Genomic DNA, 126,193 nt, shown 5'->3' with positions numbered 1-126,193 from the left:
TGATATTAAATAATTTTGTATTTTTTCTTTTATAGCAAATTCACATCGGACTATCTGATGTTGTGGCCAGCGAGGAGAATTAAACCGCTGATTTTAGCGTTTTAAATCCGAAAACTTACCACTGTCCTAGCGGGGAACATTTGAAATAGATAGTTTTTTTTATTTAAAATGTATTCACAGACTGAATAAAATTGGAAATATGGATATATATTTTGATTACCATGACAAAATAAAATCGTAAAGTTGGATGCTTTTAACAGATAACTCTTGTCTTCATTAGAGTTTTCACACTAACGTCCCTAAATAAATATAGAGTGTCTAAGCTGCATTGTTTCCAAGCCGCATACGTGTAACGTAGTTGCTGCAGAAACTTGTCACCATATTTGGACAAAAACCCGTGTTGTACCGGTATAAATGTTTGTTTTCTGAACTTCACGACTGTTTCAAATAGACTATCTCGCTACTTGTTCTCAATGTTGAAGCTATAGACTAGAACAGTGTTTACCAAACAGTGATTCGCGAATCCATAGAGGTTTAAGAGATAATCCTGAAAGATTCGCGAGTAAGATTTGGTAATAGCGTCTTTTCCACTTTCTGAGTTCGACAGTTCTTTCCAATATTTTAATTTCCTTCTAATGTATTAAAATATTTACGGGATGAAGTAGCTTGTTTGGCAGCCAAATTTGAGACTACGTGTCTCCTGTTTAACCGAACTTTAAAACACTGTGTTTTTCAAAACAGGCTTGGTATTCTCATTAGTTTTAGTTAAATGATTTTGGTTTCATTTTTATGTTTGAAAAAGTTAATTTCAGTGTTATTGAATACTAACTTTTAACTGATAACAATATCAGAGATTCACGTTTTATTATAAACGTGTTACAATCTATATCTTACAGAAACTTTTTTATTTTCGTTACATTCAACACGTTCAAGTTATTTTATTTTACAATATTTATTGCTGTTTAAAAGGGACTCGCTGCAAAAACTGTGACTACTTAAGGGGCTTTCGAAGAGAAAAAGGTTGGAAACCGCAGGGTTTTAGGTAAACACCACCTATTACAAATTCCTCAGTTTGTTTGTTTAAAATTAAGCACAAATGTAGACAATGGGCTATCTGTACTCTTCCCTCCACGGGTATCGTAAGCCTACAAACATACCGTTGTGCCACTGGGGGACACAATTTGTCACCCCAATGGAGGGATTTGACCTTCATTTTTATGGAACACCCACGATCCGAATATACGAAGGTCGCTTTTCTTGAGGGGGGGGGGTATCAACAACTTAAAATGTAACAATTTTGTAAACCACTAGGGTGGTAGCGCTGTTGGTTCGATGTGTACAAATATGAAGATGTATTATACATTAGAAAGCTATTTTTAATAAGTCGTAGAGGCCCGGCATGGCCTAGCGCGAAAGGCGTGCGACTCGTAATCCGAGGGTCGCGGGTTCGCGCCCGCGTCGCGCTAAACATGCTCGCCCTCCCAGCCGTGGGGGCGTTATAATGTGACGGTCAATCCCACTATTCGTTGGTAAAAGAGTAGCCCAAGAGTTGGCGGTGGGTGGTGATGACTAGCTGCCTTCCCTCTAGTCTTACACTGCTAAATTAGGGACGGCTAGCACAGATAGCCCTCGAGTAGCTTTGTGCGAAATTCCAAAACAAACAAACAAACAATACTGTAAATATTTTTCAAGACTGGTTCGTCAACTTCTTCCACCATGCTAATATGAAGTATTGTGCTGAATATAATATTGTCAACAAAGCACTGCTCATCTTAAACAATGCATCAAGCCACCCAGTGAACTAGAATGGTCTCATAATGTGAAAGTTGGATACGTCCATAACAACGCAACTACGTTGCTCCAGCCAATAGGTCAAGGTGTTATTTTCAATTTCAAGAGATATGACCTTCAGAGTACTCTGAAACAAGTATGAGTAAAGTTACTGGTGAATAGGATAAGCTTACAGTTTATGATTTCTAGAAGAAATATAAAATTATGGATGCAACAGACAACATCGCCAAGTCATGAAATGAAGTTAAGGAGTCAGTTATGAATGGTGTGAGGAAAACAAACACATGGGCATTGCACTAACTCCTTTACAGGATTCACCCAGGCAGAAATTGACTGTTTGTTTTTTAAATTTCACGCAAAGCTACACGACAGTTATCTGCGCTAGCCGCTCCTAATTTAGCAGTGTAAGACTAGAGGAAATACAGCTAGTTATCACAACCCCCGCCAACTCTTTTACCAGCAAATAGTGGGATTGACCATAATGTTATAATGCCCCCATAGCTGAAAGGGCAAGCATGTTTAGTGTAATGGAGATTTGAACCAGGGGCCCGCAGATTATGAGTCGAGTGCCTTAACCACCTGACCCTGCCGGGCCTTAAGTTCATTGTTATAAGTAATAAATTATACATAAACTATATAAAATATCATCAAAATAATCCACACAATGTACAGGAGTATGTATATTGAAGACTTTTTTTTTGTTAGTTGAATTAAGAATAGATAGGCTAACGGTCGAGATGATGTTTCACTCGCACAGAGTTCATTAGTTTGACAGTAAGTTGCGTTGAGTTGAAAGTAAAGCTTCGTGCTAGATCAAACAATGTCATTAACTCAGAAGAGGTTGTGTAATTCTTCGTTTAGGGACATTGATGATAGTTTCAAAAAAGCGTTTGAATGCTTTTTCTTAGGAAATTTTGGTACACAGCTTTTCTGTGTCGAAGCTAGTCAGTTTTGTGACTTCATTTATTCCAGGATTGGAGTAAATGGGATGTCTTGTCAGAGATGTTGTGTGGTGAGACGATCCAAATACAAAAAAGATGCCAAGATGACAGTGAAAGAAGTGGACGTTATGAAACGAGTTTTAAGCGATATTTAATGCACCCGTTTTAACCATAGAGTTACTTAGTGTTCTGTCTTTGCTACAATGTAACAAGGTGCTTATTTATTGACTAATGCCTCGTTCTATCAGTTGAAACGGCGCAAGGAGTAGAAACACAATACTATCCTGTACCATCTTCAATAGTTCCATACACGTTTTATGATTTAAAATCTGATTTAGAGAAACGTTTCTTTAAATCACCTCGAGTATTCGAATTTCTCCACATTAGGAAATTCAGTTTGCACTTGACATATGTACCCAATACTTTAAATTGTGAATTAAGAAAAATATCCGAGATTTTCATCGGAAATGGCTATCCCGAAGGAAAAGCTAAAAAAATAATCAGTAAACCAAAAACAAAGAAACGTGTGGTATTTTCCAGCTCGTGGATTCAACTCAGATAAAGCCTGTTACGCCCGCTAATTGAAGGTTCGAGAACAACAGGGAATGAAATATGCTTTCCCTCAAATTCGAACCGAGTTCGTTGTGCAATAATAGAAACAAAGCGAAAACGTCACGGGTTGTAAAAAATGTTTACTCAGTACAAAAATAAAACAATAAAGCAAATGATTAGAACGATAAGAGGACCATCTAAAAGCTCGTATCAATTCAGTGTATACTCCTGTATATCGAATTAAAACCTTAAATTAGAAACAAACGATTAATTAGCACCGAAGCTGCAACTTCACATTACTTTTACACAAAACTAAATTCAACTCACCACTCTAGTGAAAACAGTACAACAAAAAGAAATACTGAAATTTTACTCTGACGAAACAATAAACATAATTAAAACTAACGCATCAACAAAGTCAGTGCTCATTTTAAACATTAATTCAAGACGTGGTTCTTGGTGGACAGAGTCCCAAAACAAACTATATTAAAGTTTACAACAGTTCAAAATGAAAGTGGACGTAACTTACGATCTAAAAAAATTACTAAATATTACAAGTATGAAAAGCTTTGAGTTTGTGCGTTATATTCACAATATTCTCAAACCACTTGAAAAACTATAATTTTGTCTTACAGAAGCGAACTTTGCTTTCAACATCAAAATAAAATAAACAAAGTTACGTTTGCACATGAAAAAAAAAACATTTTCAAGAAATGTCCATTGAGAGTGAAGCTCGCGAGCGTGGCTGCCCGACTTTATCTGGTTCGTTGACAATAAAAATAACATCATCTATGAACGTCAGGTACTGTCTTCTTTGCAAGAAATTTATTTAATTGTTAATTAGCGAAACCACACTTTGTATGTTTTCGAAACAGGAAAGATTAACACGTTACTTCAGTAGTTTCGACATTCAAACTGACAGCTCTAAAAAATCTAATTTGAATAAATACATCTTAACTGAGGGAGTAGTGAATGCACAGCACTGTCTTGTACCATATCTTCTCACCATTTTACCTCCAGTCTTATCCGATCATCCATACATCCAGAGATGATAAAGAAAAAAAATAATCTAAGTTTGTGTTGCTCAAAAAACGGCACAACTCACTTTGTTCCAGTACAAAAAAACACTTGTCTACAACAGTAAAAAACAGAAAGGAAAAAGTATGTTTACGAAAATAAAAATTATACATGATTACATGAATACAAAACTTCTTTAAAAGTGCAACACATTAAATATCCTTTTTAACATCAAGCAGTAGTAAAAACCAAAACTGTAACAATTAACGTAGCCCTTTAAATACCTTAAGCAAGAAAAGCCCGGAAGTAATAACCCGGGAACAAGCTGTCCAACATCTACTTCCGAGCTTAAACACTTTTGCCTTCTATGCTATCAGACACTTGGATTAGTAGTAAGAGGACTTTGATGCTTTCATATATGAGCTTCCTTGCTGGTTCAACTCGGTGGATGTTTGACATATCCATCAGTCCATATTCAAGGACCAGCATCAAGGGACTTGCTGCATATGTGGATTAAGTTGGCTGCATGGGAAGGCTACAGTGGCATCCACAAGGTGGGAGAACATACTTGTAAATTCACTGATGGTCTTCCCAGTGAAGCTATGAGACAATACCTGCATGTGATAGACATGCCCAAATTAACTGAGACGGTTTCCATCATTATCTAGTACGAAGTGAAGAGATAAAAGCCTGCAATGAAAGATGTAGTGGTTACATCTCAGATGGATGAATCTATTTAGGCAATGCCATCTTGTTTAGGTAGACCTATACCAAGAATAAACTAGCTATCCACACATTCTTGCACTAGTCTCAACCACATATGTTTCCAGCAAATCAGGATAGTTCTGACTATTTGCTGGAAACATATGTCATATGATATGACTATCGCGATATATATAACTGCCTGGACATCATCCAAGATGGAAATAATAAACACACAGGAACTACCTTGTAATTTTTCTGAGCAACATAAATGACAGAGCAATTGGTTCAAGCCAATGGTTCAGCAGATTCCAGCCGACTCATAACGGCACTTCATTTCAAAGCAGCAAAATAAACAAGGTTATTGGTACTGACCATATGATCAACAAGTCCAAAGTATTCAACAAGTGGTGGATTATGTGACACATCCTCTGGTAACCTGATTTAGGGTACAAAAGAGACTGCTTGCACTGCAGAACTTAATGGCCATTGTTAGAGAAATCAATCTGTTGATGATATTTTCTGTCAAAACCTTGAGCAATCCAACAACTCATGACGACACACTTTAGAATATTATAAACACTATGTATAAGAGAATCAAATCGGAGCATTCAAATTAAAGGAAGTTATACATAAAGGTCATGGTCGTCTCACATTCTTCATTTTTCACGTACAAGTAGAATTGAACAAAACGAATGATGATGAATGGACCCAAAATATATCTTCTTGTATGCAACTGGGAATATTAGGAAGATAGACTATCATGTAGAAAAGCCTCCTTTTGTTACTTTACCCCCAACGTTATTACTTACATGAATTACAAAACAATGAAGTACGAATTACATTGTGTAATAATACTGACACTGACTATACAAAGGAATGCATTATGAAGTTTATTTTAGAAACACATTTCTCTCTCTCTCTCTTTTTTTTTTTTTTTATATACAAGGTTGTAGGACATGTTGACATAAATTCTCATGGCCATCACACCTTCATCAAAGAAACTAAATTTGCAAATGTGAAATATTTACTAATTTTAAGTTTTACAGAGTTTAGATTATTTATTTATATATTCTTATTAAAGTCATTAAAATCAGATAAGACTCAATAAAATTTATGAACAGTGAGAGCCAATACAGTATTCTTTTTCTTAAGATGGTATGTTATTCATTAATAACATAATGCATCACATACTGCAATATTCTTAAGTTTACTTCAAAATATAAAATAGTACGTTTCCAAAAACTCATTGTATCGCTTGTTTAACAAACATACAAAGAAAGTTTGAAAAAAAAAAAAAAAGTATAAAACATTCTATAGAACTTGGGTCCTTGTATCAACACTCACAAATGCAATGGAAGAACAATGTTTCTCAAAGTCTAATGCAATATAAAAATGTATTTAAAACTATTACTTTCAGTGACAAATTCATCACCATAATTCTAACTTTTTACCAATGTAAATACACTTCAAGTTTTAAATTCCTTACACTGTGAACCAACTGAAACAAGTTCAACAAATTAGTGAATGTTGTAACTAATGCATACCGAATTTTCACTTTGAAAAAATCTTAACCATTCATCCACAATACACCTTATTTCAATTTCCAATGTAGAACAAAATACGTCAGATTTTGAAACTGCTATAAACAGAGAGCTTCTTTTTACAAGTGTTCTTCCAAGAGCAATATTTCGTTTAACAAGGAATAATAATAATCATGAAATACAACTAGTTTCACATATAATAGTACTGTTTATTTTGTCCTATGATTGTTTTTCAATTATAATATATAAATTAATTGCTTGCAGAATTAACTTTTTATGAATTATGCAAGGAATATTCTATATTCTACAACTAAAAGAAATATCACTTTCACATTTCAAAATTTAACAAATTTTACAACAATCCTTTTACAAAAGAATTTAATTTGTTTGTTTTATATAAAAAAAATTATAAAAATTCATAAATTTTATTTGCCCAAAACCAGAGAAATTAAACTATAATAACAGATTTGCTTTCATCAAAATTTGATTATATGACGCTTCTTTCTATGATTAAATTCAAAATCAACATTGACAAAAATATTATAAATACAGCTTGGAATCCTTTAACTGCCAAACAATTTCTCAAAACCTGGATTGGTAGTTTATTATATGATATGGACATATCTTGAAATTTTTCAAAGGTAAGATACTTAAAATATTTAAAAACAGACTGTGAGGATTTTCACAATAAAAAAAAATCAAACACTTTTAATATATCTATGCTAAACTTCCTATCAGACAAATCTATTTCTTCACCTTGCCACATGACACTGTAAAAAGGTTGTTATGTATATATTTTTTTCTCCAAGTCAATAGGTAACTTTTCTTTTGTTATAAAACCACATTATACAGCTTGTATTTATCAAAGAAACATTACAACCGTATATGATAGAAGTGTTTTTCAGGTAGCTTCAACACAAATGTTTCAGTGAATCAAGACTTTTTCTCCAGAACACCCGATTTTCCTGCCTTTATGGATTCTTTTGCTAAAATATGAAAAACAAGTCAATTAAATACAATTCTGAAACAAAAGACAACAGTATAATGTAAATCTCAATGGGTTAATAGGAAATGTATCATAATATAAATAAATCATCTGGCTACAGTCTTAACTGAAGAGTCAATAATACAAAGTCCTGTGCAATGAAGAGAAAATATACGTTAGTTAAAACACCTTAAAATTACTTCAGTATTTTTAAAGTATTATTTCTGTTTTAGACAGCTTGTTTGTTTGTTTGTTTTGGAATTTTGCACAAAATTACTCGAGGGCTATCTGTGCTAGCCGTCCCTAATTTAGCAGTGTAAGACTAGAGGGAAGGCAGCTAGTCATCACCACCCACCGCCAACTCTTGGGCTACCATTTTACCAACGAATAGTGGGATTGACCGTCACATTATAATGCCCACGTGGCTGGGAGGGCGAACATGTTTGGCGAGACGCTGGCTTGAACCCGTGACCCTCGGATTACTAGTCGCACGCCTTACGTGCTTGGCCATGCCAGGCCCCCTTTAGACAGCATGCATCTTGATGAAAACAAATAGAAAAAAAAAAATAATTGACTGAATTTTGTCTTAAAACACATTATTCTTTTATTTATCATCAAAAGAATAATAATGATAATAAACATGACATGCTACAAACTACAATGTGAGATTCTGATAAAATAAGAATTAGGTTCAAAGTGACATAACTAGTATAAGAATTAGGAAATAAATATAAATTATGTTTTTTTATTGCTAGAATGACTACATATTATAACATGAAAATACAAATGTTTAATCGAAGTATTTTAAGTCTCATAACACTATACTGAAGCATTTTGAACATTTCAAATGCTGCAAGTATGAAGCAAAAATATGTAATAAAGTAGTGTGATGTATATTCACAAAAGTACAAGAAATGATTATATATCAGCCTAAGAAGAGAACATGTTTAGAAACATTCCTGCTTGTGCTTACTATAAATGATTATATATCAGCCTAAGAAGAGAACATGTTTAGAAACATTCCTGCTTGTGCTTACTATAAATGATTATATATCAGCCTAAGAAGAGAACATGTTTAGAAACATTCCTGCTTGTGCTTACTATAAATGATTATATATCAGCCTAAGAAGAGAACATGTTTAGAAACATTCCTGCTTGTGCTTACTATAAATGATTATATATCAGCCTAAGAAGAGAACATGTTTAGAAACATTCCTGCTTGTGCTTACTATAAATGATTATATATCAGCCTAAGAAGAGAACATGTTTAGAAACATTCCTGCTTGTGCTTACTATAAATGATTATATATCAGCCTAAGAAGAGAACATGTTTAGAAACATTCCTGCTTGTGCTTACTGTAAATGATTATATATCAGCCACTGCCTAAGAAGAGAACATGTTTAGAAACATTCCTGCTTGTGCTTACTATAAGTGACATTATCGAGATTATGAAACCCTCATTAAAAAGACAGAACTGAGACTGTTGTTGACAGGCTGGTCTCATCACAGCACATGAGAAGCTACATGGAACATTAATATGCACAAAACTGCCAATAAAGGAAGTCGGGACTTTGATGTAGTATCCATTTCAAAAGCATGTGTACAGATACAAAGGATAAAGCTGACAATTTACTGGCTTTATCTGCAACCAATGAAGCAAGCAGTTTTGTTTTATTTTTGAGTATTACAAAACAATCAAGGAAAAATAACCAAGTGTTAGATCTACTTGCAAGCAGTTGTGTATGCTATTTGGAAGACAATAAGAATACCAGAAAGAGTTTGTATAAAACCTCGTGTTTGAAGCTCAAAATTCAGTTCTTTGTGAGCTCAAACATAGTTCTCCCCAAGATGAAGTGAGTTGCAGTCATCACAAGCTGAATTTCTGAATCCAGGAAGAACAGTCGCGACCACTCTGATGATGAATTCACTAAACATTTCTAGCCTAGACTCTGTGAGTAACATATTGTCATTATTCCTAACATCAGATAACAGTTGAAGACTTTTGAATTACTTAGTAATGGAAAGTATACTTAAAGAATGTTTTGCTGGTTGTACTAAAATAGTTCAGTTTAGCTATTTATTCAAAGTATTTGAAATTGATTTTAACTTATATTATTCTGAAAGCATATTAAAAGTGCTTTATTGTATGAAACTTAGTCTCAGAGTTAGATTCTTTACTTTAACTCTAAGTTCCTCGAGTTAGTGCTTGCATGCTCTACTCACTATTGCATTCCTCAATTAATATAAATAAAAAGTGTGACTGGCAAAATTAGTCGAAACTCCATAGGCTAATCCTACCCCACTGACCTCTCCGTTACAATATATTTACATATATATTTGTTATTTATTACATTGACCTTTACATCATGTCTAGGTAACATTACATACCTTGCACTGATGCAGTGCATGTGACTCAGATCATGTACCCAGCAATATGAAACTGACCTTTAGTTTTCCCTGTCTTGGCTGTGTTTTAGTGGACTAGTATTTTGTAACATACAGTCACTTTTCAATTATTATACATTATATATAGGTATGTAGATTGTTAATATTTAGAAATAAATTATTAAACATTTTTTTTTTAAATCTAGAACAATAAATCAAAAAGTAAAGTAAACAATTATCTCTTCTCACTACAAACTTTGTACTTGGTTATTGCTGGACATAGATTTCCAAGTCTTTCAAAATTTTGCATGTGGAGGATATCAAACAATCTTTATAGGTTTTATGTATACAACTGAATATCCCAAAACTTATAAATAACTAAACCGATACCGTAGAATTACACAATAATTTACTAAGCTTAGTAAATAAGATATATTTAATTTTAAAAAATATGAAACTTCAAGCAAACTAGACACACAACCTACCTACTTGAATCAACAGAACACAACAGACTTTTCACAGATTAAAATACACTCTGGGGATATTCCAAAATTCTTAGTAATTCACTGTCTAAAATTTGCAGAACATAAGAGCATAAAACATTTTATAAACCTTTTAAGAGGTAAAAAAATTAAAAATTTACACATATTAATACCTAAAAATCAAGTGAACTCTTTTGAACCTTAACACAGGCAAAAAAACACACACCATTACAACTGAACCAGACAATATTTGTGCAAGTAACAATACATTACAAATTCGAGTTCATTGGGCAAGTCTTGAAAAGTGTGCCAGTTGAGAATATTACCCTCAAAACTGTTGCCTGTGCTGTCTTTAAAAAAAACAACAACATAAAAGTGGCTGGGACATAAACAAAGGATCAGATAACCAGTGGTTTATTTTCACAGATTAACATACATATATATTATAATGGGACATTTTTACTACCATGTAAATATTACCTTCTCATTATATTTCAAAATTTCTGATGTCCAAAGTGGTCAATCAACCTTACCTTTCTTTGCTTCTTCTCTCTTTTTTGCTGCTTCTTCCCGCTGTTTCCTGATCATGGTAAGTCTAGCAAGGTCTGCCTGAGCTTCTTGGGTTTTACCTGCAGCATGTAGCTTCATATAGTTAGCTTTAGCTTTCTGATGCTCTATTTCTTCCCTAAAGACCACAAAAAGTAATTGGTGACTTCAAGAAAGAAAGTAAGTTTACTTAAGGGGTGTAAAATTGTTTTAGGTGTACTTGCCCAAACTGAGTTTCTACTAACACAACTATTTTTTCTCACTATCACAAATACACACATTTGTATTCATTAGAATACCTTATTAAAAAGTAAAACTTAATGTGTTTCAAATATGTGAAAAAAATTAATAACCTAGAATGACTTTCTTGCTGCATCATGAAAGTTTCCCTAATGTACAATAAATTCATTGGAAAGGAAATTAAAAACATTAAAATACACACACATAATTCTTCTTTAGTTTTTTCATATTCTTTGAATAATTATTTTCATTTTCACAGGTACACTTCTAGTTTACAAGTGTTGATTCAGACACTCTTCAACTATATATATATATATATATATTTCATGTTCTTTGGATTAATTCCATACACTTGACAGAAAATAAAAGATGTAACAATTTACACATCATTTTTAATACATTTTCTTAATTGTGACGGAAATGTGAACCAAATGCTACAAATTGCAATCATTTACAGTTTCAACAAACCCACACAAGTCTGCAACAAATCTAGGTTTGTGGAAAATCCAAAGAGTATCTTAGCGGTCCAACATTTAGAACATTTGATTCACTTCTGTCATATGTAGAGAAAAAGGTCTCAGAGTTCCAAGTAATTTCCCAGTTCACTGATTTTATCCAACATTTGCACAGTTTCTGTTCATTATTTTGCCTTTTATACTATATAATTGTGCACTTCAAAGTTTTTTACTGTTTGATAACAATGTTTCACAACATCAAAACCCTATTAACTTTCTATATGCATACAAAGAGCTCTATACGAGTTCTTCTCAACAAAGCACACATGCATTATTTTTATGTTCATCAATGTCCATTACATCTGGATATATCAAAAAGTAAAATGCAAAAAGAAACTAAGGATAAAGCTACGAGACCCACACTGTAAAGATATAAACCCACACCTGGTAAAAACTAATCAGACTGTTAAAAAAAACCAAATGATGTACAACATTAATGATTGTTTGTTTTGTGAATTTTGCACAAAGGTACGTGACAGTTATCTGCACTTGCCATCCTTAATTTAGCAGTGTAAAACTAGAGGGAAGGAAGCTACTCATCACCACCCACCATCAACTCTTGGACTATTTTTTTACCAACGAATAGTGGGATTGACCGTCACTTTATAACACCCCCACCTCTGAAAGGGCAAGCATGTTTGGTGTAACAGGGATTCAAGCCCATGACCCTGAGATTACGAGTCTATGCCTTAACACATCTGGCCATGCCTGGTCAGTTAGGAAAGGTTTATTTGTTTGTTTTAAATTTCACGCAAAGCTACTCGGGGGGCTATCTGCTAGCCATCCCTAATTTAGCAGTGTAAGACTAGAGGAAAGGCAGATAGTCATAACCACCCACTGCCAACTCTTGGGCTACTCTTTCACCAAAGAATAGTGGCATTGACTGTAACACTACAATGCTCCCATGGGTGAAAGGGCTAGCATGTTTGGTGTGACAGGGATTTGAACCCACAACCATCAGATTATGAGTTGAATGCCTTAATCACCTGGCCATGCCAGATCACAAGATTAATGATACGAGACAACAACAAAAACAATTCTTACCTCTCTCTCCGAGATAGTTCAATAACTTCTATATTATGGTAATCAGCTTTCAAAGGCTTTTTCTTAACAACTCGGTTGGGATTCTCAACGTCAATCAGGTGCTCTACCCCTTTACCCTTTGTCTAAGAAAATACCATAAGGAAAACTGTTTTTATCCATTGCTGGTCTAAAGCATCCTGGGGCCACAGAATAAAATAAAACTAATCACACCAATTTATAGCGAGTTCCAACATGAACGTTCATTTTACTTGTATTCACATCAACAACATATTCAAACTCTAATGGGATAAGTGTAAAAATTTCATAAGTGATAGATATTTTAGAAAAGAATATTATCTCAAAATAAATAAACTTGATTTTCATGATTCAGACATTCTTCTATGCAACTGTTGCAGAATACATTCAAAATATAGCGAGTTCCAACATGAACGTTCATTTTACTTGTATTCACATCAACAACATATTCAAACTCTAATGGGATAAGTGTAAAAATTTCATAAGTGATAGATATTTTAGAAAAGAATATTATCTCAAAATAAATAAACTTGATTTTCATGATTCAGACATTCTTCTATGCAACTGTTGCAGAATACATTCAAAATATGTTCCACAATGTTAAAATAAAGCCACATATATTTTCAAACAATGCAATACTAGTATTGGTTATGTCCTAAATAATGGTTGAAAAAAAAATCACTTTAACTCGGTATTTTGATTTATGCCCAATAACCTACACTTGCACCTTCTTTTCTTGCAGATTTAAAACAGAGAAGAAATGATAAACCAACAGAACTCAAAAAACCATTTAACTTGAGAAAGCAAAACTTTGTTATATACGTATATATAATTAATTTGAAATAGATAACTTAACTGCTTAAGTAATAAATTTTTCCAATGTTTTTGTTAGTGCAAGTTAAACTCCCAACACCAAGTAACACCACAAATAGATTTTCATTCATTGGATCTTGTTTTAATTAAAAATACAGTTTTGTTGGTGGGTCCCTTTGTGGTATATTCACATATACTTGGTTTGAATAGAGTCCATGTCCATTCTCATAGGTTATAATTTTATTAAATCCAAAATTTAAAAGTAAGGCAATGGAGAAGAGCAAGTACAAGTACATTTAATTCTAAAAATGTGAATTTTTCTCTATTTTAAACCAGCTAGATGAGATCTGAAAAAACTGGATGTAGCATCATCCTCATACAAAGGTGAAAATGAAAGTGGTTATGTTATTACTTATGAGCAATAATTAAATCAACTGGTGTCACATAAACTGATTAACAAAAATTACAGTTTAACCAATTGATAAACAGTAATGATGAGAAAACCCACTTGTAGAAAAAAATATATATGAAAAAACAGCTGGTTTGGGCTGAGAAAATATTTTACGTAGAGGAGTGAACAACGTTTTGGCCTTCTTTGGTCATCGTCAGGTTCACAAAGAAAGAAAGAACTGACCGATAGCTGACCACATGTTTGAAGGAGGTTGTGTGACTGAGTGTAGGAAGATAATAAATATAATCAAACATCTTTGATTATATTTATTAATATAGGTATAGAGGTGTTCCTTTATATTGGTTTATTTTCAGCTCGAGTTGTTGTATAAGTAAGGTTTCTTTAATTTTGCATTTGTTTATGTTTGTTTCTTTATTTAGTATTTGGGTGTTTTCTATAGTTATGTTGTGTTAATTTGATTTGCAGTGTTCAAAAACGTGTTAAGGTGACTTTTCATGTTCTTTGAATCTGGTTTCCATTTTTCTACTTGTTTCTCCAATATAGAAGTCGTAGCAGTTATCACATTGTATTTTATAAATAATGTTGGTCTTGTGTTTATCAGTGTAGTTTTTACATAGTGTAAACCTTAGTTTTGTGCCTTGTTTTTAAAAATAAGAACTGTGACACTTTGAACCAATTAAAAGGATTTACTGTCACTGTTATAACCATAGCCAAAAATGAAAAAAATTTAGTGGTATTTCATCTCAAACTCCAGACCCTCCAGTTCACAGCCCAACACCCTAACCTCCACATCACATCCTTGATGACCAGTCAACAGCTGTAACCTGATGATGTTTCTTTCTTTGGTGCTGTGCTTTAGTTTTATCAAATCATTTTTATGCATTAAAAATTATATAAAAAAGTATTTCTAAAAATATATTTGATTGTTTTTGTACTAAAAATATTAAAATAATGTATTTCACACAAAAAATTTCAATGATCTGATTTTTTGAAACTTTTTTTTTACAAAAAGGAAGTGCAAAATTTCTGTATATACATACACACACACAAATATTTTTAATAGGCTTATGGTGCCTGGGCTTTAGACCTTTGTAATAACAGAAGAAAATTTAAAGTTCAGATCAAACAATGTGTTATTAAACTTTGTACTTTCAAGAAACCAGGAGAGGTTTCTTTTAACCTTCATAATTTAGTTTGTTTTACACCCTTCTTCATGAAATGGGTATTATGTATACTCTATCACTTGATATCTGCATGAACCTCAACATCATTTGATGTTCTGCTTACTTGCAATACAAATATTGAGACAGCATGAATAGTATTAGAACAGGATGTTACATGGGCACCACAAGAGAACTAATCAAACACAAGAAAAAAAATCACTCTTGACCTATTTTACAGACCATCTACAGGTTTCAGAATGCTTTTTATATTGTATGCTAGTCTTTTATTGTTAAATTAAAACTGTTTTGATATGTGAAATCAAATATTGTGGACAGTAAAAAAACACAAAACTGAATTTAGTTCTTAAATGGTTTCTACCCTGACATGTCAGTGAGTTATGTACATAAAGAAAAATTATGTACAATAAATTAAAAAGAAATTCAAAAAAGATGTGGGTATAGTGAAACAAAACCTTAGAAAGTTTTATAAATAAAAGGAATTTTTTTGTATATCACCGAGAAATTATTTCAAACCAGAGTAACAAATATTTTCCAAAACAATCTTCATTTTCTTTAACCTGTTGACTGCCAAGTATTTCAGCTGCTACAATACAACTCTAATGTTTCTTCATTTTGTAACTTTTTTTGTGATGCCATTTTGGATCAAAAGTGAAACAATTTGTAAGTAGGTCAAATGCATGTATGGTGCTGATATCTAGCATTGAAGTTAGGTATTATTGAGAATGAATTAACTCGTCCGTGGCACTGTGTTACCGATCAGCTTGGATGAGTTGTCTCCTCTATGGCACTGAACAGGTTAATTGTAATGTTTAGTAGCATATAATTATCTTTAAAAGGTATGCAAAACATAATTCTAAAATGTATCATAACTTCTACAGAAATATCACATTTTATGAAGCATTGAAAGTTAAGTCTACAGTTGATTGATTTGAACATTTTTAGAAGGCCACTTTATTTCTTACACATTGTGGCTAAAATAGGTGCAAGAATTCATCTCTTAATACAAAAGGTATGCCTACAAACCTGGGATGCTTAAAGAGTTAAACAGCATTTTTTCAGTACTAAATTGAAACTTTCAAACACACACATACAAAAATGGATACGTTGCATGCGACTCAATGTGTTTTCTACTATTTTGGAAAAATTAAGAACATTCTCATATTTTGATTCTTCCTTTGAGCAAGTCTACATTCTAGAATATTATTTAATTAATTACTTGTACCTCAGATGCTTCATTACAGACAAAATATTTTGCAACAAGTTCACTCAACGCTCTTCTAAAACAATAAACTTATAGAAGCTCTAACAGAGAAATTTACACATGTTAAAACAAAGATAAATGACAGTAATTTCACCTCTTCTTCTTCAGAACTGCTTTCTCCTGATTCAGAGGACGAAACTTCCTTTTTACCAGTTGCACCATCACTGTCACTGCTACTTAGCTCTCCTTTCTGCTCCTATATTTGGAAAAAAAAAATATATATATATACAAGATTATTATTTTTTTCATTATTTATAAATATTTAGCTTGTTAAAAATTCTAAAATTCTCCACGGGCAGTAGTTTACTTGTAACTGATATGAATATAAATTGAACTACAAAAATAATGTGTTATAACTAAAACATTTTTAAAGTGTGTTTCTGGATGTTTATTCCAGACAACTGTAGTACAATAAATGTTACCAATATTTATTTTTAAGTTAACTTATCATAAAACAAGTATTCACAGAAGATAAAATAACTTATCATAAAACAAGTATTCACAGAAGATAAAATAACTTATCATAAAACAAGTATTCACAGAAGATAAAATAACTTATCATAAAACAAGTATTCACAGAAGATAAAATAACTTATCATAAAACAAGTATTCACAGAAGATAAAATAACTTATCATAAAACAAGTATTCACAGAAGATAAAATTATTTGAAATGCTTGTTATGTCTTCTTTTCAATTTAGGTTTCATTTCTCTGATAAATTCAAAAAGTTAAAATACAATTAACAAAGTTGCAACTTCTCAGCTTAAGTTCATGCTACCCCAAAAGATAAGAAAACTGTTATAAACTTTAGGAACTAACTCGCCACTGCTTTTCTCTTTCAGTTTTTTTTTCCTTAGCTTCAAGTTCTTCTGGATTAGTGAAGCAGCGTGTTTTTCCTTTGTGAGTTTTCCCTCCACGACCTGCAACAAGCAGTAATTCTCAGTCTGAATGAATGAATATATTCTTTTAAAATAACCTATGCTTAATAAATAAAGTAAAATAATGTTATTCATAGAAATTTACTTCATATGCATTGTCACTTGCAAATTGTTAACAGTAGTAAAAGTAGTCAACTGCCTAATTCAAAGATAACTTGACATTAACATAACAAAAACTATGCAATACCAGTAAGAAATTATTTATTGAGACAACTTACTCCTATTGGAAAGGAAAAAGGCAGAAGTATTATGAAAGATAGAGATTTAACTGGAAGAACAATATAGCAGAAAATGTATCAAATTAATAATACTAAGTGAGCTACAAAAAAAAAAAAAAAGTGAAAACTTGGTTTATGAAATTTTTATGCAAATTTACAAATCTTTGATGTGTACAAATTTACAGTAAAATACAGATTTGTTAAAACACTGAAAATTTTGGTAAAAGGCTAATTAGACAATTTGCTAATTTCCAGAAAAGTTTAAAACACCATAGAATTAGTAATTAAATATGGATTCTTTCCTACTAAAACATACAAAATGTTAATAAAGAAAATTATACATATCCAGAGTTATCAAATTTAAAATTTTGGAACAACTGTACAACTACTGGCCCACTAATACACAACAATGAAAATAAACAGCAATTTAACTTCAAGGAAATTGTTTTCACTTATCTATGAATATCCACAAGATAAACCTGATTTAATACATGTTAAACTATCTACAATTGGTTTGGATAATATCAGATAGAGCTGGATGATCAGTGGAAATTGATTAATTGTTAGGGTTATTAAATAAATATAGTAAATTAATCAATTATTTTCACATGGAATTTGGATAAACAAAAATATCAATAGTTGGAAACACTAACTTCAATTAGTTGACTTTCCATGAATTGTGACACTAACTGAACAAGCAGAACACACCTGAATTAATTTGAAAATAATGAAAATTTGTAATGACATTTCCGTGACATAGATAGTTTAGGACAATCTAAAACAGCAATGTCAATCAGTTGACTTTTTGTGACATTAATCTGATTACAATTTTGAATAATAGATTATTCTACATGACACTAATCAAAATCTAACATTTAACAGAAGTTTTAGAAACATGAAACTTTCTGAAAATCTGGTAAAATAAAATGACATAAGCACAGACCAAAATAAATTTTGTATGTGAAGGGCTGGTTTGTTTTTCAATAATATACACTGAAGGTTTATATGAAAACAAACTGTTTAGAAAGAGCATTACATGACAATAGTTAAAGAAAATTTCTAACACTGATGACAAAAACAAACTAATTACAAGACTTATATCAGATTGATTCTATAGTGAATATCTTATGACATGACAATTTGGTTTGTTTCGAATTTTGCGCAAAGCCACTCAAGGGCCACCTGTGCCAACGTGACAGTGCTAAATATTAAGTATTAATGGTTTAAACACACCTATCTTTGGAAAACTCATCACACAAACAGTAGAAACTAGTATAACAGCAACTTATTAACACAAGTTTTACACAAGATTGGTTGTATTTCTTTTTGGGTATTTTTAAAGAAACAGTAACACAAATAAACACACAAGTTACACTGATATTAATAATGTCATTCTATACAACAAACACATTGATTTATGAAACACATGGTCCATAATCAAAATATTAATACATCTGAATCATACTTTAATAGAGGATAAACAATGTGATTAGTTTTCCTATCTGATTACTTTTTTTAGACCTACAAAACTAATCATAAAATCTTATCTGTACATAAACAAGCTGTACTATCCTTTTCATTTAACCTCAGTTGAAGTCCTGTTCATTATTTGCTGTTGTTCTATTTTTCTTTTTTTATAGGTTCATTAGTCTAATTTAGCACATTTTGTATTATGTTGCAAATTGATGAATAACATTTTAAATCTGCATGTCACGCAAGCTTATAAACACCTGGTGGAAGATTCATTATAATTAAAAGAACATTTAGGTCATTATATTCATAAAACAAATTTCCAGTTTTGAATGTAAGTAATCAATTCTTAAACCTGAAACAAAGTTCATAATGTACATTTAGACTCAGACACATCATTCTTGAACTCATGGGAAGGCACAGTGACATAACTTGCACAATTCTGTATTACAATATTTACCTGTATATGGCAATACCACAGAAATATTTACACAGATAAACCTGAGAAAATTTGATTCCATACAGCATGATGATGTCAATACAAAACCCAAGTAACTAGCAAATATACATCATGATCATGAATGAATGTTAATTTGTACGGCACAAATGTGATACTTTATAGGTTTATTGCTCTGTTTATAATTGACAGATGAAGCAAGAATGTTCTTACAAAGTCACAAGAAAAATTAAAACCAAAAGGTCAAAGATGAGTTCTTAACTTCATGTGCATTATTTGGTACAATTAAGTGGAGCAAGCTCGTGTGTTTGCTGTGATACAACATTATATTCCACATAACATTAACACAACAAGGACTTTGCTGGTCCATTGAGCTTGTCTCCTCCACTTAAAAAAAACAAAAAAAACTTTGAATGCAACACAGATCATTTAAATATTTAGTAAGCCTATCCTTAAACTTCCTTAAATTTATAATATTCACCTTACATGAAAGCAACACATTCAAAGACTGTTATAAAAGTACAATTGTCTAAACTGAAAATTACTCGTATCCCACCAACATTTATATTAATGTCCCATGTTCTACTATTCTGTTTTTAGCCTCACCTTTAAATATCATACAATGATACCATCAATTCCCTTAATAATTCTAAACATCTAAATCAGATGTCTCTTTCGATCAAAAGAAAATTTCAGAGATTTTTAGCCTGTTTTCATATGACCACCTTTCTACCCTATATATAAATAAAGTAACCGTTCATTCAACTCTTTTCAACAATTTAACGTCCTTCTTAAGGTTAGAGGCCCAAGATCAAACACATCACTCCAAATATACTCAACCAGTTATCCTAACAATGAAATGACAATTTCTATATATATATATAAAATAATTATTTGTGTAAATACAGTCCAGAATCATTTCTGCCACATCAGTAGTATCAACAAACTGCTTGGATGTCTTAAAAAAATGATCTACCAAAACACCAATATTCTTTCATGCACCCACTGTGGGCAAGAACCCAATCAGGAGTGTCAACTTGTGAGGACAAACCCATTTACTTCTGAGCTGTTTCACATACTCTTTAACTTTCTCTTTAAAAGTATTGTCAGTGTTCCCAAAATAAAATAAGTTTAATACTCCAGTTTAACTTGAAACTAAACTATTTATGCAATATTATCTCTATGTTTGCTAGGCTTTTAATTTTTTCCTTTTCTATGTTTACTTTATCCTTTTTATCATGTCTCACTTTCTTCTCTATTCAATCTACTAGAATAAAACCTGTCTTAAAATTACATTTATAATGAAGGCTATCATTAATACTATGTGAAAACAGAAATATGAAAACCTTGAGACTATAAATATGTATTTTGCTCAAAAAGAGAATGTTCTACATGTCCAATGCATCATAAAATTTAGATGCTAACTTTTAACTTGATGCTTCATAGTTTGAAATCAATTTACAGTTTATTTTTTCACTATGATTCTTTTCTCCTTCTGAAATTTGGCAATGTTTATAATTCAGTTTAAAATACTACATCTTGCTATGTTTACAAAATATTTTTATCCCAATGTCTTTTCTCCTTCTGAAATTTGGCAATGTTTATAATTCAGTTTAAAATACTACATCTTGCTATGTTTACAAAATATTTTTATCCCAATGTCATGTAATGGCTACATGATTGCAATAAACTAGATGCCATGCAGTCTTGATAATATCAGATAATATTATCAGTCTTGATAATATTTTTATCCTTGAAAAAAAATGTCAATGCATCTGTCTTTATCAATGGACATGGACCAATTTTAATTGCAAAATGAGGAATAATATTATACACAAACCAATAATTTTTACAGTTATAAAGCAAAAACAATGTGAAAAATCTATCCTCGTGTTAACAGGTATTTTTATTATTATTAATTTAGATTACTATACAGTGAATTAAATGGACACAATTTCAAAATCCCACAGATTTTATTATGACTGCCAATACTTGTTATATGCTTACTCTAAAGTAAATTAAACTGTCTTTTAGAGCTGTAAGTGCAACATTTTTAAAAAGTTACATTATTATAAACAAATCTTAATAAATATTAAAAATACAGTTACTTTGAACGTAACTCAGCCTTTTAATTTAAACTGTTCACATTTTAGTGCTGAATGTAAAATTAATTTAACACGAATCACTATGGAGTAGTTGTACCATTTCGTTAAATATTCTACTCTGTAAACAGAGATCTGCGTTTCAACTATTCATTCAATTGGTAATGCTCTTCTCAAGAATGGCTCTCATTACATTACACTTAAGCCTAACCTTACGGCCAACTAAGGAATAATATTATCATACAGGAACTTACCTCTCGGCATTTCTATCAAAATAAAAATTATAAAATGCTAAGGAAATAGTTAAAAGGTTTTAAAAGATATAAAACTACAATTTTATATAACACCTATTATTCACTAAATGAGGAACTTTATTATATAATTTCCCAACATAACATTACGTTGCACACTTTTGTCAAAATTCTTTAACAGAGGGCTGTAATGTTTTTAAAATAACAAATTATAAATTTAGCAATTCATCTTTTATTAGATTTTTGATCACAGAAGGGATATCGTAAAATTGTTTTTGACTATGTATACGAGAGTGACAAAAAAGTTCTAAGACTTTACTTTTATTCCGAAGAATAATGTACATACATCAGTATTATCAAAGTAATATCTTCCAGCTGTTACACGCTTGTTTTAACGTCCCTGCCATTTCCGGAAACAATGCTAAAAGTCTTCAACTGTTATGAGACTACATTCTGCTTTTACATTATTATGGATGATTGGAATGTCATCAAATCTCTTTCCTTTGACTTAATTTTGATTTTTAGTAATAGACAAATATCACACGGGACAAGATCGGGAGAATGGGAGGTGGCATCACAGAAAATTATTTTTTTGTGCCAAAAAATTCTTGAACAGACATATCAGTGTGCAAAGGCGCGTTGTCATGTTAAAGAAATCAGTAACCATTCTCCTACAACCCGCAGCGGTTTCTTCTAACTTTTCCCTCAAGTGAATTGAGACCTCTTTTTAAAAGGCCGCTTCAAATTTCTTCTTTCACCTTAGCAACCGTTTTATCAGTGAATGATATCGACGGTCATCCAGAATGTGGGTCATCTTTCACTGATTCCCGGCCATCTTGGAAGCGTTTTATCCACTGATAAACGGCAGCCTTACTTAAGCAGTCATTACCAAAGACAGTTCTTAACATTTCGAGGATTCCTGTTACTCCTTTACCATTTTTTCCATAAAACTTGATGTGAAGACGTTGCTCTTATTTACTGTCCATTTTTATTACGACAGGGGCAAGAGGTGCGTCTGTCTTTGAATATGTTTATCGCAACAAGGGTATAAGGTCTGGAGAAATGTCTTGTTCGTGGGGTAGATCACTATTTGTATTTTGTACACACCTAAGTGAAGATCATTGCCTCTGTATTAGCACCTGTAACAGAAAAAGTCTTAGAATTTTTTAATCAGACCTCGTTAGTCAATTTGTGTTGTATTAATCTTTATCAAAACCATTTTAATTATCCAATCATTACATATTTTTTAACGTTAATGAAACTGCAGATGCAAATTTATGGATATATATTTAAATGCTTTTAGTCAAAAATCGAAAACGTTTGTTATTTATTTAGCAATTACGTATGAAAAAGTGAAAGACTTGGTTGTAATATATTTTATTCTTAAATTAAGTAATGAATAATATGGGCATTAAATAAAGAAAAGTAACTAAATCTAATAACATCAGAGTAAATTTTTATATTACAGAATATCATATTTTAAATACAGAACTCCCTTATTTACTTCATGATTTCAAACAAAATTTTATCACTTCTGAGTTGTTTACGCAAGAGGTCAGTGAAATACTTTCTTTTAAAATTTTCTAATGTTGGTATTTGCTTTTGTTGGGTAGAGCACGTTCGAATGTGAATTGTCAGCGTTTGTGCTGACAAACTTTACATCAGTGTGCTTTAACATTTTGGCTTTATAAACAACAATAGCTTTAAAAGATTAAGGTTTCTGGTAATAAAAATATATAACTGTTATTTATTTTGAGAATAATTATCGGATTTATTCTTTCACGCCTTCACGGACATAGAACGCTATACAAAATAATTCATAAAATATTCTCCTCCGAAATAAATCAATCAAATATTTCTTTCTTATATAGATTTGATTGCTCATCATTTCTGGATATTTTATGAAAAGAAATGTACAAAATATAGATTCAATTATTTAATTAACAGTTATTAATTAATGTAGCGTTCGATGATACACACAAAACTAGTAAAGTTTGAAATTAATCCCGATAAAATATCTTTAGAGCAAATTTACATTTAGGAACAATCAAACTTCATTGTTATGATCCTTTATAAAAATATCTGTTTAAAAAGTGCATATTTTCTTTGTCTATAATAAAATTTAAAGACGGTAATTTATTGAAATTATTTTGTTTGTTTGAAATTAAGCACAAAACTACACGTGCTTATAGCACTGTAAGTCAGCAGACATTTTGCTGCGCCAGTGAGAAGCAATTGAAATGAGATATGAGAAGAAAACGCACTATCTTAATTCGGATAATTTATTCGACACAAGAGGGCGAGGGTGATACGTTGTTTGAGGCAAGATGGGGCGACTCGGGTAACTTAATAGTAAGTAGATCTTAAACTTTTAAGAAGTGTGGGATATTCACGGTCACGTACAAGTAGCATTTTCTATGTAAATTTAAAGAATTATAACCTTTAATCTCAATATGCCTAAAGTTAAAAGAAGTAGAAAACCACCGCCAGAAGGTTGGGAACTGATTGAACCTACGCTTGATGAACTGGATCAAAAAATGCGTGAAGGTAAGTAACACTAACAACATTGATAATGACGTCCTTAAGTTCAAATTAAATTTATTTGTTGTTTAACAAATGATTGAAATTTGAATAAAACGTCTATACCATAATATTAGTAATTAGTATTTGTAGTATAATCTAGCTAGGCCATAACGAATCGCCTGAAAATATATCGAAGATTCTTTTAACTCTTTGCGGCATTGTTATGCTTTCAAAGTTTCACTAATTCTAGTTTATTTTTATATATTATAATACATACATCAATATACTGCGCCCTTAACATTGATGAGGAAGGTTTTTTCGTACCATTCTCCTTCACTTACTAGCTTTCTGTATACTTGTGTAAAGATTGGCTAGTAAAACTAGGTCATACTTGTAGTGGCATTACAGAATCAAAGCTTAATACCTTTGCTACTGTAACTTGTAAGATATGACAGCGTTTTGATTTGGTAGTCAAGTAGCTGATATGTTTATTTAAAACATTTCATTAGTTCCACAAAATACTGAAAATTGTGGGATATGCAAGTAGGAAATGTCATTGATTTTTAAATAGTGAAAAAAAAATTCCACAGTTAAAAATAAATGGATATATACTATTTAAATAATAATTAATGAAAAACAATTAACAAGCATACTTGTAAATTTACCAATTGCATCCTGTAAACAATTAATTAAAACAATGCAATTAAAATTGCTTTACCTGGTAACCTGAGACATTATGTGAAACTTTTTACAAGGTTAGATAAAATGTAACACAAGTAAAATATTTGAATTGAAACCCATATATGAGGATTTATATTAATAAATGAAATGAAAACTGTAAAGAACCAAATGTTAAAAACCAAGTATGAACTTACATAGTTACCTATTCAGTTGGTTGCATGGTTGATAGATGCATACCTATTATGAAGTAAAGTTAGCTGTTGTTAAGGCAACATATTGTCTGCTTACAGTTCTGGTACATCATGTTTTAAATGTTGTCTGTTAGAATTGGGCAGGTACATATCAGTTTATGAATTATGTAATATGGATCTCCCAGTTTGTTGTATGGCTTCTTTTTTTTTGGTTAATTTAATGACTTATAAATATTTGTTAATGGTTTTAAGGTTGTATATGTTTTCAATTGGAAAATGCTTTTTAATGCAAGAAAACATAAAACCAGTTAAGAGCATGAAAAGAGCTATTATTTGATAATGTTTTTTTGGTGCTAACATTTGTCTCTGCAAAATAGTGGAGGAAAATTCAGTGATCTTAACCTACTTGATTTATGACTAGTGGGAAGGAATATGGTTACCTTGAAATAAACAGTGAATGTTCTATGTGTATTAGTACTGTAGATATTTTTCATTTGATGTTTGATGTACAATGATTGAATATTTTGTTTATGGGAGGTTTATATACCTGCAGCTGCAGATTCACATTCAGACACTTCCAAGGTTAAAAACTTTAATTCTCTTTGACTTCCTGATGTAAGTTAGAAGGAAAGTAAATTTGAAATATTTTGAGAAAAAAAAGTAAATTGCCAACTATGTTAAATGTAATAACAGTACTTTATAGTTGATAATTTATACTTTTATATAATAACTATAGCTAAATTATCATGTTGTAGTTGAACCTGACTAGTATTTATAGTTGCTACTAATGTTTTGCTACAAAGTTAAAGGAATATTTATGAAAAAACAAGTACTGTCTGGAAATGCAGAGTGGTTCTCTATATCTTAGCCTGTAGAATGTGTCTTAACATATGTGGATATCACTAATTAGCATCCAGTGCTGTCAATAAAAAACACTATGACCAACAGCTATTGTTATTATATTAGGATCCTGCTATATCACGGAACTCTAGGGCCTCTAAATTTTTATTTCAACTTATCCTCTCAGAATGTATTTCCAGTTTTTTTTTGGTTTTTTTTAGCTTTGTCAAACATTGTTGAAATATAAATATTCTACAAGTGACACACTTTTGCCAGATAATATTCACCATAACCTAACCAGTTATGCAGTAAAAGTAAACTTTATTTCAGGTCACATTTTATATGGAAATATGAATTTAACTAAAAATGACATGTAGTATTCACAAAACAGTTCTTTATTAGCTGCTGTATTATTGGTTGTGGCTTCATTTTTTAACATGAAGGCCACCTTGTTGCTAAACAACTGCCCTGCAAACCCCCAGAGAACCTGGTAGCACAAGATGGAAACATTAATTGCATCAATCTGCTGAAAAACATGACTTCAAAAATTCAACACCTTAACTAAGGCTTTGTATTGACTTTCAAACATAACTTTAACTAAACTTTGACTTTTCTTTCCTGCCTTAGCCAGAAGAAAATGGCTGGAAGGATTTTAACAAATGAGACAAAGGCTTTGTTAGTCAGTCTGATATTCAAGAGGTCATTGAGTAATACTGGATAACGGTATGAGCACCAGTCAGTTTTTATCTTGTCCATTAAGCTGAATGTAGTTTTATCTAGGCTGAAATTTTCTGCAAATGAAATGGTCCCCCAGTGGCACAGTGGTATGTCTGCGGATTTACACACTAAAAACTGGGTTTCGATACTCGTGGTGGGCAGAGCATAGATAGCCCATTGTGTAGCTTTGTGCTTAATTCTAAACAAACAAGCAATTCAAATGGAATGATCAGAGCTTTGACTTTTGGGACACCATACTTGGCTAGGTCCTTTTTTTTTTCATGGCTGCTGGTGGAAGCCAGTCACAATGAACTTCCTAACAGCAGAGTCTTGTGTTAACTTTTGAAATTTGCTGTACCAGTTTATTCACTAAGATCTTGCTATTGTTATGCACAGATTGAACATGAATATAATGCCTGAATCTGCTAGAAACACAGTTCATAGAACAGGAACTGCCTCATTAACATTATTCTTATCCACAAGTTCAGATATTTTATCTTCCACATCAAAATTTTGAACAGTTAGTTTAAATGCTGCAATTTGGTAAACAATGTCTGCATGTATGGCAAAGCACAGGATTAAATTCTGTAAGATGTGAGAACATCTTCAGCAAAAGTTTCATTGTTGAGATTTCTTGACATAAGATTTATGAGCAAATCCTTTTCCTTACTAGCTGTATTACTGACATCTAATTTAAGTGCTTTATCATTGCTTTCCAATGTGCACCTGTAATGCTAACACCATCAGTTGTCACATATTGGAGACAGTCCCTGCAATTTTTACAGTGTCATTAATATCCATTGCTTTCACCAAGACACTTTTAATTCCCTTGCCCTAAGCTTTTAAATTTTTCTAAGCTTTTAAATTTTTTCTAAGTGCCAGAATATGAGTTACTGCATAATAGATAGTTCAAAATATTTACAGTTGAACATGACTTATCCATGTCCTTATAAATCTAATATGGAATATTGGTAATGGATGGAGCAAAGCATGATCATTTAATTTTTATTTTTCATGTCCCAGTTTCTGACTGTTTCTTTTCTACAGCAAAATCATTATAAATGTACTATACTCCTTTTAAAATTAAACTTGAGAAGAATTATAACTTGTGACTTTCTGTAATTGGCTTGTGTATTTTTGTAAATATACAGATCAGTATCTCTTAGGTAATTTTTGGATATTTTTTTTTTATTCTAAGTCATAAATATCAGTGTATTTATCAGTAATAACAAGAAAATTGGATTATGGTGACTCTGCAACATTATTTGTGGAACACTAAACATCTTACATTTTGTAATTAAACCATCAAAATACCTTAAAGTGGTGTTCATTATGAAACTGAAGTAATAATATTTTTGGAACAGTGATATATAAAAATGTACATGTCAATATTCAATGTAGCTGTATGTCTGGAAACCTTTGTCAGGTATAGCTTTCTAACAGTGTTCAGCAATAGCTCATTTAAGAGCCTTGATATAACAATATTTACTATTATCATGATACTTGGTTTGGCATGATCTGGTGGTTTGAGCACTTGACTCCTGATGTGAGGGTTTGAATTCCTATCTCACCAAGACTGCTCTCTCTTTTAGCCATGGATGCATTATAATGTTATGGTCAGTCCCACTATTCATTGGTAAAATAGTAACCTAAGTGTTGGTTATGGGTGGTGATGACTAGCTGCCTTCCCTCTAGTCTTTCACTGGTAAATTAAGAAAGGCCAGCACAGACAGCCTTTGTGTAGGTTTGCACAAAATTCAATATTAAACAGATCACGATGCTTTGGACCGTATGTTAATTACGTGTTAAATGGCTGCCAATTTGTTGTTTTTCAAGTACAAAATGCACAAGAGACTAATGTACAGTTTATAATGCTATGCCATACTTGCTGTTTAAATTTAAGATATTTTTCTATTGAAAACACTTCTATTGTACCACTGACTACAAATTAAACAAGTAAGAAAGGGTAGCACTTGCAGTGAAAAAATCTATTTTTTTTATTTCTTACACATTAAAAGAGCTAGTGTTTTGGCCTGGTTTTTCAGAATCTCACCTTTCTTTTTGGAATTTCAAGTCAAGAAATTATAGTAAAAGAAAACATAACTGTCACTGTATCTGCAGTCACTTAACTCTGGCAAAGAGATCATGTTTTTAGTTTGAAATATGTTTAAGTAAATTGTTGGTGTTTTTCACTTCTTTAGAACACTCAACAGCCAAATTACTGTTATTACCTGGCTGTGATTGAGATTATTTTCATACCAAGCACTCGGATTTGGTTTGGTCACGAGCCTTCTTACTTTTGCATATGCTCTTATTGCTGCAGTAATTAACATTTTTTCAGAGCATTCAGAATGGTTAGTTACGTCTGCTAATTGAAAATGAATAAGAGCAGTTCATATTATTTTTAACTGTGTAATTAAAGGTTTGTTTTAATAGAAAATAATACTTTAATATTTTTCCTTTATCCTGATATTATATCAGGATATAATACTTGATACATGATATATATACATATATCCTATGTATCATAGAATTTTGTCATGTTATTCCATCACTCATTATAAATGTGTTTGAAAATACCAGTCTTATAAATTATAGATATTCCTTGTATTTATAAGAATTCTGAAAACATCAGTTTTGAAAAGTCATAATTATTTACAATAGTTGTAATGTCTGAGAAACCTCAGTTTTCTGTACCTAATTATTTGGGGTCGGCATGTGTAAAAATTTGAAAACAAATATGTATCATGATTATTTCTCGTTGTCATTGTGACCAAGCTATGAATGAATCTGGGTTCAGGAATGTCCCTAGTGTATGTAAAATGCATATTCTGTGGTGTATTGGTAGTGTTATGTTACACTGTGTAATTAATTATTTAATTTTTATTTGTGTTTGCAGTCTTCTCAAGTGAGTAATTACTACTGATGTGTTGCGTTATTCTATGAATGCCGTAAAATTTGTTTATTAATATATGATAAAACCTGTCTAAGGTGGAATTGCACAGGACGGAGTGAAATTTCCAGCTTAGACAGTGAATATGCATTTCCTTAATTATATATAATTTTTGAGCAGAACATTATACTTGCTTGACTCAAGGGAAGTGAGGTAGTTGTGAATAAAGTTATTATACTGTTTATACTATATTTATTGGAACAAAACAAAAATAGAGAATATACATAAGTACACAAAATCTTAAATTTATTGGAAGAAAGTGTCCGGTTTCAACTTTCGTTTTTTTAACAGGCTTTCGCATGCAGTTAAAAGAGAACACCAATTCTACGGCCTTTTCTTGAAGTTAATTTTTCCCCTTCATTTTTGCATACAATTTAATAGTGTTAATATAACTTAACACTTGTGATGAATTAGGAATTTCTACTTTTTCACTGTCTTTTCCATTTTGTTCATCTTCTGAATCTCTCACACTGTTACCATCTTGTGATTCTATTATAGATTTTAAATCAGTTTCTGTTAAAACATTCTTGTCAACGTTCGCAGAATCATCTTCATCAATCTTCTTGGAGTTTGAATTTCACTAGAATTGTTATAACAAATAACTTCTTCACAATCTCTGCCATTATCAAGAATAAATGCACAGTTTCAAAAGTACTTTATTATGCATTTGATTGAATGACTTAAAAATGCAATTGTATCTAACACGTCAATTTTCATGGTCATTTCACATGCTCTCTTGCAGTCATCCATGTTTAGAGTAATATGCTGAAGCATCAATTTTCTGTATTTCAATTTTATACTGTCTAATTCCATTATCTAGTGGCTGTAGAACTGATGTTATACATGAAAGTAGAAAGACTGAATGAACATTTGAAAGTTGAACTTTTGGGTGACAAGTTGCATTATCTAGGGAAGTAGAGTATTCCTATTTTCTTGTTTCATTCTGTTGTTTAATTTGTTCAGAAATTTCTTCAATATATCACTCGTCATCCACACTTTATTATTCGCTTTCCATTCCACAGGAAGTTGATTCTTCCTTCAGTTTTTGAAACAGTGCAGATTTTCACTTTTACATATTGCCCATGGTTTCCTTAGTTTTCCATCAGCAAATGCAACCAAAAGTACAGTCAATTGTTCTTTTGAATAGCGACCTTTGGAATAATGACGGCAGAAAAAAGAACAGAATATATTTAACCAATACTTACTATAACAAAATGTCCGATGGTTTATTAATATTTTAACAAATAATTAATTAAACAAAAATTTATTAAAATTTAAAGAAATTATGAATTAAATAAGAAATTAATATTTAATCAAAAACATTTTTTCAGGTTCTAATCCTACTTGTTGATAGATGAGGTAGGTGAAAGATAGTTTTCCATTCATGTTATGCAGGTTGTGCCACATAGAGGGCCTTTTATAAGAGAAATCTTAAGATAATGCTGTAAAATTTCTGACTTGTACAGGTTTCTGCCCTATGTAGTTTCTGGCTTAGACAGGTTTTACTGTATTAACTTCTGTTCAAAGCAATTTAGTATTAGGGTTGTTAGTATTTTTAATTGATAAAAGAATTATTATGTCTTGTATGTGTTGGGTTATAATATTCTTATGAAATTTGAAAATTTCTAATATTTCTAAATAAATGTTAATAATCAGCAAAACAGCTGTAGACCAGATAGTTGTTACAATCTTATTACTGATCCATTTTGGGGCAAGAATAAGGAACATAAAATTTGCACAAGGCTGAGAAAAACATTTTTTGTTCCTATAGAACATGTTATGTTGACTGGATGTATAATAGATTGAGTCAATTACACATCAACTCAGATAAATTCTTGAAACTAGGAAAATCCAAGAATCTTTCTACATCAATGTGATGAAACCATTGCTAAATAAATATACAGGCCTGCGAAAGCTAGTGCAAATTGACCTAAAGACAAAAGGCAGAAAAAAGTCTTGTAGATACTGTCCTTTTTATGTGAGCTTCTCTTGTGGAATAATCTTCCAAGATTTTCTCTACAAGTCTCTGAATTCAGCAGTTGCTGTCAATTTCATCTTTGTTTATCACAGAAATCAAAATCATGTTAAATAAAAAAAGCTGTTACTATGTTTATTTCCCAAGGCATTTCATAACTTTATTCATGAGAACATTTGAATGAATATACTTCCATATGTATATAGGAAATTTGAGATCTTTCTGTTAATGCATAAAAAATTACTATATATTTTAAGGTACTGGTTACAAAATTTGAATGGAAAGCTTAATTATTTATCATTGTATTTTCAGTATAATATTTTGTAAATCTTTAGTTTTTTGCTTTAAAAGTGTTTAAAACTTAAAGTGAAGCATTATGGGAAATGTTATCATATTTCTGGGAGTCTTATTTTGGAGAGGGGTTGTGACTGTTACAGAAGTGAGCTATAAATATTTTAAAAATTGTGGAACATTAGAAAGTAATTGATTTTCCTTTTATTTAATAACAAAAAGTTTACTTGTTCTTTATGTGAATTTCTTGTTTAGCTGAAACGGAACCCCATGAAGGAAAGAGGAAAGTGGAAGCTCTGTGGCCCATTTTTAAAATTCATCATCAGAGATCCAGATATCTCTTTGATCTATTTTATAAACGTAAAGCAATCACAAGGGGTAAAGTATATTTCTTTTATTTATGTGTAGTGTATGTACTTTATAACTATTAAATCATAAATATGGATCTATTCGTTATTATAACTACTTGTTAATATTATGATTAAACTGATTAGTCATCAGGATAAAAACTAATCAAAATTAGTGTTTCCAATTATAACTAAATTCCTAAAATAAAAGATTTGTCATAGATCCAGTAAAAAATATCAAATGCCTACATTTCAGATTTAATCAGTTGTATATTGAACTATCATTGATTAAACTGAATATCATTACTTATTTAAGAAGAAAAACAAGTTATTCACAAGTGTATTGGTTGCTTTGCTGACTTCCTGAAGTTATAATGTAAATATTGACTCAAACCAATTGTATTGAAACAAAAGTTGTTTTGCATTTATGGTATGCATGAAAATTTAACCAAATCAACTTACTAAACATATAAATATTTCTTAGTTTCAACTTCAAATAGTTTTGTGTAGTTTGATTCATTCTATAATTTTTGAATTGTGAAATGTCCAAAATTGTGTTGTTAGACACTTGTGAAAAAATTGTTTTTCATTTTATAATCTCAGTTTTTTAATGTTTATCAAAAAGTTCCATAATAACATTCTCAACTCACTAAGTCTTATGACTATAAAACACAATTAAAATGTGATGATTCTTTAGATGGAATGTCCCAGTATTGAACATTTCAACTATAGATGTTTGATTCCAATTTTCACTATTATAGGCAGGTGCATGTTCTGGTTTTCAATATGCATAATTACTTCATAGTGTTTGTGTTTATTTTTATTGGTTTTTCATTCAAATACTGCTGAAAATAAAAACTCAAAGACAATACAAAGTTACTTTTATTATAATTGAGTTCTGAGAATTTTGTCTTCAATCAGTTTCAAAACAAATTTTATAATTTATACAATCTTGGTGTACAGTAGTCACTTTTTATTCAAGTTGAAAAATATATCTTAAGTATTGATAAATACAGTTTACCCCATAAGTGGAACTGTAAAGAAATTGGTAAAAATCGTATATGCGTCAACTACAAATTGTTTTAATTTTGCAAATAAATCAGTCAACAGCATAATTTATCACAGGACAAATGGCAAGGCATAAATCCTGAGTCATGTGTGGTTCTATTTTCAGATTCTGACAGCTATCAGATTTTAATTTTACAGTTGATGTTTCAGTAGGTGGTTTTTACAAAAAGTGTTAAGTTTGAGTACTTTATTTGTGATTTTAGTTAACTTATCTGTTGCTTTTATAGCAAGGACCGAATGATGTTTTATTTACTACTTTTCATGAAATTGTTTCAAAAGAAACTGGAATATATCTTTGAAAACTTTTCGTTGATGGTAAAAGGGGATCATTAACTACCATTATGTTCCAGTATCTAAAGGTTGAATTTGAAGGCTGTATGTGTTGTTTTATAAAATGGCTTGTTTAATGGAAACATTTTTGAATTACTTTAACTTCTCAGCATTTAACTGACTTTTCATTTGATTTGTTGTAAAAAATACAAATACAGAGAGACTGTCTGTTGTAAAAAATACAAATACAGAGAGACTGTCTGTTGTAAAAAATACAAATACAGAGAGACTGTCTGTTGTAAAAAATACAAATACAGAGAGACTGTCTGTTGTAAAAAACACAAATACAGAGAGACTGTCTGTTGTAAAAACACAAATACAGAGAGACTGTCTGTTGTAAAAAACACAAATACAGAGAGACTGTCTGTTGTAAAAAACACAAATACAGAGAGACTGTCTGTTGTAAAAAACACAAATACAGAGAGACTGTCTGTTGTAAAAAAAATACAAATACAGAGAGACTGTCTGTTGTAAAAAACACAAATACAGAGAGACTGTCTGTTGTAAAAAAATACAAATACAGAGAGACTGTCTGTTGTAAAAAATACAAATACAGAGAGACTGTCTGTTGTAAAAAACACAAATACAGAGAGACTGTCTGTTGTAAAAAACACAAATACAGAGAGACTGTCTGTTGTAAAAACACAAATACAGAGAGACTGTCTGTTGTAAAAAACACAAATACAGAGAGACTGTCTGTTGTAAAAACACAAATACAGAGAGACTGTCTGTTGTAAAAAACACAAATACAGAGAGACTGTCTGTTGTAAAAAACACAAATACAGAGAGACTGTCTGTTGTAAAAAACACAAATACAGAGAGACTGTCTGTTGTAAAAAAACACAAATACAGAGAGACTGTCTGTTGTAAAAAACACAAATACAGAGAGACTGTCTGTTGTAAAAAACACAAATACAGAGAGACTGTCTGTTGTAAAAAAACACAAATACAGAGAGACTGTCTGTTGTAAAAAACACAAATACAGAGAGACTGTCTGTTGTAAAAAATACAAATACAGAAAGACTGTCTGTTGTAAAAAAATACAAATACAGAAAGACTGTCTGTTGTAAAAAAATACAAATACAGAAAGAATGTCTGTTGTAAAAAAATACAAATACAGAAAGAATGTCTGTTGTAAAAAAATACAAATACAGAAAGACTGTCTGTTGTAAAAAAATACAAATACAGAAAGACTGTCTGTTGTAAAAAAATACAAATACAGAAAGACTGTCTGTTGTAAAAAACACAAATACAGAGAGACTGTCTGTTGTAAAAAACACAAATACAGAGAGACTGTCTGTTGTAAAAAACACAAATACAGAGAGACTGTCTGTTGTAAAAAACACAAATACAGAAAGACTGTCTGTTGTAAAAAAACACAAATACAGAAAGACTGTCTGTTGTAAAAAAACACAAATACAGAAAGACTGTCTGTTGTAAAAAACACAAATACAGAAAGACTGTCTGTTGTAAAAAACACAAATACAGAAAGACTGTCTGTTGTAAAAAAACACAAATACAGAGAGCAATGTTTCGAAAGTCTTCCAGAACCCCTTGGAAATGTTGTCCTCTACACAATCTAAACAATCTATCAGGGAGCTGTTTTGTTGTTTTTGGTTTTAAATAGTGTTTAGGCTTAATATTAAAGTCAAGGTCAAAACCTCAGAAAACCATTACTTCTATAGAAGAGCACTTTACATAGACAAGATAGACTAGAATTGGGTTGAATTGTGGCTTCTATAAGATACATGCTTTGATTTGTGGAGATTAAAGTAACAGAGGTTTTACAACTTAATTGTTTATGTAACTCGAATCATCTGTTGGTCTCAAAATGATCATAATATCACCTGGAATATTCTAAGTTATCACTCTCCACTACTTTCTGTAGAACTTTATGAGTACTGTTTGAAAGAAGGAATTGCTGACAAGAACCTCATAGCAAAGTGGAAAAAGCAAGGATATGAAAATCTTTGTTGTCTGAGATGTATCCAGACAAGGGACACAAACTTTGGCACAAACTGTATCTGCCGGGTTCCCAAAAGCAAGCTAGAAGAGGTATGTACTCATGCAACTTTTGTTTGTGAATTTATTTCATTTGTACTTATATGAAGCTGTGTGCAAATTAATTAAAAAGAGGAAAGAAATAATATGTTTTTCCTTAACCTGTAGGGCAATTAAGCACTTTTAATAATTTTGCTGCTAAAATTTCAGCAGTGTATTTTCTCTAAGTAAACAGAATAACTTTGATAACAACGTTGGTTGGTTCAACCTTGGAACCACGAAAATGTATGTACTATAATTGAATTTACTGTATTTTCCCAAACTTTGAGGTTTTAGTAAGCATTTTAAAAGCCTGTTGTACAAAAAATAAGTAAATAAATAATAATAATAATTAAAGTTTCTAATAAAGTAGTCCAAGTAAAGGTTTGTCTATAAATTTCTGATGCCTTTACTGACTCAATCTGACTGAAAGGTAACTTACATGCTAAATATAAAAATCCGTAATTACATCTTACAGTTTTTATATTTCATTTGTACAACCTTTGTAACTACTTAAATTTATAAGTTTTTTCTTTAGTAAAAGTCTGTATTTTCTTTCTCTCTACCTTATTAAATTTCTTTTATTGTAATTGTACTTAAGTGTAAATGGTTGAATGTTATTTATGTATTAATATTACTGTTTATCATTCATTCCATTTATAATGTACTTTGCATTTTTCAGGGAAAAATTGTAGAATGTGTCCATTGTGGTTGCAGAGGGTGTTCAGGGTGATCAAACTTCAGCTGAATGGAAACATCAACTGAGTTTTAAAGTAATTATCAAACAGATTGTTTTTCGTAACTTTAACTTTCTGTGAAAAGAACTATATATACATACCAATATATATCAAGTTTGCAAAAGTGGTAATGCTGGTGTTGTCTTTACAGTAACTTAAACATTACACAAGTTTTATAATTTTAATAATTATATCTGAAAATTGTCCGAATGTAACTCAGATTCAAAATAGCAGTTTACTCCAGTAGTTTTAGACAATCAAATGCTGTTGCAAACATCATTAAACACCATAAAATACTTTACTACAATATTCTGATCAAACTTGAGTGAAAACCTTCTATTGGTTAGTTCTGTGAACACACATCTTCAAAGTTTTGTGTTTAAAACAAAAATTGTGACTTAAGTATCAGACTAGATATTGTATTTTTTTCTTGATACATTTCATGTACATCTGTCTACTGTGGGCAGAAACAGATTTCATGTCTATAACTTGTTTTAGCAGTTCATTTGAACCTTTCTGAATAGGACATAAGCATTATTGAAGGAATTATTATCATTATTTACTTACTACTTTGTCCCCCACTGGGAAAATGGTAAGTCTAGGGATTTAGAACACTAAAATCAGGGGTTAGATTCCCCTTGGTGGACAAAGTATGTAGCTTAATGTACCACTTTAGTTTAGCCTATTTCTAAAACCTATTTATGTTATGGAAAAAAAGAGGATACTTACTCTCCTTTAGAGGTGTTAGCATTGACAAGTCTAGACCGAATGTAAGAATTCATGGGTTATGACTTACAAAAATATCTTTGCTTTCTGTAATTGTGGATATATTTTAAAAGTTTGTCACATTCCCAACAACACAACAGTTGGTTGTGGTGGGTGCTGTTGATTAATAGGTTTTAGTCTAGATATCAGAAGTGACTATGCTCATGTAGCTCTGGGGTGGAAAATTCTAAAACCAAAAAAATCAAGCTATATTTTATATCCTACTTAATGCTACCCTTAATTACCTTTCATCATTACATATGTGTACTGGTCAAGTGTGTTAATATTATCATATGCACCATCAGTTTTGTTTTTTTTTATTGATGCTCCGAAAAACACAGTTGGTCTTAAACTAGATAATGCGATTTTGTTCATAGATGCTTTCAAAAATATTTCATCTTATATTGAATATAAATTTAATTGTTTTCCATAACTAAAGAATCACACACTACATACATTACTGGTGGGTCAAGATTATCAGAAGAGAAAAGCAGTGAGAGGTTTTAAGTAACAAGTGTTTATAGAAAGTGGCTCCAGAACAACAACTTTTGTTTCTTTTCCCAAAAGAGAATGAGCAAATACCAGCTACACCCTATGCGTAGCCCACCAGTAGATCTTCAAGCAAGGTCTTTTATTTTAACTCTCACATCACACCAGAATTCAGATACATGTTTGAAGAAGTCTCAATAATTTCAGGACTTTTTTAACTTTTGACAAAATTTCAATATTTTTAGGTTTCTTTTAGTTATTTGAAAAGCAAGACTTTCTCAGGTAATAACTTGAAGGGCTTATGGTGTTACATTGTTAAAAAAATCTAAACATACTTTTTTTGGGGAGAAAAAAGGTTCATTGTTAAAAGTACTCCAGTTATAGGGTTTCATATCTTATATCCTATATCAACTCTTTAGTCTTAACTACTTGTTCATGTATAAATAACAACTTACTTGCACAACTGATTCATAGTTCAGTGTTACTGTAATAAAATTTGCATCTTCAAAATTTATGTGTTTAGTGTTACTGACTTAATAACCAAAGGTACTAAGAATGAATGGGATAAATGATAAGGTTTTTTGTAAAACTCCAAAAATTGCAATACCTTAGAAGTGGAAGTCACTCTATTGAGAATGGTACTTCAACTGTCAGTCTTAGCTTGAAGTGTTATTAACAAAATATTTACACAGAATAAAACATTTCTTTTGGTATAATACTGAAATGTGCTTAACAAGTGAAACTGAAACATTAATCTATTGATCATAAAATGGATACCATAATGAATTTCTTCTGTATTACTTGGAAAAACTTTATGAAACATACAACCACATTTATGGGCCTTTAACTTGCTGCAAAAGATGTGTAAGATCAAACTGAGTGCTCAGCAATCACACACATTTATGAGTTGTTTGTAATATGTAAGCATATGAGTTCACATTTGATAACAAAACCAATATCATATCAGAAATAAATTTGAAGCAATGTCAGCCCAGACAGAAGTCATAGATGGTATAATGAATCTCTGTTCAGATGTTTAAATACCTCGCTCAACTGATATTCAAATGTGCATTAAGTCAGAGATGTGGATTCATGAATTTATCTATAGTGGTGTTTCTAATAACGTTTGGAGTTGCACTAAGAGATGGAAGTATGATCAACATTACAGTTGATCCAACTCATTACTGTTGGGGATTTCCTGTGTGTTGCACAACTGTTGTAGGTTGATTTTTTTACAATGAGTGTATTACTAGGCAAAACCAAAAATTATTAAATATGATACAGTAGACCCTCATAAATAGTAAATGGTATGAGAATGAGACATTAAATTGAAGAGTTGAATTTTCTTCATGAAAAGCAGTGAGAAGTAAATTACTGAGTAAATTTTGCACTGTTCTTCACCTATTAATAGTGTAAATTGTAGCATCTCCATTATTATAAAAGGTTATACCATGGTTAGTTGATAACTTCGTTTTCAGTTCTCAGTATGTGCAAGTTGGAACCTTTATATGTACTATTATACAGTGAAGCTTTTGGTGTAAAAGTTGATTTGCTGGTGTTCTGGGTGGTTGTGTTTTTTAAGGGTTTACTTTCATGGACAGTACTTGATTTGTTTGCACTGTAATAAAGCTTTTAGTGATTCTGAAGACTTCCCATTAATGTACTTTACAACTTTAGAAAACTGAAACAATAATAAACTTTAACTTACAACGTATATACCGTGCATTTAAGGGAACCCAGTTTTTAAATTACTTTACCAGAAAAGAAATGTACAACGTTAGTTTCATATTATGATGAATAATTATATTAAATAAGCAATTTTCTTGAGATTCTGTATACTTAACAACAAAGAGACTGGTGAATAATATTTTAAATAATTCTGTGTATAATAGTTAACTTATCCAGCAAGACTGGTGTTAACATCAGTAAAATCCATAAGGTTTAGTTCATAAATTAATCTGTCGTAACTCGTCTACTATTTAACTATATAAATTGAAATGTCTTAGGAGCAACTGTTGTGTAGTGGTATTATTATTATTAGAAACATTATGAAAAATACAATTGTCCTTGGAGGCGAGGGAAAGTTTTATTTGGTGTGAACGTCTTGGTGCGCTAAACTAAGTAATGATGTTTTCAAGCTTACCATAATCACTGTTACTGATGTCTGTAGGATGGTCCTGTTGGTGCAAGGTGGCATAATTCTGACCATGAACACAGTAGTGGTTCATAAAAGGGATCGCCTATTTGTTCTTTTTATTGTTATTGTTCTGCCAGCCTACAGTAAAAACAGGTAAAAAAAATGCAATAAAACTTGGGCAGTATTATTGGATCATTTCGCATCACAAAGGGTACTTGTAAAGTCATTTCTATACATTTTCATAAGCTAAAACTATAATTGTAGTGTGAACAACGTTTTTATTGCCTCTAGAAGTTTGTTTTTTCACAAATATCACTCGGAGTGTTGTTCGGTTAACCAATCGTTAATTGGACTGCGTGCATACGGGAGTACATTTGTTTTATTGTAGCAATCATACAGCAACCTCAAACCCAGAGTGATGTTAACTATTATACAACAATTTCATAGGCATAAAGCATCATTGGCTGACTCATGCTAAAAAGTGACACCTATAGGGCTAATTTAACACGTAATTAGAAAAATTTAGTTAATTGGATGTTGAGCTTGCAACAACAAAAAAAAACAAAAAACGAGGTTAAATGTATGTTTGAAGAGTGAGATTTACAACACTTGTATAACAAAATCTTCATAACTAGATTTGAAAATTACAATAAAAGTAGCGATTTATATGCCGAATATAACTTAAATTCGTGGGTTTCCTTAAAGTAAAATATTTTCAGTGATGAAACAGAATGAAGCTACAAAATAATAATAATAACTGTATAATTTTCATATACCTACTCGCATATCTAATATTCAAAATCTACTTTGAAAAGAAAATAAGAAATCGGTTCCACTAGATTAAGATTATATTTCTGTAATCGAAAATAAAAGCTTTCTTACATTTATAATACTTGGTTTCTGATGTCAAGTCTTAACTCAGTTAAAAGGTCGTTTGTTGATCTGCTGCTCAACGCGTTGTATATCAAGGTATCATTTTCAGAGTAGATATTTCCCAGCGATGTCCCCATCAAGGTCTTTTAACGTCTGTAAAATTTCACCCAGAAGTTTCATTTCTTATTTTTCGTTCTTTCTCTCATTTTAGATAAAGGAGTCTTTTGAGAATCCTAACCCTGAACTAGTGTTCTTCACAAAAAAAAATCACATAAATTACTTCAAGGGCACGAGATTTTTCACCTCCTTTAAGAATAAATAAATAAAGATTGTTTGTGGAAAAACGAGATTACATTAGTAAAATCTGACGAACGTTTTGTTTATAAAGATTCTATGAGGCAAAAGTATCGAATTATTTCCTCATACTTAAAACTGCAGTGAATTAAAAAAATAACGTTTTTATATCTGCGGCAGTAGGTAAAATGTCGAGTGTTTTTTTTTAAATTGTTATCCGTAGCATAGCGTATCATAGAACAACTCTGAATTACTTAGTTGTTTTTTATAAAGTAGAAGCGTTTAGCTCATAGCTCCTTCGTTCCTTAACCGATATGAGATCTGATTACAGTTTTGGACTCGGATGGTGAAACCCTTTTGATTGATGTATTTGACCACGCCCAAAGTCTAATAGGTTAATTTACTCTAATCCTGCCTACAATAATTTAAATTTGAGGAGAGATCCTGATGAGCAGTAAAATTGGATTGGGTGTACACGAGCCCCACGTGTTGCTGGTGCACAAATATATAGTCAATGGAAAGGAAAACAAAGGTCTCGTAGATTAATTCACTCCAATCCTGCCTAAAAGAATTTCAGGTGCCGCGGTTGTTAAGGGCTCCCCCTTGTTTTCATTTGAGTAAGGAAAATGTCGACTTGTCACAAACCTGAATTATAATTCAAATGACGTTTGACTTAAATTGCAGTTTTCGCCACATTACGGCATGTAGATGAATCGCCAAAACAAAATTCGTATATCTGGGCAAAGAAAATAAAAAGTCCCAGGAACTCGAATATCAGTCTTTGATAATTGTGGTACATAAGAAGTTCCAGAAATGAGAAAAGTCGTCTCATTACGTTTAAGTACCAAGCCAAATGGTTTTGTTGTTTTTACTTTACTGTTCGAAATGTAACATTTTCTCTTATACTTTAGCCACATGAAACTGGATATCTTTTTGTTGGTTTTAAAATCACAATTATTAGTTTATAAAACGTGTTACACTAATTTCCAATGTATTAGAGAGACAGAACAGACAAGGTGTGGAGTTGTGGTTGTCGCCTCCTGGTGGCACAGAGGTATGGCTGCAGATTTACAACGCTAGAAACTGGATTTAGATACCTGTCTTGCGCAGAACACTGATAGCTTTCTGCTTAACTATAAACATAAAATCTTTGGTAGTTGCCAAAGAAAAACGCGCTCAAGCGAACCCCGATAGATGGTGATTGGTGACGCTGATTAGCTGCTTTCCAGTTTGTCAAATCTCTTCCAAATTAGGGACAGCGATGCGCAGAAAAACATTGTGTAACCTTACGGAAAATTTTGAATAAACAAACCAATTTATTACGCCCTCTAGCAATCAGTTTCATAGTTTGTTAAAAGTTTGATCAACGATTAGGAGTACATAAGTTCATCAAAATGTTCGTACATATATTCAAGTTTAGATACATAAATGTATGTAATAAGACGATGAATTAAATAGTATGTACACCAGGTTTGTCAAGCTATGTAGTCAAATTTTTACATATTCTTATTTATCAAATTTAAGTCGAAATATTTATAATACTAAAAATGTTTTTGAAACTTGTGTAGCTCTGTGCTTAACAACAAACAAACAAATTGTCAAGTTCGTCGTCAAAATATGTTCCAATTTATATGACATCTGTGACAAACGATAATACGATTAATCTAACTTTACATATGTCATTATGTGTGAGGGTGTGTGTGTACATCTGTTCCTAATACGTTTCGACACTTCTAGATCAATCATGTATCTCAGGACGGCTGGTATGGGTATTAACAATTTTACAAATAAAGCAGGGAACAACGTTTCGAGCTTCTTAGGTCATCTTCAGGTTAACAAAGAGAGTTTGCAAGTGACCGTTGACGGACAAATGTTTAGGGTTGAGAGTATAAACGGCTATGGGATTGTAGGGGGCGTTACAGTTAGATGTTAGGTTATTAATTAGTATAAGTACAGGGTGTTCGGAAAGTCACTGTGCACATATATATTTATTAACAGACATGTTTCAATATAGAATACAGGAAGTAAATATGAATGACAATTATAAACAATGTTGAAAGTGACCCCATTGGCATCAATACAGGCCTGGATCCTTCTTATTTTGTTTCTAAACACCGCTATCAGTTGCTGGCTTGAAATAGACTGAATAAAATATGAATATAAAACTGCACAGTGACTTTCTGAACACCCTGTATAAAGGTGTTCCTTTATACTGGTTTAATTTTGGTTTTAGTTGCTGTATAAGTAGGGCTTTTTTTTATTTTGCGTTTCTTTATATTTGTGTCCCTACATAGAATCCGGGTGTTTTCTATGGTTATATTGTTTATTTAATTTGCAAATTTCTAAATCAACTACCGCTAAACTTGATGCACAGTGACATCTAGTTTAGGAAAATCCCTGAGTATTAAAATGAACTGTGTAACAACTCGTGTTAGAATTCTTAGAAACAATGTAAAAGTGTGTTTTCTCGGGGTTCTCCCGCTGCCTCATCTAATTCACCGGTTCGTTTGGATAAAACAATCCCAGCCACCAGGAAGTCCCGTTAAAGGGTCTGTTGGATTAGTGTTTTGTCCGAACAATGCCAACTCACTTATCATCTCCAAACAAGCTCCACATCATGAAAGTCGCCATCACCATCTTCGACATCTACAGCTCTGACCTTCATATTCATCCTGTTTGTGTTCCGCCCGGACGTTTACCAGGTCTGTGACAAACACTCACCGGATTCCTCAATTAGTAAACACTAACAATTATAGACATTCTAATCATTAAATCCCTTCAAATTTCTATAACATATCGCGAACTGGGCAAATGGAATAGTCCCATCTCTGTATATCCCACTTTGGGAAAGTGGAAAACCTTTCCTTAAAAATTAAATACCCGTCACGATATTTGATTTGATTAAACTTCTGTTAATTGATTCTCTTTCTCAGTCACCACTGATGTAGCAAGAATAACGATTTATTTACAACTAACAAAGAAGTTAGTTTGATTTGTTTTGAATTTCGTGCAATTTGTTTGTTTTTTGAATTTCGCACAAAGCTACTCGAGGGCTATCTGTGCTAGCCGTCCCTAATTTAGTAGTGTAAGACTAGAGGGAAGGCAGCTAGTCATCACCACCTACCGCCAACTCTTGGGCTACTCTTTTACCAACGAATAGTTGGATTGACCATCACATTATAACGCCCCCACGGCTGAAAGGGCGAGCATGTTTGGTGCGACGGGGCTGCGAACCTGCGACCCTCAGGTTACGGGTCGCACGCCTTCCCTCTATTCTTACACTGCTAAATTAGGGACGGTTAGCGCAGATAACCCTCGAGTAGCTTTACGCGAAATTAAAATAAAAACAGAAGGATAGTTGGCAACACATTTAACTTACATCAAAGAGACAAACTTTTGATCGTATATTTACAAAGAAGTTGGTTCTTTTGTACATCGCTTGACTTTATAGTACTTGTTTATTGTTACTGTATTCGCGATAAATTACTTTTATCTTGTAGAAGTGATTAACAGTAATTCTTTTACTAAAATCAGACATTTGCTTAAAACACGAATTAAATATTTTTAATTTCATTGTCGTTGAATTAGTACTTTACACAATTTCATGTTTACTTAATTGATGACAGTGTCTCGATGAGATGCCAGCTATGTTATTTATATTTAAAAACAAACGTCAGAAGGGAGTTAGTTTAGAAGAGACGTAATCTCATCACAACCACATTCGTAAGTTCTAGAATTAACTTAGATCATATGATAATTTTTTTTATAAACAGCATGATACAGAGAAACCCGGGAAAGTTTAGTATATGCTCAACAGTTTTTCACTAACTTCCACGCCCATGTTCAAGATCTACACAAGCACAAGTGTTGACATAATAGTGTCAGACTCCACACAAATTAAAGATGTATTAGGGTACATGAACTCAGCAGTTTCAGAGCCAGGTATTATGTTACTGGAGCCACGGTCAAGGTTTTGAACTGTAGTAACCAGCTCCACCACCATCGACTTTAACTTCAAAGCTGTGAAATATGTGAGTGGGGGAAAGGAGCCTCTTTGGCGCTATGTGGACCACCTCCAGAACGAAAATTATGTAGATGAGACGTGATGTCTCTGTATACTAGAAGTGATAAAGGAGGGTCAAAGTTGAGATGTTACAGATTATATGTTGCACCAAACCTATGTTGTTGTGGTCTGGTAATAGCCAGTGTAATAAAACAGAGAAGAGTAGATGTAGAAGCAGAGCTAAGAGAGGTTTCATAGTAGAAAGAATAGATTGTTATAGACTAAGTTTTAAATATTTTAGTGAAGACACTTGTATTGCTCTTTATTTCGGAACTTTTTGATTTTCCAGGAAGCTTGATATTCCACAATTTCTATCGCTTATCTGTAATTTTAATCGATTCAAGTTCCATCGCTCGTTTGTTTGTTTCTTTATTTTTGAATTTCGTGCAAAGCTACACGAGGGCTATCTGCGCTAGCCCTCCATAATTCAGCAGTGTAAGACTAAAGGGAAGGCAACTAGTCATCGCCTACCACCGCCAACTCTTAGGCTACTCTTTTACCATCGACTAGTGGGATTGACAGTCACATTATAACGCCCCCACGGCTAAAGGGGCAAACATGTTTGGTGTGTCGGAGATTCAAACCCGCGACCCTCAGATTACGAGTCGAGGGCCCTAACCACCTGGCCATGCCAGGCGTTCCATCGCTACTTGAACCGCTTCATTTAAATATATATATATGTACCTAATTGGCTTTAAAGGGCTGAGATAGCTTGGTTGTTAGGGTGATCGACTCGCGGGTTGCAGGATCGAAATCAGTCATCGAACATATTAGCCATTTCAGTCGTGGGTACAGGGTATTATAATACGACAGGCAATCTCACTTTTCGTTTGTAAACCTTTAAAATGAGCTACAGAACGAATATCATATTGTTTACTATTCTACCCAGTCACTTTGGAAATTACTTCGAACTGCGCCTAATATGCATCCCATGGTACCTTTTGGTTATAATCAGCCGATCTACTAACTTCTACAACTTCATAACGTAATAATATAGCTAGCAGATTCCAAAAAGGTCCTGCAGTCATTGGTGCTAAAGTAACAATAGTAGTAGTACGTGCAGAACAAATGTTTCATAATTAATGATGTTTGAGATTGGAATGATTAAGCAGATGCAGGCAGAGATGTGTCTGGTTTTATCTTCTGATTTGTTAATTCAGTTTCTCAATGTCTTGTTCTAGCGTCGAGGTCTCTTTTGAACTTTTTCAATTTCATTGGTTACGTTTGCTTGAAGTTAAGCACAAAGCTACATGATGGGCTATCTATTTTCTGACCACCAGGTGTATTTAAACCGGGTTTCTAGTGTTGTAAGTTCGCATACATGCGGCTGGAGGGCGATTCTGTTGTTATAATCCTCTTTATGCTTTCTCGTTTGTTTTTGCGCAAAGCTATACGAGGGCTATCTGCGCTTGCCGTCACTAATTTAGAATTGTAAGACTAGAGGGAAGGCAAATAGTCATCACCATCCATCTGCAACTCTTGGGCTACTCTTTTAACAACAAATAATGGGATTGACCGTCACGTTATAACGCCTTTACCCCACGGCTGAAAGGCCGAGCATGTTTGATGTGACGGAGATATGAACCCACGACCCTCATATTATAAGTCGTGCGTTCTAACTATCTAGCCACTTCGGATATAGCTTTCTCAATCGTACTTTTGATTAGATTCATTCCTGTTCGAAATCAATCTGTAAATACAAGGCCTCTTTTTGTTTTTTTGTCTTTTTCTACAGTGGCATTTCCAGCAAATTTTCGATTCCGTTTCGGGTACGTGTTGTCATCTTTAGTTCAATGTATATTTTATTTTCACCAAAGTAATTACACTCTGACACCAGTGTTGTAAACGTTCCTATCATTGAGTTGATTTTTTTTTATTAATTATTCGGTAAAGAGGGTGTAAAGTCTAGTCCTTTTAACTGCAATGAAAACATTCTATTTCTTCAACATCCAGATCCATGAGTTCAGGGGCATAACCAAAAGAAGAATTGACGAACCACCCCAATATTCTATACGGTCAAAATTTTCTGATATTTTTAAACAAGCACTCGACTTTTATGGAGATCAACTAACTTCTTTGTGTAGAAGACACACGTCTATTTCTTTCTTTTCTTTCTTTTTTTGAAAAAGTCCCCCCCCCCATCTTCCCACTCTGTAGTGGTAGCTACGCTTCTAAAGTTGCATATTCTGTTACATAACTAACGATAAACCTGTAGCAACACAAATAAATATCGCCTCAACAGAAATTCAACTTACTTGCCAATAGACTTAACTGGTCATTCAACACCTAATTTTTACTGTAACTGACGTTAGAATAACCATCACTGTATAAAGTGTACACGTGGCAAAGTGCTGTCAATATTTCTGTGACTATTGAAAGTTAATGTTACCAAGTCCTAGGGAATTTCTCAAAGTTAGTTCAAACAAGCGAAACCTAAGCTGGGAAATAATTCGAACTCGTTGGTTTTGGAAATGAGCCCTGTCATATCACCAGAAAATTAAGCTTTTTCTTTGATATGCTAGCTTAGTGTTTCAGAAGACGTTTCTTCACATATAAACATCTCCTAATTAATCAAAGCATGCATTTTTCTTAACAGTCACTGGTTGTTCTCGGCAGAGTTAAAACAACTGCCAAACCCTTTTTATAGAATATACGTTTCAGTGTAAAACACAAGCATCGATTTCGAAGAAGTGGGGGAATGTCCTCCACACTTCACAGGCAAATATAACATAATCATATGATCTTTTAAAAAGAATTATCTATGTTAGTAACTGACTAAACGACAAAAATATGGGACTGTAATAGACTATTCCAGTTATGCGATCCACCACAAATCCACCTTTTATTTCAGGTAATGAACTTGTCTAAAAATGTTGTTCCATCATTCTCGGCTAAAATATAAAAAACAGAGAGTTTGTTTTGGGATTTCGCGCAAAGTTACACGAGGGCTATCTGCGCTAGCAGTGTAAGTCTAGAGGGAAGGCAGCTAGTCATTACCACCCACCGCCAACTCTTGGGCTAATATTTTACCAATGAATAGTGGGATGGACCGTAACATTGTAACGCCCCCACGGCTGAAAGGGCGAGCATGTGTGATTTAGCAGGGATTCGAACCCGCGACCCTCAGATTACGAGTCGAGCGCCCTAACCACCTTGCGGGCCAAATAAGAGAGACTATACTATTAATATAGCTGTGAATGTTCGAAATAGTTAAGAATTAACTTTTTTTCTAAGTGGAACACGTTATGTATGACAATAATTAGCAACCCTTGGACTTTTCCACTTATTGCCAACATAAATACAACTTTGTCCCTGCCTCACAGAACAGATCGACGCCCTCGGTGTAAACACATTATTATGGCAAGAATAAATTTCAAATATATTTTTCAGCGCCAATTGACTCGAGTCAAAAATTATGTTTATTTAATTTAATAACTTGTGCTATAAATGCTAAGATTGAAATTTATCGAAGTAAACGTGTCTCGAAGTCGACAATCAATGTTCCTACACTTTAATCTTCAACCGCCATTCACGTATTTTATATATATCGTAGAAACACGTTTTTAGACTAGTTGGTTTACGTTTTGTTTTTCACAATCAGAATGATTTAAACGAAAAGTACAAGACTATCATAAAGTACTGAGGTATGTTCTACCGTCTGTAACTCAGATACCAATCGCCATTGAGATAAAAGTATTTCGTAGATGAAGTAATAAGGCGAATTAAAAAAAGGCATTTATTTGTAGGCTATCTGAATTAGCCGTCTGTAATTTTGAACTGAAAGATTAGAGATAAGGTAGCTAGTCAGCAGCACCCACTGCTAGCTCTGAGACTATCGAATAAAAGGTTTTGACAGTCACACTTATAACGCACCGACGGCTTTAAAATGCCTGTCGTGATTTTTTATTTTCTTTTTCTTTTGTTTTGGGGGGTGGGGTGTGGAGTGGTAAAAAATGATGGGCATGTTAATCCACAGTCCAGCACGAATACTACAAAACCATGTTAAGTCTCCGGGAAAAGTAGTTCCAAAAATAATTGTCTCTGACGGCTTTAAAGTTTAAACACTTCCAAACCGAGCATAAATATGAACAGACTACCAGGAAGTGTGGCACTTTAATAACACCCACTGATTTAGAAACTATCAAATGAGTATCAGAACTGGTAACACTGTTCATGAAATCGTTCGTTCACCTGTGGCTTCCTAATGGTAGAAATAAATGCAATGATTTGGCTTACAAAAAAAAGCAAGATAAATACGTTGCGTGGACAAAGATTTATTTATAGTATACGTAGTTCACAAAACTGGCAAGAAATGAAAGATTTACACTTTCATGTTGCGTTTGCGTAAACCTGAACCATTTAGAAGTTAATATATTGTGAGTTAGTTTTCAAATAAACCGTAATGCATATTTACTTACAACAATTGTAGTTTTATTCATTTATACGTTAATATAAAAGTTGCAAATAATCCATGGAGGAATTCCAGAAACAGTTTCTTAGCCAGTGACATTGATTTATGTTCTAAAAACACAAAAACAAATAGCAACTGCCATAAGAAATTTTGATGTGTTATGACTGTCACTCGTTTCTGTTCGACTTTGAAAATGGACATAAACGCTATTAAAAATATCGTGCAAAAATACGGTTGATAAGCTGTTGTGTTAGCGCAAAGCTACACAATGGACAATCTGCGTTATGTCCACCGCAAGCAATCGAAATCGATATTTCAGTGTTATAAATCCATAACCTCACTGCTGACCTACTAGGGACTGACAAATCTTATACAAAAGCTAATGTGTGTCACGTCAAGTTTTATTTCTCGAAATAGGATTTGTTTGTCTCAAATTTCGCGCGAGAGCTGCACGAGGGCTATCTGAAAAGATCAGAAGAAAGAGCAGCTAGTCATCACCACACACCGTTAACGTTTGGAATACTCTTCTACTAACGAATAGTTGGATTGACCGTCACATTATAAAGCCTCCACAGCTGAAAGGAAGAGCACGTTTGGTGGGAGGGGGATTCGAACCCACGACCCACAGATTACGAATCGAGTGCCATAACCATCTGACCCACGAATTAGAAAAAAGCTATAAAAACCAAAGTGCATTTATAGAGATTGAATGGTTCGATTAGTGTCTGCCCATTATAAGTTAATTTGTTGAAATTTTACTGTATGTGGTCACCTTTATACGAGTCAAACTAAAATTTATATATAGAGAATGAATTGACATAGAAATATAGGAAGAAGTCCTGTTCATTATTTAAATATATATTTATCTTTGTATCATATACGTATAGTTATCGAAAAGACACATGGTTACTGAATTTTTTTGATCGGCTTGAAGCAAGTATAAGATTGTATCGTTTTCATTCAAAAATTAAACGTTTATTAAATGCATAGTTATCGACATATTTATACAGCGTGCTAAAGTTTTGGTGATGTTTATTCGGTTTTTCTAAAATAATTTTCTGATTCAGTTTTGGGCCCCTGGTTTCACTTTATTTTTTTACAACTGTACCAAACAACATTTGACTAATAGTTTCATATTTATTTGTAGAACGTTATTTTAAACTGTTAGAATGTGTTTTTACGATTCCTCGTCAAACGATTAGGAAACCCCAGTCACAAGATAACCGCCATTCGAATGAATAGCCGTATTTTGTCACCACAACAACCGTGCCTCAACGGTACCGTAGCCAATCGGAATATCTGCAGATAGTGAACACTGGCGTTATCTCCACGTGTGTGACCATTCGTAATGCTAGAAGGGAACGAGATTTGTCAAACCGCCACAAGGTGTCCTAGCTCTCGAAGTAGCTCTAAACGACAAAGCGCGAGCTAACACTACTATCTAGGGTGTGTGCACCAGGGTGAGTTATCTAGTAGAAACGCCGTGAACGAAAAGCTGACGTTTCCTTCTTGTCTCCTTTGGATCACAGTTGTCAACAAAGTCTGGTAGGTTGTTTAAAGTAACGGTTTTGTGATTTAAGTCTAAACTTCATCGTAAGCTCTTTTCTTTTCATATGAAGGTAACGCTTCTGTAAGCTAACAAATAAAATCTTTATGAATAGTTTTAAAAAATATTTGTTCGACATTTCCAACTTACGGTTGAAACTGAATCTTAGTCTTAGTTATATACTGATCATTTCAACATCCGTTCACTTCGTCAGAACTTACTCATGTTGTTTAACTAAGTCTAAGATATGGTCAGGTCGTTATTATTATCACTAATAATTTGCGATGTCAACATGTTTTTGCCATGGTTCTATTATAACGAATTATGTTTAACTGGGTACTTGTATAGCTACAAATACTGTTGAAGCACTCGACTCGTAATCTGATGGTCGCGGGTTCGAATCCCCGTCACATCAAACATATTCGCTCTTTCAGCCATGGGGGGTTATAATGTTACGGACAATCTCACTATTCTTTGTCAAAAGAGTAGCCCAAGAGTTGGCGGTGGGTAATGATGACCAGCTGCCTTTCCTCTTGTCTTACACTTCTAAATCAGGAATGGCTAGTGCAGATAGCCCTCGTGTAGCTTTGCACGAAATTTAAAACAAACAAATCTGATTCATCCTTAACCCTACTCGTAAATCACAAGGAAATTTAGACATAGCCTTTTTGTCATGTGATGAAAGTAGCGCGTAAGTGTTGGAGCATTCAATAACGTACTTATTAGCTCGAGAACGGCGGAAGCACGTGATAAATGGCTAAAAAAAAAAAGTCAACTTCCTTCTCCGCCATGTTTTTAATTTTCATATTAACATTCATAATTGGTAAGGGTGAGCATAAATAACATATAAACATTCCTCACAAACACATCTAGGTTCTGGTTAGAGTTCGTGTGGTGACTTCTTTTAATTTCAATATACAAATTTTTGCTGTCATTTTCCCACGTCACTAACTTTCTGTCGTTGACGTCACTTATTATCTACTCATCTAATTACTGTCTTTTTCTTGACAGAATTACGTCGCCATCTTATTTTTGATGACAGATTGTGAAAACAAGTACTGATTATTACCTCTACCATCAAAGATGATGGAGATTATGTTTTCACCTCAATGTGTGTGTGTGTTTGTTTGTCACCGAAAATTTTCGAAAATTTCTAAATGAATATGGATGAAAGTCGGTATAAGTTTAGACGATGGCTCAACTTAGAAGTAATTAGTTTTTGGAGAGTCAACTATTAAGGTCACAAAAATAAAAGAAAATCCCTACCTGTTAACATGGGAACCGATTTTCACGCTATATTTGATTAGTCAAAAGTGATCGGAATTTGATGAAACTTGGTGGACTTGTGTACAGTATGATTCCTCATTGTTCCGCAAAAAATGGTCATTGTCCGTTGATAAAGAAGGATGTATGTAGACAATATTAGACGGGGCAGTGAGAATTTTGCAGTTTGTTTGTTTGTTTTGGAATTTCACTCAAAGCTACTCGAGGGCTATCTGTGCTAGCCGCCCCTAATTTAGCAGTGTAAGACTAGAGGGAAGGCAGCTAATCATCACCACTCACCGCCAACTCTTGGCTACTCTTTTACCAACGAATAGTGGGATTGACAGTCACATTATAACGCCCTCACGGCTGAAAGAGCGAGCATGTTTGATGCGACGGGGATTCGAACCCGCAACCCTCAGATTACGAGTCGAACGCCTTAACCCACCTGGCCATGCCAGGCCTAATTTTGCAGTTAACAATAGGTAATGTGAGCACTTGTTGAAAAGTAATTGAAACATTGTGAGCTTGGTCTAGAAACTAGCAACAATTTATCTTCCGTGTTTGTTGTTCGTTCGTATATTGTTTACTTTTTGCTTTACACTCCCAGTCTTATTTTTGTTTTTAATTTTTTTCAGTCTTCCTTCTTACCCTGTCAATGTGGTTAAAAGCATACTTAATTCGTTTTATGAGAATTCTTTATTGACATTAGATGACTCATAAAACTGGTAGAATGTTCAATGTATTTGATCATTTCCTTATTGATAGATGGTCTGTAATAACCTCCTTTTTGTTTCTCACCAGCTAAACCTATTTTGGTGAGAATGTGTTTAAAACACAACTCCAATTCGAAAGCCCCGTCCAGCTGACTCAACAGCAAGTCTACAAAGCTTATGATGCTAAACTTTGAGTTTCGATACCAGTGGTAGGCAAAGCACAGATAGCCCATTGTGTAGATTTGTGCTCAACAAAAACAAAACAAAGAAAGACTTTAACTCGAGATCTGAAATTACTGATGTTGAGATATGTCATAAGCTTAGCCCACGATATATTTTGAGGTACTTTCACGGAATTGGGATTTTCATTTCAGATACATGTTTTACAGACAAATGTAATTTCAGTAACATCACAAAATTTATATTAACCCTTTTGGATTAATTTTTAATTTAAAAAATATACTTTCGCGATTGTTAGTTATCGTACAAATAAGCCGTATAGTATTGTGGTTTTTAACTATAGTTTTTTGTTCTGTAAATATGTTTTCCTGAGTATTGGATTTTTACGAAAATACTCCATCCAATAAATCGTAATTTTTAACATACGTACATGTGTGTAAGAACATGAAGGACGGAGGTTCTTCAGGTATAGAGGTGGGGGGGGGTTAAGCGCCTCTGCGTTCTAAGCACAGATAGCCCTCGAGTAGCTTTGTGCGAAATTCCAAAAAAAAAAACAAAGCGTTCTAAGGGGATTTTTTTCAGTCTAAGAAAAAGTACAAAAATACAGAGCAGTGCTGGCCTGAAAAGGTTACCAGTTGACATTCTTACATCTATTAGAGCATTTAGGGTGAAGCCGCAACAGTTGACATATAGAATGGTCTAATTCAGGCTACAAAACAAATTCACGTTTTCATTTGAAATTTCGCTATAGTCGAATATAGAATGCCCTAACTAACTCAAACTGCAAGATATAAACTTACACGTTTATACAAGAAATTTCGTGATAATCAACATGTTGAATGCTCTAATTCAGGTTACAAAACATTTACAAAGTTTTTTATTTGTGCGTAAAAGTGTGAACTTATAAACAGAAAGTTGTGTAAGTAGTGTGTAAATATAAAATACTGTTAAGAAATTACGTTTTATTAAGATAACTTCATTGCAGCTATAATATTACGATTTTTAAAAATGTATACACTTAGAATAAAGCTTATTTCTACAGAGTACGACATCTCAAAATTTTTATAGTCTAATATTTCATAGTTCTGTCATGTAAAGTCATTTATTGTGACGAGCCGCGTCTTTTTTCTGTAGCAATTTTATCAGTATTTCACATTTAAAAAGTGTAAATCACAGCTTTTGTAACGTTTAGGTTAAACCTCGATTAGATTTAACTCTTATAACATTGCAAATTACACGAATATTTTAATCTCACCTACGTCGTAGTGGTTTGGTTTTCGTTTGTTTTGAATTTCGCGCAAAGCTACACGAGGGCTATCTGCGCTAGCCGTCCCTAATATAGCAGTGTAAGACTAGAGGGAAGGCAGCTAGTCATTACCACCCACCGCCAACTCTTGGACTACTCTTTTACCAACGAATAGTGGGATTGACCGTAACATTATAACGCCACATGGCTGAAAGGGCGTAGTGCATTTTGAGAAAAAGCAAATATGAATATGCGTTACTGAAAACAAAGTTACAAAAATGTTTTGTTTTAAAATTTCTAAGAAAGAGCGAGAGAAGAGAAATGTTTGTATCCATGACTACCCTCACAGCCGCTATTAAAACTGTAGGTTTGCACTGTTAACTTGAAATATATATTGCTAGGACTAATCTAAGTGTCCTTAACTGACTGAACCTCGTGGGAAATTATTGACTGTGTTTGTGGTCGAAATATGGTTAACACTGAGGGTCCGAACTGTTGAAACAACGCATTATGATATTCAAAAATAGAATTCTTTGTTTTTTTAATTTCGCGCAATTTCTACTCAAGGGCTATCTGTGCTAGCCGTCCTTAATTTAGCAGTGTAAGACTAGAGGGATGGCAACTAGTCATCAACATCCATCGCCAACTCTTGAGCTACTCTTTTACCAACATATAGTGGGATTGACCGTCACCTAATGAAAGGTCACGGCTGAAAGGATGAGTGACGGGAACTCGAACTCGCGACCCTAAGATTACGAAGGTCACTAAAGAATAAACGCAAAAAAGTATAATTTGTAGCTATACTGATGTTCAAGTACATAACTTATTGGAAATAATTGCTATTATATACATGAGTGCGTCTATTATATATGTTCTTGTTATTGTATACATGAGTATGCATCTGTATTATATATTAGTTATTGCTATATACATACACATGAGTGTGTGTATTATATTTATGTATTAATCGATTTCAAGTGTAGGCTGTGAACACGTAAAATACAATAGCACATCAACACGAGTTTAAGTTTATAGGTACAAATGGTAGTAAATGTTATCATTGAGCACATTTTAAAAAAAGTTACATATTTTAAGCAATTTTAAATCTATTATAAATAGTTTGATAACAATATTGCCACATTGATGGTTCACAAAGTTACTAAGTCTTCCGCAAGGTGGTGTTTAACAGAGACCTGTTCTTGTTACTCTAATCAATATAAGTTATTCTAACGTTCCTGTTAGAAAACTCGTTCTGGAAAGTGTAAAATGGTTTTATAATATCCCTCCCATTAAACCAGCAGAAGCCAGCTTTCCACTGATAAAGGTTTTTAGAAAACGTTTCAAGTAATTTAATCAATAAATAATTTACATACATTAAATTATAATTATGTTTACATGTGTGTATAAGTTGGTTGGAGGCTGGGGTAGAGAAGGAAAGCAAATATTCAAGGAGCCAAGTGGCTGTCTGTCTAGGACTTACTAGCGATACTATTGTTGGGTAGCTAACTGCATGGCTAGGTGTTTAGGGTGTTCAACTCCTAATTTGAGCCCGACAAGTTCTTGGGGGCAATATAATGTAATGGTCAATCACACTATTCACTGGTGAAAGATTAGCCCAGGAGTTGGCGGTGGATGGTTGTGACTAGTTGCCTTCCCTCTAGTCTTACATTGCTAAATTAGGGAACGGCTAGTGCAGATAGTCCTCGTGTACCTTTGCGTGAAATTCTAAAACAAACAAACTGCAGCTTGTTTCGGATCGTTCATAAGTTAATGTACATGTGAAAGAACATGGGTTATTTCGAGGTTATTTAACGACAGTACTAGGAACCAAAATGTTGAATATCATGGCGACTGTGTAAGAATTTAGTAAATTACTGGTAATGTTGATTGGCTTTTTAAGTCTATCATATACTTGGTCTTTGAATGAAATATACTCTTCTCTTGACATCAAATCCGTCTAACATTTGTCTAATATTTCGTCGAAAAATGTTTGAGAGTGTTTAGGTTTCAAGAGTTATTGCATTCTTCACCACATGGTCAAGTTGTTGAAAGTGAAACGGACAGATACGTATTGAATAATAGAACTGTAAGTACTGAAATACTGCTGTACATAGCATAACATTATATCTTCTCAATCGAACTAGGTGAAGTGAAGAGAGGTCTTAGCAATTCCTGTAGCACCACATGTTGATGATGACGAAAGAAACAGGCACTGAGAACCATCTGGAGAGGAAGGAATTGTTATTGTCCATGTGGTACACAGATGTTACTCTGTACATAAACTGTTGATTTGTACGGCTTTAGCCAAGTTTTCTTCTAGCCTCATCAAATTCACCATCTCGAAATCAGAAATGTATATTCAGATTACAGAAAAATATTTTCAAGGCAGAATTTTGGTCACAAAGGTGTTTTATGGGTTGCATGCACAAACAATTAGATAACAATAATTTTGTCGGTTTGTTTGTCGTTAAGAGCAAAACTATACAATGGACCTTCTGTGCTGTGTGTAACGTGAGGATCGAAACCCGGTTGTTAGTTTTATAAGCCCACGGACTTTCGGCTGAGTGAATAGATGACACAACTTTAGTAAAACTCATTTTGATGTATAACTTAAGTTAAGCTGTACTGAAATAGTAAAAACTATAAATAAAACAAAGGAGAGGGAAAATTTATATGTCAGAAGTCCCGACCTTTTAGTTTATAAGTTATTTTACTTTCGGCCTGTCACGGTTGCTCTTCTGATCGTAACACTGACGCAGGTCAAATATAAGACATTTTAACCTACATAGGGATACTGTTGCCTCTGTTAGGGACTTCTTATGTACCTTTAGATTACACTAGTATTATAGCTTAGGGAAAAGAACTGTGTTAAAAACAATGATTATTTCTCTGTAGTGTGAGAGAAAATATCTAATGTCTCTCTTTTTAATGTGTGTATGTTTTCCACGGGACCCGGTATGGCCAAATGTGTTGAGGCGTTCGACTCGTAATCCGAGGGTCGCGGGTTCGAATTCCGGTCGCACCAAACATGCTCGCTCTTTCAGCCGTGGGGGCGTTATAACGTGACGGTCAATCCCACTATTCGTTGGTAAAAGAGTAGCCCAAGAGTTGGCGGTGGGTGGTAATGACTAGCTGCCTTCCCTTTAGTCTTACACTGCTAAATGAGGGACGACTAGCGCAGATAGCCCTCGAGTAGCTTTGTGCGAAATTCAAAACAAAAATGTTTTCCATGTGCATATTGACGGTAGCTGTAATGGGAACGTAAATAAAATAAAACAAATACCAGTGTTGGCCTTGAACCAATATTAATAATAGTAGTAAATATAACACGTGCGAGAAAATATCTCACCGCTAATGAGAGCATGAGAGCTCTGTTTTGTCACTAGAAACTGTCTTACTTTTTTATACGATTTACCAACTGGATCATAATTGTACAGATATAACATGGTTCATTCACATGAAGTTTATATACTCGCAAGTTTAGATTCATTAATCCGGTCGCCTAGATCTTGTTTTGTTGACTTTAACGCGTGTAACAAATCCTCTTCAGATGTAGCCACCAAAACTTTAACGAATTTGGTCGTATGAATATCTGACGTCAGCAAATTTTCTGTTTAGGAAATAGACACAAAGACACATAAACACCACGTGACTTTGTGTGATCGTGTACAGAAAAATCGTGGAAAATATATCTCAAAACGGCTGGTATGGATATTAATACTTTTATTGATAAGCATAGAACAACATTTCGACCTTCGTAGGTCATCTTCAGTTTAACAAGAGAGTTTGCAAGTGACCGATGCCGGACACATATTTAGGATCGAGAGTATAAACGGGTACGGGATTGTAGGGGGCGTTGCAGTTGGATGTTATGTTATTAATTAGTATAGGTATAAAGTTGTTCCCGTATATTGGTTTAATTTTGGTTTCAGTTGCTGTATAAGTAAGGCTTCATTGATTTTGCGTTTCTTTATATTTGTTTCCCTACTTAATATCTGTGTGTTTTCTATGGTTATGTTGTGTTTATTTGATTTGCAGTGTTCAAAAACGCGTGAAAATATTTTTTTTTTTGTTCTCTGAATCTAGTTTCCATTTTTTTGCTTGTTTCTTCAATATAGATATCTTGTCAGTTGTTGCATTGTATTTTATAAACTATCTTGGTGTTCTGTTTGTCAGTGTAGTTTTTTACATAGTATGGACTTTAGTTTTGTACCTGGTTTTTGAATAAATTTGGTGTTTACTGGAATGTTGAGTTTTGTTATAAGTTTTTCCAAATGTTGGTTTTTTTTTTTTTGCTAATGTCGGGAACATATGATATGCAGCAGTATATGGTTTTGTAATTTGTTGTATCTTGGGATTTACTGTTGTTTGTTTAGGTGTGTGCGTATAAATTGTTCTACGGTTTTTTGAGGAAATTTGATGTTGATGAAGTGTTGTTTTATTTTGTTGATTTAATCATTAATTTTATCAGATGAACATAGTTTTGTGTCTGTGTTTATTTAGTTTTTTAATATGTTGAGTTTTTGTTTTGTTACATGTGCTGACTCCCAAGGAATGCGCCCGGCATGGCCCACTGGTTAAGGCACTCGACTCGTAATCTGAGGGTTCTGAGTTCAAATCCTCTTTACACCAAACATGCTCACCTTTAGGCCATGGAGGCGTTGGTATGTGATGATCAATCCCACTATTCGTTGGTAAAAGAGTAGCCCAAGAGTTGGCGGTGGGTGATGATCACTAGCTACTTTCCCTCTAGTCTTACACTGCTAAATTAGGGACGACTAGCGCAGATAGCCCTCGTATAGCTTTGCGCAAAATTCTAAAACAAACAAACATCAAAATTATTGCGAAATATAGTAACCGTGACATTCGTTCGAGATTTTGTCATAGGCGTCGTTTTCAAAGGATGTCATTTGTTAATACTTCACGTTATTTGTAAAGTTCTGTGACTAAGGAAACCAAAACGTCATTTCATATTATGACCAATATGCCTATCAATCAATCTCTGATGAAACAAAAGAAAACCAATATAAGACCCACGTTACGTTAACAGAGCGAATTCAATATAATTACATTAGTTTTGTTTTGATTAATATCGCAATTTAAATTCAAGCCTAGAACAATATACTTATTTGTTTGTTAGGAGTCACGGCACATCACCAGCCTTTAGGGTATGGTATAGGCAATTTGTAACTGTTGATTTGGGCACTAACACTAACCCTTTGTTAGGTACGTTACTAACCTCTTGTTCGATAAATTATTAGGCCTTTGTTAAAACACCTTATTAATCTTTTGTTAGAACAACCATTAACCTTGTTTATTAGGACACCTTATTAACCATTTGTTAGAGCAATCATTAGCCTTGTTTATTAGGTCCCCTTATTATCTTTTTGTTAGAACATTCATTAGCCTTGTTTATTGGGACACCTTATTAACCTTTTGTTAGAACATTCATTAGCCTTGTTTATTAGGACACCTTATTAACTTTTTGTTAGAGCATTCATTAGCCTTGTTTATTAGGACACCTTATTAATCTTTTCTTACAGCAGTCATTAGCCTTTCTTAAGTATGTGATGGAGTTAATCCCGTGTTATATATTTATGTGGATAATTTAAACCATTTACCTTATATACGTTTTGAATATTTAATCATTATTATAACAACAATATAAACTGCCTCCGGGGCTCAGAGGTAAGCTTGCAGGCTTAAAACGCGAAAATCGGGTTTCGATACCTGTGGTAGGCAAAACAAAGTTAGCTCATTGTTTAACTTTGTCCTTAACAGGAAATAATATAACCTATATTTTTACTTCCTTCACATTTATACGCTTATATTACCATTTATACTAAAAATACCAGTGGTTTTGGATTGAACGATAACAGATATCTCATTTTTTATCTCCATGTTCTTTGTATCTGGCATAGTAAATAAAAAAATGGAAGAACTTATGGATTTAAATCATCAGTTAATTTTGATTTATTTCTATGTTTAATCTCTACCTACATCCAATTAACCTAACCAACGCATGGAATATCCCGGCTTTATTGCCATGTTTCATATAAAAATGCTTCGAACACTTTCTGTTGGGATTTGGGTTTTTCACAATTCGTTTCAGATTTGACGAAAATAACGTGAAATCGACCAGTAAGGAAGAACTGAACAAGAAACTGAAAACCGTGCAAATAAGTAATTTAATGATTATGTTTGTGTTATAAATTACTAGAACATGATTACTCAAAGGGTAGTAACACCGGTAAGGCTACGGATTTACAACGCTAAATTCAGAGATTCGATTCCTCTAGGTGGGCTCAGCAAATAGTCCGATGTGGCTTTGCAATAAGAAAAACACTCGTATTACTCAAAGATGACTGTCGAGAGTGACACCTAGTTGTAGAAATATAAGCGAACGATTTTGTGGATATTTCAAACCCTTTATCCTCTATATGTTTTGGATACCGATTCTACTGTTGATAAAAACAAATTTTTAGCCTTCTACAAGATAAAACTTCTGAACTAACCAGTGAAAATACTGGCAACTAGTTTTAAAAAATAGTTAAACAGCAACAAATATCTCGTGTTTTTTTTTTTTTTTTTTGTATCAAGCAACGTAAACCACGAAATACGCAGCTGATAATTTTTCACTGACGCACTTCAGAAGACTCTGAATTTGTTTTCTATGTTTTTCGTAATATATCGAGAAAAATAAATGTGGTTGACTTAAAAAAAATATATCAGACCTGCATCGTAGTTAGCTTTTGTTATTATTTCTCCGCGAACTAACCAATCAACGACTTCGCTCGAAAATTCGTTTTCATAAAGTTTTTTTTTTCTTTGCATTTACTTATGTAGTAATCTGTAAGGCTTGGAGGCTCGATATATTCGATTAATCAAATCGTAACTAAATGTGGATGATAAATAAGGGTACAAACTAAAGTAGCTGTATATACCTACGAAAGTAGGTTTATAATACTAAGGTTTAGTACGTTGTATTAAAACGATTCTGAAGTCTCATTTTGTTGTTAAAGCACATATCGCCACGTCCAGTCTTGTTCTCTCTGATGACTGTGCATCTTGACAATTACTCTGCAGCATAGTGTATATTGTGTGTAAATTGTGAAAGGCGCCGTTATAAGACTGTCATGTCCAAAAGACTACTCTTCTCTGGTGCTTTCCATAAGCCTTACAACGCTAAAATCAGGGGTTCGATTCCCCTCGGTGGGCTGAGCAGATAGCCCTTTGTGGCTTTGCTATACGAAAAACACACACACACTCCATAAGCCATTTAGTTAACGAGGGTGGCGGTTTCCCAGCGTCCATGTCAACACTCCGTACAGAATTCTTCCATAGGTGATGCGTACGACGAATTCGCCTTTGTATGAATGCCTGTTTAATTCTTCATGTGCTTGAGTTACTAAATGGTTAAATGAAGATATAGCTAGAAGACTATTTATCTTGATGAATCCATACGCTCTACTTTCGTTTCTGTACAAAGCTAGTATTTCTATGTGGTACAAAGGGCCCCAGCCATTGGTATTATAGTCAGTAGAGCTCAACTTGAACTTTTTATCTACTCTTGTAATCCATAACTCGCCCCTGGCGCAACATCCAGTGATGGTCATGAATCCTATCATAAACATTTCGCGATATTCCGTGTATCACTTTTGGAAATTTTCTTCACTCATTTAATGGTAGAAAATGGCTCGAGACTTGTTAAAGTTATCGAGATACGCATACATTTTGTCAATTATTAGATCGCACCTTAATTATTCTTTTGCGTTGGAATTCTTCATACAGTTCGTCTTCCTTTCCTGAATATGTCGTGGAAGCATTTTGTATGCACGTGACTTGTGTGGCTTTTCCAGACAAAGATTTTTCTTTATTATTGTGCGTACTGATGTATGGAACACGTGGACGGCTTTTAACTTTGACCTCTGTGTTCGTGGGTTCTCGTATGTTAAAAGACGCCACACATTTCTCATCTACGCCGGGGTTTGACTTGTTGTAGGTCTTTCTTCGGATGCTCCTTTACCCAAGATGATCCACATTTCTTTGTTATTCATTGTCATTAAGTACAAGGGAGGAAATTCTAGTTCTTGAATCTGAAAAACATCTTTATGATCTGAGTGTAAGAACATTTTTCTTTAATAAAAGTAACCACTTTTCGGTGTCGTAACAGTACACACGAAACGCTAAACAGTACAATATCAAATGTAGTTATAACACTTTCTGTTTCAACGCAACTTTATATTGACTGTGGTTGTTACACGACTTGCTGATATGCTTATTTAAAATCGTTTTGATATAATGTGCTAAATCATTAGTTTGATTACAAAATAGATGTTCCTCGAAAGAGTAGCTTAGTTTCAAATACTAATTCCATGTTAGCAACTTTGGTTTTACTTATTACGTCAAACAAAATCAGAAAGACCGAGAGTACTGACTTGTGTTTGTTTTACGTGGATATTTCTGTATATATATATATTTTCGAGTACTTGAAAGGTAATAGTAAGTAAGATTTTATTAGAATAAATCCTGATTTTATTCACTTGAACATGTGTGTGTGTTTTGACCAATCATAAGTAATAAGTGATCTGCAATATATTGATCTGATATTACTTTTATAAACGGCAGTATTCATGTCAGCAAACAACTGAGATTTGGCCCAAGAGTATTATTTCCACAAGCCAGAAATGTTTGACCTTCAGTCTAGTGTCTCCCAGTGCTTCCGAGGAACTAAATTCAGGGTAGAAATATGTAGAATGGACTGCATTTTGAATATACCTTGAAAACAGTCCTAACGGTCTACAGTCCTCACAAAAGATTGTAATCCACGGCTTTGAGTATTGTAAATCTTGAAAGGAACCACAGTAGACAATACATCACACTCCCTCTTTCCCCTAGGTATAGATCGTAACATTTCAGGTCTGTGTGTCGTTTAACAAAAGGGTGAGGGGGAGCCTTCAGCGCATACCTTCCCATGATCCACTGTGTTTCCCTTTCTCTCGCTCTCTTTCGTTTTTGTATTAACATACAAATACTATAACTGCCTTGGGCATGGAGAAGCGCCGTGATTATGTTCTCGGCCTCTCTGCCATATTGTAATAAAAGGGACTTTGAATGTATAGTTATGACGTCCGTGTGTCAACTGGAATGACAGCTTATCTCGATACTTGAACCGGTGAAGAACGAAAGATTAAATCTTGGCACGATTCGAACTTCTTACCCAGCTTCAATTGTTCACGCATGCTCTACAAGGTAGGGGTAAGGTAGACAAACGAACACTTGGATTAGGAAAGCTTATGTTTAAAGTTATACAGTAGCGCTGGGTTTACTGACACACAATTCTTGGAAATCGTAATACGTTATTTAAAGTCACACGCGTGATAAGCAATAAGCAAATTACGTGTAATACACAAAGGAAATCAGCTATAACATTGTTACGTGTGAAGGAAACTGAGAAGAAATAAAAACCACAAAAAACAAGAAACGAGAAGAAAAAAATATATATATATTCTCCAATAAGAGCACATATAGTCTCAAATTTCAAAGTTATCTTTTAGGTTACTAACACCCTGCAGCATAGCTTTGGCACTAAATGAAACCCATTATTTATTATACGTTTTCTAGTTGTATCATGTTTTAAGACCTAAAACTAGTTTCATCATTGTTATTATACACGATGGTCCGAAGTCCAAAATTTATTACATATCTTTGGCAGCAACAAAACTTGTTGCTCCTTGATAAGTCTGATGGTCATGCGTACGCTTGTGGGCCGGGAAAGGCCTAAGGGATAGTGAGCTAGAATGTGAATATAAGGATTCACGGTTCGAATCCTGTTGCCACGCAAATTTACACCACATTTTGAAACTACGGGTGTGTATATGTAATAGTTTCGGTGAAATACTCCATTTTTGGCCAAATAAAGATGACCCAAGAACTGACGAATACAAAGCTGTATTTCTTCTAATCTTTAACTTCAAAATTAGGGATGGCTGTGCGAAGCTTTGCAAAAAAATTCTGAGAGAGTCTAAGCCACGATATCATGGAATATCGTATAACATAAAGCTAATTTCACAATTACGTAAAGGAATTTTTCCCAACACCTTTTAATAGATCTATTGATACTGTATGTACATTCTGCTTGTTTTGAAAGCATTATTACTATCAACTTATTTACATTTCACATTTTCCACATTCTCCATATCGCCAGAAAGGACAACCGAGTACATCTGTTGATTCAATTGATAGTCAAGTTTTAACTGAGAATTATCACCCCTAACTATAACACAGAAGTTGAAACACGTGGAACAGGACCCCCCCCCCCATTTCAAATACAGTGAGAAGTACTAATTTCGTCAAACACTCCCATAAATTACAGTAGGCTTAATATTTCCTCCATTTGAATTTAGTTTTTGGTCCAAAACAATAATTCACCTTAAGCAAGAAAATACTATAAGCTGAATTTGATAGCTGAGATAGAGTCGCAAAAAACAACAAAAGACGGGATTCAAAGAATATTATTAAAAAAGGTTATGTTATTAAAATGTATATTGTCACAAATTTTCTTTAGTTTTTCCGCTGATTTCTATCATATGTTGACAACCTTTTCATAAGAATGGACCCAAATTACCACCATAATAATCAAAATTCTCGAACCTACTTGCGTTTTCGCCTAACAAGCACATACGCTTTGCTTCAAACACCTGCCCCCTGCTAGTACAGCGGTAAATCTACGGACTAACAACGCTAAAATCAGGGGTTCGATTCCCTTCGGTGGACTCAGCAGATAGCCTGATGTAGCTTTGCTATAAGAAACAAATACACACACTCAAAATTACCGTCTTATCTTTAAAAGGGCCCAGCATTGCCAGGAGGGTTAAGGCGTTCGACTCGTAATCTGAGGGTCGCGGGTTCGAATCCCCGTCGTACTAAACACTCTCGCCCTTTCAGCCTTGGGGGCGTATAATGTGACGATCTTACTATTCATTAATAAAAGAGTAAGTAGCCCAAGAGTTGGTGATGGGTAGTGATGACTAGCTGCCTTCCCTCTAGTCTTACACTGCTAAATTACGGACGGCTTGCGCGAAATTCAAAAACAAATCAAACACCTATGTGTAACACTGAAGCTACCGTAAGTTGCATCTTTTTAGGGTAATGAAGCCCCGCTCCAGTGGCTCAGAGGAAAGTCATTGGGATTATAACGCTACAAATAGTGTTTCGATGGCTGAAGTGGGCAGAACACAGACAGCCATTGTGTAAGTTTGAGCTTCTTTTGCTTATTGTTGTTCTTTTTTTTTTAATATCGCGCAAAGCCACACGAAGGCTATTTGCGTTAGCCGTCCCTAATTTAGCAGTGTGAGACAAGAGGGCAGTCATTACCAACCACCGTCAACATTTAGGCTTCTCTTTTACCAGCGAATAGTAGGATTGACCGTTACATTATAATGCCCTCACAGCTGTAAGGACGATCATGTTTGGTATGACGGGGATTCGAACCCTCAACTCTCAGAATAGGTGCTCTGATTTCATTTTGTTCTAATTTTACTGTAGTTCATTGTAAGTATTAAGCATTTGAGATCACTTCTTTATGAGTCACAAAAGTAGGTGCTCATTGGCACCTATACTTACCATAGCTATGAGCCAGCACAAGCATGTACACATGCAGATAACACATGTAATTTATTGTGCGTTGTTACACTGATTTATACATACTACTATAAGTCTATCTCTTCACCTAAAACAATTTTTGAAGTGCAAGTTAAAATTTAAACAGCCCTACATTGTCAAAATGATGGCCCAGCTGCTACCTCTGTCTGCTCTAGCGCATGAGCAAAAACGTAACTTGATATGGCGTATACGTGTGTTACTAATGTTAATGTAAGAAATATATATATTTTATTAGGTAATTGAAATATTCACAGGAGGTGTGTTTGTTAATTGAATTTCGCGCAAACTACCTCAGAGCTACCAGCGCTTGCTGTACTGTACCCAATTTTGAAATGAGCAATTATACTGAAAGTTGCCAGTAAACGCCATCAACTTACAACTCTTCAGCCACTCTTTACCAAAGAACAGAAGAACTGACCGTCATATTATAACTCACTTCCATCTTGTAGGGCGATCATACTTGGTGACGGGATTCGAACCTGCAGATTATATTTTGTCTACCATAACCATCAAACCGCGCTAGGCCTCCATAAAAGTACATACTTTTAAGGTTAATTTTTCTGCAGGTTTACAGAATGGTCCTGGCCAGGTAGGTTAAGACATTCGACTCGTAATCTGAGGGTTGCGAGTTCGAATCCCCGTCGCACCAAATATGCTCGCCCTTTCAGCCGTGGGGGCATTATAATGTGAGGGTCAATCCCACTATTCGTTGGTTACAGAGTAGTCCAAGAGTTGGCGGTCGGTGGTGACGACTATCTGTTTTCCCTACAGTCTTAGCGCAGATGACCCTCGTGTAGCTTTGCGTGAAATTCGAAACAAACAAACAAACAAAACAGAACGGTCCTGTAATTACCACTGGCATAACAATTCGAGTTTCGAATCATTTTATTTCGTTTTCTGCTTTTTTGCATTATTCTGGTGTAATAGTATGTGAAGAGACAGTTTGTGGATTACATGATCAGTTATACCAAGCTGTTACTGATATTGCTTGATAAATACTAAGAAAACGTGGACAAAAGAAAAATTCTTTCATCATATTAAAAGAATGTGTATGAGGCTTTCTTTGGGCTCGGCATGGCCAGGTGGGTTAAGGCATTCGACTAGTAATCTGAGGGTCTCGGTTTCGAATCCCCGTCATACCAAACATGCTCGTCCTTTCAGCCGTGGGGGCGTTATAATATGATGTTCAATCCCACTATTCGTTGGTAAAAGAGTAGCCCAAGAGTTGACGGTGGGTGGTGATGACTAGCTGCCTTCCCTTTAGTCTTACACTGCTAAATTAGGGACAGCTAGCACAGATAGCCCTCGAGTAGCTTTGTGCGAAATTCAAAACAAACAAACAAACCGAGGCATTCTTTTTGATGCATCATTCCAATAATCAACCAGCCTTCTTGAAGGAGAGCCAAGGGACGAATTCAAGGGAAGTGGATCGCGTTGAAAGATAAGTTGAGTAAAACACTGAAAAAAGGAACAATTAACATCCACGCAAGGTGAACAAAATAGGCTAACGACAACTCACAATTTTAACTTCTTTTAGGTTGTAGTAAAGAAACGCAAAAATAAATAGACAGTATTCTTTTTACATTTCGTGCATCAGAAGTTATTACAAAAACAACCTTGGTGCACCTTATTTTGTTTTGTTTGTTTGGAATTTCGCACAAAACTACTCGAGGGCTATTTGTGCTAGCCGTCCCTAATTTAGCAGTGTAAGACTAGAGGGAAGGCAGCTAGTCATCACCACCCACCGCCAACTCTTGGGCTACTCTTTTACCAACGAAAAGTGTGATTGAAGTCACATTATAACGCCCCCACGGCTGGGAGGGCGAGCATGTTTGGCGCGACTCGGGCGCGAACCCGCGACCCTCAGATTACGAAGCGCACGCCTTAACGCGCTAGGCCATGCCAGGCCCCTGCACCTTATTGGAAATCTTTCTTTTTTTTATGCTTTGTTTTGTTTTTGAATTTCGCGCAAAGGTACTCAAGGGCTATCAACGCAAGCCGTCACTAATTTAGCAGTGTAAGATTAGAGGGAAGGCAGCTAGTCATCACCACCCACCGCCAACTCTTGGGCTACTCTTTTACCAACGAATAGTGGGATTGAAGTCACATTATAACGCCCCCACGGCTGAAAGGGCGAGCATGTTTGGTGCGACGAGGATTCGAAACCGCGACCTTCAGATTAGTAGTCGAACGCCTTAACCCACCTGGCCATGCGGGCCGTTATGCTTTGTAATATACCTGAAATATTTCGCATCCACTGATATACATATATATATATATTAACCTAATCTGTGGAAACTTACAGTGGTGTACGCTATTTTTAAGGCCTCTTTTCTGATAATTCTTTTTAACTGTGAGCATATGTGTGTGTGTGTGTTTTCTTATAGCAAAGCCACATTGGGCTATCTGCTGAGCCCACCGAGGGGAATCGAACCCCTGATTTTAGCGTTGCAAATCCGTAGACTCACAACTCTGAGTATAAAATACCGTATTCTACATGTAGTTGTCTGATAACTCACGACTCTCATAAGTTAGCCTTCAGTTTAAACTCATCCACCCTACAACCGCTACATACTTGTGGGTTAGCATTCTAAACTGGACTGTGATGTTCAAAATATATTTTCATCGAAATTTCTAAAGAGTAAAAGAAAAAAAAAAAAAATCGTACAATTCAGTAATTAAGAACAATTAGTATTTTAATGTTGGAAAAAACAACACGAAACACATTGAAATGAAGAAAGAGAAAACTGAACTGAAACAAATGTTATTACAAGTCTATATGCTAGTACAAGTTATAGGAAATCAATATGATTTATCGCTACACCAAATATACAAAATACTGGGTTATCGTGGTTCTTTCCAAAGTTAAAATAGTATGCAATCTTCCGCAGTTTTTTTATATTGAATCGGGAATTTTCAAGAAAAGTCAATACCTGTCAGTTTCAGTTATGGAGTAGCCTGCCGGCGCGTGAGTTTCGGTATTTACGACATGGTAATATCAAAGCGAAAAATGAAATGCCATAAAAAAAGAAAAATGTTAATTTATCTATCCTGTAGCGCTTGTCGCACGTGGAAGAAAAGTTAAAATCGCTATACAAATTCCGTAAAGATTGAAAACATTGGTGCATATATGTAAATTACTACTGGTAGTAATAAAAATTGTTACTAATAAGAAAACTGAAAGTTTCTAAACGTTTTAAGAATTACCTACTTGTATGCGACAAAGTTTGTTGCCTCAAAAATGTTTTGGTTTTATAGAACTAGTTATTCGATGTAAAGTTTGTTTGTTTGTTTTGGAATTTCGCACAAAGCTACTCGAGGGCTATCTGTGCTAGCCGTCCCTAATTTAGCAGTGTAAGACTAGAGGGAAGGCAGCTAGTCATCACCACCCACCGCCAACTCTTGGGCACTCGATGTAAAGAAGCTACTTATTTGGCGAGTTTGATGCTGTAACAGAGCTAGTTACCTTAGTTATCTGATTACTGTATCTAATAAAGGTGTAATGCTGTAACAGAGCTAGTTACCTTAGTTATCTGATTACTGTATCTAATAAAGGTGTAATGCTGTAACAGAGCTAGTTACCTTGGTTATCTGATTACTGTATCTAATAAAGGGGTTAATTATTTTATTACTGTGTCTAAAAAAGGCAGTTAAGTTACCTGATAACTGTGTTTAACAAGAGGGTTAGATAGCTGGTGATTGTATGTGGTAAGAGGGTTAGTTACCTGATAACTGTTTTTATGAGGTGATCAGTTACCTTGTAACTATATCTGGTAAGAGAGTTAGTTAGCTGATGGCTGTCTGGTAAGATGGTTAATCACATGGTGACTGCATTTAGTGAGGGGATTAATTACCTGATGACTGTATTTAGTAAGAGGGTTAGTTAGCTGGTGACTGCATTTAGCGAGGGTATTAGTTACTTGAAGACTGCATTTAATATAGGGGTTAGTTACATCGGTTATTCAGAGGGCTGCGTTTGCTCACTATCCAGGAATTCGGAGATAGTTCTAAACATTCGAAGGTTCATCAGTAAGGCTTGAGCTGTGTGTGTGCGGGAGCAAACTGAAGTTTCGTTCCCGTTGTTAGAAATTGTTGTGAAAACGTTTCTGTTGAAGAATGTACGTAAATACAGAGATAAGTCATCACAACCATACCGATCCATATCAACTGCTCAGGCCTAATTCATTGCGGGTCTGCTTTGTGACATCTTATTCTTCTCCATTTCAATTGTTTTATTCTGTCAACGTCTATCGTGACGTCATCAATTGATCGAAATGAGAGACGGGCAGCCCCTTGATTCCCCCTTCCTTATAAAGGCTGTGAAACTGAGCTCCAGGTGATAATTTTACCTACTCATATCCCTTACTAGAGATTCTTTTTCTCTCTTTTGTCAACGGAAACCATTCAGCAATGTTTGAATAGTAATCATACATTAAATCTCACGATGTCCTTTACTCAAACAAAAGTTATATAAAACACACATACAAGCCACCAAAACGTTTTACGTAGCAGCTCTTTCAGTACTCTGGAGCAGATCATTAATCATGGTGAACCATGGATAGGGCGAGAGAGAGAAGGGTATGTTAGCAGCTATAGAATGTACTGAATACCTAGCGTATAAGACAGGAGTGTTATGGCATAATGAGAATAAAACATAAAATACATCTTAACACTAATAATTCTAATGTTGAAAAGAGAGTACTAATATCATTCTCTTCCCAAGTCACGTGTTCAATTAATCATCAATAATGCTCTCTCTTATATTTTTTTGTGTAGATGAGGATCAGTGTCTATTTTCTGATCGATCTGTTAGTATTACTCTGCTCTGATTGTCTTCATTATATTCATTAGGTACATTTAATCAACCATGTTTATTTATTAGGTACATTTAATCAACAATGTTTATTTATCAGTATATTTATTAGGTACATTTAATCAACAATGTTCATTTATTATTATATTTATTAAGTACATTTAATCAACAATGTTTATTTATTGTTATATTTATTAGGTACATTTAATCAACAATGTTTGTTATTATATCTGTCAGGTATGTTTAATCAACAACGTTTATTTTTATTATGTTTATAAGGTAGGTTTGCTTAATCAACAACTTTATATTAAAAAGGTTATAGTTTTTAAGTTATTTGTTTTATTTTTTTTTGCTTAAGCCACCTGCAGTTCTTTTAATAACCCACAACAGGATTGTTTTTGCAATACAAGCTCACTGCATGTAACTATACGAGTATCGTGCGAAGCATCGGGTATGAGTGCATGAACACCGTGCATTTTATAGATAGAAAAACATGATTGTTGTTCTGTATAACGCACTATTAAACTGCATGTTTATGTTTTATTTCATATATGTATATAGAGTAAGAGTTTTCAATAAAAAATTAAAGTAGTAGTCAGTTATTTGTGGCGACCTCATCAGTAAATTATGGGTCATTCCTTACCAACTCACCCAGAAAAAAGAACTTTCCCCGGTTCATGTCATAGATGTTCTTGCAAAATCTTAAAGCTATGCTGCATGGCTGAATAAATCAAAATGAAGTTTCTGCTTCACACTTTTTAAGGAAATCTATGACATGAACTTAGAAGGCCTAGATGAGTTGGCATGGAATGATCCTTATGCAAATGAGTACTGTAGAATGGACTTTCCTTCGATAATTGGTTCTGAATCTTCCGAGGTCGAATTATATACTTCGCTAATGTCATAGTTTGTTAAATAATGACTATATCCAACAAAGGACTAGTTAGTGTATCTGGTAGAAGCTTAGTTATCTGATTACTGTATCTAATAAAGGAGTTAATTATCTTATTAGTGTATCTAAAAAAGGGAGTGAGTTATCTGATAACTATCTAATAAAGAGTTAGTTACCTAATGACTACATTTAACATAGCGGTTAGTTACCTTACTATATCTAATAACGGGATGAATTACCTTATTACTGTAATAACGGGGTTAGTTACCTTATTACTGTAATAACGGGGTTAGTTACCTTATTACTGTTTCTAATAAAGGGTTAGTTACCTTATTACTGTATCTAATAACGGGGTTAATTATCTTATTACTGTTTCTAAAAGGGAGTTAGTTATCTGATGACCATATATAATGAAGAGGTTAATTGCTTTATTACTGTATCTGATAAAGGGTTAATTGCCTTATTACTGTATCTAATAAAGGGTTAGTTATCTGATGACTGTATCTACTGTGCTTGGTTGGCTAGTGATTATTTTTAGGACAGAACATGGTTGGTGACTGTACATAACAAGGTCTTTGGATAATGACGGTATCTGTTGAGGAATCTGACTGGTGAGTGTATTTTGCCAATAGATTTTAATAACAAGTGTTTGTTAAAAAGATTTAACCAGTGACTGCACTTTGCAAAGGGTTTTGAATTATTTACAATGTGTTTGAAAAATACGTTCGGAAATCTTGGAACGCTAGCAGCCACAAAGTGAAAATAATAACCGTTATAAAATTATTAAGATCGAAAAAAATGTTTTCCCCTTTACCGTCACATGGTAACATTTTCATTCACTTTTAACAGCTTACTTCAAATTTCGAAAGCTTCAACTTCGTAGTCATTATCAGTAAAAATATATTTTTTATCATAAACGTGAATTAAAAATGTTAAACATTTCAAGCACAGAATTCTGTTGCTAGTTGCACTGGATAACAACGAAGTCATGCTGAGTAGCGCCACCTTCAGCAACTGATATTAAATGTGACCAATTTTGAAGCAGATTAGACGAGCAAGATGATATATATATATTTCCTTCCAACTTTTGTTTTACATACTAGAAATAACTGTAAGCTATCAAAACGAACACAATACGGCAATTGTTAGTTATGTATACAAACTTTATTTTATTTATTAAGCAGAAGAATCATAACACTTTAACCTATTATCTGCTGAGAAATGTAAAATTACAATGGATAAAACATAGCTTTCCTAGCTTGATGGAGACTTTATGCAGTTCCCAGTCGTAACAACGGTGGGTATCTTCATTTTGATTTTTATCTTTAATCGACTTTTTACACGTTTGGAAAGTGTTTTTTTTTAAATATTAATTCAGGTCAGATTAATCAGCAACGTTGATCAAAAATACCTATATGCTTTACGTTTGGACATGCAAAGTATATATACAATTTTTCTTTTGATTGCTTAACCTGTTAAACCCTCGAGAAGTTTTAAATGACAATATTAATATAAAGAACAGCATTAAGGGAATTGGGAATAACTTTGATTTCCTAAAAATGGTGTTTGCTTGTTAAGTGACATTTCCGTGTTAGAACCATTGAACTTTATTTGTTAAACTATTGCTTAGCATATAACATTCAAGTTATTTGTACTTTCTTTTTCTTACATGTTAGAACAGTTAAGTATTTGCCACAACATGGGTTCTTCTTGAAATTGTGAAGTCCCATTGCAGCACGTTTGTCAGTGCGCAGTCCAGGTAGAGTACCTTCGTCTCTAATTCCGAACCATCGGCTACAGAAAGAAAACTGGCCGGTAACGACCGGTCTACTTTTTAGGGCAAATATAAAGGTTACAATCGCGGAGTGACCAAACAAAGGTGCCGCTTAATGTACAATAGTAACAAAAAATGTATGGTTTTAATGCAGTATACATTAGATATGCCGTACAATTCACTTTTAAATACAGATATATATTCTCTTTTTACTTTATGTTACCTGTTTTGTTTTAAAAAACTATAAGTCAAACCATATAAATCTGATAGAAAGTGAAATTTAGAGAAAGTGTTTAAGTAACAAATATTTTATACAAAATAGTGTAAAACATGTATTTGAGTCGAAAAAATATTTCAACATAAAAACTCAGAATTTATTATGTTGCATTCTTTAAAAATGACGACGCACTAATCTTTTTCTTTAGGTACAAAATATTTTAGATCTAGCACGAATTTAAAATACTAACAATATTTACTGGTAACAGTTTCTTCTCGCTAGGTGTATCGGAGAACAACGAAGTTAGGCTGGGCAGATTCACTGTTCTGTACTTTGTTCAATACGTATAGTATTATATATAACCATTGTGGTAGTGTAGAAGTTTTATTCTAAGTATTTTTGGATATGTTGGTCACTGCATATTATTATTTTCTTTTTTCTAGAGTTTGGTAAACAAATTTCATTTAGAACTATTAATAAATATTGAGGCATGTAGAACCGTAGCAATTAACAACATTAAATTTTATGTTTTAAGGTAATTTCGTTAAGCCTACAACTTAGGCCTTCTATTTTATTACACTGATTTAAATAAATGTGTTCGCCGGTTGTAAACATCCTCGTTTATATTTCAAGAATTAACTTTCGTTACAAAGACTGTGCTTGACAGGCGAGTACTATAGACTTTGTTCTGTTTCAGATATTTCTGATTAATTATAACAGTTCCTTAAATCCTAAAAATAACAGTAAGGTACATACATTTTAACTTCATAAAACTTCTTTGAAGGAATCATACTACCCAGCGCCCAAACGTATTTGTGGATTGTGTGATCTGATTACCTTGTTGCTTGAAGGGCTATGCTTACTAAACTCACATTATATACAAACAATTTAAAATACAAATCTTTGTTAATCAACTTTTATCCATGCATGGTGAGAAAACTCAAATACTTTGATATTATCAGGTTAAATAAGTAGTTGTAACTTTTTGTCTTTTCTTTTACACCTGACAGTATTCAACTTGGGCACTGATGAAAGTGGAAGTTGTTATTTATTTTGGTTTTGTGTTAGTTAAAATATCTTTCTTTTTTTCCTTATCTAATATTAATTTCAAGTGAAATGCTATGACATTAGGCCCGGCATGTCCAGGTGTTAGGGCGTTCGACTCGTAATCTGAGGGTGGCGGGTTCGAATCCCCGCCACACTAAACATGCTCGCGTGGGGGCGTTATAATGTGAGGTTCAATCCCACTATTCGTTGGTAAAAGAGTAGCCCAAGAGGTGGCGATGACTAGCTGCCTTCTCTCCAGTCTTTCCCTGCTAAATTAGGGACGGTCAGCGCAGATAGCACTCCTTTGCGCGAAATTACAAAAAAAAATTCCATTCCAAAGGTTTGGTACCGTGAAGAAATTAATAGAATAAACCGAAAGTAGAACTGTTCTCAACTAACGAGAAAACTGGCTGCGGATCCATTTTACAGTGTCCCAAATCTATTTTACGTAAACTATAATATACCATATTATAATTATTTATAAATTATTTTGAGTTAGTACCTGCTTTTTGGGGCGCAATCCCCAAAACTTTTCGGTAGCATTGAACGAGTAAAGAGAGAAAGATCAGTATTAAACTATCGATTTCTAATATGTCAAAATTTCCTACTTATGATACTCATTAATGCTTACAACCTATTAAGAAAGGGTTAGCGCAGTTTACAGAATAACGTGCCGATCCAGGGTTCGAGACGTAATGCTGCTGAACATGTTTTATACTTTGAACTGTGGGCTTATAATAAGCGTGAGCAGTCAGTTTAGTTGTATGATTCAAAAAGTCTGACAAAGCCCTTATGGCGACAAGTTCAAAATTAGTTATAGCTGTGCACGAAATCTAAGGTTTCTGCCTTCGTCACTTAGACCATGTTCACTCAAGGTATTGTTTAAATTGAAAATAACTTGTTATAAAGCCTTTTTGTTTTAATCGTGCTATAACACGAACATGTTTTCATTATGCAATATTGTATGATTATTTCATTGTTTAGTTTTTCACTACTTTTTTTTTTTTTTGTTCAGTGAAGAACGGGCGTTAATTTTCAACTATCACAGTAACGAAATCATTACTTCCACAAAACACACATTTCGATTCGCTGCAAGTGCTGCTTACCCTGAATTTGTTTTATTTCATTATAATACTTAATGAGCTCGCTGGCAGAAAAAAAAAAAAGATTATATCTCTTTCAGAAGTTAATGATAACGTATGGCTGACTAGCAAGCTGTAACAGCTTAGATTCATGCTAAGACGAGGCCAAAGCTGATACAACTGAGCGACTGATAACAACACACTAGTTTATCGATTTTAAAACTTGAAAACTGTGGAAGAAAAGTAAAAATATTTGAGTAGAGTACTTGAACGATACAAAAATCATAACAACAGTGCATGATAATAAATTGCTAACCTAACAACGTCTCACGTGGTTTCATACTGTCTAGAAGGGAATCAAGAAGAAAATAAAGTTATAGGTATCATAATAACTTTTAACAAAAGTAATTAATATTATATTGATAATAGCATGATTTATTATAAGATGGAATTTCTATAGTACTTTGTCAGGGATAAAGTTAGTTCTGCAATGGCTGGTATATCTTATGGAAACCTTTGAGTTTTTATCCTTTCACTTGCTTTTAGCTATAGGGAAATGTGTTAGATTTTGTTTTGTTCCACCAAACATAAAATATCTAAAATTCACTTGATTAAAAGCCGAAGTTTTACATTGCTTAGCTCTAAAATTACTGAATCATATCAGATGTATTGTTGACAAAAAAACTGAATTTTGTGAACTGATCTACTTTGTGTGCTCCTGCAGGTTTCACCAGGTAATTAATTACCATCTGCCATTTCTAACGGTAAATCCACGTCGAACCCCTTGAACAATTAACTACTCATGTGAATTAAACACGTCTGTGTATCTATGACGCATGGCTTGAACTGGAATTTAAAAGTGGTAAATACAGGATGAATACCACAAGCTCAGCTGTCGTCCAACAGTACGCCGCTTCGACAGACCAAGAGCTATTCAATTCATTGCAATCACTACAAGAATATGATCACAAGATGGAGCCACCGCTGCAATCATTTTCCAAACAAGTGACCAATGAGGAGTTAGATAGAGCAACGACATCTACAGTAATACTAAGAGAGAAGCAGAACAAGTCTTACAGAGGTGTAGATAATGTTGGTTTCGAGTACGAGTCCTCCTGTGTAGCAGAAACTAATTCTGAACAGAATACGTTCAGAAGAGACTACAGTAAATCACTTCCTGTTCAAAAGAAAGCGAGCCCTGCGCAACATCACTTCTGTGTAAAATCTCTGTCGTTGTCATTGTTTGGTGCTACCGCTGACCCAAGCATACCACTAAAACACAGCGACAGCGATATCGACAAGGGCAAAGCTTGCGATCCCACCGAAAGGCACGGTCCTGCAGAAATCATCCCAGAATGTCGTTTCGATCTTCGAGATACCCGTAGACGTCATTCAAAGGAAAACCCAAATTTCTCCCGTAGAGCGGCGATCAGAAAGAGTGGTTATTTCAGCAGAAGTTATTTAAGTGAACTTAATTTAACACCATCCCAAAACAACATTGTCCAGGGTGAAACCGCTGTAGAGTCTTCGGAACGAGATCGTCACGCGCCAATTCATCTGGATAACGTTAACCGACGAGTACTTAATGTGAGCCCTACTGCTTCTACAGTGTCTTGTCTCGGTCCAGAAATCGGCAGGCCTAGTGATTCGTCAAACTGTTCCAGTGTAACAACTAGTGGAAGCTTACGATTTAAACCTGTCACATTTCAGTGTGGAACAAACGAAAGGAATTTCATCGCTGGCCGCAGAAAATGTAAAGTACAGAGAATAGGAGTGTTTTATTGTGACACCTCTGATTGCGGAGTTGTGACACAAGAAACACAAAATTATACCTCGGTGACTTCTGAGTATGGTGGAATCAGAACACGTGTTCCTGAGAAAACATTTTCTGAAACAGATTTTGCCAGGAAGTCACCCACGAATCGAAATCCCGGAAATGTTAACTCTGAAACTGACCCACGGCAATTCTCTGTTGGGGTCGGTGAATCATCACATGTGAGTCGACCGCCTGCTACTTCTGAGGTCAGGGCTGGGGACTTGACAGAAGAAAACGTTACGGCCACAGACCAGCACATCATCGAGGCTGATATCAATGCTGAACACCTAGAGACAGTTGCCTCAGAAGCTAACGAAAACAGTATGACGCAACGTGGTGGTAGGCGAAACAACCCTCCACCACAAACACCTCTAGATGGGTATACGTACGTGGACACTACTCCTAATCCAGATGTCTTACCCGATATACTAAACTCTCACCTACCCCCATCTTACACCACTCTTCCTTCTCCTAGTAGAAGCTTGCCACCTCTATTGCCCCACGTTCCACCCATGTATGTATCCCCTGGGTCTACGACTGCTCAGTGCTCTCTCTCACCTGTGGGAAGATCAGTACGAGGGGGTAGGTGTGGATTCCGACCTCTTCCTCCACGAGGACGAAATAGAACCTTGACAAGAGGTGCTGTTTACACTGCCCCAGCAGCCTCCGAAAATGACGAACCCAAACACTGCTGTGGTCTGATTGTAACACAGGCAGTAAGCATTCGATGGTTCATCGCAATGATTGCGTTTGTGGGACTTTGTTGTGCTATTGTTGGAACAGTACTCGGAGCACTTAAAGCAACAGGACGGGAACATTTAACAGTGTCTCTCTTAATGATCGGTAAGTTGTAGATATATTTTAACTAAGAAAATAAAATTATGTTTCTTTCTTTTTTTTAGCAGACATTCATCGGCATTTCAATGTTTACGCTTTCTGTTATATTCTCAATCTGTCATTTAAATATATAACTTAAACAATTGACAAGAACACGCTGGTGCAAAGAGTAATTTAAAGCACATGCTCCGGAGGAGCCAAACATTACTAGCAGTCGGTCGCGAGCAAATGGACAAATAACCCAGAATATTAACTACGCAACGCATTATTTCTATTCTTCCTCGTCGGGCCGAGAGCGTGGCAAGGTGGTTATGGTGTTCGACTGAGAATCTATGGGTCTTGGGTTCGAATCCTTGTCCCACTCTTTCGGCCGTACTAGCTACACGAGAGCTATCTGTGATAGCAGTTCCTAATTTAGAAGTAATAGACTATAGGGAGGGCAATTTGTCATCACCGTCAACCGTCAGGGTACTCTTTTACCGACGAATAGTGGGACTGACCATTAAATGATAATGTCCTCACGGCTGAAAGGGCGAAGATGTTCGGTGATGGGGATTCGAACCTCTGCCCCTCCGATTGTGAGTCGAGCGCCCTAACAACAAGGTCATTCCAGACTAGAACGTGTTCGGTCAGGCATGAGTGGCCCAAACGTTGGCGGTGGATGTTTTTATCGCTGACTTTTGTCGAGTCCAATTGATCAGTTCAAAAGTTGGAATGGTTATGGCGCAGATAGCCAGCTATTTTGTAACATAACGTACAAGGTCGAAGAACAAACACGTGTGTATGAGATGATTACAATTACGTGTGTGGATTGAAAGTTTTCTCAGTGAAAAGTTACATGACAGGCGATTTGTTCACCGCGAATAATCGAAACCCGTGTTTTATTTTTAGAACTTTAGCAAACGTCTACAGATCATACACTTCGTGATTAGAAGATATTATGAACTTCAGTACCAGATAGGAAATCTAAAACTAGCAAATTCCAATATTAAAACCGTTGAATGTTTGTATCTTGTTTTGTTTTCCATGTGTTTCAGTGGATAACCTTTCTGTATAACTTCATATTCTAATTACTCGAACAAAAACAAATTATATAATGTGCGCATAAGCGTATGATTTATTCGTACAACAAGGGTACTTGTACGTATGTCACAGAGATAAATTTATGATGTTATGATATTTGTAGGGTAGCTACGTTAATGAACAAATGCTTCTACGCACGCTCAAGACACTTCCGAATGGTAGAATGGCTCGGAAATCTTTATATGGACCTTGCATTTCATTTTACGTCCACATATCGTAAACCCACGTGTTTGTTGCGATTTCGCCTTCATTTTGTTGGTTTTATAGCATGCTACTTTATGTAATTCTAAGAATAAACGAAAATAAAAACGCTGGACTAAAAAAGAGTTTTGTTTAGTTGAACTATCGAGTTGAGAAAACGGAAACAGACGTAACGCACAGGGGAAGAGATTGCAACATAAGATGCTTGCAATGTCAGGGCCACTGCTGTACTTTCTGACACTCACAATAGCTGGTAACTGTCAGTTTGAAAAGAGAAACATACGCAAAGGATTTGTTTTCTTTCTCGTTACATTACTTATACACTGATACGGGTATTTTTATTTCTCTACTTTTAAGGAATGGAATCTGTACTTCCTTGTGTTAGGCTGCAAACTTCTCAGAGTTTCCCTTAAAGATCCACTAGAAATTTAGGTCCGGTATAAAATATATATGTAAATAAGAAATGTATGGAATATATGTAAGAAACCTTGGTCCAATATAAAACGCATATAAGAAAATATATAAAAACTAGGTCCCGCGTGATATATATTTTAAAAATCTAGGTCTTCTAAACAACACATATAAGGAAATATGTAGAAAATCTAGGTTCTATAAAAATATATGTGAAAATGTAGTTTCGGTATAAAACTTGTATAGAAGAATATGAAAAAGATATAGGTCTGGTATGCAATATATGTAGGAATTTTGATCCAGTATAAAACGTATATAAAAATATGTCAAAGTTTCTAGGTCTGGTATTGAATATATTTTAAAAGTCTAGGCTTCGTACAACATGTAATAGATATAAAAAAATATGCAAAACTAATTAAATCTGTGACTGTTATACTAAAGTCCAGTAAATACTGTGTATCACAGCGAACTTTGAACATGTCAACGCGGTCAGCACTGACGAAAGTATGCCCCCACAATTGTGGAGAGGGCTGAGCTAGGAGTCGTCCTAAAAGCTTAAAATTCTTACGAATTTCCGAAAAGGGGAATAAATGTAGAGGATTGAACTACTTTTCATGGGGGACACTAACTGTCAAGTATCAAATAAATGTAGAGGATTGAACTACTTTTCATGGGGGGACACTAACTGTCAAGTATCCAATTCCAATGTTTTAAGCCAACAAGATCGCACGTTTTTGATATTCTTTTGTTTGTGTCTTTATTTTAGAGCACACTGGACTACCTTCTGTGCACACCGCGGTGAATCGAACCCAGGATTTTATAGTTGTAAGACTGTAAACGTACCACTGTCTCACCAGGGAACATTGAAGTTCTTAAGAGTGTTAATTTATAACAGTTTTTATGAGAAAATAGTCAGAGTCGGATCTAGCGCGGGGCAGGTAGGGCAAAAGGCCCCGAGGCCTGCGACGCTTTTGGATCTGGTCTTATCTTTTGAAAAAAAAAGGCCCCGATCATTTCTTTGCTCCGAGACTCGGGAACCGCTTGTTCCGCTACTGGTAATGGTTTAATGCAGGTTAGACTACTAAATAATATAATTAGAAGACTTTACACGGTTATGGCATAACGAGATAAAATAAAATTCAAAACCTTCCAGGCCCGGCATGGCCAAGTGGTTAGGGCGCTCGACTACTAATCTGAGGTTCATTTATTTAAATACCCGTCACACCAAACATGCTCGCTCTTTCAGCTGTGGGGGCATTATAATGTTACTGCCAGTCCCATTATTCGTCGGTAAAAGAATAGCCCAAGAGTTGGCGGTGAGTGGTGAAGACTAGCTGCCTTCCATTTAGTATTACACTGCTAAATTTGGGACGGCTAGCGCAGATAGCCCTTGTGTAGAAATTGCCCGAAATTCAAGAACAACAGCAATCAAATCTTCCAAAAACTACTTAAAATAAATGACAGTGCAAAAAGGATATGATAAATGACACTTTCCCACAAAAGTAATGAATGTGTGACATTCACCTGCGCTTGCCCTCGAATCTAACAGTAGTTTCTTGTAATGTTTTATTCAAGTATAATTTACAGTCTTGATTTTAACTCATTGCGTCATTTAACGTCATTTTTATGAAATGTCAGTTACAACTAGAAAAAGTCGTAGCAAGTGGTGTGTATTAATATAAATTATAATGATCGAAATATACTGTTTAAGTATCAGGGATAATGCACAAGAGCATATAATAAGCTCGTTCTTGTCGATAAATAATTAACATAAACTGGTTCTACATACTGAAAATAGCACAAAAGATTTAGCTTTATGCTCCTATAGCACGAACGATTATTATTTATAGCATGCCGTGACTCGCCGTTCCCTCCATGGAGTCCAGAGGGAATCGATTTCTTTACGCTCAGAGCGACAACGCTGGAAAGTTTGCAGTCTCGGGCTACACTGTATTCAGTGTCTGTATGTGAATGAAACGTTACTTACCAAAGATTATACAGCAGAATAAAATAATTTCAAAGTTACATTTTCTGGGAAGAAAAAACAAACCCGGATGACATTAACAGTTAATAATCATGGGAAGTTTTCCAAATTTAAAATACAAACAAACCAGTAAATGCTAACAAATTGTGAAGATAAACAGACGTGAGCTTTGTTATAGGGGAATTTTTTTTCCATACTTGAAAGAACGTTACATATGGCGCATTGTAAAGAATTGATACTTCTTTATGATGTGATCGAATTAGAAACATCAAGTGAGGAAGTTAAAGTCTAAACATTGTACCCTGTGAATAGTCACTAGCTGGTTTTTTTTTAACTAGTAAATTGATTAAATTATTTCTTAGATTCTTTTCTCTAAATCATATAGATGCACATCTACACTGGAAGTGATACAGTTTTCGATCTTTAATTAATACTTAAAAACTTGGATATTTACTGTCTGAGATCTTATTAACTGATCATTAAATAATGTATCATTAGTTGATCAAGTAGTCAATACACGTAAATTTACGTTTAATTTGTACAGATGTTCTGTTTGATTGGTCTTAAGGTGCTTTCATTTCAATTAGTGTGTATTAGTGTACTTCTGTTTACTTAGTGCTAATTTGTTTTTATTTGTTCTGGATTAACTTTGTTTTAAATGTTGCGCAAAGCTACACGAGGGTTATCTGCGCTAGCCGTCCCTAATTGAGCAGTGCAAGATTAGAAGGAAAGTAGTTAATCATTACCACCCACCGCCAACTCTTGGGCTACTATTTTTACAACGAATAGCGGGATTAACTGTAACATATAATGCCCCCGCCACAGATGAAAAGGCGAGCATGTTTCGTGTGACAGGGATTCAAAATCACCACCCTCAGAGTGGGAGTCGAGTGCTCTAACCACCTGGCCAAGCCGGGAATTGGATTAGTACTGTTTGTTCTTTACGAATGTGTTTCTGTTTATCTTGCACTATATTATGCTTCTTTTTTACATGAAATAATATTATTTTGTTTAATAAATATGTACTAGTAGAGACACGCAAAATATCTGCGGTCAAATTATAATATTTAATTGAAATTTACTTTTTAAATAAAGGGCTTCTAGAATAACAGAAAATCTTCAAGTCCACTTCTTTTAGGCCTAACAGTAGTTAGTCCTTTATTAAGTACAGCTCATATTCGATAAAGAAATAACTAAACACTGTAACTTGTGTTCGATTTTTGTATTAGTTTAGTTAGGGTTAAACTTTACCGTACTTAATAGAATCAATAAATAAAGTTATAATGCTATTCTATAACCTAACGTTAGACCATTAAATAAACAATTTCTTAAGCTATTAATATTTTGTTGAACAAAATGTCTACTAAAGTATACTTACGTCTCCCTTTTCTTTACGTCTTTTAAGTGCATGCGCATTTAAATTGTATGGTGCGCGTGCATTTTCAGAACAAATAAAAACTGAGTATTATTATAACAATAGAAGTGTGTGTTCTGTTTAATCAATATGAATATATTTCTGTTTATTCTACATTATATTTTGTTTCTGTTTAACTTGAAGAAGTTACGCTGTTTAATCAAAGTGTTTGTTTAAATAGAAATATGTTACGTTTCTGTTTAATTTGAAAATATTGTTCTGTCCAATATACACATATACTTTATAATTAGCGTATGTCTGTTTAATTCGTGCCAGTATGTTTTTGATTGGATCCACATTTCTATATTTGTTTGATCTGAACTAGTTTCCAAGTTTACAAATGTTTCTTTACTTGATAAACGCATTTTGTTTACAACAACACGTAAAAAGAGCATGTTAGGAATTTATAAATGTTACTGTTATATCCCATACATGTATAGCGCCTGTAAACTGTTAGCAAGTGCCATGTTTCTAAACAAAGAATCTAAACAAAGGCTGCTTCATCACAAACTGCTATATTATAATGACTTTAAGAAGATTTTGCGATGTTATATTTATTGTTTATTTGCAGTAATTGTCAAACTGAACTACTTCTCTAGATGCACGTGACAAGGCACGCGCTCGCGTCGCATGTATTATGTTTGCATTCAAAACAAACGAAGTCTGGATTTTACTTTAAATCGTACACTTAAAGTAATTAGAGGCAACGATTTGCAGTGATTTTGAAGCAGCAGTATCTTATGATCCATATCAATAAACATGTACGTCATTATAGAGGTTCTCAAATTTGGGGCCGCGGAACTCTGGAAGGTCGTAGCAAATTCGCAACACTGTTGAGGTACTTATTAATTTTATATCCATTGGGTGGGGTTCTCACGCGAAATGCGGAGTGTTACTGGGGGCCTTGTGCTGAAACAGTTTAGAGAACCCATACATTATTATCAATATATTCGTTTGAGGAACTAATACACTATTATCTATATTTTTTCTGTCCTTATATTCACGATGGTGTCAGTATTTATATTCGCTTGCGCATATGCAGTAACGTTAATTTTTTTATATTCAGTAACGTTCTATTCAGGAGTAACTACACTAAATATGCCCCTCCCCTCATAAAGTGTAATTGGACGCCCTACATTCATTTCATTGTAATTGTAGTTATGATTATTGCTTATTGATATCATTAACCTAACCAAATCATGCAACCATCGTTTTTGTTCAAACAAATTAAATTGTACGTCTCTGTCATCTTTTCAGTAGATGTCAGACTCTTAGATCCCCGTCTTGTCTGGTCCCCTTCCGTAATTACGGGAGCTCACTTACGCCACTGACATATAGGTACTAAGATATGGAGTATAAAGGGCACGTGCCCCTACTTACATTACAAGACGGGCCATGTATATATATTCCTTCCCAAATTTTTTTCACTTAGTGTTCGTACACTGCTGTTGAAAACCAGCTAAACTGGTTAACCAGTTTTTATTTTTAATGGCTGATCGACCACACACTTGCAACTGTACAGTAACAGAAAGCTTTAGTCATGGCACGAGTCTTTTTAAACAGCTGTTTACTGTTTACCTTTAAGAACAGTACTTGTTGCTCGGTGTGATTCAACACACACACACACACAAATGGCGCTTTCATCGCTTGTCGGATTCGTAATCAAGCCAACGAAAAAGTGTTCTAGTGTTCCCTCTAGGTTGCACTGCCGGACAACAGCCAATCAAGTGTCACGCACGTCATTATTCCAGCAGCGCACGCCCTCAGTAGTGGTGAGGAGTCTCAACTAGTTGATGGCCTTAGTGATCCTGGCAATCGATAGGCCTAGAGCCCAGATAGCCAACTGGTAACATTACAAGTTAGCCTAATGATCCAATAAGGCCGATGGTCGAAAAATACCCCCTTAAAAAACATGTTGACACATGTCCACACATTACCTTGATGCTGGTGCCCATGACAAAATTCTGCGCATGGATTGATAAAATTAGAGGGAACATATAAGTGACCTAGCGCATAACTCCATTTTCCAACAAAGTATATTACCTACTCCTGTTCGTATGTTGTAGTTAGTATACGTCATAATGTTAGAGGGCGAGCCAATGGATCCAATGGGTCAAAGCTGTTCTATTTACATATGCATTTATCTAAAGACGGAGCCTAAACATTAGGTAATAATGTCTACCATTAAAATTCTAAATAAGGAAAACATAGCTGCAGGAGTCACAGTGTCTATATCAGTTTCACTGTTTGTGTATATTTGCATAATTATAAGATTTATTGTTATAATGCTTTATCTTATAGAGGATATTTTTATTTTATAAACTATGGTTTTATTTTTCTCTGAAACTTTGATTTCTAGAAACTTGTGTCTGTATGCGGCATGTGTGTGTGTGTTTTTTTTTAAACATCAGTTTTTCTTCCAGTCTTGGGGACGTTATAATGTTACGATCAATCTCACTATTCATTGATAAAAGAGTAACCCCAAAGTTGGCGGTTGGTTGTGATGACTAGCTGCCTTTCCTCCAATCTTTCATTCCTAAATTAGGGACGGCTAGCGAAAATAGTTCTCGCGTAGCTTTACTAAAAGTTCAAAACCAATCATTTATATCTCCCTTGGCTTTTTCTCTGTTGAACGTCTGACTTTTAACTTAACGCATTTAGTGTTAATTGTAACTTGTGCTAATTGTTTTTGTTTTTTTTGCATTTTGGTTTTATTTTCATTACCAAATTTTCTGAAGCTAGTAATTTAAGACCCCCGATCGCGAAAAACCCGACCCAAATTTAGGGTAATTCAATAATACAATCTGAAAAGAGTTTCTTCTTCTAATTGAAAAAATATACTCATAAGTGAAATCTGTAAAATGTCTTGCCAGAATATAAACATAGAAAGAAACGAGAGTGTGTTGTTTATAGATGTTGCTTACCTTTGGACTTATGCTCAAATAAAGCAAATCGTATTAACTGGAAGTGAAGAACTGATGCCGAAAGTTGTGAAAAAAAGAGTGAGAGAATGAAAAGTGCCTTGAGGGGTCAAAATTGAATTACATTAAAGAAAGCAAGGTGTGTAATACTGATTCTGGAGAATATGGAAACTCTGACCCCATGATTGCTATATACAGCTGTTTTTTTTTTTTCATACATCATGGATTTCAAATCTGAAAAAAAGATTTTCCATAGTTTAGTCAAGATAGTTTATTTCTACCAATCAGCGCTTTCTGGTATATAATACATTTCAAAACCTGGCGCGACACCTAGAAGAGTCGGGTTTTCGTGTCTTAAAGTATTAGTGTTTTATGTATTATAATTTTGTAACTTCGTTTTCTCGTTATTTTGTTTTTCAACATGGTTTAATTTTCGCAGTCAAGCTTCTGCTTCTAGAAACTAAATGTGGTTAGATTATGTGCTTATTATGTTCTGTCTTTTGTGTATTTCACTTTTGTAACTCCGTTTTTTGTGTTATTCTTTGTTTATATAGTTTGTCACTTTCACGTGGCTTCGTTTTCCCTGTCTCTTTCCAAGAAGTTTATAATAGAAAGTTCATGTTCTTTCTGGGATTTTTTGTCGATTTTTCTGACTCTAGTGGCCTATCTTTTTCAGTGTTTATACCTTAGTAACTTGTTATATTTTTTGTTGGTGTTGTTTTTTTCAGTGTCAAACGCATTATTGTTTCTGTTTTATAATTTAAAATACACGTATATGCACGTGATTTTTTTATCGTCGGAAGACTGTTTCATTTTAGTTTTGTTATGGTGTTGTGTGTTTTTCATATAGCAAAGCTACATCGGACTATCTACTGAGCTCACCGAGGGGAATCGAACCCCTGATTTTAACGTTGTAAATCCTTAGACTTACCGCTGTACTAGGTTATGGTATTGATCGACCATATGTTGTTTTCATGTTTTTCAATTTTTACTTTAGAAAATTCATTTCATTTTTTGTTTGTTTTTAACTTTGTAAACCAAAATTTCGATTGATAAATTACAGATGCATTATATATATATATATATATTTAATTTCTAATTTTTTGTAACTCACGCTGTTAAATTTGTTCTTAACGACTTTACAAATCTACGTGTATGATTTTTGCCTTCCGTCTTTTGAGACTGACAGGAAGTATTATTTGTCAGAGTGTAAATATTGCCCTGTCAAAGTTTGTTGTTAATATTTTACGTAAAAGATTTTACGCTCGCCGTTTTTAGTTCCTTGCCACAGTGAATGAATTTAATGTTTTTTAAACCTTTTATGGAGATCATGAGCATAATTTATATATTTCTTCTCGTGAGCGCCGTAAATATCAAACGTCACAGAAAGGAAAAACTGGATTCTTTCAGAACTAAGTGAGGAATTTACACGGTCTTCCATAGTCCACTGAATGAGTGAGACTAGCTATTTGCATATACACGTGATCCACTTCGTACATTGGAAAGATGAATGATTTCTCAAAAAAAACAAATACGAATTTACCTGTACTTTATTGGTTTCTGAAACGACAAGGGTCACTGTGTACTTTTCTGTTGGCGTCTCTGTTTACAGGGCTTCGCTTCCCTTCGATATTGTTCTTTGTAACAATCTTACGTTAACTGCACATTTTTTTGGGCTACTCATGTCTGACCGAATAGCTGGATTTGACTGTTACATTTATAACTCCCCCACAACTCCCAGAATCGATTTCGCAATCCAGGCATGCTAACTACTGTGTCACGCCCTGTTCACCCTTCGTGAATATAACGTAAACAGAAAAGTTATCAGTGTCTTATTTAGGTGTGTAAACTCTTCATTGCTAACAGCTGTGACACTTGTAAGAATACTTGGAACCGTAGCATGTCTTATTTAGGTGTGTAAACTCTTCATTGCTAACAGCTGTGACACTTGTAAGAATACTTGGAACCGTAGCAAATCACATACACGAATGAAGTACGTACTTTAAAGCGAGTGAGAAAAGCAGGACTTGTAGTTTTGAAAAGGTCCAAGTCTGTTTTACTGGTCCCTTCAGCCAGCAGTAGAAATGTCGACTTCTATGTCCTTGGAATAATGAGATTCTTACAAAAGAATAATCGCCTAATTATGAGTTCTACTCAAGGATCATTACATTAAAACAAAGAATAACGAAGCTCTTCACTTGCCCACCCCCCGTGGCTCAGCGGCGAATGTGAGGGCTTATAGAGCTAAATTTATGGGTTCGATCCCCGCAGTAGGTACAACAGAGATAGTCAAGCCAGTTGTAGTTACCAATAAAACAAACAAAGCTTTAGACCTTATCATAAATTATGTCTAAGGATTATTGTATTAAAACAAAGAATAATTGAAAATTAGGCTTAGTTTGAAGTTTTAATGATAATGTTATTGTATCTTCATTGCACAGTAGCAGGAAGATATTATATGGTTATCAGAACTGTAAGTAAGTTTATAAATCTTCTTTTAAATCTTCTCCAATAAATAAGTCGCGTAAGTTGTTGAACATGAGTGCTTCAGTATTAGACTCAAATATAACTGGTTGATACACAGCATGCTGGGGACGATGCCGCACTCGGTACAGGACAGCGTTATAACTGCATAGCTCAAACTCCTGCCTTCTTTCTCTTACGTCCCTAAAGTAACCCCTTTTTCACTCATAAAGAAATTGTCCATAATTACTGAAACACACGCCTGGTTCTACACCTTGCTTGAGGCGAGTTGGAAAAAAAAACGGTTTCAACTTTAAAATGAACGACACACGGGGACTTGTAGGCCTTTGCAATAAACAAATAACTGTTCGTTTGTTTTGAATTTTGCGCAAAGCTACACAAAGGCTATCTGCGCTAGCCGTTCCTAATTTAGCAATAAAAGACTAGAGGGAAGGCAGTTAGTCATAACTATCCACCGCCAACTCTTGGGTTACTCTTCTATCAACAAAGAGTGGGATTGACCGTCACATTACAATACACTCATTGCTGAAAGGGGAGAGCATGTTTAGTCTGACGGGGATTCGAGCCAACAACTCTCACATTACCATCTGGTCATGCGGGGCCACAAATAACTGACGTGCTGTTAAGTATTAATTTGTAGGAATTCAATGTTTTAGATTTTAAAGTGTTTATACAAGTGATCGAATAAGAATGAGGAAGGATTTGTTTGTTTGTTTTTGAATTTCGCGCAAAGCTACTCGCTAGCAGTCTTTAATTTAGCAATGTAAGACTAGAAGGAAGGCAGCTAGTCATCACTACCCACCGCCAACTCTTGGGCTACTCTTTTACCAACGAATAGTGGGATTGATCGTCACATTATAACGACCCTACGGCTGAAAGGGCGAGCATGTTTGGTGCTACCGGGATTCGAACCTGCGACCCTCGGATTACGAGTCGAACGCCATAACACGCTTGGCCATGCCGGGTCAATGAGGAAGGATCTGTTTGTTTTTCATGGCTTGCTACCCTACATTTACCTCCCCCCCGGAAAAAAAGTGTTGTCTTATGACGCTTGAAAAGTGCCATTTTTATTGATGAACCGTTGCTCTTTTAATGTACTTTGTATGAAACCGTAGATCTTTATAGCAGTACAAGTTAGACGAATTTATGTATCTGAGGGCTCGTGTGATAGATTTGTTTTTTTTTCTTTCGAAGAAGAACTGACACGTAAGTAGATGTTTTAGAGACACCCAACTATGGATCATCATGATAAAAAAAAAAAAAAACAAGGTTCAAATGAGTTGGAATTTTTTAAACTTCGGATTTCAAAGTTTATATCTGCACTTATCCAGTAATTTCTGAAACATCTGGGTTGTAAAATTTATTATCAGTTTTGTTTTGCTCGTGGTTGGAAACAATATTTCCGGTTGTCACAAGTAATCTTGAGCCAAGCTGCAACTTTCTGTTTAGTTCTGTTCTGACGTTTTGAAACTGCAGCTGTATTGAATGCATGTGTGCTTCCCTTTGATCAGCTGCGTTACGACCCTGAGGAGAGAGAGGAATGACTCATAAAATTGATTCGAGCGAGCAAGGCCTTGGTTTCTGTTAGGAATCGTGTAGGGGTGTCTTCAGCGGGTAACAGCTGAAGTATATCTGATGCTTCATAGAATTGCGTGTAATCAGGTTCATGAATACGGTGTTCACGTGCTTAATTGCATGTGTGTTGTTCTGCTGTTCGAAATGAGTTTATAACATATTTTTTTGTGTTTATATCGTCATTATTTTTTAAAGTAAACAACCTTAATAATTATTAATGTCTTGTGAAGCGTTGATTATAATTATTTTAACTCCTGCTAAAACGTTTTGAAAATAGCTTTACTGTCAGTAATACTTTAAAGTAAATATGGGGGAAAAATAATTCGATAAATAAAGTGACACGCTCGTCTTAAATGAACTCGAACCAAGCGCCATCTCTTATTAGATATTGGAAAATATAATTTGGAGACGCCATGAAAAGGTAATTAAAGAAACTTTGCGACAAGATTACGTCACCATCAGGAACATAACATTGTCGAAAAGTGGTGCATTTATAATGAACTTTCTTACGTGCCTCATTCACGCCGACTGCAAAGTTTATTTTCTAAAAAAAAAAGGTTTTCCGTCATTGAGTTAGTTATTGGAAGCTGAAATATAAATTAATAAGTTGCAGAAAAACATTTAAAAGCCAAGAAACACTTAATTTCAACTGAGTTTGACCTTTGAACAGTTCCAAATGTAGTTTCATGGACATTTTGTTTATCCTTCTATCTCATATTGCGGTAAAATCAGGCCAAGTAATTCCCTAAGAACGAGTGAGACAAACCTTCTGTCTGACATTCACTCATGACGATAAGAACACTCACTATCCTCATAGGCTTAATTATCAGCCAATCACAATGTTTCTCTTTTTTTTTCTCCCCGATTTGCTTTTAGGTCTTGACTTACAGATCGCCTGAAATATGTGACAGACAGCTGAATCTATCCAGTGTTTAAGTTTCGATTTTACTTTTATAGCAATGCATCCATATCTAACGGGAATGTTGAGAAAGTATTTAGGCAGCTAATGGAATGTCATTGTGCAAGATGTGGAGTTACATTCAACAACTTGCGGGTTTTATTGCCACTAATAGTTATAACCTACCTCCCTAACGATCAATAGAAATACCAAAACGGTGTAACAGTGTTGTATGTAAAAGTTTGGATGACTTTGTCGAAATGTACATTTATAATAAAGTTTTCTTCATTACTCATTCAAGTCGTCCCCGAACATTTGTTTTCCCAAAAGTATGTTCCTCATCATCAAGTGTTGGAGGTAATTAATGTTCATACCAACTGGATTAAGTTTTCAGCATCTACGTTTTAAACTATTTTTATGACCTTTAAAATATTTCATGTAGATTAGAATTTCCCGGGTTTGCGATAAATTTAAAAAGTGTATGCATCCTGGTCTCGTATTTAATTCGTATAATATTTTCATATGTTCATTAGTAATTTAAATTTTATGTAAAGTTCGGTGAAGTAAAAAATAGGATAGAATGAGAAATACAGAGCGGTACAAAATTATCTTTCCTATTTTAAAATTTAATGATTAAATAACTGAGGAAATACAACCACGCAGTTTTCAACATATTGTAGTTTAACTCAAACAGTTTTTATTGATATGTCAGTAAGCTTGTACATGTGCATTATTAGTGGCTCTCAACATGTCTAACCGATATTCGATTTAGTTCATGTTTGCTGCAACATGTCCACAGTTAGGTGACGATGACGTCCGTTATTCTGATCTTTAGCTCCAAGATTTTTGCTATAGGTGTGCGATACACGATATCCTTAACATACCTCCATACTTCTTTCCTGTAGTGGCGTCTGTAATAATGCCGCTCCATACACTTCATCCTAGCTTTTCAATGCGTTGGCTCCCACACGACCCACCAGTGAGTTGTGTTCTATTTTCTTTTCAAAGGCCCACTTATTTATTGGCTGGGACACAACGGCTACGTGTACACTCTTCCTAACAAAAGTAATTGTAAAATGACTAGTGGGATCCTGGAAAGTATTGGCAAAATAGGCTTGGGAGCCAACGTGTTATCGGATGTATGTACTAATTGTTAACACTAAATTAAAACCAACAAAACGAAACATTATGTAATTTATGGTGCGTAACGTACGAAATGACAGAATATTAAATAAGAGAATTTTCATACTAATTTAATCAAAGGCGATCTAAAAGGTTAAATAATTCTCTCTCCAACACTACAACACGCACTCTGGCGGCTAAATTTAGAACAAAATTCCAAATAATTGAAACATCACAGTGCAAACGTAAAACGAGTGGCAATTTAAAAAATAAAAGCGTGCCGTACGATTATGATGTCCCGCAAAACGTGAGCCGAAAAAATTCAGAAGAAAATTAACAAACTGATAAGTCAACAATCGTCTGTTTTGTGGTATCTATTTGCTTTCGATAATATTGCATATGAGCTACAAAATAGTCACTATCTGCTTTATGATGTAATGATTGATCTCAAGACAATTCACATGATTTTAATTGTCAGTGCTAGTCGTCAGCAGTACTGATAGTGATAACTCATTAATGCTGGAATATGTGATGAATAATAGTGTTTTTATTAAAGTGGTACCGTAGAAAGCCTCAAGTAAAATACCATGATCAGCACAAATGTGGCTAACAATGTCGTATCTTGTAATATTACTGAAATTTATGATAGACAGCCATGTTGAAGATATAAACATATCTCAATCACACGATTTGTGGTACATCCTTGTGCCGACGAGGCCTTTCGCACACCACCTGGGCTCACCAGTCCAGTTGAGTTACAAGAGACTTAATGACTAGTAATGATGTTGATAATAACGTAGTACTGTATGTGTTATTTAAAATATAGTGACCAGTTGTGATTATTGGTAGGCAAGTAGTTAAAATTTATTACAGCGTAATGAACAGTATTGGCTTTATCAGTATAGTTATCACTATAATAGTTGTTGGCCATTAATACTCCGTTGTTACGTAACATTATAACTTAATAGCCTGGAAATACAGAAAGTGTGTGTCCCTTATAGGGAAGCCACATCGGGCCATCTGCTGAGTCCACCGAGGAGATATACAGAAAGAGTAGGGAGGAGAAAACCTGATCAGTTTCAGAGATAACTCGGATATCTGAAAATCCAATAATATTTACACTAGTGTAGCTTTATGATATATCCCAAATCACACACTCACATGTAGTTTTTTTTTATTTCAAAACATTTGTTTAAAATATTGATATTGTTGTCGAGTGGAACTGATCCTGTTTCACTGAAAACTGCCCACATATGTAATTTTTTGTAAACCTTGCTTGTTTGAAACACCATTCTCGTGGTTGAATGGTTTGTTTGTTTTGAATTTCGCACAAAGCTACTCGAGGGTTATCTGTGCTAGCCGTCCCTAATTTAGCAGTATAAAACTAGAGGGAAGGCAGCTAGTCATCACCACCCACCGCCAACTCTTAGGCTACTCTTTTACCAACGAATAGTGGGATTGACCGTTACTTATAACGCCCCCACGGCTGAAAGGGCGAGCATGTTTGGTGCGACCGGGACGCGAACCCGCGACCCTCAGATTACGAGTCGCACGCCTTAACACGCTTAGCCCCTGGCTGAATGGAACTGATCCAGTTTCACTAGAAACCGTGGGCAGTATCTATTTCAAACCTTGCTCTTCACGAAACTGAACATGTCTGGCGATAGACCCTGATTGTTTATCTGGTTCCAGCGTTAGAATAATTATAGCTTTGTTCTTATTAGGAACCTCAATGATTTCCAAATCTGAGTTTTATTAACTGGACTCAGATCTCGCAAACTTCGTGTTTTAATTAATTTTATTCACTGATGACATATGACATGGTGAGTAATGTGTATTATGTACTAAAGCAACCCCGGATACCAGGTTGTAGAAGTTAAAAGGGAAAATTGTCCAAATTGGATTAGGGTAAAGTAAAGTTCATTACGGGGCCTGGCATGGCCTAGCGCGTAAGGCGTGCGACTCGTAATCCGAGGGTCGCGGGTTCGCGCCCGCCAAACATGCTCGCCCTCCCAGCCGTGGGGGCGTTATAATGTGACGATCAATCCCATTATTCGTTGGTAAAAGAGTAGCCCAAGAGTTGGCGATGGGTGGTGATGACTAGCTGCCTTCCCTCAGTCTTACACTGCTAAATTAGGGACGGCTCGGTGCAGTGGGCTAACAACCTACTCAGTTAAATGCTTGTTGAAGAATCCGCAAGCGATTGCGGCTCTATGTTCCTAGATGGAATCTAATGGTGATAACTAACAACTAACTAAAGTTGATTACTGGTTTATGGCCAGACAGGGGACGTTTATAAAGTTTTTATCGTATGTTAAATATTCAGACTATAATTTGCTATGTTAATAGGACGCAGTTACAGAAATAAATAGATTTAGCTCTGAACTAATTTGGATTTTGTCATTATCTCAATCAGTGAGCAAAGAAATGCATCTAGAATCAGTTAATTAAAAGAGATTATTGCACATTTAATAAGGCCAGATCATACCATGTTTTTAAAGATTTTCGTTGTTTCTCCTTTGTTGATATTTTTATACACCAATTGCACGTGGTGACAGAACACCAGTTAAACACTTTATAAACAGAAGTTGATTTATTTCAGTGAAGCACAGTTTATAAATGATTGAAGACAGGTCGTTACACAAGCCATCATTAATGGAGAATGCTGATTGAGTGTTTGTCTTGTTGCCAAGATTGATCGACCAATCGTCTGATACATTGCTAAATAAGGCTTGTTGTTTGGACACTTGGAGGGACAAACCCAGTATCTGTTTGGTTGGTAAGATATTAATAATCTCCGAAGTTTACAGTTTTAACGCTAATAGCTGGCAAAGCATTGGAAATCAGTGGGTCTAATATTTGTAAGAACAAAATAGTGTTGTACTGTAAATGTTTTATGTTTTTTTTTTCTTTTTTTTTTTTTTACATTTAAGTCGTTTACTGCAGACGACATTAGGATATTGAACAAAGACCTTCTGGGAAGTGAGGTGTGGGAGACGAAGAAGAGAGATTTCAAAAGCTGCAGAAACAGCCAAAATACCTGTTTGGGTTCTTAGATGCCTTCAGGTGCACGATGCATATGTATCACAGCTTTCAACGAAAGACCTCTCACTTACTTACCTCTCACTTGCTAGATGGTTGAGACTGGACGATTGTTGTTCTTTCGCGCTTTAGGTTGTCAAGTAACGCCGGTTGTTGGTCTAATTGGAGAGACAGTCTTGAATGTCTGTCCTATTGTTAAGATATGATGATCATCTATTTAGATTGTTGAAATGGGCCAAATGTTGCCAGATCGCACAGCCAGTCATTTGTGTATCTGGAGAGAGTTCGAGTATCTGTCTGGTTTCTGAGACAGTTATATCGTCTATGAATATGATACGGTTGAAGGATTTATTATGTTATTATTCCTTATTAAGACCTATGACTATTATATTTATTTCGTTTAGAAGAGTGGTCGAATGTCTGGTGCTTGGTAAGAAAACTGTTTTCTTGTTGTTACGGTTTTTACCGAAGGTGTGTTTGATTGATTGAATTTTTGTCTTATGGAAATGCGTTTGGTCAGTTATCAGAGGTTAAATTGGGGTAGAACGGTCCGGAACATCGTTCTGCCTTTGAAGTATCTCAGCCATTAACATTCCTGATTTTCCGTTGTGACGTCAAAGTGGATCATAAATGGGAGTTCCATCAAGTTCCACTTAACTATTTTCGCTAATATTTCGCATCGACAGGATTTTTGTTACGAAGATGTGTTTGGTCAACAAGACGTTTGTGTAATGAACATGTGTCTCATCGATAAAGCCGCCCCATAGTAACACAGCCCTGTGTCTGTTCACTTACACCGCTAAAAAGTCGGATTTTGATACCCGAAGTGGACAGAGCACAGATAGCCCAACTGGTCAGTAAGAAACGTCTCTTTCTACCTCTTCCCAAACAGAAAAACAAACAAACAAACAAAATAAATCATTTAGTTATTTGTTAACTATCTGTAATTGGTTAAACGGCAACCTTTTTTTATATTAGCTACCATTTATTTAAAGTTTATACAACTAAACAGGTCATCTAACAATTAAGATTTGATCTATGACATGCTAAATCGGCCTGACATGGCCAAGCGTGTTAAGGCGTTCGACTCGTAATCCGAGGGTCGCGGGTTCGAATCCCGGTCGCACCAAACATGCTCGCCCTTTCAGCCGTGGAGGCGTTATAATATGACGGTCAATCCCACTATTCGTTGGTAAAAGGGTAGGCCAAGAGTTGGCGGCGGGTGGTGATGACTAGCTGCCTTCCCTCTAGTCTTACACTGCTAAATTAGGGACGGCTATCACAAATAGCCATCGAGTAGTTTTGCGCGAAATAAAAAAACAAAACAAAAACAAACCAAACATGCTAAATGTCTTAGCTACGCCAAGTTTGTCATCACATTCGGTAAGTGGTTAACGTCATTAGCGATTCGTTTGTTTGGTCAAAGTTAAACAAAGAGCTACTCAACTGTTTTTAGCCACCACGGGTATCAAACCCAGATTTCTAGCGTTACAAGTCCACAGATATATCACTGAGGGGCATGATTACTGAATGTGGATTATTGTATAACAGTAATTGCATTTTTTTTTTTTTTTTTTACTGAAGAAAATAGTGGTCACGTAGTTCATCTGGAGACAAAATTAAACAATGACTACGTTTATTCGCTCAGGACACTCGACATAGATAACTAGAGTTATGTAACAGATATCTTAAACAATATCGTTGTTACCAAATTTAGTAACTACATAGCTGAGAAAGTACATCATCCGGTGTTGTGTAATATATAAATATATATAGTTGGTGTAAAATTGAAAAATTGTTTTATTGAAGGTAACTGTTTTTACAGTAAAAAAAAAATGTTATTTTTAGAACAGTTACAACGTTTCAATCACCGGTGCGATCAAATAACCGGTGATTGAAACGTTGTAACTGTTCTACTTTCTTACTATAAAAGCTGTAACTTGTAATAAAATAACACTTAACCAAAAAATAACCTGAGATCGAAACTATTAAAACTGCAATAGCTGAAACTACGTAGCTATAATAGCAAACATTCTGTATCCTGGATTACATAACTGTGTTTGACATCGTTCTGTGTAGTGCAATGTAATGTAACTATTGTCAGTATTTATATGATATTGTCAGTATTGTAATGTGCAATGTAATGTTAGTGTTGTTCATACTGTTCAGTGCAATGTAATGTAACTATTGTTAGTATTGTAATGTGCAATGTAATGTAACTATTGTTAGTAATGTAATGTGCAATGTAATGTTAGTGTTGTTCATACTGTTCAGTGCAATGTAATGTAACTATTGTTAGTATTGTAATGTGCAATGTAATGTTAGTGTTGTTCATACTGTTCAATGCAATGTAATGTAACTATTGTCAGTATTGTAATGTGCAATGTAATGTTATTGTTTAGTGTACAAGTGTCGTTGACTGTCGTGTGTAGTGTGTCACCCAATAGGACAGCAGTTAGTCTACGGGCTTATAACGTTAAATCTCTGGGTTCGATTCCCTACGGTGGATACAGCAGATAAGCTAATATAGCTAATATGCTAGATAAGAAAACAAACCCGTGAAGTGAATTATATCGTTGTTAAAACTGTGTACAATGCTATAGTTATCACAGTATCGTACGTAGTGTAGATGTACTTTAATATATTTTATTGTACAAAGATGTTCAGATGTAGTTAACATCACACTGTGTAGATGTAGGTTACATCATAAGGTATAGTTGGATGTGCAAATGTAGATTACATCATACTGTGTAGTAAGATGTGTAGATGTACCTTACATCATAGTGTGAAGTGGGAGTTATAACTACAGTTGATGTCAGCACCTTTGGAACATACGACTATTCGTATAAAATTTTTTTTAATTGTTGTTTTCTAATGTGATTTTCGACATCGCTCGTCAAACCTCTTTACAGCCTTATAAATAAACTTTTTTTTTAAACATTTGTCCTTGAAGTTGACTTTACTGACCACGCCTACACATCCGAGAGCTTCTTGTAATAATCACGTTCCGAGGAAGATCATTGCAGAGATAACTGTAATGATGGGGTTCGACGTTATACCATTCAAAGAAGTTGTTTGTTGTCACGTGACCCTTTGTTGGAGCTGATATCGATGCACGAAGGAAGTCACTTTTCCCGGTCTCACTTAATCCAGTTTCACGATTAGTCTGAAGTTAGTTTAGACCGACTATACACATAATGCTGTCATTAATTTATTTCACCATTAAATATTTAAAAAGTACGTCATTCAAAGCTGTCCTTTAGAACGATTGTCATATGATACGTGGCTAAAGTCTAGTGTAGACTTTTTACGGTTTGTTTTGTTTTTTTTTAATTTCGCGCAAAGCTGCTCGAGGGCTATCTGCGCTAGCCGTCCCTAATTTAGCAGTGTAAGACTAGAAGGAAAGCAGCTAGTTTTTACGGAAAAAAAGAACAATAATATTAACGAGTTTAATTTTATAAAGTGGTTAAGACATGAAAAATACGTAATTCATTAAACATATGTAGAGAAATACGTCATATTATATAGAAACAGCATAACAACTTAAATGCTTTATTTACTTTTGTGCGCCCTCTAGAAATACCTGATTTATACCTATCATTCACATAACAATAGTTTAACAAAATATATTACAATTTGTGGGCGTTGTTTATAAATATATTGTGTAGTTTATTTTAGAAGTAGCCATATAGTTTCCATATGTGTTTGTACAAAGTTTTTCCTAAACTATATATACCTATGTTTTTTTTTTCACCTTCATTACAAGGTCCCTAATAATATCATTCACAATATATATAATATATATATCGTCTATATTGCGGTTTATTTCACTGATTAATTTAAAGTTTTCATATTACAACTTACGTATTTCACCAAGTTTTTTAACAGTAAAAACACAACATTATAACCTGACTGACTCTCTGTATATACAGGTGCAGCTTCCACTTACATAATCTGTATTGAACGATATTACTATAAAATTAAAGTTTCATTCCTTTCTCCATTTTTTTTTTTTTTTTTCAAATTCTGCTTATTACGATCATTTTCAATATACGAAAAGCCCGTTTCTAATAAAGAGGAACCATTCAAAGAATCATCACGTCTCGGGTGTTAGAGTAGGTACTCGAACTCTTGTTTTGAGAGTGTTAGAGTAGGTACTCGGATTCTTGTTTTGAGAGTGTTAGAGTAGGTACTCGGACTCTTGTTTTGAGAGTGTTAGAGTAGGTACTCGGATTCTTGTTTTGAGAGTGTTAGAGTAGGTACTCGGACTCTTGTTTTGAGAGTGTTAGAGTAGGTACTCGGACTCTTGTTTTGAGAGTGTTAGAGTTGGTACTCGCACTTCTCCTTCGTTTTTGATTCAAATGAACAACGAGCAGCATTTGAAGTAAATCTGTTTATGTTTTGGTTTATGTGTTTCTTTGTTGTTAGCACAAAGTTACACCATGGGCTATTTTTACTATGCCCACAATGAGTATCGAAACCCAGTTTTTAGCGTTATAAGCCATCAAACTAACATTAAGCTACTTGGGGAGAGGGGGGCGTTTTAACTTATTGTGTAAAGTTTTAGTCGATTAAAAATTACGGCTCAAGTAACTTAACAAACTCCCATTGGACAGTTGCCAAAACGTTAGTTGAGTTAAAACATACTCTTGGCTCTACAGTTCTCTCGTGCTTTGTGTGAAATGTTAAATGTGCAATATGCTCACTCAGTCAGTTGTTATGGGTTTAAATGGAAAGTGGTAATATCTATTTGTGCATTTCAGTGTTCTTCCTTGCGCCTGCGTGATCTAATCCGTTTACGTATTTTGATCAAAATATAACCGAGGTCCATATTTATTACCGCAGGAGTGCTTTGGTCAGGGTCACAAATTGTCAGAAATACATATATTTTATATCTTTAAACGTACAACTAAATATCAGTATGAATAACAGGAATACCAGTAATGGTGGATTCAAGTATAGTATCAGTGTGACAGAGAATAAAAAAATAAACTTAAAATAAAAGCAGAACATTCACTTAAGTTCATATCAACACATGCCTCCATTGACACAGCGCTATGTGTACGGACTCACACTGATAGAAAATGGGTTTCGAAACCCGTGGTGGGCAGAGCACAGGTAGCCCATTGTATAGCTTTGTGCTTATTTCTAAACAAACAAGTAATAACAACACACGCCTGCTACAAAAGTTCACCACGCGTGTTAAGGCGTGCGACTCGTAATCTGAGGGTCGCGGATTCGCATCCCCTTCGCGCCAAACATGCTTTCAGCCGTGGGGGCGTTATAATGTGACGGTCAATCCCACTATTCATTGGTAAAAGAGTAGCCCAAGAGTTGGCGGTGGGTGGTGATGACTAGCTGCCTTCCCTCTAGTCTTACATTGCTAAATTAGGGACGGCTAGCACAGATAGCCCTCGAGTAGCTTCTTGCGAAATTAAAAAAAAAAAAAAAAAAGTTCACAAAGGGCTGTCTACATAATAACCGTCCTCTTGATTTTGAACCGACAGACCAAAGGAAAGGCAACTAGTGAAAGTGCGGAAATAGATTTTGAGATAACAGGACGTGAACCATGATTACCTGGATTCACAACCCGGGCACACTGACCGCTGATAAATCTTTCCACCAAATTACATCAATGACAAATCAATTTACAGATAACTGGAGCTATGTTTAATGTCTCAGTAATCATCAGAGTATTGAGTCTCCTTGGCTTGAGATAGAAGGCGAGTTCTCCTGTAAATTTATTTGTTTAAAGTCTTCATATAAGTATATTCCATGATTTATTAGAACATCAACAGCTATAAAGTACATGAATGGTTGTTTAGTTTAATGTAATATCGTATGTTATATATTCACTCTGTATAACTAAATACCGGCTACAAGAATTACTTTTTCATCCATTTTAAAAACAGGAGTCGGGATTGTATTGATAACAGTTAGCGGAATTGCGATGAAACTGACGTCGCAAGACGCCCCCTCGTGTCGAGCGATGTTAGGCATACAGTCAGACAATCCAGAGCCTAACAGGAGGTTTTTGCCTCGAGTGCCATCTTACGGACGACCGCATCACCCTTACGGAGGTTGGTATGGACGATATTATCTGAGTACGTCTGTATAAACTCTAGCTAATTATACAAACCTTTTACCTTAAACAAGAAAATATATATAACACTGCATTTTTTACGAATTTTATCAGCAATTCATTATTTTATAAATAAACGAACATTTAGCGCCTAAAAGATAAAAAGAGTTAGCGTCTGTTTGTAGTCGAGTACAAAGCTAAACTAAGTACTATCGAAATCTTAATATTAGTCTGTCATTTCTGTAGTTGCGATTAGACTAATACGAGAGTTTATTCTGTGGGAAGTAATAATACTGTGACGTCACGCGCCGGCTTTTATAATCTGTAAGCTAGGGTTAGCTAACTTACTTATTAATTACAACTACGATCAACGCGATTCCTTGTTTTAGCTATTATTAATGTGATTATGGCGTGTAACCCTAGAGTCATCTTTTGGAAGTAATTACACGTAGTTAATTTGTCTAAGAGTTCGTAATACTTTAGGAGCTTTATTAGTTACAAACCTTGTCCCAAATTGACAATAAGAGTTACCGTATTCCTGACATTGGTTAAATATGTTTCTGTTAATTTAAATATATTAAACGAATACTTATCTTTCAATTAATTCATTACAAAGTGTTTTTCAGATAATTTTGTTTTAAATAACAAGTTTTATAAGCTTAAGATAGTCATTACATTGGAAGATTAAACTTTCCATTCTACAAGCAGATACATGCAAGACATTTTACATACGTGTGTGAAATTTTCTCGCTTTTTACCGGCTTGTAGCTATGATGTATCCAGAATTCCAAAATCGCCCTCCACCTCCTTCCTATCAAGCTTCCATGCAAGAATATCGTCTGAGGCTGCTGCTTCTCGATCGTCAACAGGGGGCGTTATCTTCTTCGCTATCACCGCCCCCTACTTATCGTTCACACCCTAGTAGCACATTGCAGAGGTTAGATAATTCTTGTTTCTTTTTACTAATGCAGATAACGTATAGAGTGAAATATACTTTTAGAATTTATAGCAGAGAAAGCTTACAGTGGAGATTATATTTACCCTTTTTTTAGTCTAAAGAATATATTATTACTGTTTGTGATATCCTTAATCTTGTGTTTGTTTTCACAACAACAAAAACTTGCATTTAAAGATCGTATAAAATGACTTAAAGCTTTTCAAATGATTGCTGTAATTGTTCACATACTCCATTAAAAAACAAAGTTGTATTCAGTAACTTTTGGTCAAACTAACTACATACATAGATTAGAAGTGAAAAGAATATATGTTTTTAATATACCATACATTATCACTTATACGATTAGAATGTATTGATTTATCAGTTTAATATTCTTAATGTTAGCAGTGTTTTCGTCCGAAATCCCATTAATACATTAAACACTGTAAGTAACAGTTTTGACGAAATTAACATAAAACGGAGAATATAACTTGATTAGAGAAAAAAAAAAAAAAGATTTTTGTTGTTAATTGACTGAATATATTTCATTAAGTAAAAGGTTTGCCAAGGAACCTCAAAGTCTTATGACATACATAATAGTCTGAACAACAACTTATAAAATTTAACGTTTTAGAAACAGTTCTCAAGATGAAAAAGAAAACAAAGATGGTCGGAATTGTGCTGATAAATAAAACGATAGCCACCTGATAATATAACCATTTATAAAGGCACAGGATTAAAGTTATGAGTTATTAAAGAGTTTTAGGGTTACAAAAAAATGCAGTTAGTTACAATGTCACTGAAAAACAGAATATAATTACAAGATTTTTAATTAACAGGCAACCATTCAATTTGGCGGAACGAGAGTGCAGCCGACCTCCAAGTTACCGATCGCGAGCCAGTTCTGGTGCGGCGCTACAAGCAAGTTCGGACACTTTAGAATCTCGTCGAAATGACACTCTTCACGAGAATGGTGCTACACGAAACTATACTAGTCACAACCGTAATGCATCCCTAACTTTAAGTTTTCTATCTAATGAATCTCTTTTTGTAGACCCCAACCACTCCCGTCCAACGGACTTAACCCAGGCCAGTCAGACTGCACCGGTCACGTCACCTAGTGATGGCAGTAGAAGCAGTGAAACCGATGACAGTCTCGTGCTACAAAGAGAAACTCAGATAAAAACTTACCGAGCGACGACGAGTAGTAATCCACAGACTGCTCGAAAGAGTAGCGATATTAACAGGGTAACTATAGTACAAACTACTAATTCTTCACACGTGATAAACCAAGATGCTGTGGTCGTTTCGGTGAACGGACAAACACGGAGAACTTTAGTGTCGCCATCTACCAGCAACCAGGGAGAGGTAGAAATCCTTGCACACGTATAATATTACATGCCGCAGTTTCAGCATTCAAATTCAGACTGCATCGTTTCTTTTTTATTTCAATATTTTTGTATTTAAATTTTTATTATGATAATAAACAACATCATATCTATCACGTGCAACTTATATTACTGGAATTTGATAAAACAAAATACGATCCGGATAACCCGGTTACTTCATCGACATGTATTTTCCACAAAATTGACTAACTGCTAAATACAACTTTTTATTCAAACTTTTAAAAAACAAACTATATTGATATAGTTTTGAAATACGCTTTAATATTGTGGGTTTTCCCGTTTGAAAGTTTAATTAATTTAAAATTATGTGGGTTTTTTTTCTGAAAGAGCTGGGTGTAAAATGCTCTATATACGCTATCTCACTCCCACAAAATTATACATGGCCCAAGAAAAGTTCATCTTTATGAAACGACATTTTTTATCGTTGAATTCGTTATTTCTGTTCTTCGAATGTTCAAATACTCCTACCTTTAGAAATTATTTCACAGTATACCAGACACCGTACTTTTTAGCCAATCAAATTAACTAATATTAAATATTTATTCTCGCGGTATCATGTATATATTGCGAAACATGGCTTCTGTCCGAACATTTGTCTGTTTCCAGTTTGGTTAAGGCACTCGACTCGTAATCTGAGGGTCACGGGTTCGAATCCCCGTAGCAACAAACATGCTCGCCCTTTCAGTCGTAGAGGCGTTATAAGGTTACAGTCTATCCCACTATTCGTTGGTAAAAAAAGTAGCACAAGAGTTGGCGGTGGGTGGTGATGACTAGTCTTATACTGCTGAATTAGGGGCGGCTAGCTCTCGTATAACTTTGCGCGAAATTAAAAAACACCGTTGGAAAAGCTATGTGTAAAGTTCAATATTTACCTTTGGGATGACGGTAGAACAGCCATCAATAATGTTGAGGCCATATTTTATTTCGCAAGCAGGATATTTAACTCTACGCTGTTAATAATTAATCATACTATCATTCACGTTTCAAAATATGATGTAACTTATAGAACAAAAATGTAGGTTTAACGTACGTTGTTGTTGAGCTACTCTTTGGTTCCGAATAAAACCAAAAGTGCAACACAATAAACTCTTTTTAAATGTCCATAAAATTATTTAAATTGATAAATTAACATAAGATCTTCCCATTACTGAGGACGGTATTTTTGCTTGTATGGGTTAATATTAATTCCTTACACGTAAATATCAGCTAAGAATGAGATATTACGTTCTGCCATCTAGTGGTTTCTTAAAAACATCTGAGATAGTTTAATTTATAAACTAGGAACGAACTTACATATACGGTTTTTATTTATTTCTATGCTGATGTTATCATTACTATTTATGAATTTATATAGATTACTTCTTTAAATATTGAGAAAATATAGGGCATGATAAAACTGGGCTTAAACAGAAGTTTCCTTTTTTAAAATACAAATATTGCTTCAACTTTACAAGAAAAAGTTTGTCTTTCTCATCAGGCTGTTAACAATAGTTGTAACTGGGTTTCTGGTGTATTACAAAATTGTTTGAAAATAATTAATTTAATAACATGTCAATTGCTTTATATGTGTCATATCAAGTGACGACTTGGTCTTTCGCGCAAAACGAAGAGGTAACCAGGTCGGTTGTATACGGTATAAATAGTTGTGGTTGTAGTAAACTGCGATTCTGTTATCAGTTTCGTTTGAATCATTTCATACCATAATGAGGTTTCTGATTTATCAACATAAAAGATACTTATTGTAGTGCAATGTTCAAGCATTTTTCTTCACTTTCTTTATAATATACCACGAAAGTCGTAAGAAAAATCGTTAGATGGCAGCACAAACTTTTTCAATCCAATGGTATTTACATTGATTAGTGTCATTAACAGCTAGCCTTCATGTGGCTGAACGGTATTGCTTAAGGCTTACAATTGGGCTTTGATACCCGTGGCGGGCACAGTGTAGTTGACCCTTGTGTAGCTATGCGCTTGACAACAAACAAACAAAATTAATAATTATCCAAATTTCTCTATTGTTTAAAAATAAATAACCGACTTTGTATAAAGAAAAAATAAAATACCAATTATTTAAAAATAATGTTCTAATTTTATCAAATACGATAGTTTGTTTTTTAATTTCGCGCAAAGCTACACGAGGGCTATCTGCGCTAGCATTCCCTAATTTAACAGTGTAAGACTAGAGGAAAGGCAACTAGTCATTTCCACCCACCGCCAACTCTTGGGTTACTCTTTTACCAATGAATAGTGGGATTGATTGTGACATTATAACGCCACCACAACTGAAAGGGCAAGCATGTTTGGTGAGAAGGGAATTCGAACCTGCGACTCTCAGATTACGAGTCTAGTGCCCCAACCACCTGGTCATGCCGGCCCAAATGAGGAAGCTACGGTGAACAATTAAAATGCAAAACTTATTGTCAAAATACTTTTTCCGTCAAAATCCGCCAAAAAAAGAACAAATGGTTCTTAAGTCCAATTTTATTCACGAATATCGTTTATGATTTCAAATCTCAAACCTTGAAGAAGTAATATAATATCATTTTAGTACAATACATACATTTTTAAACCAGGTAATCATTACTGAAATGAACAGTATCATTAAACGTAAAATATCAAGTCAACGTGCATCTTGAAGTTAGTTTCTTGTAGGAGATCTTCCCAGTGGCACAGCAATATGTCTGCAGACTTACAACGCTAAAAATTGGGTTTTGATACCTGTGGTGGGCACAGCACAGATAGTCCATTGTGTAGCTTTGTGCTTAACTTCAAAACTACTATTATTTTTTAAATGTAAAGATTGATAGTGCAGGCTACTTTGTAGTAAGTTCTCAACCAAATGCTGCTCGTTCATATAACCGATTAGTATTCACCAGAAACAAATGTTATTTGAATATACACTTATAGATGGGTCTGGCCACATGACTTAGAACTATACTAATAACGTATCTATTCTTTCCCAAATAATAGCCATTACATGATGAGACATAAAACCCTCCCAGTACTGGAAGGTGCTCCAGTGGGATAACCAGGTATGAAATTTTGGGTACTTCCAGAGCTGCAATGGATGGGCAGATGTAATGGGCCTTGGTAACAAATTACAGAAAGCTAAAAATAAAGATGCTTCTTTGAAGTTTTCACACAAATCTCCAGTTGGGTGATGAGTGGGCAGGCCATCACTAGCCCATTTGTGTGTATAGCAGCAAGGCATCCCGAAGGTTTTCCTCATTTAGTAGTTAGTATTATATGCAATTCATGGGATAACATGGGTAGAGGACAGTGATGGTAAATACATCTTTCAAGTTCATCCCACAGATACTCAAACTGATGGAGATTAAGGATTTTAGTGGCCATAGGAGACTTCTGAAACTCCATCATGGTTCTCAAACCATGCATGCACAATTTGGGCACACTGGACAGAAGCACAGTCATTTTGGAAATAGTTGTCCCTATCACGGAATGAATATAATCAGAAATGATGCTGAAATAAGCTGTGGTATTCATATTGCCTTCCAAAAGGACCAAGGATAGATAAGTCAAGAGAACATACCACAAGCCATAACTTTGCCAACAAAAACCTGGACAGTTCAGATCCCACAAGAGAGACAGTGTAGTTTTTTTCCATATCTATCTTTTCCCATCTGTTTTCAAAAAAAAGGAAGCAGTATAATTTATTAGACCTCATCACCTTTCACAAGAGCTTATTAGTCCAATGTCATGCTCTTTACACCTTTCAAAGTGATTTTCCTTGTTAGTAACTGATTCCTGTGGTTTATGAAATAATCTCCTACTGCCATTGTCTATTACAAGATACAGCTGGAGATTGGTGTGGATTTATCTGCACTAAAAGTCTGTCAGTTGGATTCTTTGACCTTTAGGCTTTACTATCCTGCCTAACCTCCTTTCTTCTCTTGCTCTCATGTAGCCACAACCACTCCTCACAGCAGGCATTTTATTAAACTTTTTTTTTTTTTAATTTTGTGCAAAGCTACTCGAGGGCTCTCTGCACTAACCATTCCTAATTTAGCAGTGTAAGACTAGAGGAAAGGCAGCTAGTTATCACCATCCACTGCAAACTCTTGGGCTACTCTTTTACCAACGAATAGTGGGATTGGCTGTTGCATTATAACGCGAGCATGTTTGGTGCAAAGGGGATGCGAACCTGCGACCCTCAGATTAGGAGTCGCATGCTTTAAACCCACCTGGCCATGACGGGCCAAAAACTCTTTACATTGTTGGAAAACTCAAATGGCCAATCTTTTGCTACAGCCTACCTATAAAACTGTCTTATCCACTGTGACACTAAGTATCTTTCCCCATATATGCTCACTTGACTATAAATGTGCTTGTCTAAGTCATCTATAGTGTTACGGGGATTACCTGAGACATTATTTAAAACACCTAATTTAAATTTGCAGTTCAATTGAGGCCCTAGTCTGAAAAGGTGCACAGTGTCTAGTAAAGTGGCCACACCCTGTACATATCTGTTATATACACACATACAGATGAGTCATATTTTGGTTTGACATGAACTATTAACTTTGTCATTAAGTGATACCAATAATTTAATACATATATTAAAACAAGTAATTTTTTAAATATTTTTTTGCAAAATGCTATGTGCTATTGTTCCTCTATGCCAAATTTTCTAGAAATTATAAATATATATTTTTCTAGTGATTTTATGGAATAAAATAGGTGGCTCTGATCATTAAAATCTGAATAAATTGCGATTAAAAACACCTAACAATATATGGGTTGTATGTCTGCACCTAGAGATGCATTATTTTGGTTTTCTTGTTTTTTTTACTTATTTAACAGCTTTATCTTTAAATAATACCTCATCTTCCTTAACTGAATGTAATTTGTATTTATCATTAATTGATTTATATTCCAAAAATGTTACACCTGAAGCACACTATTTACACCAAATATGTGAACTTACAAGGAAATTAAAACAAACCAGTCAGTAGAAGTAATAAAATAATACAAAAAACTAATCACTCATAGCTGTAATCTACAAGTTGAACAGACAATGAATGTCAAGTCCATGTATGCATTTATCTCATTATAATTTTACAACCATATCTTTGTTACCCTAAATAAAGTAAAGTAAGTTGCATGTTCTGATACCTTACTTAAAATAAGTGCTTTTAAAACTTGACAATGTTTTCATTTGTATACAAAAATTGTAGTTTTTGTTCACAAAGAGAAACTTTTTAAGCAAAAAAAAAAAAAAAGCCAATAAAACTTGCATTTAACATTCTTTCATTGGAAACTTATTTTCTTGTACATCTCTCTCAACACTCCATGTTAGACTTTAAACAGATGTATTAACCACTGATAAAACAAGTACAATTTGATAAGACAAAGCAAAATGTTTCATAACAAACAAAACTTCAGATAACACAGTAGTACAGGAACTATGAATCACTAATCACATCACAGGAAGTTTACCATGTGAAGTGAAAACACCAAAAGTTCAACAACAAGTGGTGGTGTTCAGATTTCAAAATTTGCAGTTGTATAATATGAAAGAAAACACGGAACTGTACATATTAAAACCAGGCTGGCCAGGTGTCATCCTGCATTCAAAATGCATTATAGAATCTATAGGTCACAACTGCTAAATAACAATCTTTCTCCTTCAAAACCATTGTTTAAATTGAATTATTTAATAGAACATTCTAAAGAGCAGCTTCAGACAAAGCTAAAAATATCAATAAAAATAACAGATACAACTATTACACTTTATTATTTCTACATTCAAGTATACATCAAAAAGTTTCAATTAGTGATAACTTATCTTTTTTTCATTATTATTATTATGATATCTCATAATTGAATTATGCATGAAATAACATGCATATTACATGATTTGAAATAACATTCCGAGACTAAAAACAACAACAACAACAAAGGTAGCAGCAACAAAACCACTAGATTTCTTGAACAGACCAAATCACACGATCTCTTGACTAGTTGAAAATAAAACAATTTCGTCATAACTTCTCAATGCTTTGGTGAATCCTTTTATTTTCATTCCAATTAATTTTTTTTATACTGTGCTACATTTAAGTCTGTTTTTTGTTCATGTTTAACTAATGTGTAATCATAAAAACATGAAGTTACCTGGAGAAGAAGACAATTTGAGCAGAGCTACTCTGCACAATCCTTTGATAGCCTACTGACAAACATTTATTAGGAGAAGTACATTATATCAGCTAACAACAGTTACAGAAGTGTAGGCCTTGCACAGTTTTAGTTGTAGCCATTGAGAACTTTATCATGGTCACTATACTGATTAAGAGAAAACATCTTGTTCATAAATGCATGCAAAGTGGAGACTCCTCTGCTTTTATCTCAACTCTGTAAGGCAAGGAGAAGTGTCTGGTGTTTGGGAACATCAAACTGAAAATTCCACAGCTTCAATACAATGTGACAACTCAGCAAATCACACCAGATCAGGCCAGGGTTTTACCTCTGTGCTTCTACTTCCATGCTAGGAAGTGACTGTGGTGTTTTGAAGTTCCCATAAGAACTGCTGATGGGGATGGTGGTGCTGCTGCTGTTGTTGTTGTTGTAGCCACAACCTGAATATGATGTAGATGATGGGTAACAGTTCCCTGGAGGAGAATTACTCAATTTGTCAGATGCTGATAATTTTGAGAAAGATAACAGTGTCTCAGGAAAGTTTGGGGGTGTTGCTGGAGTGTTGGCAGGTGTACACATCTGGATAAATACAAAAAGATTTTAACAAGCTTAAACTCACACCTTCTGAGCTCTTAATAGCCAAATCTTAGCACTACAGACACTTCATAATACAGATTGCAAACTCAACTATATATATAATTATGGTGTTATAAAAAGAAACATTTGAATACATGCATAAGTTTGAATATCATGAATTATACACATCTAAACTCCACTTGAACAGCTGAATATACATACATACAATTTTATTTTTTAGGGGAGAGAGAGACAAAGTTACTCCATTGTATTAAACTTTAAAAACAAATCTTATTTATTTCATCCCATTCAATTTTTAACTATTATTTCTGAGCTATTTGCATAGTAAATTGCTTGTGGGTCTATGACTATTAAATCAGAGGGCCCTATTAACATATGAGTTATACAAAGGTAAAATAAATGTATCAACACTGCTTTGGTCTCTTATATATTTTACACAGAAAATGGATGGTTTTACACAAGTCTGCTGGGGTTAGTTCTTTGTGCCAAATGATGCAACAAACAAAACACAAAATTACTTTTTATGAAACAATATGTACATATATCCAATCTAGTGAACACCATAAGAACAAGTCACTAACATTTGAGAGTTATAAATTTCTCACAGACACACTATTACATATTTAGCTGATTCAAATGAAATCAGATATTTAAATGGTGTTGTGAAATCTTGTTTCTCACACCTTTAAAAAAAAAAAAAAAAAAAAGAGACTCATCCAAGATAAGTTATAATACATAAAGGGTGTTAAGAGGTGGTTTATCAGAAACCAATGTCAGTTAATAATGGCATTTCAACAGTGAGGATTTATGGGGAAAAAAGAATAACCAAAAAAACACAAGGCTTCTCAAATTATTGAAAAGCAGTTAGGCCCAACATAATAGGTAATAGCTGTTATTTTGCTTGTTATTAGTCCTAAAGGAGATAAAGATATGTTCTAATTTGTTTTTAAATATGATTGGTTCTGAGTGGTTGCATCTTATGCTATCCTTTGCTTTACTGGATACCATAAATTTAACTGGTATTGGACAAGGCTATTTTTAGCTAAAAATAACCTCTATAAAAGTAATACACCTTACAAAACAAAAATGAGGGGCATTATATTGATAAAATAAATTGACAAATTACAATGAGATTATTTGTGCTTGTTTTCAGAGGAAATCCATATTGGGATATTTGCTATGTCCATCACAGAGAATTGTACTCCTGCATTTTGGCATGTAAATATATAAACTTATCACTGTTCCAGAGGATATCACAATCAAAATATTAGATCTACAACTGTAGCTTTAAAAAGAATGTGATCAAATCATGGTAAATACATTTTGCAATTTTCTTTGACTTCAAATATATTTCCAATAGATATGTCTGTGTACACATCACCTATTCCTCACCCATCTATCTCTGAGATGAGATACTGCACATGCCACTAGCCTATAACTAAATCTCACATAATAGTTTAAATGTGAATTGTGATAATATATGATTTAACCATGTGATAATAGTCCTCCACAAACAGGTAGGTGACAATTTTCATCTGCAGTAGATTCCCATAAGCACTTGCACTCACAAGTAACCTTGTTCTTCAACAAGGCAACACTGTGCACCAGAAGCGAGAAGGAATATGGAAATATGCGAAAGAAAGATAGCTTTCAGAAATTCGTTTTCAAAAATTTTCTTTTCTCCAAATATTCCCAAGAAGTTTTAAAGAAGGAACATTTAAAGAGAGAAATTAACCTACAATCTATCTGTGCATGGTAGGTTAGCAAATTTCTAAAGTCTTTGAACTTTTACATCAAACTGAAATTTAAGAACTTTCCTTTACAATTTCTTTTAAAATAAAGAAATTAAATATTACATGATATAGAACTTTGAACAATAATGTAAAATGTTTTGCTAATTTGAAATTAGCACACACTGATCCTAAATTTGCTTAATCAAATTTTGAATGCAACAAAGTACAATCTCATGACATGCACAGAACAAGAATGCTCATAATCATTGGGTTAAACAATAGCTTTAACTTAGTATGCTGTTCTGATATCAATGTAACCAGAGTTACATTACTTAGGACAAGCGTACAACAAAAAAGGAGGGACTTCAGTCCTATCAATAGTCGTCAATTTTTTAAATTTGTGCAAAAAAATGTTTGCTAGTAAAAGTCATATTTAAATATGTGATACTGTAACACAGTAGTTACAATGCAAATTTTTCAAAATCATTGTATTTTTAGGGATCTTAGCTTGAATGCATAATACTAATTTTTCATGTCTTTAAATCCTTCAAGATGTAGATTCACTATTTTACAATTAACCAGTTTTTTTTGCAGGGAAGATAGCAAATGGCATCCATAAATAGAAAGTTTTGTTTCTTGCTATTGAATCAAATAAAGTTCTGCTGTATCACAGATCTCAAGATATACAAAATGTTTATCCAGAAATAAAACACCATGTACAATTTTAGATGTTTGACACGAATTGAGTTATTAGAAAACTTGAAAAACATTTAAACTGTTCTGGAAGTTAAAGGATGTTCATTAAATAGAAATTTTACTAATCCTATACATACAACAATTATATCAAAATACTTAAATCAACAAAAACACAAAATTTAAAAACTTACTGCATTAAAATGTCCATTCTGCTGAGAATAGTTTGGTACTGCAGCTTCTTGGAAAAAAATACTGAGTGCAGTCTAAGAAGAAAAAAAACAAACCGGTATTAATGATCTAGAATAAAAGTTAGAAATACATACACATTATGATACCTATAGTCACACAATTAACTATGATGTAACATATATAAACCACCCAGGGTATGAAATACTTAAAACATAATTTTTGATACAACTAATGTAAAGTTAGGTTTGTGTAATCAAATGTGATAACTCCAGCAATGTCAGCCTTCACACAGAAACTTCCTTGATGAACAAAAAATGTGGGATTAAGAAAACAGAAGTGGATATGTGTGAAAAGTAACTGGTATGGATGGTTAAGGTAACTTAGCAACAAGCTAATAACTGGTGTAGATGCATTAAATCAAATGAAATATTTTGTTGATAAAGTTTTCTCGAGTAATTTCTCATTTCTAAACAATTACTCATAAGCACATGCAATAAAACAGCATGTCATGTTTTTCCAGTTCCAGTATAAAACACCTTGACTAAATAGTTGACTTCATATTACATCACACAGAAGTCTTTAGACAAACACTGGTATTCCAAGAGACTTCCTTGAACATAATAGAAGGCATAATGTATATTTTGGCCCTTGGGTTACAATGTATAATATCAAACTCCACAACAAAAAGAAGCATAAATACACACACACACACACACACCATAAACATAATTTCCTCAATGTTTAGTCACTAATTAGGTCAAAACTAAGACTTAATAATGACTTTCCACAGAATAAACATACAAAAAGCAAACTAAAAACCAGCTTCACCAATGCTTGATGGAGATTAAATCTTGTACAAGGAGAATCAGTACAACAATAGCTGTACACCTGTGCGATCAGTAAAATCTCAGTTTCAAAACATTCTTTTACACAATTTTTATTAACAAGGGGGAGAAAAATGATCCTTATTTTAACACTGACAATGTTGTACCTCTATATGCAAAAACGGCTCATTTGGGTTGAGAAAATATTTTACATAGAAGAGCGAGCAACGTTTCGACCTTCTTCGAAGAGACAGTGAAAGTGAGAAGGTTCACTATAATTTGTACAGTACACTGTTATTAACCTTCGAAAAAAGGTCGAAACGTTGTTCGCTCTTCTATGTAAAATATTTTCTCAACCCAAACTAGCCGTTTTTGCATATAAATTTCTCAACAAGTTGGTTTATCGACATCACTAATGTTGTACCTCTTTGTTTCCCCTCAATTCAAACACTGTTACAATTTAAAAGAGGCATGTACATCTTTGATACCCTACAAGTCAGTCACGTGCAACAAATTCAAGTTTGTAGCTCTTGATAGTTTATCAAAAAACAAATTCTAAAGATGCATTTAATTTGCAGGTTCAGAGACAGCCTGACATATATTTACAGTTTAACATATAATCTATTATGCTCCACCGTTTCTGAAGTTTAACTTCAAAACACCTTGAAATACTAGTTCTAAAATTATAGAAAGCAGTTAACCTTTTCATTTTTTATCTGCTTTTTAAGCATCTAATTCTTTTGTCTGTCAAAAAGGAAGGAATTAAGCTTCTTTGTCAAAAATATTTTGACTGAAACATTAAACACAATATTAGACAATGGAACATCTCCAAAATTAATACTATTCTCCCAAATTCATGCAATTTTCATCAATAACTTATTTTTCTTATAAACCATTTTTATCTGTTTTTTTAAATAATTTAATTACTTTCGTCTGTCAAAAAACAAATACACTCAGTTTCCTTACCAAAAAGTAGTTTTGCTGAAATATTAAACACTACACTGAACAATCGAATACTTTCTCCAAAATTAATATTACTCTTCCAAATTCATGTAGAGGCTATTATTTAGTAGCAGTAACTTTACTCATTTTCAGGGTTAAACTTACAACTTTCCCGATATAGTATTAGTAATAATTCAAATCCGATTTAAGTATACTCAGTACATGACACACCTTGTTTCTGTGCAGATCTTACAGTACCTTAAAACGTATTTAACTTATTAGGAAAGCTGAAAGTTTAATCTTATACTAGTGTAATTTATGCTATTATATACTGATGACATAAAGTGGTAAACTGTTAATAACGGTATACTGTACAAATTATAGTGAGCCTTCTCACTTGCACTGTCCCAATCGAATAATAAGTTATAACTTGTGTATTTCATTCTTTAAAGTTTAAGTTTAACCATACATTAAATTGGTTTCTGTAACGTAATAATACATTCTGCCATATTTGTTCCGTAAAATTTAAAAGACGATCAATTTGGAAAATGTCAACTTACTTCAAATTGCCAATGTGCCGCTTGTAGTAATTGCTTTGCTTGTTTCCTTGCGCATCCAGCAGCCAGAACAAATTGATTTATCATTACTTGTTCTCTCAATGAGTCCATTTTAGAGCAGTTTACTAATATACTTCAACTTTAAGATCTCCCTACATTACTTGGTATCCATCCAGTTACATATTGTTGTCATTACAATCACAACACATTACTATATCTGCTACATGACGTCATGTCCCTGAATGCAGTCGGTGGATTTGAACAATAACACACGTCTCGCTTCACGAGCGTGTTTTCTACTGTTTACAAACACATAAATTTTATAGTTGTTACAATATAATTCCAAAGCAAGTGTTTAAACAGTTGCTCAGTGAATCTTTGTTTAAAAGAGAAGAAGAAAAAAATATTTTATAAAAATTATGAAGTGTAGTTTTCGAACACACAAAACAAACAAAATGTAATAATATAAACATTGTCAAAATATAGTACTCCTCCCTGGCTAACATTTCAGTGGCGGCGCCAGGGAAAGGGGGGCTTGGGGGGCTTGAGCCCCCCAAAATGACCCAAGCCCCACTCAGCCCCCCAATATTGTTACCTACATATATTCATAAAATATGGAAAACACAATTGTCTTTGTTGTTTAACAATTAACATCAAAGAGACATAGATCTGTAGAACTCAACGTCTTCATTAACGGAAGTATGTGTCATGCGTCCCGTAGCAACGTACTGAATCCACTGAAACTCATGCGCTGTATTGCCACTTCCTGTATAATGCCATTCTATCTTGAGCTTTGACGAAGATTAGACAACCACTTTGATTTCAATGGCAGCAAACTATGGTGTGATAGAGGATGACCTCGCAGTGGAGGTCCACCAGTTGAACTGGTTAATTGCCAGGAAAAAATACAAGGAGCAGGAAGTATCCATACCATTGGAGCCTGTAACCATGCTGGAGTCATACGAGGATGCCTTCATGAATCTCCACAAACATGTATGCATCGCTGTGACCCTCCTTGCTACTTCAGCTGCCTGTGAGAGAAGTTTCCCATGTCTGAAGCTTCTCAAGACATACTTGTGCAACAGCAGTGGTAACAACTGCACCAGCAACCTTGCTGCCATATCAGTAAACTCCAGGAGGGCAAAACAACTCGATATTGATACTGTTATAGATACATTTGCTACCAATCACCAAAACAGGTGCATTGATTTGAAGTAATATTGACAATAAACACAACATGATGAAAGATAGTTAGCCTGATAGTGACCTTACTTTTCCTCAGAGTGTATTAATTTCACATGGTATAATTCGTTTCTGCTATGTAACTATGTCTTTATGTTATATTTCCTTTGATTTGTAGCTTTACTCTTAATGGTATATTAAATGTTCAATCTAAGCTAATCTTGATTTTATTTATTATTATGTATTACCTTGGGTGGAATTTAGGTGAGCTTCCTCTTTTACATATACGCATATTTTCATAAACAGATTATTTCTAATTTGTAGTAATGAATTATTAATCAGAGTATGAGTTTCCAATGATAACTGCATTGAAAACGCAGTTCAAAGTAGCACACCTTTCTGAAATGTATCTTGGTATTTACATTATTATAATTTACCATCTATACTTCATATTGATGGCATTTTGGGAAGCCCCTCCACAGTTTGCCTCAGCTTTCCCCCAATGAAAATATCCTGGTGTCGCCACTGTAGCATATTTTGGGTTGATGCCTTCGTTTTTTATGTGTCCTGATTCTAAGTTAGATCGGAAATTATGGTAGTATATTTCTCGATCGATATTGCAACCAAACAGTGGTGATTTTGAAATATTGTACAATAAACCACCATATACACTGTTGGCCAAAATCTTATGCCCAATAAACATAAAGAAAAAATATGCATTTTGAGTTGTTAGACTCAACCACTTATTTGAATAGAGCTTCGAAAGATGAAAATAAAAAAAAGGGAAACTAAAAATAAAAAACTTTTTTTAGCATTTAATAGGGAAAATGTGAACACTATACATAAACAAAAGTGTCGAGAGCCAATTTGGGCATCGTGACAAACATCCTTGCTGGACTCATCTTTCTCTCTCTTTTTTAACATTTTAAAGAACTTATTCTAGAAAAAAGATCATAATTTAGGACAGAAACGAGATCATAAACAAAGAAAAATCGCAACAGCAGCCGCTTTTATCCTACACGGTGTGAAGTAATAACGGATTTCATTCTCCAGGACAGCTGCCCCTTTAACCCTATTGGTCCACCGCTGGTACAGAGGTAAATTTACGTAGTTACAACGCTAAATCAGGGGGTTCGATTTCCCTCGGTGGACTCAGCAGATAGCCTGACGTGGCTTTGCTATAGAAAACAACAACACACACACATTAATCCTATTGGCGGACTAGTATATAAATAAAATTTTAATGATAAATGGCAACTTGTGTTATGCACAACAACGACACGTACAATGGTCGTTGCTGATGATGCACAAAGCAAGTCAACATTATGAGGCATAAACACTTTGGAATATTTGTAATTTAAAGTGAACATATGTAAATATTTGCAAATTCTCAATACATGTACATATAATTTAACTAAAGGACAATAATGGATCTGTTGGTACATTTAGACCGTTTCATCCATTATACCAAACTCTAAAATAAGTATAAAATCCCAAAGTTAATCTTTATCGTTCAAATATTTATTAAGCCTTCCCTTAAATTAATTACTTCCGCCACATCTGAAGATAATCCATTTCCAAAGGCAACCATCCTGTTACAAAAAGTAAGCTCAGCTAAACATAACTTTTACCTTGCAAAAATTTATACTTGTACTTCCTAATCTTACCAATAACTGTGATAAAAGAGATGGTGCATCAAAATTATTAATTCTCTGAGAAATCTTAAGCACTTCAACCAAATTGCACTAAATCTTCTTTTAAAACGAATTTTAGAGATCTTAACCTCTTTTAATATGATTAATATGACAAACATTCCATCTTAGGTATCATCCCAGTAGCCCTCATCTGAACTCCTTTCAACAATCCAATGTCCTTTCTAAGGTAAGGGGTCTCGGCAAGGTCAAGCGTGTTAAGGCGTTCAACTCGTAATCCGAAAGTCACGGGTTCGAATCCCGGTCGCACCAAACATGCTCGCCCTTCAGCAGTGGGGGCGTTATAATGTTACGGTCATTCCCACTATTCATTGGTGAAAGAGTAGCCCAAGAGTTGGCGGTGAGTGGTTATGGCTATCTGCCTTCCCTCTAGTCTTACACTGTTAAATTAAGGGCGGCTAGCGCAGATAGCTCTCGAGTAGCTTTGCGTGAAATTCAAAACAAACAAATCTAAGGTAAGGAGCCCAAAACTAAATACAAACGGGGTCTGACCAATTATGACATTACATCATTTAGATTTGTGTTTATTATTTCTATAGATACAATGTACAATACTATTTTCCCTAATACTAGAAACAGCACACTGCTTGGATGGCTCAAAAAACTGATCAACCACAACAACAAGATAATTTTCTTTCATAACATTATTACAGTTGCTCCTATCAAAATTTTACTCATAACTCAAATTGTGATATCCCAACCCCATCATCTTGCATTTATTATAATCGAAGACTATCTGCCACACGAAACTTCATCAGTATAATTACGTAAGTGTTTGTACAATCCTCCAACTATGTCGTTGATATAAATAAAAAAGGAGCAAAAAATTCTAACTTTGATCCCTGAAAGGTCCCCTCGTGACGTCAATTTATTTATAATAACTCCTTGCTTTTTCCATCCAGTTATTGTTCCATCTAATTAGTCAATTTATCTTCAAACTTAAAGAGATACATTCTAAAAAAGCCTTTTAAGTGGCATTTTGTCAGATGTTTTGTAAATAATCTGATCCATCAAAGTCATACCTTATCTGCACAAGCAATAACATCTTCAAAGACTTTTAAAAGTCTAGAAAATATGCTGGCTTTCAAGTAAAATTTTGGCCCGGCATGGCCAGGTGGGTTAAGGCGTGTGACTCGTAATCTGAAGGTCGCGAGTTTGAATCCCTGTCACACGAAATATGTCGCCCTTTCAGCCGTGGAAGTGTTATAAAGTGATGGTCAATCCCACTATTCATTGGTAAAAGAGTAGCCCAAGAGTTGGCAGTGGGTGGTGATGACTAGCTGCCTTCCCTCTAGTCTTACACTGCTAAATTAGGGACGACTAGTGCAGATAGCCCTCGAGTAGCTTTGCGCGAAATAAAAAAAAACAAACAAAAACAATAAAATTTTAAACTTTGTTAAATAGCGGTTGTTGTTGTTTTTGAATTAAGCACGAAGCTACACAATGGGCTATCTGTGCTCTGCCAACCTCGCGTATCGAAACCCAGATTTTAGCGTTGTAAGTCCGCAGGCATACCGCTGACCCACTGGGGGGCTAAACTTTGTTAAAAGACTTTGCAAAGTATCTTTAACTACTTTCAAAAACTTTTCCTTCGGCTGATATAAGACTTATAGACTAATAATTAGTGAGACAATTCTTATCATCCTCCTGCTAAACTTCCGGTCCTTGTCCACTTTTTAAGAACTTAGAAGAAATAGTAGCATGTTAATCACACATCCAATTCTTAACTTTTTTTAAACCTTTGAGAAAATATTACCTGTCCAATGTGCTTTATCATTCTTTGAACTCCCAACATCTTCCTAACAAGTTTAATGTTGTCATCTTGTTTCCATTTAGCAACTGTTAAAGATGAGAAATGCTGCTTAGATCTTCATTATAAAACACTGAAGATAAAGTAGAATATAATAATTCAGCAGTCCAATAATAATTATATATTAATCATCCTGTATCAATGGCTTTATAAATGCGATATTACTTACGCAAAGCGATTGATTTGATTAATTATTTCAGAGTGATGGTCAGTTGCAAACTCTCTTTGTTAAGCTGAAGATGACCTAAGAAGGTCAAAACTTTGTTCTGCCATTTATTTCAATTAAATTTTCAATAACCATACTAGTCATCTTGATAATACATTTTTACTTGAAGCGGGTTTCTCGTCATCATGAGTTCGTTGCTTTAGTATTTCGTGATCCAGTTGGTGTTTTGGGCTTGCACAAAGAGTACAAAAACTATATCATACGAGGACATTTTTCCTTGTGAGACTTTGGTCATTATATTCAATTAATGCATTAATTGTCAAAGTGCGTAAAATATTCTGGTGACATCTTTTTTTTTTCTTCTTTCCAAAACTAAACTTTTGATTTCTACCAACTGTAAATATATAAACTCAACACTAGTATTAAAGAGCATTTATATACATTTCTAATGTTATTAATATCTTTTGTCTAGGGTGTGCATTCTTTTTCTTTCACATGTTTACAGCTGTAGTGTTTAGAAATCCTAGATCCTGCAGCTGATTGTTTCCAATGCTGTCTCATAGATCCTGCTGAATACCATTATATCATATTCGTATATTAGCACTGATTCTATTTGTCGTTTGCTCAATATCATATAAAGCTACTGGAGAGCCGTTTACACTATCCATTCCCAATTTTTAAGTGCCAGACAAAAGAGAAGACACTTTGAAGAGCTTGTATGATTTCATTCAGGTGCATTCCTCTTTTTCGTATATAAATTGTTCCTTAGTGGTTCAAGATAACTTATGGAAAGGATACTTAATCAGAAGAGACATGGCATAGCCAAGTGGATATGGTGCTCGACTCGCAGTCCAAAGGTAGCGGGCTTGAATCCCTATCCTATTATACATTCCCACCTTTTCATCCAGCTGTAGGAAGCGTTGTAATGTTATAACAAATCCCACTACCTATTGATAAAAGAGTAGCCCAGTAGTTGATGGTGACGCCTCCCCTCTAGTCTTACACTGCTAAATTATGAGCAGATAGCCCTTATGGAATTTTGCGCAAAATAAAACAAACATCAATAGACTGGAAAAGTATCCTAAATATCAATTAGATGTCGATTTTGACTGAAATTTTATCAAGCCTTTCAATGTCATCATCTTGTAGTAAAGTAAAATTTGCATCACAGTTTTACCTCAAGAATGTCAGTAACTATGCTACAGAATCGTGCATTTTTGGAATTACGTAGGTCATAATTTTCTCCACATTATTTACTTTGACCAAATTTGCAACTTATAAAACACCAACACATTATAACTTAAGTACCCTCGTGTTCTAAAGCTATATTTTATTCAAAATCTTATTTACTCTATCCACCTGTGAAATACTCGTGTCATCTGGCTTTCAAATCATCCATAACAAAAATCTCAGTAACATTTGACTTCATACGGAAATGTCCAGTTAAAACCTCATGTAACTTATCCGTCATTTTCATCATAGAGACATCAGCAAATGTGGTACTTCATGCTGCAATAGTAAATGACAGAGGAATGCCTCTAACAATGCAAGATACAAATGTATTCTCAATGTCCACTTATTAACGAAGAATCTTCATGATGGCATAAAATACTCTGGTTATTACTTTTCTTACTCAAGTCATGGGAAAAACCTACCGTAGCTGTAAGAAGCTTAATCATTTTTGGGCATAATCCTTCTTTCTTCACCCCTTTGGTACTTAAGGAAAAATACTGCTAGTCTACTGAAATCTTTCTTCTTTTCAAAGACAAATTCAATATCCTTCTGAATTACCAAAGAAACTGTATCATTTCGTTGGTTTCCATCAAACCTTGCCAGTAGATTTATGCGAGTGATGAGAAAATAGAAAATGTACAGTAGAGACAAAAAAAGCAGATAATAAAACCTCAAAGAGACAGTAAGAATGGTGAAAAGGTGCCATCTGTTGAAGCTTTGAGTAGATTATTTCTTTCATTGTGTAAGAGAAATGTTACCCATCATCGTCGTGGCGATCCCTCGAGGTCGAGGATAATAGTCCTCCAAGTTTATACATGGGTCTGGAGATGGCTAATGAAGTCAATCCTTGCTGTACAGGTGTTTCGGCAGTAAGGGCAGGTCATTTCAGAGGGAAGGAGGAGTTTCAGTAGTAGTTGGTGTTGTTTCATTTTCTCTCACTTCTCTTCAAAATGTTGGCTTCTTGATGACTCAAAGAATTCTGCTCCCTGATGGATAAGGGATCTCCAGGTGGTTCGGTCGTGAGTTTCCCAGTTGTTAACATCAATGTTGCAGCTCTTGAGTGTTGTCTTCAGATCATCCTTAAACCACTTCTTCTGTTGTCCTCTCATTCGTTTCCCATTTATCAGTTGACCATACAGTTGTTGTTTTGGGAGTTGGCTGTCATCCATTCAGAGCATATGGCTGGTCCATCGGAGGTGGCTCTTGATAATGGTGGTGTCAATGTTGCTGATCTTGGCTTCTTCAAGGATGCTGAAGTTGGTTCTGTATTCCTCCCATGTGATATTCAAGATACACCAGAGACACCTTTGGTGGAAGCGTTCCAGCTAGTTCAGGTGTTGATGAAATGTGACCCATGTTTCAGACCCATACAGGATGGTGGGGATAACAACTTCCTTGTATACGGGCATCTTGGTGACTGCCCTAATGTCTTAAACCTGGAAAACTCATATTTGGAGACGTTCAAAGGTAGCTCCTGCACATTTCAGATGATACTGGATTTTGTAGTCTATGTCTGCAGAGAATGAGAGATAGCAAAAACTGCTGACGTTTTCTAGGAGAAAATTACAAATTTTTCTTTGGAGCCCAGTTTAACACAATTCTCATCAAACCAGTGGTACAGAGGATCTGGGTAACTAATTTCAGCCTTGTAATATAGTACAATGTAATCATTGTAACTATCTTTGGCTCTTCCTATTTGGTAGGTCACACCAACAGATAAAAAGTAAGAATTTTTTGGTAAATTATTAATGTTTAATTAGTGTATAGTAACATTTTAAGTTTTATTACTGTTTCATGTATTTTTTCCAGTAATAATTAGAAGACAGCAATTTTTTTCATATTTATTGCATGGATACATAACAATGGGCATCAACATATTCCTTCTGAAGTCCACATGGAAAAATGTTACATCAGAGAGTCTGTTTGTTTTGATATTAAGCACAAAGCTACACAATGGGTTACCTGTGCTCTGAAACCCAGTTTCCACCATTGGAAGTCCATAGACATACTACTGTGCCACTGGAGGAAAAGTCCAATAAAACTAGTGGTTGACCTCTGCCAGAAGTGCAGAGAGAGAGAGAGAAAACAACCAAGTTATATTTGAGACAAAATCTTCTTCAATTCTTTCTCATTCATTTCAGTATTAGTAGTTATCACACTCAGACCAACTCTGGGGTGATATCTTTACAAGCACTGTGTGATGCTAATCTGTATGATTTCTGTCAATGACTTTACTTGGCTAAAATATATTGATTATATTCACACTGTATGCCTTGTATATATTCTAGTTTTGACCTATAATTTTAAGTTCTCACATCTTTCATTCACTTTTAAAACCATCCTCTTAACAGTGAAGCTTTCCTTATTTTTGGTTAAAACTTTTTGCCCTCTTCTATAGAAAGAATGAATATTGTTTTCCCTAACATAGAAGTTTATCTTGTGCCAAAGAAAGGATAAACTGTATATGGTTTTAAACATTCAGTTGCTTAATACATTATCTTGTCCTAATCATATTTATTTAAGTTACTTTTAATTATTTTAATAATGTTATGACTCACTGAAAAAATCTGAAGTTGACTTTGGTTTACAAATGTTGAAGAATTTACATAAAGTACTAATAGTTTTCATCTTCAAAATTTGTTGAGATTCTTGTTCAGAATATTCTAATACTACAGCTTTTAATATTTTTATTGAAAGCTGTTCCTTTTATGAAGTTAAGAAAGACACTATAATTTTTGTAACATAGATAATTATTGATTGTTCCTAGTAAACATAAATATACACTATTAAGAAAAATGTGAAAAGATAAAAAAATTACAGTGGCTTCCAAACAAAGCTTTTTAAATTTTTCTCAAACATTTCTAATAATGCATGTGCCATAAGTTTGACTAACAAATTAAATTTTGAGGAGTTCCAAAAAAAATCGCACCTACACACATACACACACTATATACAATTTACTGCTGGTCTTGTTTTTCTATCCTAGGTTATTGATGAGAAATAAAATGCTTCAAACTGGTATAACTGTGACAAGTGGGGAGCTGAATGGCAGATTAGGTTTGACATTTAGTTGTAGAGAAAAAATTACTAAATTATACAAAAAAAAAAGTATTACAGAGGTCACAAGAATGATTTGAATAAGTTGTGAAAGCATTCGATAACTGTATTTGTTGTGATAAAAATCACAAAGTACAGCTGTTCTTCAGATTTGGTTGAGTCAGCATTTGCACTTCAAGTTCTCATTTGTGCATTTATTCATTTCTTTGCCAGATGTGTTCAGTTACTTATCTATGTAATGCAGCAATTTTTCCCATCTGTTGGGTTGTAATCTTCATTTGTTTGGTTTATTTTGAACATTCTCTGTGTGTATTTATTTTCGTTTATCAAAACATTTTTCTAAACCCAACAACTGAAATAAGTATTTCCTCACATCATTTGTCCTTTAAAAATGGAAACCTGGACTCAAGTTACTCAACATTAATTGTATATAAGAATTAATTACAGCTTTAGACATAGTAGTAGCAATGACAGAAGTATACACTGCAACTTTTGTTTCAATGATAATGTTTTTGTTTCTAAATTAACAATATATTGTTCCTAAAACTGTTTTCAAAATCCCTTTTTTTTTCAAGTCTCTTTGTAAAGTTACAGTAAAGACTATATCATCTGGTATCTACCAGAACTTGGTAGTACTGAATAAGTGAAAGTTCTAATTACAAAAGCATTTTCCAAGAAAAATTTTTACACCTTGTAATTTTCTGAAGCTCTGTATTTCTACATCATCTATAATAGTTTTAAACAATAATAAATGTTGTAAAAACATCTTAAAATGTATAGTAACATTTTAAAGTAAAGTATTTTAAATGTGAATAAGTACAGACAACCAACAATTGAAGTGTTGGGGAAGTAAGGCAGTAAACAAAGCCACAGCAGCCTCGAAGCTATAAAGAGTATTTGTATTTGAAGATACTAAAAAGTTTCAGACAGAAACTTACCAAATAACGTAGTTTCAACATTAATTTTTCAACAGAACAATGAGATACAAATACATGTAAGCACAAAGAGTTCACAGTGCTATTCATCTGTGGACACCTGAGAATGTATTTATGTATTATTTTCTTAGTAAGACTAGAATAAATCATAAGTGACATC

General features: G+C 34.3%; 4 protein-coding genes and 1 long non-coding RNA gene across 19 annotated transcripts; 2 read left to right on the top strand and 3 right to left on the bottom strand.

Annotated features, from left to right (window-relative positions):
• Nucleotides 1–5,879: 5,879 nt before the first annotated feature.
• On the bottom strand, nt 5,880–22,056 carry LOC143225026 (uncharacterized). Its single transcript, XM_076453682.1, has 6 exons — nt 21,870–22,056; nt 17,250–17,350; nt 16,525–16,626; nt 12,746–12,867; nt 10,934–11,085; nt 5,880–7,533 (listed from the first exon to the last, which is right to left on the bottom strand). Exons 1-6 carry the CDS (start codon nt 21,877–21,879, stop codon nt 7,481–7,483), a joined length of 540 nt encoding a protein of 179 aa, XP_076309797.1. The 5' UTR covers nt 21,880–22,056; the 3' UTR covers nt 5,880–7,480.
• Nucleotides 22,057–24,143: 2,087 nt separating this feature from the next.
• l(1)10Bb (BUD31-like protein) lies at nt 24,144–38,323 on the top strand. Its single transcript, XM_076453681.1, has 4 exons — nt 24,144–24,413; nt 32,293–32,415; nt 35,671–35,837; nt 36,505–38,323. Exons 1-4 carry the CDS (start codon nt 24,320–24,322, stop codon nt 36,553–36,555), a joined length of 435 nt encoding a protein of 144 aa, XP_076309796.1. The 5' UTR covers nt 24,144–24,319; the 3' UTR covers nt 36,556–38,323.
• Nucleotides 38,324–39,895: 1,572 nt separating this feature from the next.
• On the bottom strand, nt 39,896–104,169 carry LOC143225025 (uncharacterized). Of its 6 annotated transcripts, XR_013013568.1 has the most exons (4): nt 104,030–104,169; nt 102,634–102,819; nt 40,833–40,976; nt 39,896–40,088 (listed from the first exon to the last, which is right to left on the bottom strand). It is a non-coding gene; the product is annotated as an uncharacterized LOC143225025 (long non-coding RNA). The 6 variants fall into 6 exon arrangements; XR_013013567.1 differs by lacking the exons at nt 39,896–40,088; nt 40,833–40,976 and adding an exon at nt 92,367–92,711; XR_013013570.1 differs by lacking the exons at nt 39,896–40,088; nt 40,833–40,976 and adding an exon at nt 92,676–92,814.
• On the top strand, nt 50,950–104,339 carry LOC143225022 (uncharacterized). 10 transcript variants are annotated; one of them, XM_076453675.1, is made up of 7 exons: nt 50,950–51,136; nt 73,096–73,208; nt 73,593–73,790; nt 76,756–78,690; nt 101,732–101,923; nt 102,670–102,838; nt 103,678–104,339. In XM_076453675.1, exons 4-7 carry the CDS (start codon nt 76,905–76,907, stop codon nt 104,228–104,230), a joined length of 2,700 nt encoding a protein of 899 aa, XP_076309790.1. In that variant the 5' UTR covers nt 50,950–51,136; nt 73,096–73,208; nt 73,593–73,790; nt 76,756–76,904; the 3' UTR covers nt 104,231–104,339. The 10 variants fall into 10 exon arrangements, with proteins under 10 accessions (XP_076309790.1, XP_076309787.1, XP_076309788.1 ...); XM_076453672.1 differs by having other exon boundaries at nt 73,588–73,790; XM_076453673.1 differs by having other exon boundaries at nt 73,093–73,208.
• Nucleotides 104,340–109,983: 5,644 nt separating this feature from the next.
• On the bottom strand, nt 109,984–116,194 carry LOC143225021 (UBA-like domain-containing protein 2). Its single transcript, XM_076453668.1, has 3 exons — nt 115,942–116,194; nt 113,618–113,689; nt 109,984–110,979 (listed from the first exon to the last, which is right to left on the bottom strand). The coding sequence occupies exons 1-3, from the start codon at nt 116,047–116,049 to the stop codon at nt 110,725–110,727; spliced, it is 435 nt and encodes a 144-aa protein (XP_076309783.1). The 5' UTR covers nt 116,050–116,194; the 3' UTR covers nt 109,984–110,724.
• Between the last annotated feature and the right edge of the window lie 9,999 nt (nt 116,195–126,193).

The sequence above is a fragment of the Tachypleus tridentatus genome, chromosome 9 (assembly GCF_004210375.1).
Source record: "Tachypleus tridentatus isolate NWPU-2018 chromosome 9, ASM421037v1, whole genome shotgun sequence".
Lineage (NCBI taxonomy): Eukaryota > Metazoa > Arthropoda > Merostomata > Xiphosura > Limulidae > Tachypleus > Tachypleus tridentatus.
This window is presented reverse-complemented; position numbering and strand designations above follow the sequence as displayed.

Excerpts from the sequence above, each read along its gene's own strand:
- LOC143225026 (XM_076453682.1), bottom strand. Across the intron at positions 16,627-17,249 it reads AAAGAGAAAAGCAGTGGCGA|GAGCAGAAAGGAGAGCTAAG; the intron begins GTTAGTTCCTAA and ends TTCCAAATATAG. Across the intron at positions 11,086-12,745 it reads GAACTATCTCGGAGAGAGAG|GGAAGAAATAGAGCATCAGA; the intron begins GTAAGAATTGTT and ends TGTGGTCTTTAG.
- LOC143225022 (XM_076453669.1), top strand. The coding sequence starts at position 76,905 with ATGAATACCACAAGCTCAGCTGTCGTCCAACAGTACGCCGCTTCGACA. Across the intron at positions 78,691-101,731 it reads AGTGTCTCTCTTAATGATCG|GAGTCGGGATTGTATTGATA; the intron begins GTAAGTTGTAGA and ends TTTTAAAAACAG. Across the intron at positions 102,839-103,677 it reads CCTAGTAGCACATTGCAGAG|GCAACCATTCAATTTGGCGG; the intron begins GTTAGATAATTC and ends TTTAATTAACAG.
- LOC143225021 (XM_076453668.1), bottom strand. The coding sequence starts at position 116,049 with ATGGACTCATTGAGAGAACAAGTAATGATAAATCAATTTGTTCTGGCT. Across the intron at positions 113,690-115,941 it reads CGGCACATTGGCAATTTGAA|ACTGCACTCAGTATTTTTTT; the intron begins GTAAGTTGACAT and ends TTTTCTTCTTAG. Across the intron at positions 110,980-113,617 it reads AGAATGGACATTTTAATGCA|ATGTGTACACCTGCCAACAC; the intron begins GTAAGTTTTTAA and ends GTATTTATCCAG.